At 41.3% G+C, this 112,312-nt stretch overlaps 8 protein-coding genes across 14 annotated transcripts in view; 6 read left to right on the top strand and 2 right to left on the bottom strand.

Moving 5' to 3' along the window:
* Nucleotides 1-6,042: 6,042 nt before the first annotated feature.
* On the top strand, nucleotides 6,043-11,174 carry eif3m (eukaryotic translation initiation factor 3, subunit M). Its single transcript, XM_080843241.1, has 11 exons — nucleotides 6,043-6,153; nucleotides 6,578-6,710; nucleotides 6,934-7,072; nucleotides 7,200-7,323; nucleotides 7,904-7,998; nucleotides 8,101-8,184; nucleotides 9,058-9,157; nucleotides 9,292-9,373; nucleotides 10,095-10,238; nucleotides 10,403-10,463; nucleotides 10,979-11,174. Exons 1-11 carry the CDS (start codon nucleotides 6,106-6,108, stop codon nucleotides 11,100-11,102), a joined length of 1,134 nt encoding a protein of 377 aa, XP_080699367.1. The 5' UTR covers nucleotides 6,043-6,105; the 3' UTR covers nucleotides 11,103-11,174.
* A 2,708-nt stretch (nucleotides 11,175-13,882) lies between these two features.
* prrg4 (proline rich Gla (G-carboxyglutamic acid) 4 (transmembrane)) lies at nucleotides 13,883-16,354 on the top strand (the record flags this gene model as incomplete). The annotated part of the gene is made up of 6 exons (XM_080843035.1): nucleotides 13,883-13,994; nucleotides 14,144-14,307; nucleotides 14,550-14,574; nucleotides 14,795-14,933; nucleotides 15,969-16,151; nucleotides 16,327-16,354. 6 exons carry the CDS (start codon nucleotides 13,883-13,885, stop codon nucleotides 16,352-16,354), a joined length of 651 nt encoding a protein of 216 aa, XP_080699161.1.
* A 1,942-nt stretch (nucleotides 16,355-18,296) lies between these two features.
* Nucleotides 18,297-33,941, top strand: qser1 (glutamine and serine rich 1). Its single transcript, XM_080843168.1, has 13 exons — nucleotides 18,297-18,414; nucleotides 23,195-23,295; nucleotides 23,396-23,557; nucleotides 23,762-27,334; nucleotides 27,612-27,886; nucleotides 28,290-28,406; nucleotides 28,718-28,851; nucleotides 28,989-29,194; nucleotides 29,376-29,513; nucleotides 30,955-31,052; nucleotides 31,436-31,582; nucleotides 31,994-32,089; nucleotides 32,805-33,941. Exons 1-13 carry the CDS (start codon nucleotides 18,308-18,310, stop codon nucleotides 32,943-32,945), a joined length of 5,295 nt encoding a protein of 1,764 aa, XP_080699294.1. The 5' UTR covers nucleotides 18,297-18,307; the 3' UTR covers nucleotides 32,946-33,941.
* A 4,667-nt stretch (nucleotides 33,942-38,608) lies between these two features.
* depdc7a (DEP domain containing 7, paralog a) lies at nucleotides 38,609-45,184 on the top strand (the record flags this gene model as incomplete). Its single annotated transcript, XM_080844073.1, has 9 exons — nucleotides 38,609-38,691; nucleotides 40,726-41,155; nucleotides 41,872-41,972; nucleotides 42,115-42,307; nucleotides 43,190-43,410; nucleotides 44,044-44,186; nucleotides 44,442-44,567; nucleotides 44,730-44,808; nucleotides 44,970-45,184. The coding sequence occupies exons 1-9, from the start codon at nucleotides 38,676-38,678 to the stop codon at nucleotides 45,182-45,184; spliced, it is 1,524 nt and encodes a 507-aa protein (XP_080700199.1). The 5' UTR covers nucleotides 38,609-38,675.
* A 4,187-nt stretch (nucleotides 45,185-49,371) lies between these two features.
* Nucleotides 49,372-67,478, bottom strand: cstf3 (cleavage stimulation factor, 3' pre-RNA, subunit 3). Its single transcript, XM_080843990.1, has 21 exons — nucleotides 67,326-67,478; nucleotides 66,205-66,306; nucleotides 65,938-66,033; nucleotides 58,637-58,669; nucleotides 58,112-58,209; nucleotides 57,827-57,893; nucleotides 57,701-57,735; nucleotides 57,443-57,569; nucleotides 57,225-57,302; nucleotides 56,933-57,095; nucleotides 56,510-56,619; nucleotides 56,113-56,229; nucleotides 55,876-55,950; nucleotides 53,010-53,153; nucleotides 52,785-52,887; nucleotides 52,321-52,390; nucleotides 51,835-52,030; nucleotides 51,598-51,748; nucleotides 51,184-51,278; nucleotides 50,185-50,245; nucleotides 49,372-50,077 (listed from the first exon to the last, which is right to left on the bottom strand). Exons 1-21 carry the CDS (start codon nucleotides 67,350-67,352, stop codon nucleotides 49,875-49,877), a joined length of 2,151 nt encoding a protein of 716 aa, XP_080700116.1. The 5' UTR covers nucleotides 67,353-67,478; the 3' UTR covers nucleotides 49,372-49,874.
* An 858-nt stretch (nucleotides 67,479-68,336) lies between these two features.
* rps13 (ribosomal protein S13) lies at nucleotides 68,337-70,700 on the top strand. The gene is made up of 6 exons (XM_080843123.1): nucleotides 68,337-68,408; nucleotides 69,076-69,124; nucleotides 69,237-69,315; nucleotides 69,505-69,674; nucleotides 70,082-70,182; nucleotides 70,622-70,700. The coding sequence occupies exons 1-6, from the start codon at nucleotides 68,386-68,388 to the stop codon at nucleotides 70,653-70,655; spliced, it is 456 nt and encodes a 151-aa protein (XP_080699249.1). The 5' UTR covers nucleotides 68,337-68,385; the 3' UTR covers nucleotides 70,656-70,700.
* A 1,935-nt stretch (nucleotides 70,701-72,635) lies between these two features.
* On the bottom strand, nucleotides 72,636-78,571 carry LOC308369179 (uncharacterized protein; the record flags this gene model as incomplete). Its single annotated transcript, XM_080843523.1, has 9 exons — nucleotides 72,636-72,679; nucleotides 72,776-72,823; nucleotides 72,972-73,040; nucleotides 73,134-73,394; nucleotides 73,564-73,626; nucleotides 73,754-73,810; nucleotides 74,112-74,336; nucleotides 75,262-78,100; nucleotides 78,239-78,571. The coding sequence occupies 9 exons, from the start codon at nucleotides 78,569-78,571 to the stop codon at nucleotides 72,654-72,656; spliced, it is 3,921 nt and encodes a 1,306-aa protein (XP_080699649.1). The 3' UTR covers nucleotides 72,636-72,653.
* A 23,874-nt stretch (nucleotides 78,572-102,445) lies between these two features.
* Nucleotides 102,446-112,312, top strand: part of plekha7b (pleckstrin homology domain containing, family A member 7b) — a 90,433-nt gene continuing 80,566 nt past the window's right edge. For all 7 annotated transcript variants that reach the window (XM_080844012.1, XM_080844010.1, XM_080844009.1 and 4 more), the window contains exons 1-3: nucleotides 102,446-102,497; nucleotides 102,616-102,692; nucleotides 102,905-102,962. In XM_080844012.1, the coding sequence (XP_080700138.1) occupies nucleotides 102,475-102,497; nucleotides 102,616-102,692; nucleotides 102,905-102,962 (158 nt within the window). In that variant the 5' untranslated portion in view covers nucleotides 102,446-102,474. The remainder of the gene's footprint in view (nucleotides 102,498-102,615; nucleotides 102,693-102,904; nucleotides 102,963-112,312) is intronic.

Here is a 112,312-nt window from a genome sequence, read left to right as displayed (position 1 = left end):
GTAGAGGTTTTTTAAGACCTTCAGCAAACCAATGTTGAAACGCTAGTTTCTAACTGCGGTTTCAGGAGGAGTTTCTAGTGAGACATGCCACATGCTTTTTGATTACATCGGTAATTATTGGCAAAGATAGTGAGAGTGACAATACAATGAAAAAACTTGCTTGCTGGGGAATGGTCTGTACACCAACAGTATTAGTTGGAAAGATTTCATAGGCACTGCTCTTAACGCAGTGCTTAAACACCTGACTAAGTTACTCTACTATTATCCCTGTCGAGAGGGTGAAGGTGAGGTGAAATCTGAATCAGATTGCAGCCGGAGGTGAAGTCCACTTCACAAATTCCAGTCCAGTCAAGATTCAGCTTTTTCCATGAGCGCGAACCCCAGACTCATTCTCACTCAGGTTTGACCTTTTTCATTCTGAAATTCTCTCTTTTTCTCTCTCTGTCTGTCTCTCCCACACCAGTACACACACAGAAACACCCACACACACTCCGGGCTCTGCAACATGGTTCACCCACAAGGGTGTTGATGACTAATGGAGTATTCATATTTTATATAAACAGCTCCATTTAACCAAGCCATGACGCTGAATCATCTGAATGATATCTCTCTTATTATTTCTGAGTTTAAGTCAAACGTTTAATAAAGGGAGCTCACAAAGGGAATTTACAGTGACTGAAATAATCCAAGGATTTAAGGTTTTTAAAATAATAATGACATCTGCTCATAAAGAACACTCCATTCTTGTTTGTGATCTTTTTGCTTGCTTTTAAAAGGTGATACTGAAATAACAGTTTCACATGGGTTGTATTATCTTCCAAAGAAAAGGCTCAGATCGGCATGCAATGAGCATTTATTTTAACCTTCTCAGCTAATGGGGAGGTAATGCATCATTCCTGGACATGGCCGGTCCACTCAGAAGTGGAAGGATTCCTGTGCTTCATGTGTCTTTGTCCCTCTGGTGAGTTTAAAACTGAGACTGCATTCCTCTGTGGGAAAATGAACAGCTTGTTTATCTCACATGCCCGCCACCTCCTACCCAGTGATGGATGCCTTTGCTCATTAATGTCCTAAAATGCTGTTTAGAGTTCTGGATTACGGGTCTTCTGTTGTGTTTCAGGATTTTACATTTGTAATAAGCTGGAAATGTATTATTAGGACAGAAACAAGAAATGACAATGTACTTCAAGGTCAAACTATACTGTAGACATGCACAATCTCTGTTATAGGATTATATGATAATAAACTACTCTGACTAAATCAACTACCATCAAAGCAGACCACAATCCCAATATCATTCTTGACCATATGCTAAAGACCTGAAGAGGTACAACTATTATCATTATGGCAGCCAAGAGACAGAGAGCAAAACAGTACACACTTCATCATTTGTAGGGTTTATGCTGAGACTATTAGATTATTTACTTCCTATTATCTTCACCTGCACTCCCCAAAACATGAACCGCTTTCCTCCCAAAATGATTTGGGTCTTCAGTCTAGAGATCAGTCACCCAGGGCACATGGAGATCATTGAGGCGAGGCGCTTTCTGATGAGGTCATTGACCCAACTGATAGATGAGACCAGCCATCGTAATGGGAGGTAAGTAGGGAGCACAGTAGGACTGTGGGAATCACACTGTTTGAAACCTGGTGCTGGACACCTACAGTGGGGCAAATAAGTATTTGAACCCCTGCCGATCTCCCAAGTTTGGCCACTTGCAAAGGAATATGTGATCTATAATTGTAATGGTAGGTGTATTTTAACAGTGAGAAACAGATAATTAACAAAAAAAATCCATTTTGATGCAGAAAATAAGTATTTGAACCCCCAAGCAAACAGCAAGAATTCTGGCTCCCAATGACCAGTTATGTGCCCAAGAAGCACACAGATTAGTCCTCATTAGGTCTAACAAGGTACACCTGATCTCAACTGGTGGCGTGTATATAAGAAACCTGTCCAAAGAATCATACTTCACACCTTCAACCTCACCACCATGGGCAAGACCAAAGAGTTGTCCAAGGACGTCAGAGATAAGATTGTAGACGTGCACAAGGCTGGAATGGGCTACAAAACCATCGGCAAGCATTTTGGTGAGAAGCAGACAACTATTGGTGCGATTATTCGTAAATGGAAGCAACACCACACAACTGTCAAAGACTCTAGGTCTGGGGCTCCATGCAAGATTATCCCTCGTGCGGTATCGGTGAAATCCGAAAGGTGCAGAATAACCTCAGAACTACACAGGGGGAGCTTGTAAATTATCTCAAGGCAGCTGCGACCACAGTCACCAGGAAACCCATTGGCAACACATTATGCTGTCATTTTTTGAAGTACTGCAGCACTTGCAAGGTCCCCCTGCTCAAGGAAGCACATGTACAGGGCCATCTGAAGTTTGCCATTGCACACTTGAATGATTCTAAGGAGGATTGGGAGACAGGATGTGGTCAGATGAGACCAAAATCAAGTTCTTTGGCATCAACTCTACTTGCCGCGTTTGGAGGGGGAAGAATGCTGAATATGACTCCAAGAACACCATCCCCACCGTCAGGCATGGAGGTGGAAACATTATGCTTTGGGGCTGTTTCTCTGCCAAGGGTACGACCGACTCCACCCAACGAGGGGACTATGGATGGGGCAATGTAATGTGGAATATTGGGCTTGAACCTCTTCCCTCCCATTGAAAACGCAACCTTAAGGATTTGGAGAGGATCTGCAAAGAGGAGTGGACCAAAATCCCTCCTGAGATGTGTGTAAACCTGGTGACCAACTACAAGAAACGTCTGACAACTGTGCTTGCCAACAAGGGTTATTCCACCAAGTACTAAGTCATGTTTTGCTAGGGGTTCAAATACTTATTTTCTGCATCAAATGCAAATAAAGTCATAAATGTTATAAAATGCAGTTTTCTGTATTTTGTTGTTGATATTCTGTTTCTCACTGTTAAAATACACCTACCATTACAATTCTAGATCACACATTTCTTTGCAAGTGGCCAAACTTGCAAAATCAGCAGGGGTTCAAGTATTTATTTTCCCCACTGTATAGGAATGGTCAAGTTACATTTAGGCTGTATTACTTGAGTGGCACTATACAAATGATTATCCTGAGGTATTTCATCACCAAGGAAATAAAAAGGAAAACATCTATGCAAGACATGAGGGAAGGAAATGGGAGGGGTACTTGACATTAATCAGCAGAGCAACACCAGCAATCTTGGGAAGAAGTAAATTTCCCTCACTGACATATTAAATGGCTGAATACAAGGAAATGTTGGTACCATGCACTCGCTGTGTACCGGTGAGGTTCAATGGCTGACCTCAGTGATCCATATTGTGAAACTCTCCACAAACTACGCACCTGCAATATTTGACAAATGCCTTCTGTCTTTGTGAAGATACAGGGGACTTCCCCAACCCAACTTCCTTTCTATTTCAATGTGGAACATAATCCAAATAAACAAAAATGTCATCTGTGTAAAATAAAAACCTTAAAACAACAACTGTATCGTACAGCTACATTTGAAGGGGGGCCTTGGTTATCCAGACTTGTGATAGATCAAACTGACTTGTGGTCCTTTTGGTCCACAGTCCCCCACTGAATGAATGCAGAGAAAAAGTTCCCCATCATCACACACAATGATGCCTCTATCTGACCTGCTGATGACGCACAATATTGCTAGTTTGGTGTAATGTGTGGTATTGCACTCCAATGATTTAGATTTGAAGAGGTATTAAGTAATTGTCATCTAAAGCTAGCAAGCTAATTAGCCTTGTGTACCAACAACTACAGCACAACTGAAATTGATAAACGCTAACTGATGTATTTTGCAATGCTGTGTTTTAAAATCTATTCTTACATTTGCATGACGTGTTGTGACTGGACCAGGAAACTACATAACAAGTGGCCTATGGCCTAACAAATGGCCTATGTGTGAATAACTGGTTTGCGTATTTGCCCTAAATATGACTGGATTGCATGATCCAAATGAATATGAGGTTGTTCTAAAAGCTAAATGCTTACAAAACATATCTTAAAATGGTTAAACCTGCTGTATTTAACTGACAATGATGATGGTCCAAGGGAATGTATGAGTCTGTGCTTATAACCTACTTAGGAAAGTTGTCATTATTAAAAGAGAGACAGAATAAGTGCGCAACTATTGAACCTGGTTTCTCTGGCAGGCAGACAAATTATGTGAATCATACACTTTAAACTCTGCGTAACCTCTATGACACCACATGGTTTAAGGCAGCGGTTCCCAAACTATTCATGGTAGGCCCCTCTTCGACAATGAAGAAAAATTCACCCTCAACTCACGCTCCCCCTTGTTGTATCTCCGCCTAGCCCCTGAAGGGGCCTGCCCCACACTTTGAGAACCACTGGTTTGGTTTTCTTTCACCCGAATAAGTCCCTTCAATTACCTTATACTGAAGAGGACCACAAAGATAACTTGTTTTCTCTATAATGATGGTCCACAGAAATAATGGTTAAAGTAAGGTGTGCTTTACAGATGGTTGAGAATCAAGGCATTAGCCTACATTTCATGATCTTCTTCCAACTGGCACAGGTTCCAAATATTGATGTCTAGCCAAATTCCATGCCTCAATGTTGGATGAGCTGTACCTAGCCTGCATTTTAATTTGATGTTCATTGGAGAGGTACTGTTAATTGCAAAATACTAGTCCTGCTGACAAAAAGTTTAGTTATAGTCACATTTTACAGCTTTTGTTCAAAGCAACTTACAAAACATTAGAAAAACATTACATATATGTATTATTTTAAATAGATTAAATGAATAAGCATAATGAAAAATAAAATACAAGAAACACTATAAAGAAGACATTTCAAGTAAAAACAATACTAAAACTATGGTTATATTTATAAAGTATGCCTCAAACAAAAGACAATGCTCTGTCCCCTGCTGGGCCGGAACAGACAGAACAATTCTGCCAGTGGATCTCAAAGTATGTACCTACGTGTGTGGTACTAAGAGGTCAGGGACATAGCTAGGCCACGAAGAGCCATAGAAGCCATGAGGAAAAGTAGAAAAGTAATCAATTAAATCTTTGAATCTATTCTTCAGCATTAAGGGAGCCATGGTAGAAAGGCGAAAACAGGAGTAATGTGATCATATCTCTTGGTTTTGGTTAGAAGCCTGACAGCTGAGTTCTGTACAGTCTGAAGTTGATGAATAGATTTTTGGTTCAGGCAGGTAAATCAGCTGCAAAATGGTCTCTCTGAAAGTTAAGATCGGTCTTATGCTAAAAATATTTCTAAGATATGCTGCTCTAAACATAGATTACTGTCACACCAGATTCTTTGTCAAACTTGATATTATCCACTAGGAAACCAGCCTGTGCTGGGACCCAATGACAAATATCTTAGCTGAAGAAAATCCCCTGACAACCAGTTTTTGACACAAAGGCATCAAAATAAATCATCATACAGTCATAATCATATTAGAATCAGAGTGTAACTTTCCCTAAACAATATAATGTAATGTGTGTAAATAAGGACCTGTTATAATTGTTGCTAATGGAAATTCTTATGCATGCAAACTCATTGAAAACATGTTTGTACAAGGACACAAATCTGTTTATTTGACTTGGTGTTAGGGCAATATAGACCTAAACATGAAATGAAGAGTGAAAATATGATGAGCACAAAATTAAGTAGGTATTCTGGAGTGTGTGTGAGAAGCATATCGAATACATTGGGTGGGCTAGAGTTTGGGGAGCCACAATGCTGGTGAGTCTATAGGGCCTCATTGACAATGGTAGATCAACGACAACGCATGCATGCCAGGTGCAAATCTTGCAAACACTTTTATATATGCATCTCGTTCAGAAATGTTTAATGAGAAGAAAATGCGATTACAGTGACATTATTACAGTGGGTAAGTCAAATACAAAGTTACTAGATCGTGTAAACACATGAAAGAATATTGCTTTAAAGAACATATGGATCCCTAGCAAAGGCGAAATAGATCACTGGCACTTTAAAAAGATAACCCGGAAATACATTCTCTACTGTCGGTACATTCTCTTTTCCGGTGGCTGGAGCCGTGGTTTGAGCGTGGATTACATCTGGGCTCAGTAAAATACATGAAAATGAGTGTCCCCGCTTTTATCGACATAACAGAGGAGGATCAGGTAAAACTTTAGTAATCTTTTTGTCAACATTTAACCTTAACATGACCTAAGTCCACGAATACATAAACGAACCGGACGGTTAGCTTGCCAGCTAGCAACCCTAACCTGTTAGCAGTACAGCTTTGGAAGCTTAGCCGCTAATGCTAGGCAGAGATGTTAGCACGCTGGGCCCAACTCAGAGGATGGTTTTTCATGTCAGTGGCAAAGCTGGAATTTTATATTGCCTATGATGTGGCCATTGTTAATAACATGTAACACTTTGTGCTTTTGCGTTGTTTTGGTGTCATATTTAGCTAATATAGTATGGAAACTAACTGGTAGTGTTAACTGCCTAAGCAATGATGGCAAAGAGCTAACGTAAACTAGCCACTGTCTGAACAAGCTGTTGTACCTGTGTTTGCATGCTGTTGGTACGCGCTTCCAGGCGTCTGAGCTGAGAGCCTACATCAAGGCTAAAGGAGCCGAGATCTCAGAGGAGAACTCAGAGGGTGGACTGCATGTCGACTTGGCTCAGATCATCGAAGCCTGTGACGTCTGTCTCAAGGATGATGATAAAGGTATGTGCTGTTGTTGACAATAGACCATCAGTCACAGGGCAGCCATTGGTTTGAAGAATTTTCTGTTCTAACAGCAGTTTATAAATGAGAGAGGGTGAAGTTGGTTCTAACAATGTCCTTTATGTGTGTTTGAAGGCTCATTTAAGGCTTTTTAATTTGCTTTCTGTTATCAATTGCTTGATTCTCTTTCTTGGTCTGACTTGTTCTTATCTTCCTGCTACAGATGTGGAGAGCGTGATGAACAGCATCGTTTCTCTCCTCTTAATTCTGGAGACGGAGAAACAGGAGGCCTTAATCGAGAGCCTGGCAGAGAAGTTGGTGAAGTTCCGTGAGGGAGAACGTCCTTCCCTCAGGATGCAGCTGTGAGTCCTGAGTGTGCATTGCTCTCAGCCTGTCAAGCGACTGCTTATTTGATACAAAACTGAAAATGTCCATGTTGTCAAACTCCATTATGGCTCAAACTGTCCAATGTTCTGTGTTTTGGCTTAGCCTTAGTAACCTGTTCCATGGCATGGACGAGAACGCACCCGTGAGGTACACTGTGTACTGTGGCCTCATTAAAGTAGCCGCAACCAGCCATGCCATTGCCTTCATACCAACCGACCTCGATCAGGTATGTTGATTTTTACATTACAGACCATACTGACATCAGATAACTAGTGGGGATAAAGGCCTACTACAGCCAACAGCCAACTAGTACGTACATTCTGCAACTGCCTGATAGGAGAAAAACCGAACACAACCAAACACACTTATGGTTTCGTAATATAGCTGCTTCTAATTGAGAATGTGTCTAATAAGAAGTTGCGTTGTCAGCCCTTGGTCTTCTGGTTGTGGAAGAAGAAAGGAAGTGACCGTACTAAATGGGTGAGCGAGCTAGAGAAATTTCGCTTGGATCATTCCTGTTCAGTTTCAGTTGCACTGATTCGCTGAACCAATCAGAGTGATTTCTCTCTCACTGATGGGCTCTGCCACCGATTCAGCATGCTCAGTTCCCGAAAAGCCCAATATTGGCCCAATTAGTGGCAAAGGTGCAGGACACACAGCAAAAACATAGAGCCACCGACGCTCATCGTCAGCCCGCCATGTGTCCCGGGCACATACATTTTGTGGGAAATTTAGGCACAAGAACATTGTGTCAATAGTGCATTGTGTCAATAATTATGCCATTATTTTTATTTTTTCAAATCAAGGTTCGGAAGTGGATTATCGACTGGAACCTGACCACAGACAAAAAACACACTATGTTGAGGCTTGTGTATGAAGCCCTGGTGGACTGCAAAAAGAGGTACCCCATTTTTGTACATCTACTGTTTGAAGAGGATGAGATGGTAATATCATGTGAAGGTCTCTGAATCTCTGGTCTCTGTTATGTTTTTACCTTTCACAGTGAAGCAGCGGCGAAGGTGATGGTGGAGCTTTTAGGCAGCTACACAGAGGACAATGCCTCACAAGCACGAACGGATGCCCACAGGTAGGGTCAATAGGCTTTATTCCAGCTGCCTTTACACTCAGCTTCTCAGTCAGATGTGTGCCATTATTGGTTGGAAATTAACACCTCTTAGTCTTAGTGCCTCATAATGAATCGGCCAAGCACTTTCCAATGATTTTACTTGTTAGTCTGTGCAATTTACTATTGTGAAGTAATCTGGTTTTGAAATGACATGACATAGCAGCCGCAGCCGTTATAAACTGCTTCCATCTCTGCATCTGTCTCGTTACACACATTCCTCTTGTTTAAATTACTCACAAAGTCGTTATTGTGTGCATATTAAACATGTATCAAATTATACATGTTTGCTTTGCAATGACACTAGTAGCCTGCTTGTGGAACAAAGCAGGCCGTAGAGTCATGTTTTGAAAACACATCAAAATCAACGGTCACAATAGTTGATCGTTTCTTCACCCATTTTCACACCTCTGCATCATAGCTGAATAAGTTGTGAAGTGTTTAGAGCCTCGAAGGGGAACGCATATAAATATTAACAGCAGGACTCACACTTTCAGAGGATGCTAGTTGTTTGTCCAATGAAGTATGGTGGAGTTCTCTAGTTTTGAAACTACAGCAAAATTCAGTGTTATTGCACTATGTATACTATTTTTCATTTAAAATGTCCCACCACCATGATTCTGATATCACCAAATTACAGACATTCTTCTCTAAACATTCTTCCTGATATCAATATCTTTTGAGAGATGTAAAAGTATTACAATTTAATAGACGCAAAATAATTTGTCCTTATTATGAATGCTAATATAAAATGTATACAAATAATATCTTGTCAGGGTATCTCTTATATTGACCAAGATAGAAGTTTGGAGTTGACAATCCTGCCTTCCTCTTTAGGTGCATTGTCCGTGCTCTGAAAGACCCAAACACGTTCCTGTTCGACCACCTCCTGGCTCTGAAACCCGTCCGCTTCCTGGAGGGTGAACTCATCCACGATGTGAGTGCCCATGGAGTATTATTACTGCCTATTTCAGTTCATTTCTGTAGCCTCACACAGATGCAGAAAATGCATATTTTTTAAACTTTTTATCCTTATTTTGAGTTTACTGTTCCCATTTCTCTCTTTCACAGCTGCTCACTATTTTTGTCAGTGGAAAACTAATAGCATATGTGAAATTCTACACAAGCAATAAAGATTTCATTGATTCTCTTGGTAAGTACATCTGTGCATAGCTATCTGTATCTGTATGAACACCAGTGTTCACTGAGCATGTTCATAACAGTTAGATTTGGAGCGGTGTTGAAGAATGACCCTTTACTCAAACTGTTCAGGTCAAAGTAAATGTGACTGTTGGCTGTAGAAACAGGCCCAGTGGATTAAGTCACTAATATATGGAAGAGTCAGATGCCAGGCGGCAGGAATGTGAGTGTCAGCAGTCTGAATGTTTTCCTCTGGCCTGTGACCGAAGTGCTAATTAGCAATGGGCTCTCCCGTTCTCTACTGATTCATAGTGGTCAAACGGGAAAGTTTGTGTTAATGAACTTGTCAGTGGTGACCTTTGTGTAACCTCTAAAGGTAATGGGTCATTGCACCACACGGTGATGACTCGACTCAGAATTAAACAGATATGAAACAGTATAGCTAATCAAAGATGCTGCCCATCTGTTATCAGGTGTTAACTACTCAGTTATGTAATAGTTTTGCTAATGTCACTTAGATATTTTTTAGAATGAACTTATTGTTCATAATTCCTCCTTACATGCTTGGAATTGGATGCATCATTGTCTTGTAGAAACTGCAGCAGGAGTCGTCTGCTATTAACAAAATGTAACTGTTAGCAGACTGTATGCTACTGTGTTACTAGAGCTGCTGTTGCTGAATATTGACAGCAGTGCATGTCTGTTCTTTTCATACTGTGGTCTTCTCGCTGTAGGCCTGTCACACGAGCAGAACATGTCAAAGATGCGCCTCCTCACCTTCATGGGTATGGCTGTGGAGTCTAAGGAGATCTCCTTCGACACCATGCAGCAGGAGCTGCAGCTCGATGCTGAAGATGTGGAGGCCTTTGTCATCGATGGTATTGTCCATTCGATTTTCAAAATGTGAAGGAAGAAAATATCAATGAAATATATAGTTCAACTTTCATTCACTGTAGACAATCTGTGTTTCTGGCAGCACTTTGTCTTTCTTCACAATCTTTGTCTGCTGCAGCTAAAGTTATGCATTGATATTGTTTTTTAGCTGTTCGGACCAAGATGGTGTATTGCAAAATTGACCAGACACAGCGAAAAGTGGTTGTGAGGTAAGTCATTATTGGGATTACAAGGTTTACAGAGGCCAAAATATGATCTGATGTGTCGTAATCTGAATTGCACATTCTTCCAAGGCTGCCCTGGAGTATTTGTATTTTATTCAGTTTTTTATTGTTACTATGTAAGTACTTATGTAATGTAAGTTCCTATTGGAGATTTAGGCCAAAAGCAATGTACAGCAATGAGCCTTAGTCATAAATTCATGAACAGCATATCAACATTCTTGCACTTTTATTAAAACATGATCTATTTACACTCTTTACAGTTTTTTTTAATTGCAGACCAAAAACTCAATGAGAGACAATGAAGTATGATTGGGTTATGAAATGTACAAATAGTCATGAAATATGCTAATGGAGAAAATAAATTGCTAATGGAATTAATTGTGAATTAAAAGTATTCTTTTGAATTCCCAAAAGTGTTTGGAAAGACAGAAACAATCCAGGGAAAAGTGATGATTCTGTAAGTTGTTATCTGAAATGTGTCGTTGCGGTATCTGTTCCAGCCACAGTACACATCGCACCTTTGGCAAGCAGCAGTGGCAGCAGCTGTCCGACAGCCTTAGCTCCTGGAAGCTAAACTTGGCCACTGTGAAGACCAGCCTTCAAGCCCTCTCCACCTCCTCTTAAACTAACCCCTCCTCAAAACATCGGCTGTGGCTATGAATTTTTATATTCACCAATAAAAGTTAATGAAGACCATTTGCTCTTATTTTTTGTGTCAAAGGCAATGTTTTGAATGTGGTTTGAAACATTACACTGATGGGTAGGTGAATCTGCTAATTTATTCAGCTATTAACTGCAATGTCTAAAGCCTTAAATAAGAAAAGAAAAAAAGCATAGTGATTCCAAAAAATAAGGGGCAATGACGGTCAGCAGGGTTTAAAAACATGAAGCTGTCTGACACCACCACCTTGTGAATAAATAGATCTTATGATTCAGGAGTAGCAGTTCATTTCAGATTATCTGTGGAGGATATGAATTCAGTATAGTGAGCTGCCCCCGTCAGCCACTTCTCAACATACCCCACACCACCATACACTGTTTTCACATCGACTGCATGGGGTACAAAACATGAAATTGTGAGAATGTATCTCTGACGATGCACAGATGTGTCTACAGTTATCTGTAGTGCTACTGTTACTCTTTGGAGCTCAGTTCTGCATTCCTTTTCTCTCTGTGCAATACGGAGGGACAAGAGACACTACTATGATAACATTCCATTGCCTGTTCCATGTCTCCAGAAACTAGCAAAGAGTGCAACTATATGCATTCAGCAATCCCTGGAATTGGAATGACAAATAGGAAGTGATAGTGAAATGCACTTTGGACACAGCCAAAATGGAATTCCATAGCTGCAAGGTTTCTTTGTGTATGTGAGCTACGGAATGCACTTAATATCCAGATGTCGCTTTAGTAACGGGTATAATGGGCTGTGGTTTAACTTAACTCAGTCCATAAAAGTCTCATCTCACACATCAATCTATGGTGCATAAAGCTATGCAATACACTGATTTAGATTAAAGGAGTAGGTTTTCCCTTGAGTAAACTTTCCCATCGCCTAGGATGTGAACAAATAACTCAAACACTTGTTTCAAGTCCAAACAAGGGGTGCACACCCACATTACTTTATTTCAGCACAACATTGAATGAACTTGTTAGATAAATTATACTTCAACTAAAGTATTTGATTAAAGGGACCTAGTGGCCTACATAATTCCTACACAATTTGTCCTCATGAGGTAAAGACAATATTTTTGCTGCACATGTCACACAATGCTTTCACCCTAACAAAAGAGCATGATAAACAGTGTGAGAAACAATCTGACTGCTGACGCTACACACCATCATGCTGGCACCACCCCCTCTCCCTCAGCTCTCAACGCCCAGGTTAGAAGTTCACACTCAGATGATGTGTAGTCTGAGATTCACCAGCTCTTGGCAATGACAGGTCCATTTTCTAATCAGGATAAATGGTCTGTGACCCTGGATTTATCACAGTTTGATGGAAGTAACAACACATTGCTTCATCTGAACTGACAATACAATCATTCTTTGTTTCTGCTAGTAATTTTAGGTTATATATCTCATGTCTTTATTTTATGTTGCAAGAGCCCACATAAAACTGTGACTGAAAAAAAGTCTAATAACCAAAGCTTCTGCATATCTGAACGGATTTTAATTCTGTACGATTAATGTAGTCTACGTTTGTCTAGATGGAGCTTCCTTGTCATCTTTCCTGAGTCTGTTTCAATTTTAAATCTCAACCCTTTGATTTCCGTGAACACCTGGATTTGGTAAGTAGTTCCATTACTATAATACTATAGTATGATTGATAATTGTATAAATGATGGGCTAGAATGTCAGAGATGCGGTGAGCTAATCAACTGAATGAGGAAGATCTCAAGATCCTGCTATCCTAATATACGTATGTCATACAGGAAAATCATAGATTAAAAGATTCACTTAGTTGTACACTGTTGTTATGTTGTTACACCACACAGCCAAATGTATGTGTTAGACACCTGCTTATAGAGTATAATCTATAATATAATCAAACACCTCCACCACTAGGGGGACGTTTACCATGAGGCTAAATTTTGTTTTTAAAGGGGGCCAGATCAGTGACTGAGGATCATGTGTAGTAGGCTAGTGTCTATAGCAAGGACAAGAGTCAATTCCATCAAATTTGACTATGAATCCATTAACACATAGAAAAGGTATTTTCTTGTGCGGTAGCCTAAACAATATTCTGAATGTCCGATTTGAACAAAAACATCTATTAATACGTCCACTTAACAAATGTAAATTTTGCTGATAAATATGGACACATTTGTGTTTTTCTCTTGCCGACAGATTTCCCCCAATCACCTTGATTCCAAACCACACGCTGTAGGCATTGACATTAAAATGCAACCTAATCCAGGTGAACCGATCGATTTATTGGGTCTGGCAGGTAAACTGAACAGGAGTGGCAAGTTGAACGAAACCGAAATCATTTCCTGGGTTGTACTGTTCGGCTATTACACAAGGATTTCCACTTCTGCAATGGTTCATTTACGATGAAAAGGCTTCCGTTGCCCAAATATCCTAGTCTTTAGCTCTATATATTTAATAATTTTCTCCAGGTAGGCTGTGTTTCATTTCTTAACCAGCACCACAACATTGGGTGACTCATTAGGTGACGCCCGCTTACATTTGTTACCTTGTTGTCTTTTTGTTTCAGTTCACTCAGAGCGGTAGGAAAAACATCTAGACAAATGTAATGTTACAGAGTTGCGTGTCAAAGGTCGTAGCCTATTGCCACCTGATAACACAGTGTGGGTCTTAGTAACGTGCTTGGGTTTCGAATATGATAACTGTAGCCTATGCCAAGCTAAGTCAGTCTGATTGTTTGTCTTTTCAGTCGAATGGCGATGTATAAAGTTGTGTTTGTACTATGCCACCTTGTGCCATATGGACTGCCTGCATGTACGAAAAAGTTGGAACACACACAGGATATTGAAGATATTTCCAACACAGGTACATTTAGAACATCTAGGCTACTATGTTCTACGATATATTAAGATACGCTGTAGCCTACTGGTGTATTGACCATTTGATACGTGTTTTTAAAAGTAGTCTACTGCTTCAATCCTGTTGTATTTTTGACTACGTTTATTTTTCCTCAGTGTTTGTGGATGGGGAAAATGCTAACAAATTCTTTAAGCGCCATCTACTGCTTAATCGGTTCGACTTTGAAATCTTTACCCCTGGTAATTTGGAGAGAGAATGTAGAGAGGAAGTATGTAGTTACGAGGAAGCACGGGAGGTCTTCGAAAACATACCAGATACAGTTGAGTAATGCTTTCTCTCTTGTTTTTAATTACACTGCGATGTGTGAACTTAGTTTATCCTGTGTTATAGGAAGATGTGTTTGCTTTAGGCTACCTGTAAGCACGTTCCGCCCACATGAGGTTTTCAGTGGTCGTCCATCAGTTCATTCACACTACTAGTTATTTAGTCTACGTAAGATAGCACAGCAAGCCTGCTTCTTTGAGTAGGCTATATAAATATATAAAATCGTTTATTTTACAGGATACATTTTGGAAGGCATACACTGGTAAGTCTGATATTTTTTAGTATTGGTATTTATGGGTAGTTAAAAACAATTTGGTGGTTGGTCTACATTCATTCACTCATTAAAATAAGCTATAAGGTTATTGTGAATAATGAGTCTTAAATGTTTTAGAAAGGTTTGAGTTTCGTAATGCTGTTTCCGTCTCAGTTGTAAAATGACTCACACTGCTATCTCTGATTATTGCTCTGTATAATACTGATAGGCCAGGAGCAACACCCATCCCGCTTTGACGTGACTGCATTGTTGGTCGGACTCATAGCAGGTGGAGTCACACTTGTTATAATAGGCCTGCTCATCTGGTACGGCTGTCAGAGAAGGTTCAAGGGCGGGGGTCCTCCAGGGTGAGATCCCAAACAACAGACACATGGTGCCAAGTTTCACAATCTATATTGCAAAAATGTACCCATGTTAATCACCATCTTGTGGGAATCTTTTGCTGAGCGAGTGTTCTTTAGTGTTATGATGTATGGTATGTTTTGATGAACTGTAGGTGAACATTGTGAAGTAAGTGGGCTACACAACTGTTCAAAAGTTTGGAATGTCACTTTTTCCATGAAAGAAAGTGTTAAGGTAAAATAAAGGTAACTCTTAGTTAACAGTCAAAAGATACTCAAATTAGTTGTATGTATAGAAAATATAGTTGAGACATTCACAAAGTTATAAATGACGATTCCCACTTGAAATTATTTCGTGCTTGAAACTTTGCTTTCATTGAAGTTGAAGAATCCCACATTTGCATCAGTTATGGCTTTGCAGGCCTTTGGTATTCTAATTTCTTGCTTCTAAAGAAATGTCACCCCATGATTTCTGAAGCATGCTTCAAGGTTGAATCGGCTTGATGAGCTATCTTCTAATACCATTCAGTCCAGCTGTTCACCCAACAGCTCAGTAGGGTTAAGATCCTGTGATTGTGCTGGCCAATCAAACATCCATCCAGTGTATCTCAGATATGTCTTTTTATTTAAAGGTCACTGTTTCACTTTTTTAAGATCAGACTGGTGTTTTCTGGGTACTATAAATGCTGGTGATATTTGTATGCTCTTGAACAGTTATGCATTCAAATTAGAGAGTGATATTTGTATCCTCTTTCACAATTATGCACTCAGGCCTCCCACTTCTATCCTGGTCATAGACAGTGTGTGGTGTTTTATGTAGTACACTTTTAAGATACTTTCAGTTTCTTGGCAATTTCTTGAAGCCATAATTTCACAAAAAACGACAGTGAAGAAAATTTGCCTTATACACCTATCTAAATTTTCTTCCTACAAAAAAGACATTATTATTTTTTGAACTGTAGTGCATGTCCACTGATTTGTAAGCAACTCCCCTTGTTGCTGTGGCATTCTGTGTTGTACAGTAATGTTTGTTACTTTCAGACAGGGCCGTGGGCGCACTAGAAGGAGTAATGCCTCTCTGATCATTAGGCGTCTGGAGGAGATTTCTTTACAGCCAGTGGGACCATCCCCTCCAGAGGATCTGGATGCCCCTGGCTTGCCCTCATATCAGCAGGCGATTGCAACCACAGGACCACATGATGCTCCTCCTCCTCCGTATCCAGGGTACTCTTTGAACAACTTGTTTTTACCCACTTATCTTTTGCATTTGAGGATCGACAGCTAGCTATTCAAATTACATTGTTCAGGTGGTCATCAAATCCAGTAGTAAAATACATTTAGAGATGTGACTAGTCTTGAGGTTTGAGTATTTATAAATGCTTCTTTTGACTCTCCATAGGTCAAGGCCAGGCACCCTCCGACGGTAGCATCAATACGTGTATGAACTCTATGGGATGATTTTATGAAGGAAGTCATGATCACTTTCAGGAGGCTGGGGTTATGGATGTTCCCTTGTTGCAGAGTGACCTGCTTGGCATTTTTAAAACGTACACTGCTATTTAATGTGATATTTTGTGATTGTCGTGAGTGTTGTATGTTTAGTTGTGCTGATGAGAGGGATTTGGCCTCGGTCTTCCAATTCGTTTAAGTGTAAGTCAATTTTCTAAACATTTTAACTTTCATGGCATACTTGAAATACTTGGTGCATGGTCCAATCATAGCACTTCAGGGATTAAATTGGGAGACTAGGAAACCAATATGAAGCATCATATAATGTAATTATTTAATATGCAGTGGATGTTTTTGGAATCGGACAACAAACAGTTTGTTTGACACTAACTGAATTGAGTGCAGTAATGATCAACTTGATTATCTATTGACAAACATCTGTTTTCTGAAACACTTTCAGTGCCTATAAGATGTATGCCGGATAACAGACCAACAGTCTTTAAGCACTGTTTAAGCACAGCGGGTACTAAACTGCTGTGTAGAAGGCAATTACCATATTATTACTATTTATAACATGCATGTAGGTTAGTTAAACATACCATATGTTGTGTAATGCTGCACTTTTATCTGGGAGGAGGCTATTCCATATGTGCAATTATTTTTCAGGAATGTTTGTGAATGTATATCTTTTAATCATTTGTATGTCAGCAAAATATTTTGAAAATGGCATTCCATTTTTTGTTTCTACATGAAGCTTTTGATACATGGTGATTGGCAATAGTCTCACACTGAAAAGATAGGTAACATGTACAACTTCTTTCACTGATGTCTGGACATACAGTCACTGTTCTGCTGAACATGCATGTCTATCTATACCTGTATATTTTGATTTGATTTGATTTTTTTTAGTCTTTGGAATATTGAAAATGATTCCAAATCATCTCATACTCCATTCTTATTTAATGACTATCATTCAGACCTTGAGGATATTTTCTGCAACACTACAAATAAACCAGGGGTTAGAATGTCTTAGTTCTTGCCTGTTTAGGCTATTTTGGTATTTGAGGTTGCATTGCCCCATTGATCCATATATCAGCTTAAGAAGATACTGTGATTATGCTACAATAAACTTTTAAAGTTTTGTTAATAATCCTTCCTGTCTCATATTTGCATAAAGCCATGTAAATCCATCTTAATTTAATTTCAATAGAATTGTGCAAATATAATTTTTGTAAATTGTCAAAGTTAAAAATTACATATTGAAAATATGCAACTTTATGTGTATTTCATCTGAAAAATATGAACATTTGATAAGAGGTCAAGTTTGTACCAAAGCCTGCATCGAAACACATTAGGCGTAAGGTAGAGAATATTTAGGTTACGACTGAAAGCGAAATGGGCTAATGTTGTTGACCTACCTGTCTTGAGTTACTGGAGAAATAACTTAGCATGAATGCAAAATTGTAGGGTGCATAAGTATCATGTGTGTGTGTATATATATATATATATATATATATATATATATATATATATATATATATATTAGAGCATTCGTATAGTACACAGTCAAACTTCGTAAACATACATTGTGCTCATCCTTGTTGAAGGAAACATCAAGACAGAAAACTTCCAACTCAAACTAGTCGGAAGTGCATCTTGGGAAATAAACCAACATGAGGATCCGATCCAAGTACCATACCACCATGCACAGCCAGGACGATGTTTGATTCAGGGGACATGCACAGTGATAATCATCATACATTAATCTCTCGCTAGAAGTCACTGCCGCAGATACACCGGTATCTCAACTCGTCGGCGCCTCCGATGTATGCATCGAGAAAATGTGATTGTTTTAACCGGCCTCTTACTTGAATGTGTGCGTACTTCACAAAGCTATATCGGGGAAGTGCATCACTCCCAATCTCGACCGGATGATGGACAGGAATTACCCGACTCCAAGCTTCGCAGACTCGCTTGCCCCTCCACCACAGACCGCAGCTTGGGCCTACGAGCGTAGCACCGCATGCATTAAGCCAAGGTAAGAGATGAAGGGGAGGGCGGGTCACCTTCCAAAGAAAATTCCGGTGATGGAAGGCCTAGCATAACAAACATAAATGTGACGGTTTTTTGAAGTTAGTGTGCGCCGTTTGGCTTTACAATTGTCAATGGGTCAAAATCAGTTTTGAACTTAAGAAAGTATCAGGAAAGTAGTAGGTTATTTTACTGATTGCGAGTCGTCCACGAAGCACTGGTACGTCACTTAGGCTACAATGCGTAGGCTATTGCACTGTTGCACGTTAATTGCCATTAAACACAATGGATTATCTGCATATGGGTGCATTTGGAAAAAGGCTCATGTTCGGTCGATTTGTGGAAATCCCTCTCTATTGCAGGGAGACGACTTAAGTGTTGGCAGTCTGGCAAACTATACAGCCCTTCCTGCATAGCTCTAGACTATTTTGAACGATGTAGATTGGTTTGTTTGGAAATTATTTAGCGATAATATTACAGACATAGTTTGTGTTACCACGGGGCTACATGACATGCGGGGTACCTGGTCGAAAACTATTTATCGTATTGACGAATAGTGCATATTTAAGTGCTTTGTTCCGTTGTGCACTCAAACCACAGTTTACTAAACAAAAAGTCAATGAACTTGCGGTTTAGCATCATGGAAGTAGGCTAATTCGAAGCAACGTGCGATTCACATTGGTTGAAAGTGCTTATGATTGAATCATTTCTAACTTGACCCACTTGTCATTCTGTATACTACAGTAACTCATAGCCGGGTACAGCATTACAATGTGACGTTAGCTGCACATGAAGCTGTCAGTGGCATCTCCACCAAATATGTATCAATGATTGTAGTGCCTGAAAAAAAAAAGTTTTGTCAAATGGTCAACTTCAGTAGAGGACCATTCAAATCATTTTGTGTCAATCTTCACAATTGAAAAAACCCTACTTCAATTTTGAATTGGTTTTGAGTGAGTAGTCTCATTAACTAGTTCAAATATACATTGTTCTTTATATTTAGGTTTTCAGAATGCCAAATATGTGTAATATTTCCAGGGCTGAATAGTAGGCCTAGTCCTCCCCCTTATACTGTCTATGTGTGTGAGTGTATTCTTTTGTTTGTCTAAAGAATGTCCTGATCATCTGATCATGCTATTTAAACATTGGTTGGTTATTTGGCATTTCATTTCTTGGTCTCTTGAAACTAACTGGTAATCATCAGGTAATGTTCAGCATGCAGTCATTTTGTGTTGGTGTTTCCAAGTCTTTGGAAATTGCTGTTAATCATGGAGTTTGCTGTCCATCAGCCTGCCTGAAGTAGTTTACCTAGTCTCAGAATTACTTTTCCATTTCCTTCTGAATCATAACCTCTGGAAATCCCCATTAAAATTAAGGTATAACCCATTTGCACAACAGGCCAAACATGGTGTCACAATAACCATTCGAAAAGTTTCAGAAGTTAGGTACTATTTTAGTTTTTCCGAGGTATATGATCTATTTGGATGAGTTGTTTGCTTGGACCGAAGATATGATTTTTAGCAGGATCTGATAAAAATGCCCCTCTGTACCTGCTACCTACCTAGGACACTGTTCTACTCTGCATCCCTTTGATGTATAGTAAATGTTTGATGTACAGTTCTGTGAACTTACGTAAGAGCCTCAACAATTGTCTTTTACACGGTTACAGTCAAATGGGTAGACCTGTTAAGTTGTTTCTGATTCAAGCCAGCACTTGAACTCTGAGAAGAACTTGTGAATGTGCAATTATTTTGTCCTTATCCTCTCTTTGGCATAAATAAAGCAACTAAATGTTGATCAGTCACTACATGTATACACTGAATCCTTCACCTGAACTATGTCTCCATCAATTTTGGCAAAGAAGTCTCAGTGATGATGTGTGTTGGGTATTTAGATAGTTTGTTTTGTTATATTGTTATGGCATGGAAACATGTGTAAAGTTCCTGGTGACAATCATTCACCTTGGGTTATTCATTTTCTGAAATGAATTTGCTGAACTGTGATTTTCTTACCAAAAACTGTGTCCTTATTTAGGAGGCAGTCTTGGAGTAGGAATCTTTGGCCCAGACCTGAGCAAAGTCATTAGTGTCTCCCTGTTTATAGTGAATAAGAGAATAAGATGTACAGATCAAGATATAACAGGCTCAATAGATAGAATGCCTCAAAAGATAGGAGAGGTCCAAAAATGTACACCGTTTACTGTTCATTTCAAGTTTAAGTTCAGAACTTTGGGCTTGTTTGTCAAGAAAAAGTGATGACCTACTACACATAGTGCTGATTTGTTACTAAGAAAGTGTGTTTCCCTGTCAATGACTGGGTCATCTGGTCGTGGTTTTTACACTTTCACAGTCTGTGTGTGCAAGTGCCTTGTTCCTCAAAATTCAGGACATGAAAACCCTTTAATTTACAAGTGTCCTTTAAAAGTAGGCCTGATTGTGTTTTGAGTTGAGATATCATGGCTATAATGCACAGACTAATGTTCCAGTAGTACCTCAGTGTCATTAGGGATGTTCAAAGACAAGTTAACCAAGGGTCCTGACCTCCAATTTTGTATTCAGATTTGTTTTTTTAAATTCAAAGGCTTGTCTCGTTCAAAGGCTTACATATATGAGGGAGAAATCCCAAATATTAATATTATATTATATATTATATTCATATATATATTTTTTAAGTGGGGTGGGGCAAAGTTAATTTTCGTCTGAATTATAGAGGGAGTTAAGGAAGCTACTTAGAAATGCTGTATCATCATCAACATTTTGCTGATGGGGACAGATATGTACTTTGTGTGCAAACCTCTTCCAGATTTCTACCAGAACAAAAACACATGAGTTTAACATCCACTGCTCAAAAAGTATTAAACATATCTACTAACTTGATATTCCTTCTCTTAATTTATAACAAACTTTTGTGGGTATCTGTGCCGTTTCAAGGCCATATGTGGATTTATCTGTCAGAATATGTCTTGTAAGGAGGGCTTCAGGCTTCCATATCAATTCCCATAAAGTACACAGTCTGGTGTATAAATAATGTAAACATTTCAAAAAGTATTATTTTTCAATTGACGTTACTTGCAAAATATTTCTGTGGCTGATATAACCTGATTATTAATCACTGACATTGCACCCACTAAATCAATACTCACACACATTAAATCATTCACACTCACTCACACACATACTTCCACACACTTAATCTCCACACTCACACACACACACACACACATACTCACACACACTCACAAGTAGCATTGCATGCTTCTCCCAAACAGTCCAAGACGATGAGCATGGGCACAAACAATTCCACATGATGTTCCCCAAGTCTTATAAAGCAAATCAAAATGATGTGAACAAAAACAAAACGGTGATTGGGGTGTAGGAGTGGGCTATGGCATTTTGGAGTACACTGGAACAGAATATGACCTAACCTGCCACTCAACATCTTCTCTGGGCAGAGAGTAGAGAGGAGAGTAAAATACATATTTACTAAATTAAACACACGTATTCATGCAGCTGTAAAATAAGAAATAAATGGCTGATTTGAAGCTTGCCCTACACCCCTTAAAATGTATAGTTTGCTTGCACTTAGGTAGTATATTCCAACTCACGAATTGTTAAGAGTAACACATTTCATTAATTAATTAAAATAATTGATACATCTTCAAATTTTACATTATTTATACACCTGATTGTGTTCTTCGTAGGAGATTTTTGTACTATGTGTCTAAAATTATAATTTTTGTATTATTATTAATTTAATTTAATTTTCATTGCATTTTCATCCTGGAACCATCTTTACAGGCGAGTTTCTACCAGACTAAATGACCTATGGCCTTGGCACTGTACAAATCCCCATACAAGTTTGTTTTACAACAGGAACAGACATATTGTTGGAATACCGTATAATACCTTTTGAGTGTACCAATGAAATGTATCAAACTGATGAGAACCTTGTCGACCAAGTACATGTCTGTCCCCATAAGCTAAATAATAGGTAAACAACATTTCTTTCAAGTTTTTTTGTTCGCCTTAAAGGCTAAGGTGGGGAATACGTATACATTATTCTGAGCTCAGTCTAACTCCCTCACCTCTCCACATACAACATTTCACACAGATTTCTCATCGTTTATTTGCGTTGAATCCCAAGGCTGCATAAATGTCATGTTGCAGCAGAATATTTATAAGCCTACAGGTCAACAAACTTTATTACCAGGAAGTGGCAAGTACATCTGCTTTGCATACAACTATTCATAGTTTCCTACAAAGACATTCCTTAGACAGACAGACACATCAACTAATGTGCAAGAAAAGGAGGTTATTTTACACACCTTCTTAAATTTGCTACACCATCATTACCATGTACCAAGCAGTGTCTTTATTGATGGGCTTTTATAGGGTTTGGGGCCCTCCCTTGAATTCTACCCAAGGGCAGTGTTTGATCTTCGTAGTAAATGCATCTGCCCAAACTGACGGTCATTCGTCTAATAAAACTGTGCACAACTCCTATGCATATTATACGGTACACATCCTTGTTTGTGACCTACTGTTAAAAAGCCTTCTGTTTTATGGGTGTTTTATGAGTGTTTTTTATCTGTTCAGCTTATCCTGACAACAACCAACATTTAACATAGAGATATACCATAAAAAATGCTTAAACATCAATACTTGGCATTTGACAAGGCAGGATGGTTCACTGTTAAAGCACCTTTTTTTCATATAAGTAGTTTAATGTGTATATAGGTTGAAACACACTAAGCCTGTGTCCACTTTGTTGTGTTTTTCTCTGAATAGTTCCAGTTATGGCGCCACGCACTTGGAGTCGGAGCTTCTCCAGCGCCAAACGTATGCTTCCAGCCAAATCCCAGCCTACACCACCACGCATCACCCAGCAGGTTGGAACAAGGCACATCAACATGTGATTCCACTTTAAAATTCATAGGATATGTGTGTTTTTCTGACGTGTTCTTTTTGTATGTTTGTTTGGCCATTTAGGTCTGTCTGGGGTCTTTGAAACCAGTTTGCATACTTCAGGTAGTAACGCTACTGAGACCTCGGTCATGAATTTTCTTCCTGCCCTCGAGTCCAGAAGCCTTCAGGCTGGACCTGCAACCGCTTCTCTCCTTCCCCAGTTTAGGACTCCCTCATGGCAGACAGGTATACTGAGAAAATCTGATTTTGCATTTTTGTAATTATTCTGCATAAAACATATATGTATGTTGATGTGTTTCTGTGTAGACACTACTCTCTCACCTATATCTGGTTTCTTTTAATATGCCAAAATACAAAAAGGTTCCTGTTTACATGTTAATATAATCATTGTTTGTGTGTGTGTGTGTGTGTGTGTGTGTGTGTTCAAAGCTGCAAACTCCTCAACTACAGAACTGTTTCTCACTGGAGCCTTGTCTTCATCTGGAACCTTCCCTGCAGCTGCCCTATCATCCTATCAGCATCCCACTGCCTTCCCCTCCCGGAGTTACACCACCACACCCTCACTGACAGTCCAAGATGTCACTTATAGCACTTCTAATGGTCTGATGTCTCTGACTGACCCCCTAATCCAAATCAAATCTTCCCAAGGTACCGTGCCTACCGCTCTGGCCTTTGATCGCCTGGGTGGCTCCCCCTTAGGGGCTGGTCTCCCGCCCCAGTCCTCCACATATCGCTCAGCCCAGGAGTCTGCCCCACACCTCTTGCAACCTCAGTTCAGCCTGCTGCATTCAGCCCTAGGGAACTCCCAGCAGGCCCCCCAGCCTTATGGTGGCCCAGTTTTCTCGGGCTCCATCGAGAGAGCACTTCAGCGTGAATGTAGTGTGATCAAGCACCACCAGCGGCCTTCCAGTACCCAGTCAGTTCAGGAACAGCTGCCTGGCAGTGGGCAGCATTCCTTACAGGGCTACCTGGCTGGAGAGAGCGATGTGTCCTTCCAGCAAGAGCCTTCACGCCAAACCCCTGTGCCCTGCAGCCCCGTTGGAGATTCAGCTCATGCACTCAATGGTGGAGCTCAGCAAAAGATAGCATCTCAAACCACACTGACGCAAACTCAGGCCTACCCTTCCTCCCCTGTGTTTTCGCCCTCCTCCGGAGCGAAAACCAAAGACTGTGCTTCCAAAATCCCCCCGCATCCCGCTGATGGTCCAGTGGCTGAACCACAAACACAGACAGACTCGTCTGACCTTCAGCAGCAGAACTACTCATCTCCAGTGCAGAAGCAGAGCTCTGTGATCGCCACCCACTCTCAACCGTACACATCCACTCAGCTGCCCAGTTTGATGTCCATTAACCCATCACAGACATACATCACATCTCAAGCCCTCTCCAACAGCATCAGCCATTCACAGACCTTCTCTACAAGTCAGACAGAAAAACTGCCTTCCATTTACAAGACATTATCTTCATTTGCTAGCCAGTCGGGTAACGTGACATCTGTGAGTCAGTCATTAGTTTGCTCTTCCAGTCAACAACAAGCATTGCCCTCAGTGGTGCACAGTGAAGAGTACGCACAGGTGCAGGGACTTTGTTTAGGTAACCCCTCTCAAAACTATTCTTCCAGCCACTCTCAGGGTCTGCCAAGTGTTAGCTACTATGCCCAAGGGCCAGCCACTGCCAGTTCCTCACAGAGCTATGCGACAGGACAATCTGTGACTCTTACCCCTTCCTTCTCTTCTAACCATGCTTCAAGTTTACCAAACTCAAACTCCACCCAGGACTACAGCCTCATACAACCTCCCAGTGGTAAGACTGATAATTCGTTGTTACAGCAGCCTCAGAAATACTTGCTCCCGGTTCAGTCACCTCCCTCTTCCACTGCCTCTCATGCCCAAGCCTTACAGAACAACAGACCCTCAGTGGAATTGAAGCCATCCTATGGCAAAAGCAAACCAGATGAGAACTCCTTTCTAACTTCCAAAGAGGATTGTGGAGAGCTTCCCATTCAAGATGTGCAAGCATTGCAGCAAGCCTCTCTGGAGACTTCCACTCAAATTGCAAGTAGTGCGATTGGAGCTCAGAACAATGTGGTGTATGTGGTCTCCAGAATGGATGATAGGTACAACACCCAGAGTGTGATTCGGAGCAATGCACGATCTGAGGATCAGGTCATGGGGATCTCCAACATGGAACCCATGCAGAATGGGAGAATGGGTTCCTTGAACCAACACGGGCAACTTCTAAACAATGCTAATGCGAGGGCAACGCCTGACCCAAAAAGCAATTCAACATTAATGCAGTCTTCCCATGTTCCCATGAACTCAGAGGAACTCAAGCAGCACACTCTTCTGCTGAAGGCGCCAGCGTCACAGCAACAGAACCATCAGACACATACCATCAGAATTCAGCAAGATCACTGTCAGTCCCCTCAAGGCCAAACACAGTATGTCCGTGTTCCTGGGGCCCAGATCCTTCTAGAACCCTCACAAATGATATTCCTTCAGCAAGCACCTTCTCAGATAGGACAGAATTCATCCAAAGTGGCCAGCCAAATGCAGCCAGTCCATTATCTCCATATGAATAATGGGATTCATCTCAACGTTGACAACCCGAACCAGCAGCTGGCTGTGTCACACCAAGTATCTGACACAGGAGACCCCTCCAAGCAGCACCTGTCACCAAAAGATAGTTTCGGCCAATCAAATCAGCAGGACGCAAAGCAACACTTTACCCTCAGCTCCATCTGCTTCCCTGAATCTATGCTGCTGGCAGATGAGAGGAACATCCTTTCCAATGTGGATGACATCTTGGCTGCTACAGTGGCTGCCTGTGGAGTGACTCCACAAGACTTTGCTAAAGCCACTTCCTCTGAAGGGGACATGCCTTCAATTGCCAATCCTACAGACTCCAAGTGCCACTTTCAGTCAAATGAGAGCAGGCATGAATCTTCCAACTATTCATCGCAACAAACAATTATTTCCAATACTCCGACTATGACGGTGAATGGCAGTCAACTGACAACAGACATTCATAGGTACCCCAAAGATGAGATTGGGGGACATCAAGCATTTACATTAGCAAACTCACACATACAACACAGCACTGGTATCATTAACCATCAACAGGAACTTGTTGAAGAAGCAACAAATGTCCTCAGGAATGTAGGAGGTGTTGGCCGTGAGGCACTTGACAGAAGCATGACATTACCCAAAGGGCATGCTGTGAATCCCATGAATGGTGTGTCCCTTAACTCCAGTGGAAATAGCAATATTAACAGTAGAGCTTCTTCCAACTTTCACCTGGCTGGCCAGGAATGTCCTCAATCAGGGCTTATGAACAAGAACCGAGATGTGTCTCTGTCCAACAGAGTAATGGGAATAAAAATGGAGAATGGCCTTGTGGAATGTCCCGCTGATGGGCTCCCAAAGAAAAAGTCTAGGTCAAAAGGCTCCTCCAAGCTGGTTGTTGATGAAGAAAATGGTCAGCTCAGATCTCAGAGACGAAACAGCCAAGCTAAGCGTCAGAATTCAAAAGGCAGTGACACAAGCTCACCCTCTGCCTCGGAAGGCGGCCTCGACGGCTACCAGCAGCAGGAGAGGATGCGTCAGAAGATAAGGGAAGTTGAGGAAAAACAACCAGAGGTGAAAACTGGATTCATCGGGTCCTTTCTAGATTTTCTGAAGTCTGGTCCAAAGCAGCATTATTCCTCCCCTCCAGTGAGGAGCCCTAATCGTGCAAGAAAACCCCCCGCTTCCTCCAGAAGACCCCCGTTTCCACTGGCCATGCCCACACTTCAGTATCCCCAAACTCCATTGGAATCGCAGGGTGCACACCCTGGTAGCTCAACAAAGAGGCTGGATGAGGACCTTCACAAAAACCTGGAAACTCTTCCATCATTCTCATCTGATGAGGATGAAGCGGCTGGAAGAAACCAAGATCTTCAGCAGAGCATTACCTCCGCACTCTCATCTCTTGATGAGCAATCGGACAAGAAGCAGAAGATAGGTATGAAAGGTTTCAGTAACATCTCAGTCGTGTGGCAGCATACAAAGTAATGGATATTTAGAAAATTCAATGTGTGAGTTTGAATAAAGACTAATTCAGTTCATGTATATTGTATATTAGTTCACATGTTTTTCTATAATTCACATTTTTTTTTCAAACCCAATGCAACATAATAATGACGTAGGTAATATTAATTCAAACGTAACCTTACTAAACTGCATTGCAGAGTAAGGAAATGGCGATGAAAGAGATTTATTGTCTTTTCTCTCACACACAGACAATAGATCTACGAGTGCAATGGAAAAGCAGGAACAATCTTCTAACATGCAGTCATCAGCTGTTAAGCCACAGGAACAGCCGTCAGTGGAACCACAGGAACTAAATGCAGAGGAACTTCTGAAGAGCGTTCCCCCTGACCAATTAGCAGTGCAGCTCGTCACTGTTGCCATCGAGGGCTTGACAGACGAAGAGTTGTCAGACAGTGGAGGAGAGGGAATGTATCGCGAGCGGGATGAGTTTGTAGTGAAAAATGAGGACATCGAGAGCCTGAAGGTAAGCTCTCATATTTGGTAAGCGTGACCCCATCTGCCACGTCTGTCCTCGTGTGTTCGTTTACTTTTTTTTTTTTGGCAGGCATTTGTTTCCTTTTAGCAATGTCAGCATGACACATAAGCCAGAAAGTGCTTTCATACAACCCATTGGTTCAGTGTGAGGCACCAGCTTTACCAGATATTAAATAGTGACTGCAGTTCACAGATGTGTCATGCAATCTGCTTAAGAATGCTCCCAAAATGGCTTTAGCTGGGAGTTCTATCAGACAGTAATGAATCATCCCTGCCGCTCCAGTCTCTCGGAAGGAATGAGCAATATCTGTGTGACTTTGTAGTTTAAGCCCTTTTGTCTCTGTCAGCTTTTGATCCGGTCAGTGGCATGTTCTGTTTTTGTTTGGGTCTAGGTGACATTGAAAGCAGGACTGGACCCTCCAGCCATCTGGAAAGTACAAAAGGCCCTGCTGCAGAAATTTATCCCTGAGCTGCGGGATGGAAGACGAGTGTTTTCAGCCACAAACAGTGTGAGTGGAGCCCAACCAAAGCCAACATTGAAATATTAATGCAACAATACTGACTGAGCATAAATTTGACCTAGACTTGGAACACATTACCACTCTTCACTGATTGAAATGTAAGGATTAGCTTATTCTGTTACTGTGTATAGAGAATTGTGATCTTAACTGCAATTCATTTTGCTAGTTTTATTAGAAATGCTGTGGAAATAAGACTCAGAAATAATGAGGTTATGGTTTTAAAAGCTCTTTCATCTATTTAAAAAAAAAAGAATGGTGTTGGAGAGGCTCTTTAAATGTGGTTTGTGTTTTTATTTTAGTACCTGGGGTACTTTGGAGATGCTAAGACAATGTATCGGAGAGTGTATGTAAAGTTCCTTGACACAGTCAACAAGAGAGAGTATGTTCGGGTCTGCAGCAGAAAGCCCAGGTGCAAGCCAATGCACTCTATGAGGTAAGGAGTTGCCAGTGTCATGTCACTTTGTTAGTATTTGGTATACAGTGTGTCAAAGCTTACCTTTTTAAAGACCCACTTTTGTGTCTTTTTACTAAACCTGTGACACTGACATTTCTGTGTGTTCTTCTTGGCAGAGGCTCCCAGGCCAAGGCTCTGCTTGTGCACAGGATGGGTCCTGCTGCTGTCTCTGACCCCTCCTTGCTGAAGGCATTCTCCAAGCCCAGGCCAAAGCAGCCCAAGGCCAAGGCTGAGCCCCCACCGAAGAAGAGGAAGAAATGGAAAGAGGCGTTCTCAACCTCTCCCTCCGCATCATCTCCTGAGGCAGTGAGTGAAGATGATGGTGAGGACCTTTTCTTTGTGAGGCAGCATGAACCCGTGGTTACTGCAGTGTGTGTTTGTTAGGGTTTCACTCTAGACACAGTATAGTCTATGTAGATAACCACTAGCACTTAAAAGTCATTGGTAAAGATTGGTCTGCTTTCCTGTCTTGCTTCCACTCCCCCTCCTTACCTCTCTCTCAGAGTTCACGCCTCCCATCCCGTTTGCGTCACGCTTCCTCAACACCAGGATGATGAAGGAGACCTTCAGGAGCTACGTGGAGCTGCTGATCAGTGTGGCCTTAGATGCAGAGGTCATGAATACTCTTGAGAAGGAAAATGGTGAGCGTTAAATGACATGAAATGGGAAGCATGCAAGTTCTCTTAAGCCGTAGATTAAGATGGCCTGTCCTGAACAGTACTGTTTGGTTGTAGTTATGAGGGGGCAACAGTACTTCTGATAATATTCATTAGTGTGTACAGTGGTGGGTAGAGTACTGAAAATTGGTACTCAAGTAAAAGTACAATTACCTCCTTCAAAATCGACTTGAGTAAAAGTAAATATTCCAATTGGAAAACTTACTTGAGTAAGAGTAAAAAAGTACTCTGTTTAAAAGTTACTCAAATTACAAGTTACTTTTTTGTGTTGGAGTGTTTGGATCAATGAAAAACATAACGTGAGTAAGTCGGAAAGAAATGCACTCTTGACACATTTCTTCACAAGTTGCTTCATTGTATTATGTATGTTTTTTTTTCATTACACATCTCATAGATCTCATAGAAAATAACAGTAGGCCATTAAAAACATTGACCATGTAGGAGATCTCATTCTTTCTCATGGAGGGAAATGCCCTCTCTCTCTCTCTTTCTGACTGCAAAAGCATTGTTATTTACAAGATCATCCCGGTTAGAGAAAAAAGATGCCATGAATCACTTGCCATTTTGCACATTTTTGACTTATTCGTGCTAGCAATTCTGACAGTATAACTTAGCTGCCATTTGCAAGCTAGCCAAGTTAATAAACATGATGCTGACGGTGAGTTGCAAAAAAAAAAAATATTACATTGGAGTGGGGGCTGCCCCAGGACTGTCAGGAGGACCAGTAGTAACGCTAGCTTCGTCCATCTTCTCATCCATAGTGGTGACGTTTAAAGTTCGAGTCGTAACGGTCGACCTGAAGTTGTCTCCTGCGCGGCTATGAAATGACAACAATGTTGCAACCTGTGGAGGGCGCGTCGATAACGCATAGCTAACTGACCTCTCCGTTTTTACCCTCTCTGGTTGCCGTGTATGCTGTATTCCAGTAAACAAAGATATGTGTACTTTTATCACAATACTCATTTTAATGAAAGCACAATGGAAATGTAACTGAGTAAAGAGTAGAATTCTAGTTCAAATATTTACTCAAGTAAGAGTAAAAGTGCAGACTTTATAAAGGAACGCAAAAAGTACTCGTTACCCGAAAATTTTTCTTTTTTACTCATTTGCGTTCCTTGTAACGCGTTACTACCCACCACTGAGTGTGTATATACATCGCATTAATTATATATAGCTAAAAGATGTTGGCTAAACGACTGAATTCCTTTGGCATCCCATCACACTAGTCAGAATTGTGACTAATATGGTCTTCTGGGTTGGCCTTATGTCACCAGATGTGAAAAACAGCAGAAATATGACACCAAACTAATACACTTCATTCTTTTTTCAACATACCATTTTGAATAATCATGAACATGTATGGCCTTAAAAATACTGAAGACATTTATGTTTTCCTCTTCATCAGATGAGCTTTTGCTGCCTCACATGAAGAGGATGGATGGCATGATCACAGACAACAGGAGAAGATTACTCCCCAAACTACGCATGGGACAGCTGTTTAAGGTCGGCTTGATACAGTTGATACCATCAGCAAAACATGTTTTCACTAGCAGAGTGTACCTACTAACACTTAGAAGTTGTCTCAAAAGGCAGGATAAAAGTAATTCACCCCCGAGGTGGATTTCTCTGTGACTTGATGAGTGTAGTTTGGTGAGGATACTACAAAATACCTCAGGAATCTACTTTCCTGTCCAGCACTCAACAATATAAAAAAAACACACATCTTTGACCCTACTAGACAGCTCCTGAATCTCAACCCACTGGTACATTTCTTTGTGTGTTTGGTTGTTTGAAATGGTCATAGGGTGAGCAGAAGAAGGGTGCAGTGGAAAGGGAAGCTTGAAGATTTCGACTGGGTAACCTCTTTCTCTCTGTTGAAACTACAGACTGCACTGGATAGCTTTCCTGAGATCTCGGTGGTGACGGAACTGAAAAAGGACGGAGAAACTCCTACTTTTAAAGTGCGCCTAGGTGGGAAAGCTTACAACAAGAAGACTATGAAACCTTCTAAATCCCCAAGCAAACTGCCATTGGTAAGGATCTGAATGTCACTCAATGTACAACGTACACATACTTTTGGTGAAATCTGAAAAAAAAGATATATAGTGTGATATTCTTGTAGTTAATTTATGTTTTGTCATGGGTTTGTGATCCATTACAAACAAGAACAGACAAGAATGGGCACTTAAGAACCTGACCACTAGATGACGCTAAATACCTTTCTTTCCACTACACGCTATGTTTGTGCGGCTGTACTCTGTACACATTGTCCTCCCTGGTGTTTTTCTAGATGGTATCCATCCTTTGTTGTCTTATCAGGTGTCCAGGTGTGTGTTTGTCATAGTTTGCATTTTTCTGCCAGTTTGTCACCAGCATAATACCCACAGAGGACAAGAATTAAAATTAATGAATGTGAATAGCTGAGTTTCCCCTTTGTTTTGTAGGAGTACACTGTGGATCAGCACAAGACTCCGTGGTTCTCTCTCTATCACTCACTTCAGCATTACAAGTACCATACATACCTTATGTGTAAGGATGAGGTAAGAGAGAACAGTAGCATATTGTATCTGCATGTTTGTTTGTAAAATGATTAAGGGTCTCTTAGTGACAATTTGCATCCTATGTCTCCGCAGGAATACTATGTACAGACTGGTAATGGATGCCATACTGCTAACATTCTATAGGCTTAAACTTGCCTTGTTGAACTTGTCCAGTTATTCAGTAGGATGTCAAAAGTATCGCAATATTACATTTTGTGATGCTGTATCAATTTTCAAACACTATATTGATCTTCAATCTATAGTTTACATGCTAAGATTCGTGGCAGACAGTTGTTCATTGTGTTTTCTTCAGCTCTTCAATGCCAACATAAGAATATAAACTGAGACAGGAAGTAGCATAAGGGCTTTATACTATGACAGTTTTCCTAAAATTTGATTAGAAAAACGCAACATATTGCTTACAGTGTTGCAATGTAGTGAATCGTTACCCCTGTATCATGATGCGTATCGTGCGAGTCTTGCCAATACACAGCCTAATGGAGCACACACACACACACACACACACACACACGAACACACACACACACACACACACAGCCCTATTTGTCTGTTTAGATGTGCAGTGGCTGTCTGTACATTGGACTTGCACCACAGGAGCGTGAATAATGTGTGAAGAATAGATTGCTTTATAGAAATGTGCTTTGATCAACTAAAGGGAATATGTTAAAGCATGCCCCTCTTCCCTCCCTTCCAGATTGCTTCTCTGCGCTCTCGGGAGGAAGACCTGGGGCAAGAGGAGACTGTGCAGAATTGCCTTAGCAACAGGGTCTGGGTGGAGGGCCTCTTTGACCGGTTCGGAGAGCTCCTGACACAGGTGCAGCAGGCCTGCCTATAGCCAAGAAGGTGGAGAAGAGAGAAGTTACCATCAGCGTATGGATGTGATCTGGGCATGACGACTGGGACGGTGGAGGGGTGGGGGACTTCAGCTGCCACCCGTAAGCTTCTATAGCACTAAAAACAGATGGAGAACAGGGTCGAGGTACATAGTGTGACAGCTCTTAGCAATTCGGACCTGGGTTTTTTTTTGTTTGGAGAGGCCGTCTTGAAGTGTGGCACAAAACAAAAAACATTGACTGACTTTCACTTCTTGAACGTAGCACATTACGTTATTTGTTTTACAGCTAGTTAAGCTGCTTCTAGTTTGACGTTTTGTACACACAAATGTCGGTTGTTGTTTTCTTTCTCTCTTTTTTTCTTAGTTGTGATGGACCAGGACTGATAAGCATGCACTAGATACAAAGCAAATTGCATAGGACTTTGAAAACTTCCAATCAGATGTCAGCAACTTTTTTTAAAAAGGTTGGGATGATTAGTAAATGAGTAGATCTATACGTACATAAAATATATATATGTAAGACATCCATTATTACAATGGAGTGCCACATTTATAAATAATACTGTACATTATGTAAAGAAAGCTTTTTGTCAGTACATTCTCTCAAAGATGAATTTTACTTAATATAGATTAAATACCTTTTGTGCTTCAGAAACTCTGTTTTAACAAAGGATATACATCTGAACATGGAGTTGGTGCAATTCTAATACTGCTTTTTATTATATTTTATTGTAATAAATTGTATTACCATAACTATTTTCTCTGAGATAAAAGTACATTGCTTTTGTACTCTTGTTTTCTTTACAAACCTACAGTTTATCTCACTAATAGTTGTATTTTTCACAGAAGGAAATATTATGGTCATTTGTTTCATGTTCATCTTTGTAATAGACTTTTTTGTTTTCAGAAAAGAATCCCTATACATTTATATGTTGGTTACATATTGTACACTATATATCCTAAGATAATTCCTGTCTTTATAATATTACAAGTTTGCCTCGGTTTTAAACTGAATATTATGCCAACAGCATCAGACTAGAGTTTTGCTTTTAAAGTGTAGCTGAGTTACACACTGCAATTATTTTCTGATACAATGAAATAAATTTCGTACTAAATGAGCGCAGTGAGTGACCTTCATGCCTGTTTTCGTGTGCACAGACCACCTTTTCTTCTTTTGTTGGATGCACCATCTGACGAAAGTGGCCCTATGAGTGTCCGTTTCGCCTATGATTAACAGAAGCCCTTCACAGAGTGGGCTTATAAGTGTCCATTCCACCGATTCCCTGTAGAAGACCTTCACAGACTGAAGGTAAAGGCCTTCATTACATTGTCAGATGTCAGACCACTGTTGGGCTAAGTGCTAGTGGGTGTATTGCATGTGGGATAGAGGTTTAATGATGGGCGAGGCAAAGCATCCTTGTTGGTACTGAAAGCATTTGATATTCAAAACAAAATGTCTATGCTGTGGCAAGTTGCAAACAGGAGGGGGGCTCATTCTGGTCGTAGTCTGCCAACAAAAGTGGAAAGGGAGAATGGCAATCAATCAACTCTTAAAAAGTAAATAAAGTATGCTAAACCATAATGTAAAATTTGGCATGAATAATATTAAAGATCTGTTATTGTTTTATCTCTTGTGAAATATGACAATTGTATAGACCTTATAAAAGGAGAAAGGCCTTAGATCGGTTACTAAAGCAGGTCAGTGCTTCTCTGTGTGAAGTGACCGCTGTGTTCATCAACCTTTAGCTTTCTGTGATATACCAATGCCACAACCACACAGAGACGTCATGGGTGATGTAAGCCAGGGAAATACAGGTTTCTCATTTCCGCCTCCCACCACTGTCACTGTTAAACCTGTAACACAGTCGACAGAGGACATGGCATAAACCAGTCTGGTGTTTGTATCAAACGAACAACCAACCAGAGGTGTAGAGTGCTGGGTCCACGTGTCGAGTGTCCCAGATTGAATGTGCAACATCCCAGCTGGTCAACTGTTGCCTCACTGACAAAGTCTTCTGTAGAACGGGTGGTGAAGATCATGTCCTCTGCAGTCCAGAAGGGTCAGCAGCCTGTTGAATAAAATATGATTGTCGCAGACCACAATGGCGGGAACTTTTCTGTCTACTGAGACAAAGCGACAACTGTCCTCCCGGCTGCCTGTTCATAAAAGGGCACTGTCCGATGTCCTCTGGTGCTGGGCGGAGGGGATTCCAGGGCTCTGATTGCTAGGAGAAATGGATGTTTGTTCAACACAAATGTCTGCGAGAGAACAAAAAAATATGAATATTGATAAGTGCATAGTTGCACACTCTACGTAGGAGCACAACTGAGAGGGGTTCTTTGAGCTTGGCTGAAACCTTGTGCTGCTTTTCAGGCAGTGGCATTTTGTGCCCTACCTTTCAGTTCCTCTGACAGAAAGCGTGCATTTTACAGGAAGCCAGCACACACCTTGGACAAACTGTTGAGTGGCTGTCAGATTTATTTTTGGATTTCTTTCACTTCAAACTTTCACCCACTGTTAAGTGGGCATTGGTATTGGTGCTGAAGTTATAGGAAGTAAAGGCAAAAATCCTATAATCATTCTCTGGAGGAATACTATCCAGTTGGTCATGTTTAAAACCAGAATGTCAACATGCTGATAAGCAGAGCCAGGAGGGGGATTTCAAAGGGGAGGGGATAAGGAAACATTGAGGAAAAATAAACATTGCTTTGACCTTGCCCCTGGGCCATCACATGTAGTAGGCCTATTCCTCTTAACTCTGTAGATTGTGTTCAGAAGGAGATTTACCGGTAAGGGGCTGATTACCTGATTACACAAGTCCCAGGTTTACAGAATGACAACAAAAAAACAAAACATTTAGGACTTTTTTTTTAAGGAGCCAAACTGGTTTAGCAGCCATGTGTAAGCTTGGATTTCTTGCTGATGATTGTCACAGTGACTGTTGTTGATTGTTTCTTCCTTTCTGAGTTATCCACAAAGCATTTTTCTAAAGCATCTCTTTCACCACTCTGCATTGGGACATTTGGTGAGACGTATTGGTTCTTATTGGTTCAACTGTTAAAAGCAAAAAATCAGCACAAAATGTATTGTTTTCTTTAGATTTTTTCTGATATCTGAAAAATATATATTTATTATTACATATTTATTATTTCCACTGAACGCTAGAATGCAGTAACTCAATTCAGCATCTAAGACAAAATGGCTAAGACAAAAGGCAAATTGACATTGTGAGAAGTTATTGCTGAACACGCATTCTGTTGATATTTACTGACAAATAAAATCATCAATAGAACTACGCCCCATAAACTTAAAAAGGGTCCAGGGTGCGTCATGCTTCCATTCTGGGCCCTTTGAGAAAATGCAGTGTGAAACCCTATACGCACACACTGCAGTGTGAAACCCTCCAGCACACACTACAGTGTGAAACCCTATACGCACACACTGCAGTGTGAAACCCAATACGCACACACTGCAGTGTGAAACCCTCCAGCACACACTACAGTGTGAAACCCTATTCGCACACACTGCAGTGTGAAACCCTATTCGCACACACTGCAGTGTGAAACCCTATACGCACACACTGCAGTGTGAAACCCAATATGCACACACTGCAGTGTGAAACCTTATATGCACACACTGCAGGAGACACAGACTGCAGGAGACGCACACTGCAGGAAACAAGGTGCTGGCTGTAGGGTGGAGTCTCTGAAGATGCCTCGCCTCTACTCTCGGCCTGTGGTCTGACCGGTTTCTCCCCGTCTACTCTCCTTTCACACCGTCTGCCCAGCTCGTCACAGAGGCAGTGTAAGATTGAGCAATGCTGGAGAATCTGAAGCAATTATGGGTGTCATTTTTGTCATGCTTAGATGATCAACACATTGAGTGTGAAGTAACCATCTTGTCTCTGGCATGGGGAAACGTGATGCAGTTGATGCTTCCCGGTCTTCCATTACGGTCTCTGCGTCACCTGCCCAAAGGGCAGCACTAGGGCTTAGTAGAATCTCCTTTCACCTGATTTACTGACGTGTGATGCAAGCGTGTAGGATTTAAAACAAGGTACTCTTTGCTTTTGAAAACCGGATATACTACAATCTTCAGAGGTCACTAGCATTCGATAATGTCAGTTTGTGACACTTTTTGTCAAAGAGCTACATTTTTTCTTTTTATTTGTGTTCCTTGAGTCTCATCAAGGGGCAATATTTCTTCTGGCCCTGCTTAGTTGACTGAAGTTCATGGTCAGTATTTGGCTGAAATGGGTTCAGGGGACGATATATAAGTCTGTTTACTGTTGTTAGTTGCCAGTAAGTATTAGTAATTTTCAGTCTCAAAAATAGCATTTCCTTATCTTATCTGTGTCTAGAATAGCATATTTTTTAATTCCAGTTGCCAGTTTTATTAGGCCGCCCATTGCCCTTTCATAATGAGGAGTGTGTGTTGTTTAGCTTGACAGAGTGCATACTGTATGAGATTTGTTGAGTCAGTAGCATTTGCCCTCACCCTTAAGAGGGGAGGAGAATGATAGATTAAATAAGTGCATCAGACCTGGAATAGCAAATTAAGTTTTCAGGTTATATAAAAATGATTTCCCCTATGGTAGTGGTCTTCATGCTTTGATTTCTTGGCTTGGCTTTTTGGTTTTGGCTTTTGAATAATGTCAATGGGGTTGGCTTAGTTGATAAACATTCTACGACCTAACAAATGTCAAAGCAGAGGTAGTTACCTAGTTCCATGCTGAGATTGTTATTTTACCTCATAAAAAATACCATTAACCTATCTATGTGGTTTTGAAACCACATGAAAAAGTTAAAAAAAAACATCACTCACGCTTTTTTGTGAAATTTGACAAACGTTAACCACTTGTGCATGTAGTGAAGCTTAGATCTACCTGCAAGAGGAAGTTGCTGGCATTGCTGGTGACAGCATGGTGAGTGTTATCCAGCAACAGGGCAGCTTGCCCTGGACACACACTAGGCCATTTCCACACGCTTTGAATGTCCTTAAGAGTATAATGGTTCATATCAGCATCTGTGCAAGTGCAATCAGTGGTTCATGTTTGATAAAGTGTGTGTGCGTGTGTGTGTGTGTGTGTGTGTGTGTGTGTGTGTGTGAGTATGTGTGTGTGTGTGTGTGTGTGTGTGTGTGTGTGTGTGTGTGTGTGTGTGTGTGTGTGTGTGTGTGTGTGTGAAAGAGATTGAGAGAGAGAGAGAGAGAGAGAGAGTGTGTGTGTGTGAGAGAGACTGACGGAGAGAGAGAGAAAAAAAAGTGTGTGTGTGTGTATGAGACGGAGAGAGAGAGAGAGAGAGGGAGAGACAGAGTGTGTGTGTTTGGTGACCTGATACTGGGCTTAGCTTAATAAAGGGATATAGACAATACAAATTATGCCAAAAGTATTTAATATAACTGTTGTAATGGTAAAATATGTATGTATTCAAATTTACTTTACCCTTGTCTCGATTTAAACAAAAAAACTTGTTGACTCTCTTGAGTTTTTTAGCAAGCTTCTTCTCGTCGAAAGCCATCAGTGTATTTCTTATGTTAATTGAGTCTTCAGGCGTATCCTACTGACTGCTTTATGGGCAACAATGACAAAGAGGGTGGCGGCTTCACGATTGACTTCCCACTTACGTCACGTCAGAACAAGTACAGAAATCGGAGTTATCAGGAGTAGTTCTATCACGCAGCTAATAGTAGGACAGTAAGCGGCAGTGCTCTGGAAAGTATCTTTACGCATGCATCGACCCCCAGGTAAGCTACACTTTTCTCTTTGGTGCGCATCAATAGCTTAACTGTGTTTAACATTACAGTGATCACTTTTAAAGCCCCAATCAAAACGCAAAGGGCAACAGTTTTGCCGTTTTAGATAGAAATGTGAGAGGCTGAGATTTCAGTCATTCACATTAATGTTATTTACTAAAAGAGTACGAGATTTTAAATATAAATGTTCGTGTATTTTCTCTTAGTCTTCAGCTTTCGTGTGAGAGGTTCTGATAGTTCAATCGTGCGCATACCAATGTATGCATATTTAAATAGAGATAATCTTATCCTATAGATTTGACATTAACATATCCCTCCAGGGTGCGTCAGTTGAACCTGTGTCTGCATGTTTCTGATCAGCAGTGTGCTTGCAGAGCCTTCCCCCTCCTTGGTGCGTTTTTTGAATTGGTTATTTTTTAACTTTCATGTAAGCATTTTTTGACACCTTTCCTGGACCTCTGTCTAAAATGCACGATCAGTGGCCCTGTTAGCACAGGAGTATTAACTTGAGAAGCTACGCTGATTTTTACTCCCTCTGCGATTATTTTGCTTCGTATGTTGTGGTAACAAATGCAATGTTTGCCTTTAGAGAGGCGGAATTCCCTAATGATTTACCCTTTACCTCTGTGGGTTGGCAAACGCTGAAATGAAGTGTAAGCTAAATGACCTCACCATTTTAAGGTGAAGGTGACAATAGTCACAGGCATTGATAAAGAGAGGGGGTAAAACCCCCTACTGGAGTCCCATTTGGTGCATCCCACAACCACCTCAGCCAGACCTGATTTAATTGGTTTATTTGTCTTTTGTTGATTAATAGACTCTTGATTATTCAGATCCGTACTTTTTAATGGATTAAAGTAGACCTACCAACTGTTTTTGCAGATGGTTGTTTAATTGCCCTTAAACCTAAAAGCTGGTGTAGATTACCACCACTAAGGGTCTTCTTTACTTTTTCACTGTCAGTTTATGTTCACTGCTTTGTTCTGCTCCTGAGCTGAAATTGTACTTATATATGCTTTATATGTGAGTTATAAGGGAAAGGGTTCCTTAACAAGCCTCATGATTTCGGTACCTAATAATCAATAACATTAACAACACCATAAAAAACACACACACACACACAATGAGGTTATGCAATTGTTCAGTAGTATGCAAATAGTTTTTACGTGACATTCTCTTGGCTGAACATAATAAGGAAACTGATGTTATCAAGATACAGTATGTCCCACCAGCCGGCAACAATCATTATCACTCTGTCCTCAACTTTTAGGGTTGGTCTAAGACTGTTGGAAATTGGTCAAGCTTCAACCCTAGATGATTACTCTACCTCTCTTCTTATGGCCAAGCAAACATTTGTGTACCAGACATTCTGCTTCTCTTACTGGGACTCATCAAAGCCATGCCAAAGCTTAGACCTCATTGCCACAAACTCCCAGAAGCCTCCGCCAGATTTGAAGATGCTTTCAGCAAGTCCCCGTTTACCGCACCTCCCCTCCTTGTCTGTGGTGGCTGACAAGAAGAGGGCCTTTATGCTGCAGCCAACTATTGTGCTCTTGAAGCAGGCCTATGTATTGATGAGTAGGCGTTGTAAATGCAATGGAGAACCCAGCATAATTATATCTGCATGTGCAGGGAGTTGGTGATGTAAGACAGCCGACCACCCTGCAAGTAGATGGTGTTGGGGGAATCCAACAAGCGAGGGGAACACAATTTCTCATTGCATAAGTAAGGGATGTGTAGGTTGGGGTGTAAAAAGGGCCCTTATGGAGTTATAAATCCCATAAGTGTGATCATCCCTGTTGCTCTTAGTTAGTTTATTTTGGCAGCTTTACTTTGGATGTCAACTTTGGAGAGTTGTCTCTCAATTTGACCCCTGAAAGAAAAAGGGTGTGCTACTCGGACCATTTTGGTTGAACATATCAACATATTTTCTTAGTAGTAACCCTTGCAAACAGACACACGGAGTGACCGTAGCTTCAGGCAAGTTCCTACACTCAGCTTTCTCTCTCTCCATCTCCTCCACAGACCAGGGGATGGCTGGCAAGCCATTCCGGGCGACCTACATATGGAGCAGCATCATCAATAACATGCAGACGCGTGTGGAGGTGAAGCGGAGGAGACACAACCTCAAGACCTACGAGGACTGCTTCCTGGGGTCCGAGGCGGCGGATGTGGTTCTGGCTCATATCATCCAGAGCAAGATCTGTGGAGATGCCGAGGTTCCCCGGACCAAGGCAGTGCGTCTGTGTCAGGCTCTTATGGACTCCAAAGTGTTCGAGGCAGTTGGAACGAAGGTGTTTGGGAAGGAGAAGAGGAAAGTCACCTTTGAAGACAGCAGCTGCAGCCTGTACAGGTTTCTGAATACACAAACCCCAACCACAAACTCTGAAACTATTGAGAATGGATATCACTCTCCTAATAAACAGAGGAACAGTTACATATCGCCATCTACAAGGTATGAAGTTCTGTTTAGTGTGACATGCTATATATTGCTGAGATGTTTTGTAGTTTATGCTATAATTGCATTAAAAGGCGAAAGGCTTTTGCATAAAAAGGCAAGAGTGCAGAAATGCGCAAGCAATGTTTGAGGAAGTTAGGATGTAGAATAACCTATTCAATGTGGTTCAAATGTAATATTAAAATTATTCACAATAGTTAACTGATGTACGTCATTTCAAATGTCCTTATGTTGAGGGTGAACAGTAGCAGATGTCTGCCTGTTGCTAAGAGTAACCTGTATATTGCAGTACTAGGATGCAATGTGCCATGATGTGATTCTATTGCTTTGTGTTGACATCGTTGGATGTGTCACAATTTATTAACTTATTTGATTACAGATCATGGCCCTGAAAAAAAAATCTCAGTAAAATACAAAAAGACCAATATTTGTCAGTTTATATGATACAAATATGATACTACAGCTACTAAAATACCAGTTTTTGTCAGTTTATATGACCCAATATGGTACTACAGCTATACTATAAGACCAGTATTTGAGTTTATATGACCCAATATGATATTACAGTTATACTAAAGTGTATTGATTCCCTCCTGCTCTAATGTCTGCTGTGTTTTTAAGTGTGTCTGTGGTGCGTTCAGTCATGTTTTTGCTTTGTTATAGTTTAACCATTTTTATGTAATGTGAAAATAATTGTCAGTTTTTCATTGCAGGCCGGATGATCAGGAAGATGTGACTTTAGAAAATGTTCTAGGAAATCTCAACTTTAAAACAATAACACCTCAAATGATTGATTTGGGTTTATCACAAGAGTGTGAGTATATAAATAAATTATTCTGAATAAAAGAAATTAAAGCTACTGGCATAGTCAGCAAGGTCAGCTAAGAAGACCTGCGTGTGGCGGCCTGGTGGCAGGCAATGTGACTGATGTGCTTCTCCTCTTGACCTCCATCCAGTGGTGGATGAAGTCTGGCAGCAGCAGACCGTGCTAAGGCTACTGCAGCTGATAGAGCTCCCCCTACTGGAGAGTCTGCTGGAGGGTCGCGAGAAACCCCGTCCATTCCTCCACGGCATGGACAGCGACCCTGATCTGCTCTACACCAGCAACTATGTGGACCGTGAGATCCTCAAAGCCTTCAGCGAATCACAGTATGTGGAGCCACTTCGTCCAAACCACACTGCTATCTCTGTCAGTTGTGTTTTCATTAGAATTCTTAGAATTGTGTACATTCCTTGGGCTAAATAAATGTCAGGTATTGGCTGCGGTTATTGCTATTGTCAAACCAAAGCCAAATAGCCGAAATACCTGTTATTTTTTAGGGAATTAGAGAACACATTAAGCTCCTTGTTGAGGAAGGATACGCAGAACGTTAATCTGTTTTTGTTGGTTTTACCATTTGCGGAATAAAATGAATCAAGTCCATGAAAGCCACCTTCCTAGAACAGATGAGAGTGTAGCCGTCTATCTTTAGAAGAAAGACTTTTGTTCCAAGTTTGGAATTAGGAGAAGCATCCAGAGATGCGTGATATCATGAAGCCATGAAATTTTAGCTGTCATCACGATGATCTAGAGATTCCAGCCCGTCTTCCCAACACAAAGCACGCCATGGATGGACTCAGACAAAGACCGGCCTGGCTTGAATGTAGTTACTGTGTCTCTCCACTGGTGAATCATCTTTGTTGACATTGCTCACAAGAAAGTCAGCAATTTCTCTCTTTTTTAAGTAACAACTTGCGGGTATCCTGCCGTCTAACATGTTGCAGCCAGACTCATAGTTCCCCATCTCACGCCACTCTTGCGTAACATGCTTGATGGATACCCTCTGTTCAGAAAGCCCTCAGGCTGCAAGACACATGCAGCTGTGTGCAGCATCAATAGCTGTCTGAGGGTCAGGAATCATGGCCTTATTGAGTATTTCCTGACCATCTTTCTGTCTCCTCAATGCTAATTTGACCCAGTTTGTTTCTTTGTATCTATTCCTATTTGAAATATTGCCGTACCTCAGTCTCTCGCCTCTGCTCCTGTTCTAGGGCGGATAACTGGCTCTCAGCGGCGGTGGACTGCCTGGAGTTCCTCCCTGATCAGCTGGTGGTGGACGTGAGCCGAGGGCTGCCCAAGTGCTCAGACGATCCTGACGACTGCAAGCGGCTGATCTACAGAGTGCTGGTGCAGCACTATGGCGAGACGCAGTACCCGCCTCTGCTCAGCAACCATGTGTTCGACATTCACAGCGGCATCTCTGAGCTACTTGGTGAGAAGAGGAAGCTGGCAGTGGGAGTCAGAATGAGAGTGGGGATGGACTTAATTGTCAATTGACATTTCTGTGAAGTGTGATTAAGCCTTTCATGAATGAGGAAATACAAGAATAGCTGTTGTTACAGGTAGAAAGGAAGATGCTCTATTTTATGTTTTATCACTTCATTCACATTATTCTGTAAATACCATAAGAGCACAGTCAGTCATACAACTGGTTCTATCTAACAGTTCTTTAATAAAATTCAGGGAGGTCATTAGGATCGGTTGTACAAAATGATACACTTCTGGCCTAAACCCCACGACTGAAGTCTACAGAGCCCTTCCCATGGGACACCCTCATGATCCTCTTCAGTGCCTTTCAGTGCACGATCGCCTATCCTTTATTTCCCCTAGGGATAATGAGGCTGCTGGATGTCTTTTAGCTTAAAAATAAATAAAAAAATGTAATCAGATTGCTACATTTACTGGACCCTGCTAAGGCTCTGTCACCCAAAGACACTTAGAATTTCACGAGCATTGCCCATTTTCTTTTACTTTTCATACCAGTGCAGTGAGAATATACATTTTTGCTGCTTGCCTTATAAATGAGTACCTGTCACTCCATTGACCAAGTGTGTGTGTATTGCAGTGAATGGGAAGCGGGAGCAGGCTCTGGAGGCCCTGCAGCTGTGTCTGAAGCTCCAGGACTCACACAGTCGAGAGGAACTACGCAGACTGCTGCGCTTCATGGCAGCAGCTGCCCAGCCGCAGGAGGTGAAGTTACACAAGGAGGTGAGCAGACACAACCTGTTTACCTAGGAGATGCCTTATCTATGACAAGTGACATAGAATGGAGATTTGCATGACTGCTGTAGAATGTGAGGCAGTTTTTCTCATTAACTCAAAATAACTTTCCAAATATAGTACAACTCAGAATGCAATGAAGACAGAGATGCACATCACAAAGAATTGTACAAAGAATTGTACAAAGAATTGTACTTGGAATATTTATCACTGTTACAATACAAGCAATACATTATTTTTCAGATCGATAACAGAATGGCAGTGAAGAGGGCTTTCTCAAGTGCCATTGTTTACAGTTCACGACTCGCCAAGGGGAAGGTTGACCTCATGGTACTGTTCATGGTGGACAAGCACTGTGACCTTTTTAAGGTAGGCCTAACCAACATTTCATCATTTCATTACACTTCATTTCATTACACCAAAAAATAATATCAGTATTATCTGTGGACACAAGATTCAAAATGTTTATGCAATATAGGAGGAGAAGTGTGAACTTGAAAACACACATGTTTATGTTCGATCCCTCTCCAGATCCCAGTGTCCTTGCACAAGCTTGTCAGTGATAAGATGACAAACATCATCAAGAAAAAAGACCCAGATGTGGTAACAGGTAAGGAAGTTAAGGAATAAAAGGTTACCGGTTTGACGTGATCCACTCTGAAAGAATGTACAACATAGAGCTTCCGTCTGATATGACACATTACACTAGTCTCATCACCTTACCACAAAAGTAGGACACACAGGAGTGACCATTCTTCTTCTGTGTCACAGGTCCAGCTTACTGCAGGAGAATCCCAGGACAGGCTTACGCAGAGACAATCAAGAAAACTACCAATGATGAGCTGTGGACCCTACTCAAAACAATTCATGAGAACCCCAAACTCTCTGTAAAGGAGAAGAAACGTCTGCTTGGACAGTTCTACAGAGGCCACCCAGAGATCTTTGTGGAGTATTTTGGATCCAGACTGTCAACTGTCGATCTGTAGAAACAATTGTAAATGATCATTTCTGTATATATGTTGTACAAAATGTAAAGTTACTGTAAATTGTTGTGTACATGTTTGTATATAAATCGCTGATGTACTGATAAATGTGTGGGCATACATTCAACATTTTTTACAATTACATTGTTAGCATTGGGACAATACATAAGCTACTTAAGTAGCTAGCTACCTTGGCTACATAGTTCAGAATAATAACAAATGTCCCCCAAAACAAAACAGATATTAACTGGTTCAATAGAAATACAGCAACCATGGTATCGCTTTTCAGTCCCTTCAACTCCCTCTTTTGTCGCCCCTCCTGATCTCCTAGGGCTGCGTTAGGTTGAAGATAGCTTGTTATGCAAACTGCCACACTACCAAAAACAACAAATCAACAATTGTCTGGCTTCCTCTCCCTGTGGTGGGTGCTTTTAATGAACTGTCAAGCTTGGCTTCTGGACCCTTTCATCCTTATCTCCATTGCTGCCCACATACTCCTGTGGCTGAGTGGAAGGTCAACTGTGAGCGAGCCACACAGCTGTCACAGCTGACCCAAGAGCAGGTCACAGCTCTTGTTTTGTTTAGCAGTACAAACTGCTGTGGGTATAGGTGGAACTGGACATTTTGGCTTCACTGCCTTTGATGTGCAACTAGCCTGCTGGCTTTTATAGTAATATTTGCCTAGCAAAGACACGTGCGATAAGTGCACACGAAGAGTGCACGCAGGTAGGAAGGCAGGCAGGTAGGTCATTCAGTCATTTCTTCTGGGACGAATGAAATGACTATGCAGGCAGAGCATTTGTCAGAGCATTTCCTTTTTTCATTGCAATCGGGATGTAAAGAGGATTTTAAGAAATGTAACAAAAAGACTTCTAAAATCGCCTAACCTTCCTTTAAGCAAACTTTTGCCATACTGAATTACTCATTTACCTTATGAATGATTATAAAGATAACATTTGAATTATTATAGAAACTTAGGTATATTGGCTGGTAGTCACACATTATCCATAAGGCAAAAGCCACTCATTCAGAACTACATTTGTGAGAAGGAACTGATACTTATGCCAGGTAAACACTTCCTTCAGGATAGGGGATCTCAGAGAGTGTATGGTCTGCAGTCCTGAAGAGCCATGATCTCCCTGCTGGTCAAATGCAAAAAAATGAATATGAATCCAAATGCGGACAGAGATATAGCTAAACAAACTGATAATATACCACGTAATTGGGGCCAAGTAACCTTTGTGTTTAACACCCCTTAACAAGCAGAGAATGGCCCTTAGTGAAGAAAACTTACAACGTAAAACATTTGCTAGAAAGTTACACAATGACCAAATAAAGCATTTGGAAGAATATCAAGGCTTAATCCCATAGAATAGGCTATATAAAATGTCTTAAAATGTATTTTATACATCTTTTCTTTAGTGACATTGTGTAGTTTGTCATGTCTTTTGTCAGGAGTGTGAGTGTGGGGAAACTGTCGTCAGCTATAAAGCTGAATAGGCAAACAATATTGTAATAGTGACAACTTATTTCCTTAAAAAGTCTTCAGGTGCCACACCTTTTACTAAAGGTTGGCCACAACATAAAACCTGTGGTGTGAAAAAATTCCCCAGAACCGTTTCAGTTCAAACTTTTCTGACCAAAACGTATTGTATCGAGTGACCAGTGAAGTAAATAACTTGAAAAGAAAGCTTCATGAGATATTGTAGTTAAAGGTGATTATTATTATATTATAAATCACAAATATCACACCCTGATTATTATTTGAACACATCCTGAATCTTTGCTCTGTAGTCTTGCTATTTTTCCTGTTTAGGTCACATGAGAAAATTGGGTTTAACATCAAAAGATACTGTGCTTGTTACATCATGTATTAAAAAATAGCGAAGACAGATGGTTTCCTGCTTAGCTGGTAGAGCATGCCACCCTCAGTCCCAGGGTCAAAGGTTTGGGTTCTTGAAGGGCACCCATATTGTGTTCACAGTTCTCCTTGGAGAAATGTACCTGCTGTATATGAGCAGTTTAACATCTTACATCTATGAATCTTTAGTAAAGAGGGAAAAATGTATTTCTGCTCCAATGTAATCAACTTCAAAGGTGACCGTGGTAATATTTCTATATCCTCCCATACTCGGCTGTGTGCTCATGAAGCAATCTTTTGACACCCAGTGTGTAAAACGCACACTGTCTCCCTCCCAGACATTATCTGTCTGCAGCCAGTTACGCCATGGTCAAAAGTTCCCCAGTATCCTGTTACGATGAATATATTCTTTGTAGTTATGTAATGGGGACACTGTTCGGAATGTGACTTTTTCCATGGACTGCAGGAGAAATGCCAACTGTCTTGTGGCTTCTATCTTAGTGTCAAGGAGCAACATTTCACACACTTTTGATTTGATATTGAATATGTGTGAGTTGCTGAGAAGGCAGATGTGTTTACCACACTAATTGTTCATTTCTATTTTCAGACTTAGGAAGTGTTCTGTACACTTACCACCAACATGCCAAACAGCATCTTTAAAGAAAAGTATGAAAGAATAATGAAATGAAAATGTCAAGCATATTGAAATGAAATGCATCACAGATGCTTGGCATAGCTAGTTCATAACACTGGCAATACAACGGATACGTTAACCCTGGCTATTGTTTTTATTATACAGAACATTCCCATAACCATATTTAATTAGGTGATGCAAATTAAGTCTTAAATGTCGTATTTGGCATGAACAGCACAGTTCATGGCAACATAGGCTATGGAAATCTTTTGAGACACCTTCGACTGGCATTGTGTTAAAGCACTGTAGTATAAGACGAGGAGGAGGGGGTCACTACCAACACTGGATGTGAAGAAATCAGAAATGCCACAACCCCTGTGATCCCATTATCATTTGACAGCTATGAGTTTCCATGTTACTGACTGGAATTCTGAAAGCTTATGGCCATTACTTGAAGGAACAGTCATTTCACGACCCGCAAGGAAAACCCAGTCCATACCCGGTCACACTGAAAATCAAGACACCAACGTCACCAATTAGCAGCCGCTTCAAAGTGCTCTCTAACGAGTGTGCTTGGGAGGCATCCTGGTTGTGACACATCAAAGGGGCCAGAACAGGGAGAGGAGGTGGGGTAGGGGTCCGAGCCAGATGAGGTGTGGCATATAGACATCAAAGGCAGAGCCAACATGGGGGGGGGGGGGGAGGACCTGCGAAGGGAGGACCTGCCATGATGGATTTATACATTCTACATTCACGCTTAATGAGCTAAGCTGCTTAAAGGCAGTTTAATGACCACTTAACATTAATCTGAAACTGTGTATGGAGATGGGGGTTAATGATATAAAACAGTGTATGAGTGAAGATCACTGCTTTATCCATGGCCTGTTTTGTCTGCGCTCTTAGTGTTTGGACAGTGTTGTCTCCACAAAGCCTAGCATTTAGCCTCCCATTCACAGATGCAGGAAAGAGGGAGAGGTCAAAGACTTTCTGTGAACTGCAGTGACGTAATGATGTGGGCAAGCCAGAGAAAGAGACTCTGATCAACATCACAAAGGCAATTCAGTGGGTTGTCATTCACCCAGGCATTTTCCATCAAAGAGATAATGTCATTAAGGCATTAATGACATAACAAGGTTTTATGCCAGAAACACACATCCACAAGGTCACAAAGCGAGTCTGACAATACAATTTAGCTGCCTAACTGCGTTACATCTTTACCGCACCTGGAACTTCAAGGCTGATTACGTTCTCTCTTACATATCCTCATTATAGAATTACATAAGAGCCTGAGAAAAGACTGCATCTGTGACATGTGATGTAGATTAGCATTTCAGGGAGCACCTGCAGCAATCATCTTCATCCTCTTCCCTGTGCTCCACTCATATGGCTCTGTGGTGCCCTCTAGTGGTCAGATTCAACTTATTAAAAAAGGAAATAAATTAGGTCAAGTGCAGCTAATATTGTTTGTGTGCATGGTATTCAAAGCACTGAATGTACATACAATTAAAATCAATGTATCCACCTATCTATCGTATCCATCCCCTACACTTCTATCTATATACAATATACATCCTTTAAAATACACAATGTCACAAACCAAACACATTCAGTTTTTTTTTTTCTTTTATTGGAGGGAACTTGTGTAAACTCCATTTGTCTACAAAACAGAATGAATAGATTTCTCCATCACCAGGTATACACAGGCAATTGTCAACCTGTGTCAAATCAACGTTGAGATTTAAAAACTTTGTACAGTATAAGCCACTCAGTTTTTAAAAATAAAACTGTTAAAAAAAAAGAAAAACCTCAAAAACAAAACAAGAACAAGACGGTGAGACATGAGGATCTGCAGATAGGCTCAATGGATAGATCTTAAAAATGATTTGCACCCAACAAACCCAATGGACATGTGTTCCTAAAGAGCAGTTGGGGAGGAAACGGATACATACATTCCTGTCCATTGTGCACGGGGGTGAAGGTGTGTGCCTTTCACCGTCATCCCACCTGTATCGGGTCGAGACGCTACTATCGAGAACCTTTCAGAGGAGAGGGCGGAGTTGTGTACAGGGATGTTAGAGCAATAACGTCCTTGGTTGGCTCAGAAAGGTAGGTGGGTGGGTGTGTGTGTGTGTGTGTGTGTGTGTGTGTGTGTGTGTGTGTGTGTGTGTGTGTGTGTGTTTCTGCATGTGTGTGTCTGTTCATCGAATCCTCTTCTGCTGCCGAGCCCTGTAGATGTCGTGGACGGGCGGCGCCACGGCGCCCTTGTCATCCTCTTCGTCTGAGTCGGCGTTGGGCCTCTTCAAGGACTTGTTAGCCATGGCGTGGTTCTCCAGCGCTCCGTTGCCCTCGCTGGTCATCTCTGGCTGTCGGCCAGTGATCAGCTCGCAGGCAGCATCAACAGCTGTGGGACGGAGAGGAGAGGGCATGAGAACATTGGTGAGAAACATCTGACATTAGGCAGTAAACTAGAAAAACTCTGTTGAGTTGGGTCAGGTGTGTGACACGTACTCTCTGGTAGTGTGCATCTTCTGAAGTTCTCGATCAGCTCGTCCACCTGCACAAACGGACCCTGTTGGGAGAGAGGAATGAAGGACAGTTGAAGGTCCAGTACGTAACTTTGATGCAGGTAGTTACTAACAGTTGGGTAAACTTACTTGTGTAAAAATCACTTTCTAAAAATCACAAACTATATGGATACCACTATACAGCGCATTCAGACAGTGTTCAGGTCCCTTGATGTCTTTCACATTTTGTGATTTTGCATCTTAATATTTAATTATGCCACTCCACCATGAAGCCCAGTGTTACAGTGTCTCCCATCTCCACACAGGAGCTCTGGGGCTCTGCGAGAGTGACAGTCATTGCACGACCGAGTGATGAGTGATGAGGCTTTTGGTCACCGCTCTTACAACCTCCACCCACCCCTCCGATTGGTCAGTTTGGCCAGGCAGCCAGCTCTAGGAAGAGTCTTAGTTGTTCCAAACTTTTTTGAAATAAGAATTATGGAAGCCACTGTGCTCTTGAGAACATTCAATGCAGCAGATTTATTTTGTGGCTTTCCCCATATCTGTGCCTCCACACAATCCTCTCTCTGAGGCATGTACGTTTCCAAACAAATATATAGAAATATCTCAAAGACGATCAAGGGAAATCGGAGGCACCCTGAGCTCAATTGTGTCACTGCAAAGGGTCTGAATTCTTATGTCAATGTGATATTTTAGTTTTTCCTTTTTTAAATTATAAAATCCAGTTTTCAGTCATAACGAGTGTAGATTGATGAAGTCAACCTAACAAAATGTGAAAAGGTGAAAGGATCTGAATACTTTCTGAATGAGCCGAAACACCAGAGCAAAATGTTTATATTAAATGTATACAATATTTTGTATTAGAGTGCAATATAGTGGTCAAAGGTTACTATCCCTTTGAATGAGGTTTATAGGTGGCACCAGAGTGCAAGAGTATAGATTATAGGAGGGGTATTGTGTTGGACGGGTTGTGTCTACTGACCATGAAACACGCTGGAGGGGGCAGCAGCTTCATGAGGACAACTGCAGCTGGAGGCACAGGGAACACGCCGCCTGGGACAGGGTGCAGTCCTGGAGCTGAGGGCAGACGAGAGGAGAGATAGTGTCACATCGCACGCACAGACCTACTAGAATGGCCACAGAGGTAGTGTCACATCGCACGCATAGACCTACTAGAATGGCCACAGAGAAAGTGTCACATCGCACGCACAGACCTACTAGAATGGCCACGGAGGTAGTGTCACATCGCACGCACAGACCTACTAGAATGGCCACAAGTGCACTCACAATATATATCATTTCTGAGAAACAAACAAACTCTGCTTGCTCTGAGAGTAAGTAAACAGTTAACACTAGTAACTAGGTGATGGGCATGGGGTTGGTACTTGGTACTCACGGGCCAGGTGGCGAGGCTGGAAGGGGATCATCTGGTTAGTGTCGGGTTTGGGGTACTCAGGCTTTTGGTCGCCCTCTTCTTTCTGTGCAGGAGTCGAGGGCGTCACCATCGTCTCCGGGAGCAGAGCTGCGAGTTTGGCACGAGACACATCCTGCCAACACACAGGGGAAGGTTTAGGCCGAGCTCTATATTGGTTTCACTGAGTAAGTTCGGTTAAAGTAACAAATCAGTTCTTACCTTATACCCAAGGGCCTTCAGCTCGCTGGTAGAGCAGGGGTACAGATCCATGAACTTGTATCTGTCCACCAGTAATGCAGTCTCCTTGCCCTCATATTCATCCTTGAAAGCTGTGAATCGCCTCCTCTCCACCTTCAGGATACTGGCCAGGTCTCCAATGTTACTCTCAAAGGCAAGGAAGCGGGCCCAGATCTCCCTGTAGACAATGGACACAGGTGAGTAAGCACGGGGCACAGGTGAGTATGCGCGGCTCCCAGGTGGAACTGGCACTGGAGACGGAGCTGAGGGTATGGGTCAGGGTCATATAAGCAAATTACATACGCAATTATACTGCGGACATGCAATGGCAGACTGAGCTTTGTAGGCTACATATATATACACATATATACTGTAATTTCACATATTGTATTATTTAAAACTATATTTAAATTCAGTGGCTGATTTCTGTGTAGATGGGTTAGATTGCAGACAGATGTTGTCACCCACCCAGACTTCTCAGGCGACAGGCTGCCTGAGGTCAGCACCCGCTCAAACAGCACCCTAGTGTTGTTGTCCTCTGTCACCGTGGGGAAGAGAGAGATAACAAACACAACACAAGACAGAGTCAGAGACTAAGAAACCATGGCCATTTATCAACCAATCCATCCTTCCTGAAAACTACCAAATCACTAGCCACTCTGAATTGCAGACTAATAGCCTAGCTACAAGATGAACAGTGTACTGTTTATTGCATGGCAAACACTGTCTCCATGTTATTCTCTCTCAAAGCTCTATGGCTAGTGATAAGAGCTCACTCTCCCTCTCTCTCTGATAATCCATTAGTAAACACCATGCCACACAAGATACTATGAGCGATGTGCCAACACCCTCCATAAACTGGCATTCTGGGTATGAGCTGGAAAGGGGGTGGATAGAAAGAGGCGCTCCCAAGCATGATGGGTCACCCTCACCATTTAGATGAGAGAGGTAATCGATGTAGGCGAGGATGTACTCTGGTATGTCTCCATATTTCTTCAAACCAAGCTCAAATATCTTAAAGGCCACAGATTTATCCTGTGGAGAGAGATAATGACAGAAGAGACCAATATTAAATGGCATCCACAAGACCTTCTGATCTATGGCACAAACATGCTCATGTATATCAAGCTCACCCTGCCCTGCCCAGTGGCACTCACCTTGCTGCAGTAGTATTCCATCAGTGCTGCGGTCACATAGACGTGGTGCCGCGTGCGAAGATCCTCTCTGGCTTTCTTAAAAACAGTGCGGCCATGCTTGATTCCCTCTGCCCTCCTGGCAAACTTCATGTACTGAATGTAAACCTAAGGGGGAAATACAACACAGAGAAGCCAGTAAACGGTCATGTTCACTACAATGAGTCAGTTTTGCTCTTACCTATCAAAATATGTCAAGTCTAGGTTTTATTAAAAACCGCCATTCCTTCTCTAATATTCGACGGCTGGCTGCTATAGTTTATTCGCCCAGGGCTTCTCCGTGTCCAGAGGTAGTTATTTCTCTGGACGCAGAGAAGGCATTTGACAGAGTGGAATGGTCTTATTTATTTGATGTTTTGAAGAGATTTGGATTTGGTAAAATATTTGTGCAGTGGGTAAAGCTCTTATACCATTCACCTTTAGCAAGCATACAAACAAACTATTGTAGATCTGACTATTTTCCACTAACCCGTGGCACCCGCCAGGGTTGCCCACTGTCCCCCCTTCTTTTCGCCATTGCAATTGAGCCACTCTCTATCGCACTTAAATCAACATCTTTATTTCAAGGCATTAAGAGGGGAGAAATGGAACACCGTGTATCTTTATATGCAGATGACCTCCTGCTCTATATTAATGATCCTATGGCTAGTGGTCCCAGAATTGTGTCGCTTTTAAATCAGTTTGGAGCTTTTTCTGGTTATAAATTAAATTTTCAAAAAAGCATATGCTTCCCTATTAACAACTCAGCTCTACATATTCAAACTGGATCATTTCCCTTTCCCATATCTGAAGATGGTTTCAAATATCTAGGTATACACATTACTCGCTCCTTCTCCTCTCTGTCTGAAGCTAACTATGGCCCCCTAGTCAATCAAATGAAGGCTGACTTTGAAAGATGGCGCAGTCTGCCACTTACCATGGCAGGAAAAATACAATCTGTAAAGATGACAATACTTCCCAGATTTCTTTATTTATTCCAATGCCTGCCAGTCTTTATACCCAAGTCATTTTTTAAATCCATCAACCAATCCATAACATCGTTTATTTGGGGGAATAAAATTCCGAGAGTTAAGAAGTCCATTCTCCAAAGAGATCGTGAGGTGGGGGGATTGGGCCTTCCAAGCTTTATCCATTATTATTGGGCATCCAACATACAAAAGATATTATTTTGGCTCCATCAATCAGATACAAACTGGTGTCTACTTGAGGCTCAGTTTTGTCGTTCCACATCTCTCCAAGCTTTAGTGTATTCCTCCTTGCCAGTACGGCTCTCTAAATTTATAAACAATCCGGTTGTATTGTCAACTCTCAAAATTTTTAATCAATTTCGCTGTCACTATAAGCTAACATCAGCATCCGTTCTGGGCCCGATTAATAAGAACCATCTTTTCCCTCCCTCTACACTTGACTCAACGTTTAAACAATGGAGTTTGAACGGTCTCATATACATCAAAGACCTATATACAGATAACATATTTGACAGTTTTGAAAATTTGTGTAAACGATATAACCTTCCGCGCAGTTCTTTTTTTAAGTATCTACAGGTTCGCCACTTTGTTAAGAGTGCATTTGTTAATTTTCCCGATCTCCCAGCCGTCACAGTGCTGGACAAACTTACTCTCACCTTTGTGAATAAAGGTCTAATCTCTCTACTTTATTCTCAGTTGATGTCTCTTGAAGATCAAAGCTTAAACAAATATAAAAGTAGGTGGGAAGATGAGCTTGGTATAGATCTGCCGGAGGAATATTGGGTAAAGGCACTGAAAAGAGTCAATTTTTCATCATCATGTGCCAGACTGGGGCTTATTCAATTCAAGGTTTTACATAGAGTTCATTTAAGCAAGGCAAGGCTTGCCAGCATATACCCAGAGACGGACGCTAGCTGCGATAAATGTTCTTTTTCTCCAGCCAACCTAGTCCATTCTTTCTGGTCTTGTCCCCAACTTTCAGGTTACTGGGCAATAGTTTTTAAAACCCTAAGCGAGGCTCTTGGAGTGATGCTGGAACCCTGTCCACTTATAGCAATATTTGGTGTAGCGGATGAAACCCTGGGTTTAAATGCAAACCAGTCAGACATCATTGCATTCACCTCACTTTTGGCCCGTCGAAGAATTTTGTTAGTTTGGAAATCTTCTACTTCCCCATCAGCTTCGGTCTGGCTGGAAGATGTAATGTTTTTTCTAAAGTTGGAGAAGATAAAATTTACACTCAGAGGGTCTGTGGAAAGGTTCTATTTGAAATGGGAACCGTTTTTGTCGTACTTTGAAAGTTTGAAAGAGTTGCCCACTGGGTGAGTGTCCCTAATTGTAACTGAGACCCTCCCCCCTCTCCATCTTTTCCTAGATGTTTATTTGTTTATTGTTCTATCTATTCATTGCCTATTTATTTATCGCTTATTTTCTTTTCCTATTGATATTTGATCGCCTCACAGAATGGTCAACACATTGCAAGTATTTACTATATTTGAGCCAATAACGGTGTTATGGACATATGAGGGCCTATGTTTTGAATAATATTGATGCATAACTGTAAGAATGTACATTCATGACTGAGAACTGTTTTAGTTTTGTTTTTGTCTTTATTAACATACTAACTGCCAAGAGGTGATTGGGGAGGGTGGGTGAGGGTAATTTTGTTCGTGTTTAAAAAATGAATGAAAACATGGAGGAAAATTGCTTGAGATACTGCTTGAGATAACCTGTATTGTGCAATTCCTTCAATAAATAAATTATAAAAAAAAAAAAAAAATATGTCAAGTCTGCTTTGACAGCTACATTATACACTGAGTGGAGCTGTAATAAATTGGCTTGTTCTAGCTGTAGAAACTCACCAATGTTGGATCAATGTCTTCTATGGTCAGCAGACGGTTATATATGCTGTGCGTCTTTTCGTACTTCATTCGGCTCTGAGGGACACGAGAAGGAGTAGATTATGGCATTATTGGAGAAACCCTTTTCTGTAAGCAAATTATGAACTTGAATTTTGGCTGTGATCTATCTGATGTGAAGTCTGCTATAGTGGCCCCTGATTTCATGGTCCAAGTCTGTTGTCCCTTGACTGAGCTCACCTCTTCATAGTCAGCAAAGGCAAAGTAGAGCAGCATGTTCTTCTTCAGCAGGGTTCCTATGGCACGCTCGTAGATGTTGGCAGCCTCATCGCTGAACAGCTTGGCGTTGTTCATGTCCTACATACGACAGAAGGGCTTCGTGTTTAAAGTGGTCACCCGTTCAGATTTGTATGTCTTTTAGTACAATTTTATTTGATGTTAATGGGAGTCAGGTCACACTCACGATAAAGTGAATTAAGCACATTCATGCTCTCTTCAGGTCAACCTTTCACACAGTTGTGTTTAACATTAATATTGTCTATTAATTATCATAACGTCTCTGCCACAGTTATGTTTAGAAGCCTCCCCTTTCCCTTCCAATCATAAAGTAGATGAATGTGTGCAGTTCTAAACTCACTCCTTTCTCTGCCAACAGCTTGCTGGACTGTTCCAGGTACTGGGCAGCTTCATACCACACATCGGGGTGATGGCCCAGGACCAACAGGCACTGCTCGTATGCAAACATAACTGCAAGACAGATGAAAACAAACCATTCTCATTAGGCGTCAGGGTCAAAGTGTGTTTCACATCAGTATGACAGTACAGGACAGTGGACAACAAGACTGCGTTTCACTTTCCTAAAAGACTATTTCTGCCCAGTAAGACTGGATTTAGTCTTAATAAATGGACTGGTCATTTCACACGTTATCCAGTCAGCTTGGGGATCATTTCACCCAAAACAGCTTCAGAAAGAATAAAGGCTTATGTTTCAGAAATAAATGTAGCGGTCAACGGAAAAATGCTGAGCTCTGTTAGTCTGTCAGTTGAAGTACAGGCTTACCTCTCTTTGTAATGAGCGTCTGGTCTTCAGTGCGCAGCGGGTTGCTCTTCTCCCACTGGATGTACTTCTTCCACATCTCCACCTGCTGGGCCTCCTGAGGGGAGTTCTGGGGAGGCACTGAGGGGGCGTTCCTGTCCAGGCCTTTCATCACGGTCTCATACTCCTGCCAAACACACACACACACACACACACACACAAATTCAGTTCTATGGCCCATGAAAAGATCAATCATGTCTTAAATCACCACGTGTCAGCATTCCCACACCATAACTTATGTGAGAAAGGAACAGACCTTAGCCACCCTCCTGGCATTCATGTAGTCCCTGCTGCGATCTTCAATCATCTTCTTGGCAAGGTGCACATTGATGCCCTGGTGGTGCAACAGGTCATTTATTACATGGTTAACACACACAATACGGTATCAATCCTGCATTGCCTAATTTGTGTCGACTCCTAAAGCTAGCACGCTATTGCAGGCCATACATGTGCCTACATTAAAAGCAGTCTCACCTCTTCATATTTACTGTAGTCCCGCCACAGTTGCTCAATGTTGATCATTGGGTTGACGCAGCCCCTCTGGTAAACTCGCCGCACAGCAGTGATCCGCTGGTTCTCTGCGTATGAACCCACAGCCTCACTGTGGAGCAACCCAGTGAATTTAAACCCCAGTTAGAACCCCCTCTGTGTTCATTGTAATAAAGAGGAACATCAGTTAGATAATGGAGAAGTATGTATGAAAGGGATTCATCAGCGTGTTAAGTCACTTACACTCCTTTCAAGAAGTTGATGTAGTCCACCCAGATCTGAGGAAAAGGGACGTGTAAATGTGATGTAAATTATACTAATTTCTCATGTGTAATATTCAAGGTCACCTGCTTGAAGAAACATTGTTACCTGGTATGACATGATCTCCATTCCAATTTTGTCCAGTGCGAAATCATACGCCTGTGCCATTTTTTCTCTGTGAATCAAGAAAGCTGTGATTACACAACTGGGGGGAGAGCTTCAATTCCCACACAAAAAAATATAATTTAAGTTAGGGCTGTTTGTGAAATTACTGAAAAACACTATTTGAATAAAAAACAAAAAAACACACCCTAACCCTACAGAAGTACAAAAAAGTATAGAGCCACACAAATTCTCTGACTGGAAAAATATGGAGTAAGGACATGAACGCACTTGTAGCTGGGCAGCTTTCCTTTGGTTTCTCTGACATAGGACAGGTAGCACTTCCATAGGTCAATGTGTAGTACCTTCATCAAGCACCTTTGAAATAACTGTATCAATACAATAATAAAAAAATGGTCTGTACAGTAACAGCAACTGAATAGACAATTCAATCAATATTAACAGTGACAACAGAGACTTGTGTTGGTTTGGGAATACATTTAATGTTCATGTCACATTACATTGATTTGCCTTAAAAATAGGGTGTATTAAAGCAAACAATACACACACAGGATAAACGTGGTTAAAACCAGAAGAGTTTGAGACACTCATAGGACTGAATTTAAACAAGTGAAAAGCACTGAACCGTCCCTTGACAAACACAAGTCAATAAAGAGACTTTCATTGATTTGGCTTTGCCACAGGAAGTGATTTAGGAGATGACCTTCCCCCCTGAGGGGACCCTTTAAAACTTTTTATCAACACAATTTCCTCCTGTCAGTCAAGGGTTTGAAAGGCAACATGGCTGACACTCACCTTTTCAACTTTGTCATAGTTTTTTGCCTTTATCTGTGGACAGATCACAAATGTACAGTTAACCAGACATATTAGGACAGTTGAATAGCTGTTAAACTCATGAGCAGAAACACTACACAGCCAAACCCAACTAGATCAACAAAGTGAAGTTCACACAATTTCTTTTTAAATGTATGCTTTTGAACAGACTGACCAAATTGTCTTCTTGGGTTCTCAAACAGCAGGTGGGTTCGTTTAATCCAGGATTACAGTCTAAAAATAACCTGATATTTTGTACTGCCTACCACCTTTCAGTGTGGTGTGAAAAGACAGCTGTACAACACGGCTGTTGTTGAAGACATGAGTAACATGAGTCTTTAGAGTGCAAAGATGTAAAAATGTATCTCTACTTATTGAAGTAGACCAGTGACTGGTAAATGATTTGTTATATTTGAGATATTCGAGAACAGCCATTCCGTGCTCCTAAGGCAACATGCTGACTAGTTGAAATTGTTTATGGCTCGGGCCAATCCATTATGTTTCCCATTTACAGAGCCAGGTCAGTGTACTAACACCGGAGTTATTTTGAATGCACACACTAAACGGAGGGCTAGAGGATTGTTAGGGGAAATTTGCTGAAAAAAAGTGTATTAGATTAGAATCGCAGGCTTCCCCTGTAATGGGGTAGAGGTGTAACTTTTGGCTTGTGTTTCTATATGCCGTTAGTGATGTGGTACATTGGCAATCCAATATCTCAGTTTAATTTCAACTAGGACTGAATGATGGGAAAAAAAATATTTTACGTAATATAAAAATAAACAGAAATGTATTAAATGAGGTCACTACAGTGAAATGGGTAAGCCTGCCCAAGGGTTAATGAGAGAAGAGGCAAAAGATTGGAAACTGCAAACAAACATTAATGCGGTTCCCATTCATTTCTCTTTCTGCACACTTCCTCATATACAACTTCCTTATAGTCTATTGTACTGATTAACCCTTTGTTATTTATTTTAAATGTTATCCAATTATAATGCATGTCCAGTAGATGGCAGTACAGAGACCACTAAGCAATTAACCAGTGGTGCCACAAAGATGCATGTAGCCCAACGTTCGATGCGTAGAATTTTTTATTTGCCTGAATGAACAGAACAGGGTCTTTAAAAGTTGGCATAATGTGCTTGGCTGACCCGTGCTGGAATATTTGCATAGTGTGATTTCAATGGCTGGAGCTTGAAACTATGTACAGCTATGTACCGCTGCTGAACCATTTGACATAAGCCCAACATTTGGAGGGGGATGCTGATAAAGCTTTTACTGGCCCAGTCGTCATAGCTAGATTGACAAGTCAACCAGTATTCACATGTAGCCCAACGCTATGAATTGCTGACATCTGTTTACTGGTTTACTAGCCTGACGATGTCATACTCATAATTCTAGTCAGAATATGAGTCTGAGTCTGCTCCATTGAGTTGTGATTATGGGGCGTGTTTCAACGAACCAGGAAAGAAAATGCCTCTTCGCTCAATTGGATACCTAGAACTAATCAGAGCAACGTACTATGACCATCTGATACATTAAACGTTTACCGGATCCCTTAGGAAGGACGGCAAAAACATCTTTACGATCTACAAATGCCTTGATTGCGTTTCTTTGTTCCTCTTTCAAAGTTAAGGGGCTGTCGAGGTCTTCTAAAACCGACTCAATGGCAGAATCTACACATATTAGCTCTCCAGCAGCAGCCATGTTTGTTGAACACGAATTTGAACTAAGGACTCTTTGGTGACGTGGTTGATTACGTTACTGTTCATCATCTGTCGATCATCGTATAAAGCCCGCCCTGGCACTTTGATTGGCTGTACTGTTTTCTACCAGGAAAAATTTCTCCCCAATGGCCGAAGAGCCAGACCGAACTTCCCGTCCAAATTTTTTTGTGGACGGAGTTCGGGCTGGTATCCAGGCTACTGGTTTACAGGTTTACTGGCTAGCTGTTCACTTTAGCGGGCATGTGCGTAGCTCATCATGCATTAGCTAGCACAGCAAAAACTGTAGCTATTCTGTACGATAAATGTATGAGGAAAATTATAATTAATTAAGTGTGCAGAATGCTGTCTTGGAATATTTCCATAATGCAATTTGATTGGCTGATGCCTGTGCTGGAATATTTGCATAGTTCGATTTGATTCGCTGGTGGCAGTGCCTGAAATGCTTAACATTTCACAATGCAAGGAAGTTCAGATCAGCATTGAACAACATCACTCTACTCGAGGTTAAGCCTACAACACGTACATGTGAGTGTAGCGTTATTGACTTCTTCACTTAGTTCTTACATTAGTTTGTACGGATCAACACATTTATCACTTAAGGTTCTTAACATGTCTTTGCTACTTGTAGCTACATATACCTCACCTTCTAGCCAAAATAGAGATAAAACAACTGTTGACCATATTTCCGTTTACGGATACAAATTCCGTTTGCGAAAACATGAGTGTGCAATTCTCTGGCCACTCAATCTCTTTACGGTCATTATGCTTGTACTTTTCTTTGAAGAGTCAGACCAACCGGAGGTTTATTTTCAGTAATTGCTCTACTATTCACCTCTTCTATTTGGGGCTTGGCCTGAGCATCTATGTCAACCAACACATCAGAATCATATTTATATTATTTAAATATGTATATTAATATATGTTAGGGTCCATGTTGCGCTACACTGCACTCTACTGGACAAAAGGATGCCTTTAAAGTGGCTTAGTCTTTTAATTTGGCCCACCAAAGTCACTCGTGGCACACTCATGTTACTGCACAAGAGGCATTTCAGATGATTACAATTAAAATTGTATGAAATCCAAAATTTGGACCATTTTAAATTAGGTAACTTTCCATTTAGATATTTAACTGATGGTAAAACAGGAACTGGCAGATTTGGACAGGGTACTAGATCAAGATAACAAAGTAAAAAAAAAAAAAGGTCAACTTGCTATGCCAGAAAATAAACTTGGCTGACAGGGGTGGACACACTGTAATGCAATTCGTATACCACTATCGGAGATGTAAAAAAAAAAAAAAAAAAAAGGTCACCTATACAGAAATGGCATTACATTTAATTTATCATCCTTCACCTTCTCTCTCACACACACACATTTTCCAGTTATCCAAGATGGCCCTTTTAGACCCTGGTGAATTGTGAAACCATTAATCCAAATTAAGCACAGTTCACTGGATTTCAGCAACACACCACATACCTTCACACTAATGAGCTCTACATTCTTGTTTTAAGCACAACCTTACTGAAAATCTGATTCTAGAACCTTCATTTACCCAAAGAGTGTGTTGTACCATTCTCAACGGTTTGGGAACTAGGAATATACATATCCAAAACAGCCCCCATTCACACAGTCATTGTCATTCCCACTTTGTTCCTGGTTATAACCATAGCAACAATCACACACAGTCAGCAAGTGCACACCACTCACAGAACCATACAACAAAGCAGAGCTGACAGCTAAGCGTCCCATTTCACTAAATGACTGACTGGGGGGCACCAACAGCAAAAAGGAATCAGAGGGGACAGGACCAACTTGTCAGAACATCTGTCTTACAGCAAATGTTAACCCAACAGACATTTGGAAACAAATCTGTTTAAATTACCTGCAGTCAGAATAACATAACCATGGGCTATTTTCTAACCAATTCAGGCAACGTGTCATTTGAGTTATAGAATTATTTTTTCTAATGTATAAGAAATACATAAATGCTGTCAGAAACACATGCATCGCTCTGTTAACAAGCACACATTCAGGCAAAATTATGGGCATTTCCATACACCACAAATAATGACTGAAAATGATACATAAAGATTTGAAATGATAATTGCTTTATTATTTAATGTGAAAAATCACTCAAGTCACAAAGGGCAGGTGAAGTCAAAATCATTTTTAAACAAAGAAAACAGGCTTCAGAAAAATTTAGTATGGCCATTGAACTGTGATGACAATTCAGAGTGTATACAAATATATAAATATGACCATGAAAAAAATACCCCATAAATGCCATGTTGGCCAAACTTCTGATGAATGTGTCAGAATTCAAAATCACATCCCCAACCTAAACAATACTTATTTATAATACTTAAAAAAAAAACATTTAGTACATGATCTGTGTGTCAATCAAGGCAAGACTCGGGGGTAGGGTGGGGATGCTTGGGTATTCCACCTGTTTGCAGATTGTAGGTTTGATGCATCACAAATCAATAGATTAGGTATTATATACACTATTATCCATCTATAAGAGTATAATGCTAAGTCTTGTAAGTATCATAACACCATCTAAAGAGAAATTAAAAGAGGTCACTGATAATTGCTTGTGTAGAATTAAATAAGCACATCTTTGCCCGTTGTAGGTTTGAGACAGGAAATGTACATGTTGTATTGACGTGTAACATGACGGACACGTAATGGGCCTTCCCTAAAATGTAGCATTACGCTTGCTTGATCAAATTTCTCTTTAGTTGGGGTGCCAGCTTCAAGGAGGAGTGGTTCAACAAAGAACACTTCTCTTGAACAGAACGGTGGCAAACCTAAGGCTTTTAGGTTGTATCATTTCTGATGCTTAAAAAAAGCTTCTGATAATCAATTCATAACCTTTGAAGGTTCGTATATGGCTAAAAGCTAAAGGAACCATAAGAATACGACATGCTGTTTTGGAAGGGTAGGGAGCATAACTTTGGTAGCAGGACACAAAGAAACCTAATGAAATTATACATACATAAAATACAAACAAAAATAAAACTAAAGAAAGAATATTACAATCCAATATATCCTTGCAGTTTTTTTCAAGCTGAATAAATCAAGCTAAATTCAGCACCATTTGACCAAATTCCTCTACCATGAGTCACATGGTCAAAAAGGATAAATAAGAAGGCAGACCTAGCAGAGAAAATGATCCCATCTGTTGCCATAGTCAGTTCTTTTATAGTATTTACATGATCAGTCTGAACACACACAAAAGGTGTGCCTCAGACACCCCTGGTGATGGATATCTGGGCAAAGGACAATTCCTTAGGCAAAAGCAGCGCAAGCGTCTCTCTAACTATCCAGTTTCCACATGAGAAAAAAAGGACAAGGACCCAAAGCACACTTAGTCACCAACCTATTATGTACACGGCTTCTCTCTTCAGGAATACACTCTCCTGGTTATTATGGTGCATTATTTTATTATACCCTGACTAACATAGACAGGCCTTTCAAACCTCAAACTAGTTTCGTCCTTCAATGGAAACTGCCCGAATGAAAATGTTTCTGTATAGAAGCAGGATAAGTGAGCTATTATAATTATATGCATTTTACAGATCTTATTATGAAATTACCATTGTTTGGTTTGTAAATACAAATTTGGCATTTTCTGCACATACTATGCTAATATGGTTTAAAGGTGCAGTCCGTGATTGTAATCCAATACACTTTTGGTGGAGTTCAGCGAATTACTCCTCACGACCCAGCCAATCAGCCTGTTGCCTCAGGAGCTCAGAAAGTAGGGGTGTAATTTGATTTGCTGTAGATAAAAATTAATTAAATAACTCGCTAGAATTGTGGACTTCATCTTTAAACACTTTGTTGTGAAAGAAATAAAGATTACTGTTGCCATGTCAGATATCTTGAAAAGAAAGAAAATATCAAGATTACATTTTAGAGTTAAAGCCACTACGCTTCACTGAAGTTTGTTTTGTCAGAGATTTGCAGTATTCATAGCCTGAAGGATGTTAAGGCTACTATGGGCTACATAAGGCTGCTATGCTTCAATCTATGAAATCAGAAAAAGGGAACTATTGAAAGGAGAGGTATGTTATTTTCAACTGACAAAACTTTTAATTCGCCACTTTTTGAAAAGTTTGCTCATTCCTTTCAATATATGCCGGTGGGAAAGAATGCATGGGGCAATAGAACCGCCTTTAAGGAAGCGGTGCAGAATTTCACAGTAAGATTTAATCAATGAACAGTAGAAAAGCCAACTCTGGCAGGTCTGTTTCTGTTGCAGCTACAGCAAACCGCCTAACAACTGGGGCAGGACATTATGCTTTGAACACCAAGGGAAAGCCAGGAATAATTTTACCTCATAAGACTCCATTTCAACAGTTACTATGACAGCAGAGAACACTGCACATCCACGGACTCAATCAATCCAAACTTCCATACAATTCAACTTTAGGGAGGCAGCCTACACTTAACACATATCTTCTAGAGGATCACGTGATAGTGGAACTGCAAGGCAAGCTATAAAATGCTCTGTCAGCCAAACACTGATTTCTACTGTAACACCATCGTGTTTATGAAAAACCAGCACACTTCTAGCTCTATAGTTCTGCACATTTTTCCAGCTTCCTAACTTAAAAGTGACAACACTGGCCAGTGAATTAAACAATTATCTGATAATCGAGGCCAAACTAAGGAATTGAGGAACCCTGGTCAAAAGGCAAAAATGTAGTGCCGAAGGAGATTTTGTGTCCCATTGTTGCTGTGTAGTGTTTGGCCAGAGACCCTGTGGCACAACTAAAGCCCTACAACTTGCTACAGTGTGAGAAAAGCATCCAAGCTATGCCCTTTCAGAAAGGCTTCTAAATACTTACCAAAATCAAACAGGGCAACATTTTAATGTCAATTTCGGCCATCTGTTTTTGAATTTGGTGGGCTAGTGGAAGGTTGCAAGTAAACCAGTGCATGTACGGCTGCATGCAGTATGAAAAATGCAGGCCGATGTTTTGATACAAGCCACTGTATGTACTGATAATGCACCACCATTATTAGTTTGTGCCCATACTCTTTCAGTAGAGGAACTGAATTTATGAACCAAATGTTTTGCCATAACTCTGAATTGCTAAACTTGTGATGAGTCAGGTGTTCTAGGGTGCAATAAAGACACGCAAAAGGGGATCAACACAACCAAGAAGACATGTTAAACACTAGAAGATTTGATCAAGTATTGTTTATGAATAGGATGACCTCAAAGAAATGACACAGGAGGCAATAAATTGACACGACAAGGGAATAAAAGGCTAAAGCACTCCAATACTATTAAAACAGTTTTAATGCTGTTGCAGACCAAACATGCAACAATATGCACTTAACCCCCATAATGCTGTAGAATAGTGTGATTTTGGGCACAAAACCCCCTAGGTTATTTACAATTTGCTGCTGGGAAAAAAGTGGTTAAGACCAACCTTTTGCTCTTATAGGTTTAGATTAAAATGTGTGAAATTCATGTTGTTGATCTTGTTAGGATGTGCACACCCATGCAAACATATGAGAGAATTCAAAAAAATGTATATTAACCTCAGCCTCTATGAATAGTTTCCAGAACCTGCCCGAACTTGGGAATTGGGCGACAAGTCGCTCATAGGTCTTCCTTGCTTTGTCTATAGGTTGATTCTAAAAAAGTAGAATGCATTTACATGTACATTATGAAAAGAACACTACTTACGAATGTGAGGAGCACAGTACATTATGGGCAATATGCTTTTGATTAGAAACCCCTGCCCTCCCTTTCTGGCCCAAGCTGGTTACCCCGTGTAGAAGGAATGCAACCCTGTGTCACTAAACCTGTGCTTCTCGAATCAGAATGCTCCATGCGTCCAGGTCATAAGGATTTTCTTCCAACTTCTTCTCTGCTTTTTTCACCTTCTCTGGGATGTATTCTGCAGCCTGAAAAACAGAAAAGCGAGATGTTTAACTTAGGTACCAACTTTGTCTTTTACGACACTATCGGCAGCGTAGCTTACGTACTGTTGTGCGCTTCGTTTGTAAATTACTACCTAACGCCACGTGCTCAAAATAGCTCAAGATTCAACTTTAAGGAAATCATTTATCTACCTTAACCCTACTCACAGACGAAAGTCGTATCACTTTCTGGCATAAACTTCCCCGAAATACAAACGGATAATCCCTTTGTAGTTTAGCAATAGCTATGCCTCAGAGTTTATGATTTGGCAGCTATTGGTGTAATCACCTGGCTATAGGTGTATCAGAATCACCACGTAAATCGAGACCTTAGTTAGAACAAGCAACGCTTGCTAGTCAGCAAATTAGCCAAATAGCTCACGTTAGCTGACTTCTAGGCACCGCCGTGGCCTCAAGAATGGCAGAGCTTGTTAGCCAGTATGGACGCGCCACAGTAAACAACGTTGTATCACATTAGCCAGCTGGTACAACAGTTGGTAACTTAAGCCTCAGATTCCAAGCGTTAGAGAAGCCGGAACTCAAGGTCAATAGCTAGCTATTTAAGTGAAAACGTTTATCAAGATGAAGTTTAAGAGTTAACTGTAGACCAAATTTACACTGAAGCGAGGCCTCATTTGCTAGGCCAGCTAGCCAGATGTTGTGCTATCAGACCAGCTAACGTTAGCTATATGAACCAAGTCGGCCCCAACAAATTAGATTCAATGTAACGTTAGATGGCTAGTTAGCCAGCAGCCAACATAGAGTATGTGCCTCGCGAGACACAATTTAGGCCGAGATTGAAGACGTAATTATAATACCAGCAAAATACTAAATATCGAGTTCATAGACGTTACTGCTCCAAATAGGCTATGGAGAAGGCTGCAATTTATTTCAAATTCGTTGAAATGTAACGTTAGCTACAGGTAAAGGTAGTTTAGAATGAAACCCATGAGGGCCGCAAATCATCAACCCCCGACAAGTGTCACGTTAATACATAAAATTACCTGGTCGGTCGCTCCTTCGGCAGCCATGATTAGCTTAATTTCTTACAGTGCAACTACAAAACTGTCTACACGTTGATTAATAACATATCAGGAGGTTTAAAAGACAGATCTGCATCACAAGACTACCACCTCCTCCCTTTGTAAGCTCAGCAGCGGCCGTTCAAACTAAAATGGCGGCACCACAGAATTTCGTCTGTTTGTCTGCAACAATGGTATTTTCAAATGATGCCTGTGCCATCTAGTGGGCTGGCATGGAAATAGATATTCAACTTGACATGGAAGTCCATGGACGGTGACAATTTCACTAACGTAGAGTTTTACTTGAATGATAGGGCAAAAAATATCTGTGCGACTCACTGAGTGGATCTACTGCTACAGCCAGATAATAGTTTCAGCACGCAAACACTGGTGTGCGCTAGACGAGGTTATGATAAAGGCCGCAGCAATATTCCACAAGACACAACTATACACAACTATACACTAAAAATACACCCATTGGCCTTGAAAAATAAATTTATTTATTGCTGCTGGCAGAGAAGGCAAAGACAACAGGCGCTCATCAAAGAAGTAAAGTGGTCGAAAGGGTGAATAGCGCTACATTATGGTATTTAAACAAAATAGTGCCAATCCTGCGAGAGGGGGGAAATACATTTAATTATAGCACCTACGGGGAGCCAGTGAAGAAAAAACCAGCAGAGGATTACATGTGTCCTTTTTGGCCGATCAAAAACAAAAGCCTTGTCCTTCATGTTCCCTGACACCACCTCACTGTGAATAACAGGACTGCTCCAAATGCCCTGACCGGTTATGGTTATCACCAGGCGCATATACATAAGAATAAACTTGTGTCTATGACCAGGCGTGTATGTGTCCCATTCTTTTCGCTCAGCGTTAAAAAAAACACAACCACCAGGGGGCGACTCGATTACTTTCCCTCCCAGTAAACTAAAAAAACCGATAGAGTTCTTTTCCTGTTGAAAGTGTCATTTCCTGTTGAAATAGTTCCTTCCGTTCAGCCTCGTTTTGCTCTTTCTTTCCCTTTGCTCTACCGTGCGCCATCATGGGTCGTATGCACGCTCCCGGGTAAGCAATTAGTTTTATTTAAACGAATAACCTAAATACAAGTTTCTCAACGAATCTCAGAACGTATATTAAGTGTTTAGCGAACATTTCAGTCATATGATGAAATATTTTATTTCTACACTGGCCTCAATAAACGAGGGCCAAATACTCAACGTAAGCTAAAAGGATGGCCGCCCATGCAGCTCAGGCCATGTGTACGCGTCAGACTAGACGGAGAGTATTAAATACTCACTTTGATACATCTATTAATCCCGTTTTCAGAAACCTGAAAAAAGCTTCAATATGATTAAATAGATGCAGATGACCCTTAGTTCGCTATTGTTACCCAATGTTTAACAATCACGTTAGCTTCGTTTGGCTACTCATTGGTAGCCAACGCTAACATGGCTAGCAAACGTACATTTAGCACATCACGTCAAATACATCAGACTGTTCACTCAACGTTGTGACTCCTATGAAGTTGCCTTTGTAAGGCTATGTCCGTGTGTAATATGGGAGCTTTGCATATTGAACCGTGGCTCGCGAATTGTTCCCTGGCTCTCGCTGTGACAGACGGCGTGCTGCATATTCCGACAGCATCCTATAGGCACCTTGCCGTTGCTTGAGTGACAATCCTTAAAGTGTATAATGTATCTTTTTTTTTTTTTTTTTTTGTTCCCTGTTACAGAAAGGGCTTGTCCCAGTCCGCGCTCCCATACAGACGCAGTGTTCCTACTGTAAGTATAAAGGATTTCCTTATTTACCTGGCTTGTTGTTTTATGTTCATGACAGGTCTATTGTTAGTTCAGTATATATCTGAAGCATTAATTACTGTATTTGTCTCCGTAGTGGCTTAAACTGACCTCGGATGATGTGAAAGACCAGATCTTCAAACTGGCCAAGAAGGGTCTGACCCCCTCTCAGATTGGTATGTGTCTTGGCTGCAGCCTGTACAATTGACAAACATGAAGCCAATGCCTTAATTTAGTGGAATGGCTGAGATAAAAAGCAGATAAGGGTGTTTTTATTTATGGTGGAACATTTTAAAGGAATATTAAGCTTCAGCGTGTTTTCTGTACACATGCTAGTGGTTGACCTGAGTTGTTGCTCCATGCAGGTGTGATCCTGAGGGACTCCCATGGTGTGGCTCAGGTGCGCTTTGTCACTGGTAACAAAATTCTGAGGATCCTGAAATCCAAGGGTTTGGCTCCAGACCTGCCTGAGGATCTGTACCACCTGATCAAGAAGGCTGTCGCTGTGAGGAAGCACTTGGAGAGGAGCCGAAAGGTACTTTTTTTTGTCTTGTCAAGTCTGCTTGATGACAGGCATGCTTATCTCATTTTTACATTTGTTGGCATTGCCATGTAATATGCTGAAACTAATTGCCCAACGTGGTCATCCTGTGAGGTTGCTCTCATAAGGCTCTGTCCGTGTGGCGTATGGGAGCTTAGCACTTTTTGTGCAATGATGTATAGTCCCGTTCCACGACGTTGTAAAGTAAGACGCTCCCTGGCTTTCAGGCTGGTGTGGACGTAGCCCTGCATATTCCTACACCTTTCCAGAGCCCATGGGCTATTACTGGAGGGGAAAACCATGCAGTACACATCTCTTAAGTAAAGTTCCTGTTTTGGTGTAGTCATTGTTTTTGGCCATAAGAATTTCAGTAAAAAAATGTTCTCCCTCTCTTTGCACAGGACAAGGATGCCAAGTTCCGTCTGATTCTGGTTGAGAGCAGAATCCACAGGCTGGCCCGTTACTACAAGACCAAGAGGGTGCTCGCTCCCAACTGGAAGTAGTATGTACCAAGTTGTATTTCACAAAGACAGTGTGATTCTAAAAACTAGAAGGAAGGATGGCATGCCACCATAAAACTTAAATAACGAATTTAACCTGAGGTGGCCCATCATTTGACATTGCTGATTATTTTAGGTAATCAGTTATGGACATGCACATTTCATTGTCCCACTCTTTGCCTATAAGAACTGAGATATTTCGTATGTGCTATATAAACTCTGGAGGTAAATTAGCGGTGTGGCTATGATGTGCCAATACTGCCAGTCCCCTTCATACATACACTCTTGTGTAACTAACCTAGTTTGTATCAGCAGTGTTCTCCATTTTCATGTGCAAAATGTTCTGAATGTGAAGCTCTTTAGTTGCAGGGTGTTTCTATATATTTTCAAAGTTAGGATTTTAAAATTCTATTTCTAACCTCTATCTTTCTCTACTTGCAGCGAGTCCTCAACAGCATCTGCTCTGGTGGCATAAATGCAACAAAACTTTTGAGAAAATAAAAGGATTTCTGTTAAAGTACTTTGTGTGGATCTGCTTTATTGATACAACTAGTTTGCCTAGGCATTTGTTACATTATAGATCACTAGGAACACCCAGCTGGTTTAAGCATCAAGTCAATCTTGAACTCTGAAATGTTTTGATTCTCAAATTATAGCAGTTACTAATGCAATGGAGTCCAGGGCAGATCATTGCTGGGACTTAATTTTGATCCTCACAGTAGTGTGTATTTGAAAAGTATGATGGTGTATTGGGGCAATTTTTAGGTTAAAATGTATGGAGCTCAGGAAGGGTAGTAATATTCCGAGGGGAGATCTCAGCACTTCCTAGTTTAAATTCGATCATTTACTAGGTTTAAACCATGTTCTCTGCGATTGTAAAGTCATACATTTGTGAGATGAGAACTTGGGAACGTTTTGTCAAAGAACCACACTTCCAGCCTCTTTTTAGATGCCCAGCAGCTGTGAAATGGTATTTAGTGTTAGCATTTAACTTCTGTAGATAATCTGTAGAGTAATGCAACTTGTGGAAGATTCTGTAAACTATTTGAGATGGCTAATTATTTTAGGTAATCAGTTATGGACATGCACATTTCATTATCCCATTCTTTGTCTATAAGAACTGAGATATTTCTTATGTGCTATATAAACTTTGGAGGTAAATTAGCGGTGTGGCTATAATGTGCCAATACTGCCAGTCCCCTTCATACACTGTTTTAGCTAACCTAGTTAGTATCGGCAGTGTTAATCCTCATCTGCAAAATGTTCTGATTGTGAAGATTTTTACTGCAATGTATTTCCATATATTTTCAATGTTAGGATTTTAATACTTATTCTAACCTCTCAACTTGGGAGACCTCAACAGCATCTGCTCTGGTTTCTGGTAGAAAACTTTTGAAAATAAAAGGATTTCTGAAAAGAGTACTTTGTGTGGATCTGCTTTATTGATACGACTAGTTTGTCTAGTTCAAGTGTATCGTCATATATAATGAAATATTTTTTTTTTGCTCAATGTCCGTTCAATTTAGAGAATACAAAATAAATTAAATACTGGAGAATAGAGAAGGGTAGAAAAAAATTATTGTAGTGCAAAAAAAGACATTTCAAGGACAGTTCAGCATCCTGGTGGCATGTGGGTAAAAATTATCCCTGTATCTGCTGGTATGAGTCCTAATGCTTTTATATCGCCTTCCAGAAGGCAGGAGGGAGAAAAGACTGGCAGGGATGACTAGGGTCAGAGATGATCCGCTTGGCCCTTCTCCTGCAGCGCTGACTGTAAAGGTCCAGAATGTATGGTAATGCAGTCCTTGTAATACGCTGTGCTCATTTGACCTCTCTTTTTGTTTTGTTATTATAAAAATCCTAGAATGTGTTTTATATTTTATGAAACAAAGATGAAAAGTATAATCTCCCAAAAAAAAACGTGTAATGGAGAAATTTGTAATGAGACAGACTTTGTCATGCCAGTGCAGGATGCGAGGGTTCACCAGCAAAACATGTAGATTAGCTTCAAAGGGCTAATATTTGGGGTAAACAGTGTGAGGTTTGAGTTAGCATCCACCCAGCCCTTTCATATCATCTGATGCCTGAATGCAGGTGGTCCACAGTGGGTGGCGTCTAATGAGAATCACTGTGGTGACACTGATGTGATACAGTAATGTGAGAAAACCACCTAGGGTGTTCGGGTGCTAGGAAATGTGCTATTAAGCTCATAATAGAGGAGAAAGTCACTGCTGGATGCAGATTTCTTGCTTTTCCTTGACTTTGCGTTTCACTTTACAGTGAAGGATTCATGTATTTCCTGACTGTGAAGCATCTAAGGTACACATAATGGCATTTGGATGTCCCAAAAATGCTTGTGTAATCACTATATTGGATTAAAGAGACACTGAAACCACTTTTGTGTTCATGCTTTTTTTTTTTATTGTTTGTTGTTTTTAGGATTTTAAAATGCATACAAATATGTAGATGGTTGTCAACTGTTACGGAAAACATTCAAATCTGAAAAAAGAACGAATCAAGCAATTGTTAGGAAGTATTCTGTTAACACATAATCAATACTGTGTGAATCTATAAATGACCAGAGTACTGTCATACCTGGGGACATCCCTGTTTTTTTGCCAAGGGGCTGCAGCCTAGTGACATCTGAAGAAAGGACAAAGTGGATTGAAACTTGTAGCATTTGACACTGACATGAATGATGTTAAAAGGGTCTAGAAAGCCATTACATGTTTCTGTTGGACACACAAACAAATCTGCCCAAACACACATGAACAGTGATGTTTATAGTTACCTTGGAATATACTTTGTAAAGGGCGCAAAGTTTGGGGCATCACATTTTCCTCAGAGAGAGAGGGAAGCCCTATTGAGGATTGACAAAAAAAAGATGTAAATTGATCTAAAAGATGTATCTCGGCCCTACTGTCTCATAGAAATGTCTTATAATGACATTTACCTTCATGTTGTGTTAACTGCTGTCCAAACTGCTCTGTATGAGCAGGTGGCCCAGTCTCTCGGGGCATCACGTGGTGTACTGAATCTGAGGTGCTCTCAGGGCCTAGGTTACTCTTGTCAGAGGAAGGCCCTGCCAATAGTGTTTCTACGCAACTATTTGCTCTCATTTTCTCCATTTCTCTCCTTCTTTTGTCTTTTACCTTCTTTTTAGGTTTCTTTGTGGCCTTAGCACCAGCATCATCTTGCTGGTCCATGCCCATGTCTTTTTAAAGGATAACAAAACATGGAGAGGGACTTCAGGCAATTTGTACATTAATGCTAGAATAATATATCACAGCACCCGGTTCAAACACAATTTAACACCAGTTTCTACAATGAGTCAATCACTGGGTGTGGGATATACAGTATATAGACTAAATGAGTTCTCATACATGATGGAACTGTTGGTCTTTTTCCAAGTGGCTCCAGATATCCGAGAGGCCTACCGATCATACCTATGAGGAGGCCAAAGACACACTGAAATTACTGAAAAACTACTGGAAGGAAGGAAGTCATTAATATAATCAATACAATAATTGTACACACAACTCAAAACAATCCAACAGTAAAGTGTGAAGATACCTCGTGCAGGAGACAGAGTCTTTGGTGACATGTTTCCCAGAATAGGAGAGAGGAGATCTGTGTAAGGTTAAATATAAATGTGAACATTGTGCATGATTTTCAAGCACAGTTAAGTCAAATCAGATTTGTCATTATGTCCCGTTTTGTAAAGGTGACTGCAGCAGTATATTCTCTGAGTTTCCATGTTCTGTCTTTTCAAGCTTTATCATAGGTTCTTTGTAGAGAATGAAAATAGTTTAATGATGAAAAAGGTAATGGTAATCTTCAAGTTAAAGTAGTCAAGAAGTTTTTTAAGTCATATATACATACACACGTATATATGTACAGTACCTACTGTATCTGTTAAAAGCACACATACCTTTGTCCTCATTGTCCTTGATGTTGCCTTTTGCCATACATACCTCTGGGCGTCTCAAGTCTTTCTCACCAGGGTGTCTTTCACTGTCTTTCACTGTTTTTGTCCAAATGTCATCTCTCAGAGCCGTCATTTCCTCTTCCTCCAGACTCTTTCTGTCCATCTCTAATTTCCTTTGCTCCTCATTCCTTATCATTTGCACCCTTCCACCATCACTCTGCTGGTCATCTTTATTAGGATAATAAAAGATTTTCAAGGATATTAGATCAATCAGTAAAACAGTAGATATTTTAAAAACTAAAGTTTTGATTGTATGAACCACTAGAAGTGGGCAGCCTTTTAATTAATTCATACATGAAGGAATTGCTGGTGTTTTTCCAAGTGGTTCCAATGACATGGCAGGTCTACCAATCATCTCTTAGGGAAGAGCATTAGGAGAAACAGAAAATCACTGATGAACTCTAAACATAAAATGACCTGGATATCATTAAGCAAAGTCATTTTGTCTATGATGTTCCTTTTAACGCAAACAAATCTGCTCCAAACTTTTTAACAGACACAATTATTTTGGTCTCACTACAGGAGATGGGAGATCTGTTTAACTTTACTGTAATTTCCCAACTATTAACCACAGTTTGTACATTGATTCAGCCCTGTGGTTAATACTCAGGTGCGTCCTATACACAGGAATACATTTTTTTCCACCTGGTAGTTAGTAATGCATACAGTAACTAACTGAATGGGGCTCTCTTTCATTCATACTCTCACAGTCTTCCATAGCGATAAAGTAACAGGTGATGTGTATTCCACTAGACTGCATTTAATGGGATGCTATGGAGCACTTATCTCTGCGAGAGGTGTGAGAAGTCTTAGAAAACAAACCTGGCTATGAAATATCCTAGTTATTATTAGATATCTTAACTGCTGGCAGCTGCTAACGTATGATGAACACGTTATTTAAAAGTGTCCTTAGCTAGCTCATAGCAACAAGACAACCATAGGCACCTGGTAACACAGTTGTTATTTTTTTTTAAATTAGCTCACCAATAAAAGGCAGCTGTGGGTTCAAAGTGATCATAACCACTTGCGGGTCATGTTCAAATGTTGTGATTAATCAAGTTGTTGTAAAAAATACTCATATCAGTATAATTACCTTTTGGCTTAGTTGACAGTTTCCCTGACTGGTCCTCATGGACTGCTGCGCTTGACTCTGGTTTCCTCATATTGGTGAAGCTGCTGATGTTGCTTTCAAACTCCATTAAATGACCCGTCTCAATGTCAATGTCACTCTGATCATCTTGGCTCAGTTCTTCGACTATGCTGTCCTCAGAGTCGTGGTCAATGTCCTCAATCTGGATCTCATGAGCTTTCTGGATGTTACATGAATCCTCCAACTTCTCAGAGGCTGGCAGGTCGAAATCATCTGAGTATTCCTCTTCTGAATAGAAGGGTTCCCCATCCATCGCCTCTGCCCAAATGTCTGCCAGCATTTCTCTCTTTGCTTGTTGCTCCTCCTCTTCGATTTGCCAAAACAGAATGTCTCTCTCTTTTTCCGTCTCAATGTCAATGTCACTCTGATCATCTTGGCTCAGCTCTTCAACTATGCTGTCCTCAGAGTCGTGGTCAATGTCCTCAATCTGGATCTTTTGAGCTTTCTGGATCTTACATGAATCCTCAAACTTCTCAGAGGCTGGCAGGTCGAAACCATCTGAGTATTCCTCTTCTGAATAGAAGGGTTCCCCATCCATCACCTCTGCCCAAATGTCTGCCAGCATTTCTCTCTTTGCTTGTTGCTTCTCCTCTTCGATTTGCCAAAACAGAATGTCTCTCTCTTTTTCCGTCTCAATGTCAATGTCACTCTGATCATCTTGGCACAGTTCTTCAACCATGCTGTCCTCAGAGTCGTGGTCAATGTCCTCAATCTGGATCTTTTGAGCTTTCTGGATCTTACATGAATCCTCAAACTTCTCAGAGGCTGGCAGGTGAAAACCCTCTGAGTGTTCCTCTTCTGAATAAAAGGGTTCCCCATCTATAGTGCCTGCTCTGATTGTATCCTTTTCTTTCAGGGCACTCATTCTCTCTTCCTCCAATCGCCTTAACAGATTGTTTCTCTCTTTTCTTGCAACCATCATCTTTTTCTCTTCCTCCATTTGCTCTCTGTTCATCTCCAACCTCACCGCATCTGGCTTTCTCTTCTCCTTCACCATTATTTTCTCTTCCTCTCTCTTCCTTTGCTCATCCATTCTAATCATCTCTCCCTTTCTTATTTCTTCTTCTACCCATTTTCTTTCTTGCTCCTCCATCTTATTTCTCTCTTCCTCTAGTATATTTTTCTCTTCCTCCTTCTCATCCCTCTCGTCCAGTGTTGGCTTGGGAATAGTGATGTCTTGGGAGTATGCATAGATGGTCTCAGTGTCCTTCAGAGAAATATCATCCTCAGTTTCTGGGTCACTTATATCAGATTTGACCACAGGAATGTCCTCTTGGTACTGAGTCACATCTCTTTGGATTATCTCTTCAATCTTTACTTCCTCTGTGTTTGTCCAGTTTGCAGCTTCATCAGGAGTTGGCCCTTTCTCCACTGCTTGGGTGAGTTCATGGAGATGGCGTGTCAGGTCTTTCTTTCCAATGGCAATTTTCTCTTCCTCTCTCAAACATTTTTGTTCTTTGTCCAGCTTTTTTCTATTCTCCTCTAATCTCTTTTCTTCCTCTCTCTTCCTTTGCTCTTCCATTCTGATCATCTCTCCTTTTCTTATTTCTTCTTCTACCCATTTCCTTTCTTGCTCATCCATTTTTTTTCTCTCTTCCTCAAGTTTATTTTTCTCTTCCTCCTTCTCATCCCTCTCGTCCAGTGTTGGCTTGTGAATAGAGATGTCTTGGGAGTATGCAGAGATGGTCTCAGTGTCCTTCAGAGAAATATCATCCTCAGTATCTGGGTCACTTAAATCAGATTCGATCACAGGAATGTCCTCTCGGTATTCATTCAAATCTTTTGGGATCATCTCTTTAATCTCATCTCCCCCAGTATGCATATGGTGTATGAAGTGTTTCTTTTCTATGACCATTGTCTCTTCATCTTCCGCACATTGTTCTTTTTGGAGTATTTTTCTATTCTCAAACCTTTTTCTCATATTTTCCAATATTCTTATTTCCTCTTCCACCCCTTTCCTTTCTTCCTCCAACATTCTTGGTCTTTCCACATCAATTTTTACTATTTCTTCCTCTTCCAATCTAACTGAATTAATGTTAAGACCGTCTTCATTTTCAATGTCACCCACAGATTTTGAAACAAAAATGTCCCTCTGGTCCTCAACCACAACCTTTTGACTCTCCTCTGTAATCTCCATATCATCAATGTCTGTGCCATATACAGCTTCGTTAAATGATTTGCTTGCCAATTCCTCAAATCGTTTTAGGTCATTAGCCAAATACCTCTCCTTTCCATATTTCTCCCTGTAATATTCCACCATTCTGTTTGGTTTCATCATCTCTCTCTCCAGTAGCTGCATTTCCCTCCAATTTCCCCGCTCTTGTTTCACTAGAATCTCTGTCTCCAGTTTTCTCACCTTCTGAATCAATTCCTCATTTGTGGTCTTGAAAAAAGCCATCTGTTGTTGAGATAACTTTACTTGTTTTTCCAGGAATGTAATCTCCTGCTTCACAAGGACATATTTTTCAAGGTAAAGATTCTCCTCTGTCCGTCTAGCTCTGTCCCGCTCCTCCATCTCTCTTCTCAGGTCTTGTTTTATGCTGTCCAATTCTCCGGTCATCCATTCTTTCATTTCCATAGCCATCAAAGGTTGAAAGGTTTCCAACCATCTCCTGTCATCCTCCTTGTCCTCATAAAACTTTGCTTGAAGGTCTTTCCTTTGAGGCTCTTTCACTACTTTAGGCTTATCCGTGATTAGCATGATGTTCTTTTCATTTGGAAGCCCACGTTCTCTCTGCTCTTTCCAACTGTCCAACAACATATTTTTTATTTTAATCCAATCCTGTTTCGTATTTTTTTTCCTTTGAGGCTCTTTCACTACTTTAGGCTCATCCGTGGTTAGCATGATGTTCTTTTCATTTGGAAGCCCACGTTCTCTCTGCTCTTTCCAACTGTCCAACAACATATTTTTTATTTTAATCCAATCCTGTTCCGTATTTTTTCTTGTTCTCCTTTCAGCAACATCATCTTTGCTGGTTAGCATTTTAGCCATCATGTCCAGGGGCACACCTTTACCAGTGCATTCACATGTCTTCTCATCTGGTTTCAGTTTTATTTGCTGAAACTCTTGAGGTGATCTGCGTTGTTCCCTGTCCATTACTTCTCTTTTAAAATCCAGCAAGCAAGCAGACACTTCCTGCTTTAAAAGGCGATGTTCAGCCTCAGGTTCATCATCAAGTCTGCTTCGCTCCCGTAACAGTCCTGTCTCCAACCCTTCCTGCCATGACACCTCACCGCTACTGTTATCCATCATGTCACTTTCTTATGTGTCAGATGGATGAACAGAAACTGCGGAAAGAAAGGAGTTAAATAGAGCTTAACAATCATGGGTGTGTAGAGGTACTCTTACCTTTTATGTTAAAACACCACTAACACCACATTCAGATATATATCCGTTTGACTAAAGGTGCCTTTCCACTGCAGAAACTAGGGGGACCTTTTAGTGGCTCGAACATTTATAGGAACGTCCCACTTCTCAGTCCTTTTTGTCTTATGGCTTTTCACCATGGTGCAGGAACTACCATACCAACACGCTTACGTAGCCATTGCTCTTCGATCGCGATCAAGTCCAAGCACAAAAAATCCCTAGTTGCAGTGCCAATATAAGATCACTAAACCAACACTGCCCACACCAAAACCTACATTTCAGCAGACATTTTGATTGTGTTCCTTTAGCGACAGTAAGGTCAACATGATAACTCCTTAAGTATAATTAATTTTGCTGTATTCAATGACTAGTAAAGAATACTCTGGCTGGTTTTAAATGAAGTAAATCCAATCTGATTTCAAAGAGACAAAAAATTGTACTTACCAGTGCTGAATGTATTATGAAATGGTACTGTATTGTGTTCCCCTTTTGACAAAGGGCAGCAATGATGTGATGTCATAGTAGCCTCTACCAACATCTTATTGTTACATCATTAAAGTTCTAACTGGATGAATATTTATCTAACTCAGAGAGACAGACAGTCTATAACGCGTCATAAATACACACCAAAGCTACCCTCAGGGCCATGTCTACATCTACATGGTTACATGGCTCTGGCTACCTCTATCTTCCATATACGTGAATGTAAAAGAAACAGCTTTCTCTACATAATTAATTTTATCACCTTCTATGACGTCACAGGTATATATATAAAAAAAATGTCAAGCAGTCGTATACTATCTTCCCATCAACATGATCAAACGACTCACTGTATAAGTTCTAAAAGGAAGATGGGTTTTGAACCAAATTAAATTCTCAATGATGCAAAAAAAGGTGCTTGTTGTTGTGTTCTACTCAGATCGGGTGTAACCAATAAGCGTCGACGATCTCTGCAAACCCCAACTAGCAGTTTTGGGGCCACACATTAAGCACCTACCTCCAGTATAGGTATTTATTTCTCCACGCACAAAGGTGCGTGCAGTGGGAAAGCACCTTATCTTTGGTTGTGGGCCAGGACCAGAAACCCAGCAGTTAAAATTGTGTCAGGAGGTTTCGAAAACATAGTGGGACATTCAAATTTGGAATTGCTTGCCTATAGCTGGCAGTTCCTGGCAAATTTGGAGCAAAGTGCAAAGTGTAAGAGACAGTTAGCGACATATTTGTCATAAGTTAAGTGTGGGAAATAACTTTTTTATGCGACTCCCTTTTCAATGCCCAAAAAAAGAACGAAACAATGGTTTCTATGGATATACTAGTTTGTTGTCATGGAAACCAAAGTTGCACCTGGCTTGTACAGCTGAAAAAGGACTTTCGTCTGACACATTCTGTTTTTTTCCATAAACATGTGTGCTAGATTGTGATTACTTTTTGTCTTTGCCTGTCTCTGCATACAGCATTTGCACCCTGGATTTGTATATGTATCAACTGATTGGCAGTATTTTAGTGGCTGTTGAGGTTGAAACTAATTTGATGCCTTACGTATTTTTAGCAGAATAACAGATTTCCTCATGTTGTAACGTATGTAAGTTGTTTCATTTGAAGGCCTCTGCCAAATAAAGCACATTTAATTTCATATAATTGTGGCATAGTGGAGGTGTGTCGCATTAGTGACGTATCGTGGGTATCCTACTGGTGACGGGGTAGGGTCAAGGGGGAGACACGCTGATTAGTGCACCTGGATATTGATAGTTTTCAGTGACGTCACAACAATTGTTAGCTGACGGGCAAAAAGAACAGCGAAACAGCGAGAAACAGTGAAAAACGCCGAGCAGTGCCTACTCAAATACGATTGCCATCAACCACAGACCATACCACTATAGCCAGACAGAAATATTCACAAGGGAAAACAAATTAGGAACTTGTGATACACTTATTGCAGGTGTCCTGACATTTTTATTTCGTTAACCTCCCCACAGTCCCTGTCTAAGCTCCAGTGTGGAGATATTTACATCTATCTAATAGAAAATCCGTCCCCATACACATCTCACAGAAAGAAACAGAAAGCCTACAGAAGCACAGATAGTTATTTAATTTTCAGAAGTGGTTGGGTTCACAACGATGTCGTCTGGAAGGTGAAAGCTAAAACCCATCTTCATAATAAGAGCAAAGATAAATGCCATTTGTTAGCTAGGTACCAGCTAGCGAGGTACCTGCTGTAAGCTAGCAGCCGTTAGCCTACCCAACGATGTTCGTTATATTTTGAAACAATTCCCTAGTTTAAACCAGTACGAAAACCTTGTCTGGCGAATGACAACTTAAATGATCTTCCCATATATTTTCTACTGACATTGTAGTATTACTAGTTGAATGACAAAATACACTAGCCTAACCTACTTGCTTGCTTAGGTACTAAGGTAGATCAGCAGCTGGGTAATCCCATTTGAATCGTTTTGATGCTTTGTTTCTTGTCTTTATTACTTGATTTGTTCCCATTTTAGGTAGTTATTCTGACAAATTAGGCGACCAGAACAGGGTGACTGCTTTTATTTCCAGCTCCAAAAGTAAGTCTACAGTTTACTGTGTGTCCGAGAAAAGTTGAACCAGAAGGCGCATACAATCAGCTGGCAGCCACGGCGAAATAAACACTTCTTGTATCAGCTGGCAGGAGCGGTAGCGGGTTTTAAATGCGATTAAAAACTAAATCCGGGGTTGTCTCCTCGCCGATTTAAACAGCCAACCGAACAACAGCTGTCTGGCATTTTACTAACTTATATTAAAAGAGCTTGAAAGGTGGGTGGTTCCTGTATTAACTCCCGTGTTAAATAGCTTTGGAACGTCCTTTTTGCCCTCCAGCTGGTCATTCTGACGTCAGCTGAAAACTATCAATAGCCCCAGCAGGGAAGCTATCGGCAGAGTTGCCTTTTGTCTGTGGTGTGCTTGGGTTCGTGAAAGCTACACCCAGCGGAGTAGGCTAATCGAAAGTGTGTGTGTTTATGTGTGTAAGATCCAAGCCTGCACTGAGTGCTGTAGCGTTTTACTACCTTGGAGACGTGTGGAGTGAGGCTGGATGAAGCTGGGCATCGTGTGCGCCACTGTTTGTATCCCTAAGTTTGTTTTGCATTGTTTGTGTCCATATTGTTTTGTAGGCCTACGTGTCTCTGAGTAGTACATTCATGTAAATTAAAGATCGGATGTTTTTCTATACTTCTATAGCCTACTTCAATCATCATCATATCGACCTCACATAATGAATGCTGTGAGACAGCTTTCTGACTGACATTGCTTAAGTTACTATCAAGTTCTACACACTTTTTTGGGGGCATTTTGCTTTAAATATACTAGTGCAGTGCCCGTAGGAATTATGCATTCTGTTGTGTTAGCAGACGTAGAGCTGTTGGGTAGTGTAATAGCAAGACATATTTGCACTCCACATAGGTACAGGTTACACTGAAGTAGGCTAGTGTGTGGGTAAGAATGTAGGGTAAGAATGGTCATGCCGTTGGACTCAAATGTAGGTTAATTGTAATGAATGTATGTAGCCTACTGTACTGTATGACTTCGATGATGCTAGCTTTGACAGCCCACTCTCAGACAGATCGTAAGCTAATAAATGTCCTTCAGTGGTGGGTAGTAACGCTACAAGGAACACAAATGAGTAAAAAAGTAAATTTTTCAGGTAACGAGTACTTTTTGCGTTCCTTATAAAGTCTGCACTTTTACTCTTACTCGAGTAAATATTTGAACTAGAATTCTACTCTTTACTCCGTTACATTTCCATTGTGCTTTCATTAAAATGAGTATTGTGATAAAAGTACACATATCTTTGTTTACTGGAATACAAGCACACGGCAACCAGAGGGTAAAAACGGAGAGGTCAGTTAGCTATGCGTTATCGACGCGCCCTCCACAGGTCGCAGCCACTGATCTCAAAAAGAAAGTTCTTTTTGAGATCAGTGGTCGCAGCATTGTTGTCATTTCATAGCGTTCAAAAACTCCACATCGAACCTTCGCAAACATGTTCAGGTAAGTTGCATTCGTTTTATCTGTACTGCAGCTAGTCCTGGAGATAAATGTTACATCCTTTACCATTTTACAAACTCCTATGCACAAGGCGCAGTGCAAACTCTTGCACATAAAACCAAAGAGTATAGAGGTACTTCTATATAAAACTCTATACTGCTAAGGGCTCAGATACACATACGCGTCTTTTTTCAGGCAGAAACGCTTCAGTAACGCCTTGGCAAAGTGCAGCGGCCAAAACAGAAGCGGTGCGCTTCCCTGCCTTGCGCTGGAAAGTTGAGAATAGTTCAACTTTTAAGCGCACCTAAAAAAACGCTTCAAAGACGCAACGCGTAGCAGTTTGTTTGACTGACTGACATAGTTGCCAGCTAACGTCCGAATGCACGTTTGCTATGCAAGGGCACAAACAAGTAGGCTATACCTAGGCTACAGTATGTTACAATTATTTATCACATCAATACCGCTGGTATGGTTAATAAAAAACGGTCTGCGTGTGTGTGTGTGTATACATCTCTGAAGTTGATCTGATATCAGATCTACAGTGTGTAGTCTAGTCTTGTCTGGTTGGCTCAGCTTTAAGTGTGCGTTTAATCAAAATAAAAGTAATGTTATGAATAGGCAATTTTACGCCCAAATCGCTGGTCTACGTCACAATGGATTGGCTGCCGTTGAAATGCATTGGGTTTAGAAATCGCGTCGCTAAACCCAATGCATTTCAATGCACGGCAAACGGTAAAATACAAATATCTCGCGAACTATACATTCAAAAATCTTCAAAATCAAGGATGCACAGGTTCATGACATGCGTAAGCTACATGCAAAATCTCATAACTAACGTAGCCTAACTACCGTCAGGGAGATACGCCCTAGACAGACTACTCTGAAAGGTATGATGGTCCCATATGGTTTCCATTCAGACCATGTTTGATCTATAGGAAACTCACCTTGTTTCACTGCCGTATGTAGTCTGTGTTTTCTTGTTCCAGTATGTGTAAATAATAAGCCACTTAGCTAATTGTCTTGTTGCAAAAACTGACAATCGAGTTTGACCATCCGCTTTTATAGGTTCTGATCGTGACGTAGCTTGTTTGATTGTGACGTCATTTCGGTGCACAATCGGTGGGACTTGCTACGGGAAACGATAACCCATAGTGCCTACGGCAAACGGTAAAATACAAATATCTCGCGAACTATAGATTCAAAAATCTTCTAAATCAAGGATGCACAGGTTCATGACATGCGTAAGCTACATGCGAAATCTCATAACTAACGTAACTACTGTCAGGGAGATACGCCCTAGACAGACTGACACACAGAGATTCCTGGATTTATAGATAGATTGTTCTAAACCAGCTATGTATTTGTGTATTTCATTTCTAATTGGCTTTAAAAAAATAAATAAAAATGTGTCCAATAACCAATAATAACAGTAAATTGTAATTTATTTCAGATTTCTATATAATTCTACGTTGCCTTCAAATGCATAGATATCTAAATGAAGCATAGCATAAATTAAACAATTATATAACACTTGATTTTTAAAAGGTAATATTTACTTAGCACTTTTTTTCTTTGTTTGTAAAGTATACTTCAAAGAAGACCATGTTTTAAAATACTACTACTGGTTAGAGATAGCAGCAAGAACAAGAAAATATTATCACACCTCTCCTGCTTTTAATTGATTTTTAAAAGGTAATATTTACTTAGCACTTTGTTTCTTTGTTTGTAAAGTATACTTCAAAGAAGACCATGTTTTAAAATACTACTACTGGTTAGAGCTAGCAGCAAGAACAAGAAAATATTACCACACCTCTCCTGCTTTTAATTACTTCACACAAGTGGCAATTAAATAAATGACTTGTAATGGAAATAGTTGTTTAGTCTGACCTTCAATACTAATTAGGGTTCATCTTGTAAAATGTTAGAAGAACAGTATGCTATTAAATATTGCAGACATCCCAAGTCTCCCAGAAGTTCCGGGAGTCTCCCGCACAGTGGCGTGCACAGACATTTTGGGGGGCAGGTGCTCAGGGGGGAAGAGAAGGACACTTCCCGTTTTTTTTTTTAAATATATGTGTTAATTTATGTTGCCTGACAAAACCTATACAACAGAAAACGTATACCTATATAACAGGGCAAACTATACGATTTTACTTGATCTGTATGTTACCTGGCTGATGGGAACACGGGAGAAGATGCCGGTCTGCGACCGTGCCTGCTATGCTGGAGACGCTTCTGTTTACTGAAGCGCATGTGGTGCCCTGCGCGTGCCAGCGCGAGTGCACGTGACAAAGGAAGAGAATTGAGTCTGGTCTGTGAAAGGGGGACGTGGCTCATTTTTGGGCATTGTTTCAGTCGTTTTTAATCGCTTAGGTTTTTAAAAGATCATTTCAAAACCAACCTCAGTAAAATGTTAATAATATATATATAAAAAGTTTCAAAAAAAGTTTCAAAAGGGCATTTTCGTTGATAAAGGGCAAAAGTCCTGGTGCGTTACCACCACCTAGTGTCTATGTGTGCACGCCACAGCTCCCGCATATTGATAACGTCTCCCTGATGCCCCCAAATTACTTAAAATCTCCCGGAATCTAGAGCGAGCGAGCAAGACCGCGCACACGAGACAGACGTGCTCAAAACCGCGTTAGCATCTGTGTAGAGCGCGCACGACAGAGAGGGAGAGGGACCTCGAGACTTTGCGTGTGTGCCTCAGTAGCGTCCTGATTCGGTAAGTCAACCAATCAATTTTCAGTGTGGGCGGGCTTTTATCTCTTCTCCCGAACCGAATTAATCAGTTCAGTGTATCTAGGAACAGGGGCACCATGGCACTGGGAGAGCGATACAAAGATGTTCCCCTGTCTTATAAAAGTAAATCACAATGACAGTCTTGCACGCTGTACTATCTGTAACAGTGATTTCAGCATTGCCCATGGTGGGTTAAATTACTGTAAAATGTTGAGGTGATAGTCAAAGACACTATGTTCAGACCAATTCGTTCGTTCAATTTTTGGGGGGATTTGTAAAACTATGTATTTTTGGAATCCTTACAGACTGAAGAATCAGAAAATCTTTGGTTGACAATTTTCAGAAGTCATTAATGTAGTCATTTTGGGTCTTGGAAATGGTGTACTATTACACTAAAAACGCCATAGGCTTATTTGCTGATATTTTGCTGAGTTGAAATTAAAGTAAGTCTGAGATAAATATTTTTTAGGAAAAGTTGTTATACAGCACTTTTAGATAGTTCAAAGGGTCTTTAATACAAATTCACCGTATATCATTTTAAACAGGTCCCCAGTTTCTCGGAATTTTCATTCAAAAATTGATGACTTGTACAACATGATCACACATGCCTATGTCCCACAACAATTTGTATCACAAATATTGAGTGTTGATGAGAATGGACAGCAATTGTATGAGGACTATGTCAAAGAGGTCAAACAGCCAGGTCAAACAGACATGTTGACCAAAAGCAGGCTGTGGGCAACTATGAGTTCACGCAAACACCACAAGCTCTCTTTGCCCCCAGTGGGGATACTTCCATGCTCAGACAAATTTAAATTGATACATCTTTTGGAAAGTTTTGCAAAGGAATACAAAGACAATGAGGTGCAACCACAACCTGCACGTGAGGACATAGAATTTCATGGTTCTATTCAAAATGCTCATCCCACTCGCAAAATTGCCCTTGTAGATGGCATGGTGGTTGTTCAAAAGTTGACAAAGCCAGCAACTTTAGGCACAGTCAAAGATCTGAGTGAGTGGTTCTATGACAGACTAATGACTCTAACCAGAGACTATGATGAGGTCATTCTGTTATTTGACACATACAAGGCTGATTCTTTGAAGCATATCACAAGGCAGAAAAGAAGACGAGGAAATGACCCTATCCAGTACCAAATTAGAGATGATACAAACATCAAGAACATTCCGATGAGCCGTTTACTATCCCATGACCAGACAAAGGCAGATCTCACAGAGTATCTGGCATCAAAAACCATTGTATACAGTAACAACTCCCCCAAGATCATCATATCCTCTGCTGCAGGACACTCAAGTAGCAACACCCAACTGCACTTTGAAAGGAACAACCATGAAGAAGCAGACACCTTGTTGATTCATCATGCAGTTTTGGCATCACATCGCAACCCCCCTGATGCAAAGCTGATGTTCTTCTCTCCTGACACTGATGTTCTATTACTGGTCATAGCAAACTATAAGAGTCTGTTGAAAGATACTTGTATTTCAATGACATCTGGGATTCTGCAAGTGGAACCAATTTGGACAGCTCTAGGTGCAGACCATGCAAAGTCTTTACCTGCATTTCATGCATTCACAGGAGCAGACAACACTGGGCGTTTTTCTGGAATAGGAAAGACCACTTGGTTCAACATCTACTTGAAAGCAGATGATTGTGTCCTCAATGCTCTACAGATGCTTTCACAAAAAAGTGAAGTAACAGAGGATCAGCTATCTACTTTGGCCAAGTTTGTATGTGCTGCATACTTACCAAAGGGGGTTGAGATTGACAATATCCCAGAATTGAGATGGTATCTTTTCTGCAAGCACATGGCAGAGAGTGACAAGCTTCCACCCACATGTGCTGCTCTGAAGGAACATGTCCTGAGAGCCCATGTTCAGGCCAGAGTATGGGGACAGGCAGATATTGCACACCAGGAGTTCCTTGACCCATTACTGAATGGATATTTCAATGACGGAGATAGCCAGCTGAGACCAATCACAACAAAGTGTCTCCCTGCTCCTTAAGCCATCATTGAGATGGTCAGATGTCAGTGCAAAAAAGATTGTGCTTCCCACAAGTGTTCATGGAAATCACATGGACTACCGTGCACTGAGCTATGTCAGTGTGGAACAGACTGCCAGAATGATGATGATTCTCAGAATATAACACTTCTCAGTGACAGTGATGATGACAGCGAGGATGATAGGGATGTGCAAACTTTGATGCTTTGGATGAATAGGAGTAGGGGAAGGGGCAAGTTGGTACATAGGAGGAAGGTTGGGGTGGTGGTAGTTTAGATTGAGATTTTATTTTCTCTTGTTTTGAAGTTATGTCTGTTATATCTTTTAATGAAAAACAATAGAAGTCTTCCAATCGGGGGGGGGCAAATGTATAAAATAAATAAATAAATAAAACACAAAAAAGCACAACATAATAAATAAATATAATGAAATAAAGATGTCCTCCTATGAGGGGGGGTGGTGGTGGGTAAAACAAATAAACAACAACAACAAAATAACATTAACGCAGCTATTTGGCAGTATAAAACAAAGTGATTTAAAACAAAAACCCTAATATGGGTCAATGATCATCTAAATCTATTTTACATGATTCCATCATAACAATTTGACTGCTAGAAATAAAATTATAGGTAATCCTGGAGATGTGAGATAAAAAAAATAGTATTTGAAGGCGGCCATTTTGAAAATCCAAGATGGACACCATATTGACCTTGGAAAATTGTCAACCAAAGATTTTCTGATTCTTCATACTCTAAGGTTTCCAAAAATATATAGTTTTCATAATCCCCCCAAAAATTGAACGAAATTACACAAGGAAACGGACTATGAGTTCAACAAGTTTCATTTCATGTGCATATTATTCATGCCGGCTAGTTGCCAGGGCTACATAAAAACAAGCTCCTTAGACTTGTTTTTAAGTTGCAATGGAATACAAATAAAAGCAGTTAACATAAATAGGATAGTATTAGCAGCATATAATACATAGTAAAAGTAATCTACATATTTAAAAAAAGAATTGCATAGGGCTATAGCCTATAGAATGATATTATGCTTTTATAACTTTTAGGGACCACAACAGAAATACGTAGGCCTAGGGGGGGAATACCTCCCTGAAATGACTTTTTGCAGGTTGGGATGTCTGATATTGGTAGAGCCAGTTTGAATTAAGTTAATTTGATTTGAAAGAGACAAAAATCGCTACCTACCAGTGCTGCATGTATTCTCAAATGGTACTGTATTGTGTTCCTTTCTTCCAAAGGGCAGCAATGACATATGTCATAGTAGCGTCTAGTGACGTCGTATTGCTAAGTCATTAAAATTCTAACTGAATACTAGCGTGTATGACGCGTCACAAAGACAAGCATTTAGTTACCCCTGTCTTCCATAGACTTGCTAAGCTGCTATATCTAGTTGTAAGCACACCTGTTGTACAATATGAAGTCGATACATTAACAGCAGCCTTTACAAAGAATAACTGTTAAGTATTAAGACCCAGTGAACAGTAAGCTCGGTAAAAATATAAATATATCCAAGGTTCATGTTATTTATAGCTTATTCACGTTACTTACATCAAGAGTGCATTCGAATTTAAAGGTAGCTGCCTAATTTCCGTAATGCATTAGTTAACGTTACTAACGAGAATTATTACCAAGGTAATGACGTTTGTAAATCAAGTAATTTGTAAATCCGTCAAGATTTCCGCGAGGTAAGGGTGTAAACGATTGTGAAGATCACTGACTTTACCTAACGTACCACTGATCCCTTCCGGAAGCTATACCGTCCTTAAAATGGCCTCCTCTGCGGACATTCAAGAGTTCGTCGTTGCACCCATAGATATCTTAGATAAAGGCTAGATAAGTTGCCCGCGTTGCTGGCCGACGGAGTCAAATGTCCGCACAATTCGGCCATTTTGAGACGGAATAGCTTGCTCAGATAGGTGCCATAAATACACATGCACAAGCTATTTATGTAAAATCAATAGGCTACTAAAATTCAGCATACAGAATGGCAACAGGAGATGAATGTATACTTTTATTATCACCTTTTTTAAAGCAATATTACTGATATAATAAAATACAGGTGATCCCACGGGATCTCGTTTCAAGGGAACGTTTAATAGAACAGACTGCACAAACTTCTGGCATCTTCATTGGCAATAAAGTCAGCAATTTCCTGTCGAAATCATAATGTAGATGTTTAACAAACCAACCCGATTGGAAATCATGTGCAACTTCAGTTTTATTATGTGCAACTTAAGTTGTATTGAAAAGAAAGAACAATTATGCCTCGCCAATTGATGTAAAATGATTGAAACACAATAGCCGTGATACACAATAAAGCTGCACATTTCAACATGTTCAAGCATCGAGAATTATTACCAAGGTAATGACGTTTGTAAATCAAGTAATTTGTAAATCCGTCAAGATTTCCGCGAGATAAGAGTGTAAACGAATGTGAAGATCACTGACGTTACCTAACGTATCACTGATCCCTCCCGGAAGCTATACCGTCCTTAAAATGGCCTCCTGTGCGGACATTCAAGAGTCCGCCGTTGCACCCATAGATATGTATATAAAGGCTAGATATCCTGCCTGCGTTTCTGGCCGACGGAGTCGAATGTCCGCACATTTCGGCCATTTTGAGGACGGTATAGCTCACTCCCCCTTAACATTGTGTTGGTAGTGGTACTTTTTAAATAACCAGAACTTGCTCAATTTTCAACCGATTTTCAAACAGGTTGGTTTGTTATAAACGTAAGATATTTCTTATAGGACTACATACTTATGAAGAATTATAAACATGGGTTTTCATATGAAAATAACATTGACAGGTCTCGTTTCAAGGGAGCGTTCAATAGAGCAGGCTGCACAAAATGATGGCATCTTCATTGGCAATAAAGTCAGCAATTTCCTGTCGAAATCATAATGTAGATGTTTAACAAACCAACCCGATTGGAAATCATGTGCAACTTCAGTTTTATTATGTGCAACTTAAGTTATATTGAAAAGAAAGAACAATTATGCCTCGCCAATTGATGTAAAGTGACTGATACACAATAGCCGTGATGCACAATTAAGCTGCACATTTCAACATGTTCAAGCATCCAGAATTATTACCAAGGTAATAACGATTGTAAATCTAGTCATTTGTAAATCCGTAAAAATTTCCGCGAGATAAGAGTGTAAACGATTGTGAAGATCATTGACGTTACCTAACGTACCACTGATCCCTCCCGGAAGCAATACCATCCTTAAAATGGCCTCCTTTGCGGACGTTCAAGAGTCTGCCGTTGCACCCATAGATATGTATATAAAGGCTAGATATCCTGCCTGCGTTTCTGGCCGACGGAGTCGAATGTCCGCACATTTCGGCCATTTTGAGGACGGTATAGCTCACTCCCCCTTAACATTGTGTTGGTAGTGGTACTTTTTAAATAACCAGAACTTGCTCAATTTTCAACCGATTTTCAAACAGGTTGGTTTGTTATAAACGTAAGATATTTCTTATAGGACTACATACTTATGAAGAATTATAAACATGGGTTTTCATATGAAAATAACATTGACAGGTCTCGTTTCAAGGGAGCGTTCAATAGAGCAGGCTGCACAAAATGATGGCATCTTCATTGGCAATAAAGTCAGCAATTTCCTGTCGAAATCATAATGTAGATGTTTAACAAACCAACCCGATTGGAAATCATGTGCAACTTCAGTTTTATTATGTGCAACTTAAGTTATATTGAAAAGAAAGAACAATTATGCCTCGCCAATTGATGTAAAGTGACTGATACACAATAGCCGTGATGCACAATTAAGCTGCACATTTCAACATGTTCAAGCATCCAGAATTATTACCAAGGTAATAACGATTGTAAATCTAGTCATTTGTAAATCCGTAAAAATTTCCGCGAGATAAGAGTGTAAACGATTGTGAAGATCATTGACGTTACCTAACGTACCACTGATCCCTCCCGGAAGCAATACCATCCTTAAAATGGCCTCCTTTGCGGACGTTCAAGAGTCTGCCGTTGCACCCCCTTGGTTGCACCCCCTTGTGCACTATCCCTGTTACGTCATGTGAGTGTGAAAGGAGCGCAAGTGCGTTACGAAGGCTGAACAACTACATGAGAGCTTCGATGGGAAACAGCCAGCTTTCTAACCTAGCGCTCCTTCATATCCACTACGACACTGAGGTAGACCTGGACGAAGTGCTTGATTGCTTTGCTCGTCTCCATCCCCGTAGATTAGAACTGGACAATCTGTTGCGATAAACGTGAGCAATGCATGACTGTTGTAGTGTCTTCCTGTCCTGGGCAGTGCTGTTGTCTGAGCATGCGTTACATTTTAGATCACTAGGAACACCCACCTGGTTTAAGCATCAAGTAAACTAGAACTCTGGATTGCTTTGATTCTCAAATTCTAGCAGTTACTAATGCAATGGAGTCCAGGGCAGATCATTGCTGGGACTTAATTATTTTTAGTAATGGGGCCATTTGTAGGTTCAAATTTATGGAGGAGAGAGGGTGGTAATATTCCAAATATTTACTAGGTTTCAAACCATGTTCTCTGAGATTATGAAGTCATACATTCTTGAGACTAAAAACTTGGGAAAGTTTTGTTAAAGAACCACATCGCTCCATTTTGCAAAGCTGGATCAACCTGAGCACCCCACAGGTGCCACCGGTAAACAGGAAATGCCACATGCACATGTTGGTGAGGAGTTGCAACAGAAGGCTCATGGAACATTTGGCCTGAACCCAGCCAAAAATACTTGGCTTTTAAATTAAGTAGATACGGGTCATGAATATACAAGGCAAAAGTGATATTATTTGGACAGGCAATAGGTTGTTTTTTCCTTTCGTAAAATAGCTAACCTCAGCCATCGAGAAATTGGATCAAGGTGATGTTGTTGCTGCCATCGGACTTGACACAGGCTGTTTCAGTTGACTTTGAGTATAGCCTACTTGTGGAAACATTCTGTGGCCTTTACAAACTTGATTTTCTGTAATTCCAGTCTCTTTTTTAGATGCCCAGCAGCTGTGAAATGCTATTTAGGGTTAGCATTTCACTTCTGTAGATACGAGTTATGCAACTTGTGGAAGAATCTGTACTTGCATATTGCTGAGTGACACTACCACGGTTTCAAAGGAAAGATGATTTTCTCATCTGTTAGATGAAGTCCAAGTACACCTTACAGTGACATGGCCTTCGATTTCAATTGGATTTTCATTGATTTGTTTACTGTAGGTCAATTCAAGAAAACAATTGCAATGTCTTAAAGTTACAGGAACACATCTTTATTAGATGCTGGAGAACAAAGATGAGTAAGTAGCATACCAATAAGAATGTAGGAATGAACACTGCACTAAACCATGTTGAAGACTATGCAGGGAAACTATTTTTTCGAGTCCAAGTCCAAGTCAAGTCTCTTAGTTGCAATGAGCGTTCTATGGTCTGCTGCATGCCATCCAATCTGCTTTGAGCGTGCCATAGGTATATCTTAGGAGTTCAAAATGCAATATGTCTTCTGCAAATACAATTGTCTTCTATGTAATCCCCCAAAAATCTAAGTATCTATTCATTATGTGAGTCCTAAAATGCAAATGGTTTTTAAAAACTAGTTGTCTAAATTGGTGGGGATTGATTAAGTTTGTTGAAAGGGAAAACGTGAGTGTAAAACCGTATAAGCCACCAAGCCAGAGTGGAAAAATCTGAAATGTCTTTGATGTCTTATTTATGTTGCATGTAAGATTGTCCCACTCTTTTTCAACGGGTTGTAGTTGTTGCTGTTCTGTCCCGTCTCAACTGATTTTCTGCATCTTGCTACAATATTTTTCAACAATCACTTGGAGCCTTGCCAAATTGAAATTGTTGTCAATGACATAAAATTCTACTTGCTAGAAAATAATATTCATTTAGTTGGAAACACCTATCTGATATTTTGATAAATTATTGTGAGTGAAAAAGACTTCCAGGATATTATTAAATATCGGCTACATGATTAAATATTAAATCTTGGTTAAAAAAAAAGACAATAGGAGTTGCATTTTGTATGACACTGACGTGACGTGAAAGGACTCACTTGTGTGAGAAGTGTGAGAGGCAAACATACACTCAATCATCTTTTCGAAATATTCAGCGAGCGCAAATCTAATCAAGTTAGACTAACCCCCTTAGCAGCAAAGTTAGAAGCAAGCTACCATTAGATAGCTGAGCTGAACATGTTTGCTATCAATCATCAAGAGACGCTAACATTAACTATTACACTACCATGTGATTGACCTATCTGGGTGCATTTGCAGGTGCCTGACAAAATTTGATTGGGTCGATCCAGGTTCCTTTATGTTGATACCGCAGACGTTACAGTTACATTTAGTGGTTATTTTGTTTGTATTGTGTGAAGGTATTATAGCCAAAAGTTATGACAAATGGGACAGCAGCTGCTTGTGTACTCGTCATAATGAAGCTGTTGCGTTTTGCAGGTAATTGGGGTGCCCCAAGGATGGGACCACTTCTCTTTGCCATTTACACCACCTCGCTGGGCCCTAGCAACCGCTCACATGGTTTTTCCTATGACTGTTATGCCGATGATACTCAACTGGTTCTGTCTTTCCCTCCTGAGGACAACACTATTTCGGTGCGGATCTCGGACTGTCTTGCTGATATATCCACATGGATGAAATACCAACACCTTCAGCTGAACCTGGCCAAAACAGAACTGATGGTCTTCCCAGCCAAACAGGTCATCCACCACAACATCGATATCAATATTGACTCTTTATCTCTTGTTCCATCCAAAACAGCAATAAACCTTGGGGTCATTATTGATGACCAACTGACCTTCACAGCCCACATCGCCTCTGTCTCCAGGTCGTGCCGCTTTGCGCTACATAACATCCGCAAAATCAGGCCGTTCCTAACCCAGTATGCCACCGAGCTGCTGGTGCAAACTTTGGTGAGTTCCCGCCTTAACTACTGCAATGCCGTCCTAACGGGCCTGCCGGCTTCCGTGGTGAAACCACTACAGATGATCCAGAACGCGGCGTCGCGTCTGGTGTTCAACCAACCAAAGAGGGCACATGTCAACCCGCTACTCATTGAGCTCCACTGGCCGGTAGCTGCTCGCATTAAGTTCAAGTTACTTATGCTTGCCTACAGAGTGCTTGCTGGTTCTGCTCCCACCTACCTAAATGCTCTTGTAAGAGCAAATGTTACACCCAGGACGCTGCGCTCATCTAGTGAGCGTCGTCTGGCACTGCCACCTGTGCAAGTAGGGCAATCCAGACTATTGTCATTTGTAGTTCCATGTTGGTGGAATGAACTGCCTAGGGGAGTCCCTCTCTACCTTCAAGAAGCTCTTGAAGACCAAACTCTTCAGAGAGCACCTCCCTTCCTAACTGGCACCTTGGCTTAACTTGCACTTGCAATGACAGTCCCGCACTTCTTTTTCTTCCTATGTAGTTTTGTATTTCTTAAAAAAAGTAGTATTTATTGTTACACCAGGTTTTATTGCTCTTAGCTTGACTGTTCTCTCCCTTGTATGTCGCTTTGGACAAAAGCGTCTGCTAAATGACTAAATGTAAATGTAATTGAGGGTGCGCGCACCATGCGTAAGGTTACGGGTCATAAGGGTGAGAATGACATTCAGCTGGTCACACATTGAGAAAGTTTAAGAGAGACCCCCTTTTTGCACTCTGGACAGTACTTGTGGTTGGCTTGAAACCTTTTCACTAACCCTAGGTTGGCATGGGCACTTTCAAAGTCTCCAGCATGAACTAAAGGTCAAATTATACTTCTGCGTCGTTCTCCATCCTCGTTACGGGTGGGCGGATTTGGACGGATTCAGATGGATTCAGACGTACTCTTTATGATTTAAATAAGAGGTCATCTAGGAAGACCACAGAAGCCAGGCCCAGGAGCCCATGGTTTTACAAATACATATCTTCCATTTAAGAGGCCAGGGGCTTGTACATTTACTTCAACACACTCCACCAAAGAGCAGTGTGTTATGACTGACTCTGCCTGCACATTTGAATAGATTTGGTCATTTAGCAGACGCTTTGGGTTGGGTCTTCAAGAGTTTAGACCTAAAGAGAGGACATTGTGTGGCATGTAAGGTTCAGTGCAGCAAAATGCTGCCTGCCCTGCTACCTTGTGGTGTCTTTCAGATCTAGATGTTCCTTGGTTGGTTTTGGACTGTTTGTTTGTTTTTGTTTTTGAACAACAACATTCCCAGCTCCTGTGTCATACTACTGTTTAGTCAGCATAGGATTTCACTTCCCTAAGGATCAATAGGGATCCCGAGCCAAAATCCATTGTGTTTAGTGCCTTAAAATGATTCTTTAGTACTGAAGAAACAATGCAGTAGAGAGCAGAATAATGAATGTTTTAAATCTTACAATCCTTCAGATGTAGACCCAATAAAATTGATATTGCATGGTATGTTTTTCAAAGGGATATATTGAAATATGCTGTAATGTAGTAGACTCAGTCAGAAGAGAGATATCCCATGCCAGCCAACAGGCATAGAGTTCACACTTAACTATCACAGTGGCGCTGGTCATTTTCCATGGTGCCTTGTATGCCAGCTGCCAAGCAGAAGCACTTTATTCCAGCTTTCATGTGAGTTTCTAAAGACAAGTCTGTTGAGGTGATGTAAACTATTACCTAGTTGAAGCCATATACCTGCTACTTCAGGGTGTGAAAACAAATGTGATTTCTCATGTGTCTCAATTTCAGGAATTATCATTTCAAGCAAAAAATCAAGCTGAAAGAATTTAATAGACTTTAACAGCAGCTCCTTGTGCCGCCCCATCTCCAGAGAAGAAGGTTCTTGTGGCACCCCATCACCAGATTAGAAGGTTATTTGATATTCAATATTAAGTAGAAGGTTTCTGTACCGCCTGATCTCAAGCAGGAGATTATTGTACCGCCCAATATCAAGCGGAAGGTTCCTGTACTGCCCCTTTCCAAGTTGAAGGTGCCACGCCATCTTGAGTTAAAGGGGCCTGGTGCCATAAGAACAGAAAGAACAAAGCTTTTGCTAGGCTTGATAATGCCTGCCTATGCCATCCCCTGTCTCTCTCCCGCTGGCAGTGGCTCTTCTCTAGTGAGCTGTTGTGGCTCTCTAGGCTGTCAACTGGGCTGTGGCCCCTTTGGTCGATGGGTTGTCTTCTTTAGTGGTGGTTTCAGTGACCAGAATTAGCTTTGCTCTGGACCCATCCACCGTATCCCATCACCTGGCCAGCAGATACAATCCAATGGATACGTGGATCTTAGATCTTAGCTGGCCAGAGAAACCGGATAATGGCCGCCTGCCCAGCAACTGTCACCTGCAGCGACTCCTTTCCCTTCATCTGTGCCCTCTCTCTGGTGGCCATGCAGAGCTTTGTGGCTGCCCAGCCTGGTGGTCGTGTGTCTTTGGTTCTGTGCAGTGTTCCGGGGGCGTACAAGCACATGCTCGGCTTCTCTGCATCTGTGGCACCCCTCAGACTGCCCTGTTGCTCTCTTGGGACTCTTGGGCGCTGGGGAGCTGCCACTGCTGGCTGGTGCGTTACTTCTCCTTCCTCACTGTCTTCCAGGTCAGCTTGGCGCACACAATGCTTTGGGCTGGTGGACTGCAAGACATGCTCCTCTCACTCAGCCTTTTCCAGGGTTAATGTCAGAGAGCTGGGGGCACTATCTCATAATTCAGGGCAGGGTTCACTGTGTCCACCCAATAGGAACATAGTTGAACTTTTACTCTTTAAGGATACTGAATTGTAGCTCTCCAGTTGTGCCCTACTTAACTGCAACACTGAGAACCCCCCATCCCATTAATTCTATCTCACCTGTGATGCCAGTTCACCTATGGAGCACTTGACAGCCTCTCGCTAGTTTCTTGCTGCTTGCTTCGGGGGCTGGAAAGTGCACAACTCCCAACTGTTTGTCAGTAGGCCTACTTTAACCAATTCATCCCTTTTCCATTTACAGAAGTCCTACGATTTTTCTTTGAGATGTGCATGTTTTGATTCTTACTGCCGTCGCAAGTTAATAGTTTCATGCTCAGCATGGTTTGGCAAATGACACTTCGGAAGGAAGCTATCATTGGAAATAAAATAAAATTTGATATAAACTGGGTTGTGGGCCTTGTGTTACGACCCTGGCGGGTCTGGGCCCCGCCCTGTGATATTGGCATGCCTGTTCTCTCTCCCTTGTTTTTGCAATCTCTCTCTGTCTCTGCAGCAGGTGCTTTGTGCTGGTGGCTTGCAAGACATGCTCCTCTCACTCAGCCTTTTCCAGGGTTAATGTCAGAGAGCTGGCGGCACTATCTCATAATTCAGGGCAGGGTTCACTGTGTCCGCCCAATAGGAACATAGTCGAACTTTTACTCTTAGCTGGGCTACAAAAACCCTGACCAGCCGACAGTCGAGGCAGCTCTGGTCCTCCTGGCATTTGGATCTCCGTTGTCGTTTGTTTTGTTAGCCTATACCCCTAGACTGACTTTGCTTTACATCTTTGGTTACCATTCATAATACTGAATTTCACCACACTTTTGCGTTCTTTATTATATAAATAAAATCTTTCGTTTAATAAATAACTTACTATTATTGAAAACTGCGTGGGCTCCCTTTCTTGTTTCTTGCATTGAGCCGTGCACGTAACACTTATTACGAGTAAACAGATGTTACTTTCCTCTGGTGCTTTGTTTACATGTGCATCAGCTACTGGCAGATGGCATCCACTCCCTATTGCTTTGAACACATCATGACTTAACAATAACTGAGGTCAAGTAACAGGAATAAAATGTTAAGAAGCATTAAGTTCAAGTCCGTTTGAGAGACACTGGCTTATGGAAAAAAGGCCTACTTGTGTTTGAGAGCTAAGAGCCTACACATAATGATTTAAAAAGTAATCCCTTTGAGTGATTCATGTAACTGTATTCTGATTACCACCTATTTCAATTGTTGTAAATTGTATCTGAATACAGTTACTCGTATTTTGTATTCTAAATGCGTACACCATTGCATATAGGCTATTCTGTATGACTGGCTGAAAAGGCACTCACTTGAATCACTTAATGAAAATACCAGAGCCTAAAGTTTCTTCTAGCTTATCTATTTATGAATAAAACGTGATTTGAAATCAAACTATTTAATGTGCTGAGGGTAGGCCTACTCGATAAGCAAATAGAAGCCGAACTGTAACCGAATATAACAATTTCACCACAAGAGGTCAGCAACTGACTGGACTAAGTTAGTTTAGGTTAATGGACTTTGGACTTTCGAAAATATATCATGGACAGTTTAATACAACTTTTGTGTATCATTGTGGGATAGATTTGTGCATCACCAAGCTGGACATATTTTCAGGGTCTGCAATGCCAGTTTGCTATACAATTAAGATACTTTTTCATGCAGCTCATCAATCAATAATGATAAGCCCTACAGTGTTGTCAGTGGCCTAATCACAATAGCTGGCTCTCTTCCACCTTAAGCTTAACAGCTTATTAAAGTGAAACTATCCTTTACTGCAGTAATTCATTTGGGTGGAATAGGCTTCTCAGCCCGGCTGCTGATTTAATTGTTGAGGAGGGCACTTCTTTGGAATAGTGGCATGCATTATTAATTTGGAGTCTGCATAAGATGATAGCAAGAAATTGTAAAGTGTATCAGTTCATAAGCATCTGCATTGCATTTCTGTGGCTTGGCCACGGTTGAGAATGGAACGCCTTTTCTTAATGCTCTTGATTTCTTGGGCCTCAAGATAAGAAATGGTGCAAGAGATTGAAAAAATCCCTTTGTGTAAGTGTACTGCAGAGCTCACTCAGCAAGCAGTGATTCAACTGTAGCGGCTGCTGTTCTCCTAGGAGAGAAAGTTAACATTGAGTCACCTTGCCTTGCTGCATCGTGGGCCCCTGGCAGTGTGCAAGCAGCAATCAACTGGACCTACACTGCAGCGCGGCAGAGGACTGCGCATCAGCGTCCTGAGTGAGTGAGTGAAGTGTGTGTGTGTGTGAGTGAGTGAGTGTGTATGTGTGCTTAGCAGTGTGTATCCAATTAATGTTATGCAAACATTTCAAAGCTAATAATATGATAGCATAGCCTAGTGCATATGATATGAGAGTGTGAGACAACGGACCGCCTTCAATCTTTTATAACAATTCAGTGGGTGGTTTTATTCCTATTCCTACCTCTCCCAAACTTAGTTTTGAAGAACTTCACAAAGTCACTTGGCATCATCCTCACTGCATCAGTCTTGAGAGTCGGTTCCTGGGACGATACTCCAGCAGAGAATGCAATGTGGACAAGACGGATGCCTGAGAAAAGAACACAAGGCCAGGGCGTGTGTTTGCTGGTTTTATTTGATGGTCTTATTGTAGTCAGTAAAATGAAGGATACTGAGACAGTCTGCATTGGTTGTTGTGGTTCATGCATATACTAAATACACTAGCTAAGTATTACACTATATACATAATAGTTTACTTATAGATGATACTGTTCCAATATGTCGAGCATTAACTGAAAGGATTCAGTGTGTTACCTCAGGCATCTGTAAGTGAATAAACTCATCATGGTTTATACCATTTGTCCTCTTAAAAGATACTTCTGTTTTTTTTCCCCCTTTCTGCCTTAAAGATAGGCAATGCTCAGATCAACTGGGAACAAGGAAACAAAAGAGCCTTTTCTCAGGGGTGTGATTCAGTGATCAAATATTTATACCGCGCTGAGGTGTTTGATGTTGGAAATTTGGAAATGGTCTGTTGCAGCTGGAAACAAAGATGGAAGTGCCTCACATGTAAACATTTCCCTCTTTGAGATTTATTTGGAGGTTGTAGAGGTGTTCTGTAATATACCATTACCGTAGCCTAAGCTTTTCTTTTAGTGAAATGATGTGTCAAACTGCACAAAAACACTCTTAAAAGGTGGCTGAGAGCTCAGTTTGACAAAAAAAAAATATCTAAAAAATATTAATACTTTCATTTTCATAGATCTTGGTGGAGAGGTTGATTGTGGGCCAAGGAAAAACCCACTACATTTCGGATTGGATGCGAATCAAGGTGTGGATCCAGTATTTTTCCAATTTCTGTACAATTTACCATTTGCTGGTCTTGGCACCCCATTGGTCAGCTTACTTTTGAAATGTTACAAATGACAAATTATCCTGTTAAAAATGTAATAAGTAATGTTACTATTTTCATTACTTCATCAAAGTTGATTACTTTTGATTGGCAGACGAGAGGCGATGCAATTTGTAATTTAATTTTTCTCTTAATTGTAACAGATTGCAATTACATTTATTTTGTAATTTAATTACATAACAGCCTTACATGTACCTACTTACTTCCCATCCCTGCCATTGGCCTTAACAAAGGTCTGCGGCCTCATAGTGCCCATCTAGTTTACTCATGTGAAATACAAACGGACAGCAATCTGAGATAAGCCATATTTATATGATCAAGAATGTCATACCTCCCTGCCCTCTGGCCCTGATGGTCCCCAGTGGTTATTTGTCTTAGTTCCTGCCTTGGTATAGGTGGCATGGAGGACATTGCACACCTCAATTGCCTCTTGGTCACAGGCACTCTAACTGATGGTAGACAAAGCGACTGACATGTCTCTATACAAAGCCAAACACACACACACACACACACACACACACACTTCAGGTGTCAAATCCCTTGTCTTGTAGGGCTGTAGGAAGGTGCACACTCCTTAACACGTGTGCCGTGAACCACCAATTGGGGCCTGCCGTTAATAAGTTTTCCACCACACTGACTCTGACTGTTGTTGACCTATTTGTTTTTCTTTTGTAACAACCTTGCCCTGCCATTGAGAGAGGGAGTTTTGCTTTTGGTTCTTTTGTGAACTTTTGATTTGACTTTGATTTCATTCCAAATGTTCAGGGACACTCACCAGCACCATGAATGCATTCAGTGAAAATGTGTAATGCTGCTTGGTATGGCAAATATTTTTTATACAGTGAAAGTCCACATGCAGGTTTTTACAAGGCAAAGAGCGTCAAAAGAAGTATACAGTGGACATTAAATATGATCATCTCCCCATTCTTAAGATTCTTAGAAAGTAAAACTGTGTAACCTAGAATGTTGATTAATAATTCAGCACTACAAAGAGCTGTGCTGAGACCGGAGCAGTGGCAGGGAGCTTGAGAAGACAGCTGGTTCCAAAAAGACAGGTGTGACAGGTGGCAAAAGATGACATGGTAACATAAAAAATATCTGTTGAGGCTGTACCAAATGGCGATGGCCAAGGTTATATACACTTTTTCCCCCAAAAAATATACATATGTGATCGATGTCAGGCTTCTAATATATGAAATAGCACATGTTTACTTGTACAAATTATCTTAACTAGAAGGCCTACTATTGTTTTGTTTTTGGCCACTCATGGCACAACTCAAACTCCCATCTTCTTAAAAGTTGTATGTTAATTTCAACAATACCCAATGAGTAACCATGAACGAGTATCCTCGTACTGAAGTCGTTGTTGCTTAAGACGAACGTTTTCTAATTCAAGACGCAAATAATGGTGGACCGATATCCCATATACTAATATTACCGCAGTATGGGCAGTTACAGACTGCTCGTGAGATCTGCAGTTTGAAGCTGGTACCCGGAATGTTAAGCCTTTTACATCCTAGGGCGTGCATACCGAAATCCTCCCAATTCCTTCATAATAGTCTACTAAGTAGCTCGCCTAACACCCCATTAACAATAGCGTGTGCCAAATTGCGTAGGATTCAGTGACTTCACATTTTACGCCAAGCGTTACTCTCATCGCCCTGCCGTTCTTTCCTCTTTTTTTGTCGGCTTAGAAAGTGGGACAAATACGCGCTGTACTTTCTCCAAGTTTGGTCTTCCCCTTTAATGGCAGTGCAGCCCTAGTGGTGGCTACTGGACTGTCGGATTCCTTGGGAACTCTGCGGAGAGAAGAATGAAATAGCCTTCACTCCAAACCAGGATCATGGCGGCTCCGCTCGGGCGGGACACTTTACCTGATCACTGGTCGTATGGAGTATGCAGAGATGGCAGGGTATTCTTTATCAAGTGAGCGTGAATTTAATCTTTAAGAACCACCAATGCCGACAGAGTCATATTTTATCATTACACTTTCATTTTTATGCGTTCAGTAACAGGTGTTTCTCTTTCAGTGACAAAACTCGGAGCACTACTTGGCTCCATCCCCGCACTGGTGAACCTGTCAACTCAGGACACATGATACGATCAGGTGAGGAAAAGACTTGGTCGTTCACTAAAGTGTTCCAAAATCCCGTTAGTCCTCCACGTAGCCCATGCTTGATTCACCTGATGTTTTGTGCTCCAAAATCGCTGCGATTGATGGTGGTGCATCATTGCACAGCACAGATGCTGCTGCTGCTGACTGTAAACTTGTGTTGCCCCTGCAGTGTGAGGTCCAGCTCATACTTCTCTTTTGTGCAGATTTACCTCGTGGATGGGAAGAAGGGTTCAGCGATGATGGAGCCAGCTACTTCATTAAGTAAGAAAGTGTCATTCATCTGACGTTTAAAACTACTTCCGCACAGGCTGCTGCTGCTGCACTCTTAAGCTATCCAAGGGGTCTGTAGAATGCGACGTGTGGGGTGGAACACCGATCACGTTACATTGTTATGGTCGAAACATTTTTTTGGCCCAATGATACCTTGTAGGGAATGAATATCTCTTAATGGATTATTTGGTGGGTCACATAAATTGATTTATTTTTGGCGCGTTAGTGCTGTGCCAAGGTCTGCAAAGGAATTGACTGCTCCTCAACTTGCCTGAAGAAAGGAGGCAGATATTTCACGACTTGTCTGTATTGTTATGTCTTTGGCATCATCATTCTATTATGTATTTGTGTAGTTTCTGCCAGGGTCCTCCAGCACCTTCCACACAGTAAATACAATAAGACCTGTGCACTAAACGACACCTGAAAAGGCAAATGGGTCCCTTTACTCTCAGTGGGCCGGCCTTGCTCAGGTATTCCTCTTAAGCCACATTTTTCGTTTAAAGTCCAAATGATGATATTCATACTTCCAGGACAGCAGTCATATGAGTCCAATAGTGGCCCCATATCTTGATTGAATCAGAGCTAGAAGGAGGGGTAAAGGGGAGAGTCTGGCACAGCTGTGATAGCATTGGCTGTGTGTCAGGAGAGTTCTCTCGCTCTCTTCTCCTGGCATTCACTATTGATCTTCTGATACATTATTTCCTGAAGTCCCCCCCTCTTACTGTTTACACTGAGACTGAGGTCACAGACTTGTAGCACATCACATCTGGTGACAGCGTTCCTATGCACAGCCACCAAATGAAGACTTTGATAGAGGATGTACAGAATGTATCACTTTTATTTGAATGGTTAATTTAAGGAATACACATTTATAGTAACATAAATTAATTCATTTCCACCGGAAAGGACGAGGGGAACTGTGAATGGAGAGCAGCACTGGACAGCGACCTGAACAAGGGGACGCTGATGCCAATTATTACCTACTGTATCACTATGCCCATATAATAAGAAGAAAGGGCACTGCCCAATAGGACTAGAGTAACCAACCTATTAAAATTCCACTCACATACTGCAATGTGTAAGACCTTCATACTCACCCTCCCAGCATCACGTTGTGCCCATTCTGTGTGTGTGTGTGTGTGTGTGTGTGTGTGTGTGTGTGTGTGTGTGTGTGTGTGTGTGTGTGTGTGTGTGTGCCCATGTGTGTGCCTACATGGTGACAGAGATATATGGCATGATCACACACTCAGTTATGGTTGGTGCAGGGGTTCCCAATGTGACTTTCTTCTTCCATCTGTGGGTTATATTTGTAATCTGCGCTTGTACAGTTTTCACTGACCCCCCCACCCCTCCAAAAAACCCTTTGTTTGTTTTCTTATTTGTTTGTTGAGAATCAGGGTAATCATTTATCTACTTTTGCTTGCTATTTTCTGCTGCATTTCACAACTCATTGGTTTATACCGCAGGAGTGAGCCTTTGGCTGTGGTGGAACAGATGGGTCCCACTGAGACCCTGTACAGCCAACAGACCCCAGTGCTAACAATCAGCTTAGGCAAATCAAACACCCACAGACCAACAGGATGGGCTCAACATGTGAAATCCTGCTCTTCAGCAATGCACTGTACGCTTTGCTGCATACACAGATGAGGTAGCATCACTGCGTGGAGGCTGTGATGTAGGGAAGTCTGGCACAGGCAGAACAGTTGTTTCTTGGGGCCATAACATGCACATATATAAATCTTGATGTGCTTAGTTTGTTGGTATCAGCAAAAGTCAAACTTTTTTGTACTCAAAGCATAAAGCCATGTTAGTTTGAAGAGATGACTTGGAACACAGGCAGATGATGAGAACAGTAGCAAGAAAACCAGAGAAAGCAGAGAAAACCCCTGGGACCTGGGGGGTGTAAACAGGTGGCAGAAAGAAGAAGAGGAATGTGCAGAAACACTCATAAATTGGCTTAGCTCCCAAGGTATGCAACATGTTTGGACCATACAGTTCTTTAGCTGGTAAAGGTCATTTTGCCTCCCCTCTGCATTAAGCCAATTAAAGTAATGCATGTTGTTTTTTTTACTCTGGGTGTGTGGATATGAAGCTACATTCCCCTCAAGCAGGGCAACTTTGGATGGCCAAATTGATTTTATATGGTGCAACTACGCAGCCCCTCTCTACTGTCTGATTGAAGGCTTGTGCTTTGCTTTAACTTATTCTTATGAGGGGTTATGAAGAATCGCCTTCATTTTCCTGTGTGCTTTTTCTAGGGTGCACGGTTGATTAACTTGGACAGGTCGTATGCACCAGGTCAGGCCAGGATACTGCAAAAGCATTTTTGGGAACACAGTATCTTTCAGTGTGTCCCCTAGTTGTTTACTCTGCTATGCACTGTGATTCTGAGTCCATTAGCGGCTTGTCTCCTGTTTTGCATCTCAATGGACTTGCTTTGTGATGGAGATATTTATTGGTTACAGCAAATGATGGCACTCGGCCTACGAAAGGAATGAATGCATAGTTGGCACTGGAAATGTTGAGTTTTAAAGGTCAGAGAAAATGATTTTAGAAATGTGTTATTGCTGACAGTTTTATTGTGCCCCATGTGAAGGGAGTCATTGTTACTTCCCTCTTCTGTCCCTCAGAAAAGAAAAAAACTATACTGCCCAGAGCAGTACGAGGGCCCAAATGTCAGGGCTGTAAAATAAATCGCTTATTTGTTGACCAAATGACTGTAAGGTTCCTGTTTTGATGTGGTACTGGTTCTTGACCTTGTTTCCTTTGTCCGATCATCTGATATAGCGCAGCACTGGGACTGCAGATACCAGTGCCTGCACTTTGTCGTACCAGAATTGTTGATCTGACAAGACACACAGTGTAAATGCAATTACACAGAGAGCTACAGTAGCATGTCATGATAATTCAAATGTATGTTGTTGATCACACTGGGAGGTTGAATAATTGATCATATATTTATCCTTCAGCCCATTACACTTGCCTGTGCTGATGCCTGAGCTTCATGAATAATTACATTGTTCATTGTTTTCAACTGCAGCTCCCAGTCAAGCTGGATATATGGGATGCCATTAGATTACCATTCCCATGTGAAAATTGCTGAGACTGTATCTGGTCTCGTGAACCTGTAAATTAAAATCCGCAATTTATCTTGATGTCACTTCAGTGCAGAGGGCATGTTTGTTAGTTGAAGGACATTTATGGTTGTACCTCACAATTCACCTAAAGTGTTGGAAGCTGGAATATCACCTCAGAAGGAGCTTGACTTTTTTCCCACCCCTTTCATCACAGCCTACCCACAGTGAAATAAATCACTGCAGGACATAATGAACTGCATAAAGTGGAATGTGTAATGTCGTAAACACTTGCCAGATCACAGGAGAGGTGTCTAAGCTGTCCTTGAGCAGCACGTCAGTGATATTTCCCTTACATTAGCATCCACTCCAGGGGGATGCCGTGTTTTCTGCTGATGTGCAGCTTATTATACTGGTGGTTAATGGGAAGCTGTTGAGAATACTGCACGGTGCATGAACCCTCCCACATCAGAGTAGTGTTTGATTTACTGCAGCCTTGGCCTCTGCCAGAGTTTTTTAATATGTCCTGCTTGTGCTTCGTAAGGTGACGGATGCATTACTCTCCCCAAAAAGCCCACCTGTCCGTGCCCCCTGTTGCACTCAGCTAATTAAGAGATATGAATAGAACCGGGATGTTTGCCGAGTTTAACATTGGCAGAAGCCTTGGCGAGTATTTGTGAATAAGCCGAGTCATAATACCATGATTCCCTGCTTGGTCATGCATTGAAAGGGCCCACATGGGTTATCTGCTCAGTGTTTGGACAGAGCAGCAGAGGGGTTAATCTAGTGGATGGTAGGCAGTGACACTGAGCACATAGAAGCTCTGTGTGTGTGTGTGTGTGTGTGTGTGTGTGTGTGTGTGTGTGTGTGTGTGTGTGACAAAAGGTCAGCTTTGTGTACAGTTCAAACCCCTGGGCGAGATGTCCGTCGAATGACAGTGTGCAGAGAATTGGCTTTCATCCTCATGAAAGTGGCTTAGCTAGATCGTCACAACTTCAGAGAGTGCTGTGACAGACGGGTCTCAGCAGGGCTGCCCGGCCTGCAGACTCAAAGACAAGCGCAGCTCAGTGATGTCTGAGGAAGAAAAGACAGCCCACGCCTCCTTCAACCGAGCATCCGTTTCGCTAAACGCCCTCACCTGTCCCACAGTGAAGCTGGTGAAGGGTGGCAGGTTCTGCTAATTAAGGCTCCAATCTGCTGCTCCCTCTACAAGGCCTTCAGCTGCAGCATGTCTGACGCAAGTCATATTGCCTACATGGTTGAGTCAGAGCATCTCTTGAGATGAGGGAATCGCCTGGCTTGTTCAGCCCTTATTCAGTCAATATTTAAAGTGGGACAGAAACGTCTGGAATGTCTCGAGGCCATTCACTGTGGAAGGGGCACTGTAAACTTTGCTTGTTGGAGGAGCCATAGAAGCCTAGCTGCAGTGGAACCCCTTGTGTGGGATCTCTGTGTGAATTCCTGTTTGGGGAAAAGAATTGAGAGATAAATCCCAGCATGCCAATGCTCTCCAAGAGTGTTTGGCTTACTGCGGTTTTCACAGATCCTCCAGGCCTCTAAGAAAACCCAGAGGAGGCCTTGGCATTCTTGATTGGCTGTGCTCCGTACTGAGATGAGGCAGTCTCTCAGTCACTGCTTCAGTGAGAGTGTAGGGATCCAAAAACAGTGCCGATTTCAGTTACCCTCCACATTAGTCTTTCCTCTCTGACTCAGATACTGAATGGAGACATGGTGCGGGCATAGAGTCGTATAGATGATTTTTGTATATCAACACAATGCAGTTGTGAGCTTCAATAAGAAAAACAACAGGAAACACAGGAAACCTTTGGCCTGTTAGTTGTTTATCTGACCAGGGAGGGAAGAAAGGGTGGGCACAAATGTTTAAAGAACCCCCCTACCTCACCCCACCCACTGCCCCAAACTCCTCCCTCCCTCCCTCCAGCAGTCTGAGCGCAGTCCAAGTCCGCTTGTTGCTGCCGTGACAACAGCCTGTTGCTTGTGCAGCAGGTTGCTGGAGTAAAGGGGCGGGAGCACAATGCGGGGATTGTTTAGAGAGAGCGGGCGTAGTAAAATCACCCTCATTTACATCCCACCAATGGAGGCCCAGCCTGGAGTGCACTGTCTCTCACTGAATTACACCGCCTTTTTCTCTGGAGTGATGCCTGTGGATATTAGTGTGTTCTAGTCATGTTATTCGTCACACTATATTTCACACAGTATTTGGGTATGGATCCCGACAGCATGTGGAATTTGTGCTGATACCAATTTTTTTAACGTAAATGTAGATACAAACCAGTTTGAAGCAGGCAGTGTGTGATCTTTTTTCTTCACTGCTGTTCCTCTTCCCCTTTAACAAACTGGCAGGTGGAATGCTAGCACCAGAAGTCAGTGTGCGTTGGGAGAGGTGCAACCCTATAGCTCCCTGAAGGCACCGAAACACAATGGTCTCCTGGTTGTCCGAACAATATCTTTTTTGTCTTTTGGGTATGTGTCTCTGGAAAGGCCACGGAAGTGTTGCATTTCTGTGAGACCGTAGACCCATGTGGATTGACTGCCTCCCAAGCCTGTGTGATTCCCTAAGCCACTCCACTGTGTATGTAACCGCAAATAGGATTTTTGGAACTATTTTCTGTTTCAGACAATAATGTGCCCTGTTTGATCTTTCCGTTACTTTCCTTGTTTTTTTTAATTGGTTTTGTCCCCCATTCGCCTCTGCCATTCCCAGGGCACAAAGAGTTAATTAACCATACGATGATACAGAACTGTGGAGGAAAAGCCACTTTAAATGGAGATTAAAGGAGGAAGAGTTCCCCGGTGGCAGTGGTCGGGATCCTGCCAGGCTCTGCTAACAGAGCATTCTCTCTTTTCACAGAGCTTTTCTTAGAATGCGCAGCCTTGCCAGGTCTGACTGCGGGAGTTTCGAGAGACCCTTTAGGTTGACCTATGACTCTCTCCCTTTTTTTAGCTGCATGTATCCAAGAGTCAAGCACCACCCCTTTGTCCCTCAAACAAAGGCTGAAGCTGACCCTGAGGAGAATGTGAGAGGTGAAAAGGTTCTTTTAGAGGCAGCGTCAAAAATGAGTAATGATTATTTAACTTCAGACCACAGAATCAGTTTAGGTCATTGTAAGGTCTTTTACTCTGTGTTTGTCTGGACGTGTATTGTTTTTGTTTGCAAGGACACAAAAAAATATGGAGAGAACAACAGTTATTGTAGGTTAACTAGGTCACTTTAAAACCTCATGTTGTGCTTGTTTGAAAATCTGCTGTGATATATTGAACCATTTCAAAATGACCTGAAATTGCTAAAATAACATTATTTTCAGAATGATGTTTTTACATTGACTTGAGTTGATAAATCTGGTTTTCTGCACAGTATTAAGACAATCATACAGTGTTGCACTGAATTTGAATTGGTCTTCATTATTACCTCCACTAAAGAGGTTGTGTTTTCCGTTTGTTTGTCTGTCAGCAGGATCATGCAAAAACTAACTGGACGATTTTCATGAAACTTTGTGGAGAGGGGGATCATGTGCCAAGGAAGAACCCATTACATTTTGGAGCGGGTTCATTTCACTTTCTTTAAAATTGTGAGATATTGGCCCTGGTGGAGGTCTGCGCTCTCGAGTTCCCTTGTAGTTCCACCTGCGTTCTCCAGAGGATCTTGTTGCTCATGGTTGATGAGCAGGCATTTATTGTCAAACCTCCGCCCCTGTAGGAGGAGATGAAAGTCATGGCCAATCGTCAGTATGGATCAGTCACCTGCGATCTGCTTCACTTCAGTTCCCCTTAATCACAATTGAGCTCCTCCTTCCTCTGTCAGGTGCAGTGCCCTTGCTCACGGATGCTGGAGGGTTGCAGCTGTTTGTGGAATGAGGTGTAGAGGACTGGCTGAGCTGGACTTGAGTTGATACAGGCTATAGCTGGTTTGCTTCCTGCAGTGTTTGGCAGGCAGCGCAAGCCACAAGGGAGGCTGTCTGTCTGCAGCTTTTGCTCCGGCTGTTTCCACTACAGTCCCTGTGAAAGGGCAGATGTGAGCTCTTGTCCACGCACTCACAGCAGAGCAGAGCTGCCTGTCATCCAGTGCCTTGACAGTACATAAGCTTGTGTTTTTGTGTTTACATTACTCATAACTGGCACTCGTCTTGTGAAAGGGAATGCTGAACATTGCTATAAATATGTCAAATGAAGGCGATATAAATGCATGTTGTTAATGCTCTCCAGTCAAGGTGCTCTACACTGAGGTATTTCACAGAGTAAGAGGGTAGGCGTTATCATGTACAGTTTTTTTTTTTTACAAAAAAATTGCCAATAGCGTTACTCTGACATGGCAAATATGCTTGAGGATTGACTTAATCGGTCGGGGGTGTGTGTGTGTGTGTGTGTGTGTGTGTGTGTGTGTGTGTGTGTGTACCAGAGGATTTTATAATCCCACGTGCTCTTTGATGACGAGTGTAAAGTGGCTTGAGCGTGTGTTTGTGTGCACGCGTGTGGTGAACGTTCGTGTGCTCTTTCTTATCCTGAGTATAAAACGCTTCCCAGCACCTCCCCTCTCCTTTCATGTTCAGAACCATCAGTATGACCTTCACCTGACTTTCTCCTTAGACCCACACACACACTCTCTCTCAAAAGCACATGCACACACACACACTCCTCCCCCAACACCATGCTTTTGTTTCCCCCTCTTGTGTGATTGTAAGGCTCTACAAACACACTCACTAATCTGCCACCTTTCATGGCCGAGAACAGCAATCAGTAAATGTCCTCCTTTGCTTTATGGAGAGCCAATCGCCCGTCACCTCTAAAAGGGGCAGTGGGGACATCAGGAAGAATCTCCTCTTTTAAAGCATTGGCAATTTTCTGTGCCGATGGATGCTGAATATACATTGCTATTTTGTGCTGAACGGTTATTTGGTGCGGCATTATTGCGTTTTTCCCTGTTGACACTCTCCAGCCCATGTGATCAGGGAGGTAATGTTGCTTGTACTTATCTGCAATGTGTTTGATCCCACTGCCAGTCACAAGCTAGGGGAAGAGGCATTATACTGTGCTGTATGTGTGCTGTGGCCCCTCTCTCTTCATCTCTTTACCCCTCTCTCTTTCTTTCTCTCAATATGTCTGTCTCTTATCCTCTCTGTCTCTCTCTCTCTATATCTCTCTACCTCTCCCTCTTCTTATTTTCTCCCTTTCTGTCACCCTCTATCTCTCTACCTCTCTCTCTCTCTCTCTACCTCTCTCTCTTGCTCTATGGGCTAAAGTGATTATGCTGCGTTTTCAGTCCCATGGAGGCTGGCCCTCTCTGTGACGAGACTCCTTAATGATTTCCTTTTGCGGTGGAGGCAGTGCGCAGTGGAGCCGCAGTGGTGTGGGAGCTCGCTGCAAGGGGCTGTCGGAGTGTGTGTGTGTGTGTGTGTGTGTGTGTGTGTGTGTGTGTGTGTGTGTGTCTGTGTCTGTGTCTGTGTCTGTGTCTGGCTATGTATGAGCCATTGAAGCCGCAGTGGTGTGGGAGCTCGCTGCAAAGGGCTGTCGGAGAATTCACTACCTGCAGCATGAATCATCATGCTTGGGAAGCTACCGCTCTGGTGTTTGACCCCCAGAGCCGTGTCTGTGTGTCTGTGTGTCTGTGTGTCTGTGTCTGGCTATGTGTGAGCCATGTCTGTGTCTGCATTTGTCTGTGTGCTGAGGGTACAGTATGTGTGTGTAGTTAATCTCTCTATCTCTCTCTCAGTGTCTATCTCTCTCTCCGTGTGTGTGTGTGTGTGTGTGTGTGTGTGTGTGAGTGTGTGTGTTGCTGGGGCTAGCAGCCATAGTATTAATGACTGAATAACTGAAGAAGCACAAAAGCAAATTGCGCTGGGCATGCATGCAGTTTCCCCCAATATAGAAACTCTGGCTGTGTCAGGCTGTCCTCATCTCATGTGTGAGACCTATACTTTACAGTCCCTCCCCTAAACTTTATAGATGCTCCATCATCACCCTTCACAGTGAACAGAGCGAAACGGCCGGGCTGTCACAGTAATGCCCGCTCGTCTTTGAGGGATGAGGACCGGGCGGCTTTAAGCACACATTGTTTTTGGTGCTGGAGACAAATGGGCCTGGGGAGTTCTAGCAGTCCATGGGGATGAAGACTGACGGCCAGGCCAGACAAAGAGGGGGATTGAAGGGCCAACACAGTGGGCTCCTGTGTCCTTTGCTGGGACATGGTGGGCATGCCATCAGACGCTCTTTGACTGGTGATATTTAACCCCCGGAGCCTTCAGTGAACAC

Source organism: Sprattus sprattus (assembly GCF_963457725.1).
Source record: "Sprattus sprattus genome assembly, chromosome: 8".
NCBI classification, from domain to species: domain Eukaryota; kingdom Metazoa; phylum Chordata; class Actinopteri; order Clupeiformes; family Clupeidae; genus Sprattus; species Sprattus sprattus.
This window is presented reverse-complemented; position numbering and strand designations above follow the sequence as displayed.

Bases quoted from the DNA above. Each gene is read 5' to 3' on its own strand.
- eif3m (XM_080843241.1), top strand. From the start codon at position 6,106: ATGAAAATGAGTGTCCCCGCTTTTATCGACATAACAGAGGAGGATCAG. The intron at 7,073-7,199 runs GTGAGTCCTGAG...GTTTTGGCTTAG, and splicing joins CCTTCCCTCAGGATGCAGCT to CCTTAGTAACCTGTTCCATG. The intron at 7,324-7,903 runs GTATGTTGATTT...TTTCAAATCAAG, and splicing joins TACCAACCGACCTCGATCAG to GTTCGGAAGTGGATTATCGA.
- cstf3 (XM_080843990.1), bottom strand. From the start codon at position 67,352: ATGGCTGCCGAAGGAGCGACCGACCAG. The intron at 53,154-55,875 runs GTGAGTTTCTAC...TTTCCCCCTTAG, and splicing joins AAGACATTGATCCAACATTG to GTTTACATTCAGTACATGAA. The intron at 50,246-51,183 runs GTCAGTAGACAC...CTCTCCCAACAG, and splicing joins CCCCTCCAGCGTGTTTCATG to GGTCCGTTTGTGCAGGTGGA.
- qser1 (XM_080843168.1), top strand. From the start codon at position 18,308: ATGATGGACAGGAATTACCCGACTCCAAGCTTCGCAGACTCGCTTGCC. The intron at 18,415-23,194 runs GTAAGAGATGAA...TTCTCTGAATAG, and splicing joins ACCGCATGCATTAAGCCAAG to TTCCAGTTATGGCGCCACGC. The intron at 31,053-31,435 runs GTCGGCTTGATA...TTGAAACTACAG, and splicing joins GCATGGGACAGCTGTTTAAG to ACTGCACTGGATAGCTTTCC.
- rps13 (XM_080843123.1), top strand. From the start codon at position 68,386: ATGGGTCGTATGCACGCTCCCGG. The intron at 69,316-69,504 runs GTATGTGTCTTG...TGCTCCATGCAG, and splicing joins TCTGACCCCCTCTCAGATTG to GTGTGATCCTGAGGGACTCC. The intron at 70,183-70,621 runs GTATGTACCAAG...CTCTACTTGCAG, and splicing joins CTCGCTCCCAACTGGAAGTA to CGAGTCCTCAACAGCATCTG.